Source organism: Chiloscyllium punctatum, chromosome 13, assembly GCF_047496795.1.
Source record: "Chiloscyllium punctatum isolate Juve2018m chromosome 13, sChiPun1.3, whole genome shotgun sequence".
Classification (NCBI taxonomy): domain Eukaryota; kingdom Metazoa; phylum Chordata; class Chondrichthyes; order Orectolobiformes; family Hemiscylliidae; genus Chiloscyllium; species Chiloscyllium punctatum.
The window spans coordinates 110,976,439-111,107,296 of NC_092751.1; positions in this window are offsets into that span (position 1 = coordinate 110,976,439).

Sequence of the window (130,858 nt, forward strand, 5' to 3'; positions counted from 1 at the left end):
CTCTGTTTCAGCCCCTCTGTTTCAGCCCCTCTGTTTCAGCCCCTCTGTTTCTCGCCCTCTGTTTCAGCCCCTCTGTTTCTCGCCCTCTGTTTCCGCCCCTCTGTTTCTCGCCTCTCTGTTTCAGCCGCTCTGTTTCAGCCCCTCTGTTTCGGCCCCTCTGTTTCTCGCCTTCTGATTCAGCCCCTCTGATTCAGCCCCTCTGTTTCAGCCCCTCTGATTCAGCCCCTCTGTTTCAGCCCCTCTGTTTCAGCCCCTCTGTTTCATCCCCTCTGTTTCTCGCCCTCTGTTTATCACCCTCTGTTTCTAGCCCTCTGTTTCAGCCCCTCTGTTTTTCGCCCTCTGTTTCAGCCCCTCTGTTTCAGCCCCTCTGTTTCTCGCCCTCTGTTTCTGCCCCTCTGTTTCTCGCCCTCTGTTTCAGCCCCTCTGATTCAGCCCCTCTGTTTCAGCCCCTCTGTTTCAGCCCCTCTGTTTCTCGCCCTCTGTTTTAGCCCCTCTGTTTCTTGCCCACTGTTTCAGGCTCTCTGTTTCAGCCCGTCTGTTTCAGCCACTCTGTTTCAGCCCCTCTGTTTCTCGCCCACTGTTTCTCGCCCGCTGTTTGAGCCCGTTTGTTTCTCGCCCTCTGTTTCAGCCCCTCTGTTTCAGCCCCTCTGATTCAGCCCCTCTGATTCAGCCCCTCTGTTTCTCATCCTCTGTTTCAGGCCCTCTGTTTCAGCCCCTCTGTTTCTCGCCCTCTGTATCAGCCCCTCTGTTTCAGCACTTCTGTTTCAGCCCCTCTGTTTCTCGCCCTACGTTACTCGCCCTCTGTTTCAGCCCCTCTGTTTCTCGCCCTCTGTTTCAGCCCCTCTGTTTCAGCCCCTCTAATTCAGCCCCTCTGATTCAGCCCCTCTGATTCTCGCCCTCTGTTTCAGCCCCTCTGGATCAGCCCTTCTGTTTCAGCCCCTCTGTTTCAGCCCCTCTGTTTCTCGCCCTCTGTTTCAGCCCCTCTGTCTCTCGCCCTCTGTTTCAGCCCCTCTGTTTCAGCTCCTCTGTTTCAGCCCCTCTGTTTCTCGACCTCTGTTTCAGCCCCTCTGTTTCTCGCCCTCTGTTTCTGTCCCTCTGAGTTAGCCCCTCTGTTTCAGCCCCTCTGTTTCAGCCCCTCTGTTTCTCGCCCTCTGTTTCAGCCCCTCTGTTTCGCGCTCTCTGTTTCAGCCCCTCTGTTTCAGCCACGCTGTTTCTCGCCCTCTGTTTCTGCCCCTCTGTTTCTCGCCCTCTGTTTCAGCCCCTCTGTTTCTCGCCCTCTGTTTCCGCCCCTCTGTTTCTCGCCTCTCTGTTTCAGCCGCTCTGTTTCAGCCCCTCTGTTTCGGCCCCTCTGTTTCTCGCCCTCTGTTTCAGCCCCTCTGTTTCAGCCCCTCTGTTTCTCGCCCTCTGTTTCAGCCCCTCTGTTTCTCGCCTTCTGATTCAGCCCCTCTGATTCAGCCCCTCTGTTTCAGCCCCTCTGATTCAGCCCCTCTGTTTCAGCCCCTCTGTTTCAGCCCCTCTGTTTCATCCCCTCTGTTTCTCGCCCTCTGTTTATCACCCTCTGTTTCTAGCCCTCTGTTTCAGCCCCTCTGTTTTTCGCCCTCTGTTTCAGCCCCTCTGTTTCAGCCCCTCTGTTTCTCGCCCTCTGTTTCTGCCCCTCTGTTTCTCGCCCTCTGTTTCAGCCCCTCTGATTCAGCCCATCTGTTTCAGCCCCTCTGTTTCTCCCCCTCTGTTCCAGCCCCTCTGTTTCAGCCCCTCTGTTTCTCGCCCTCTGTTTCTGCCCCTCTGTTTCTCGCCCTCTGTTTCAGCCCCTCTGATTCAGCCCCTCTGTTTCAGCCCCTCTGTTTCAGCCCCTCTGTTTCTCGCCCTCTGTTTCAGCCCCTCTGTTTCTTGCCCACTGTTTCAGGCTCTCTGTTTCAGCCCTTCTGTTTCAGCCACTCTGTTTCAGCCCCTCTGTTTCTCGCCCACTGTTTCTCGCCCGCTGTTTGAGCCCGTTTGTTTCTCGCCCTCTGTTTCAGCCCCTCTGTTTCAGCCCCTCTGATTCAGCCCCTCTGATTCAGCCCCTCTGTTTCTCGTCCTCTGTTTCAGCCCCTCTGTTTCAGCCCCTCTGTTTCTCGCCCTCTGTATCAGCCCCTCTGTTTCAGCACTTCTGTTTCAGCCCCTCTGTTTCTCGCCCTCCGTTACTCGCCCTCTGTTTCAGCCCCTCTGTTTCTCGCCCTCTGTTTCAGCCCCTCTGTTTCAGCCCCTCTAATTCAGCCCCTCTGATTCAGCCCCTCTGTTTCTCGCCCTCTGTTTCAGCCCCTCTGGATCAGCCCTTCTGTTTCAGCCCCTCTGTTTCAGCCCCTCTGTTTCTCGCCCTCTGTTTCAGCCCCTCTGTTTCTCGCCCTCTGTTTCAGCCCCTCTGTTTCAGCTCCTCTGTTTCAGCCCCTCCTTTTCTCGCCCTCTGTTTCAGCCCCTCTGTTTCTCGCCCTCTGTTTCTGTCCCTCTGAGTTAGCCCCTCTGTTTCAGCCCCTCTGTTTCAGCCCCTCTGTTTCTCGCCCTCTGTTTCAGCCCCTCTGTTTCGCGCTCTCTGTTTCAGCCCCTCTGTTTCAGCCACGCTGTTTCTCGCCCTCTGTTTCTGCCCCTCTGTTTCTCGCCCTCTGTTTCAGCCCCTCTGTTTCTCGCCCTCTGTTTCAGCCCCTCTGATTCAGCCCCGCTGTTTCAGCCCCTCTGAATCAGCCCCTCTGATTCAGCTGCTCTGTTTCAGCCCCTCTGTTTCAGCCCCTCTGTTTCAGCCCCTTTGTTTCTCGCCCTCTGTTTCAGCCCCTCGGTTTCTCGCCCTCTGTTTCAGCCCCTCTGTTTCAGCCCTTCTGTTTCAGCCCCTCTGTTTCAGCCCCTCTGTTTCTCGCCCTCTGTTTCAGTCCCTCTGTTTCTCGCCCTCTGTTTCAGCCCCTCTGTTTCAGCCCCTCTGTTTCAGCCCCTCTGTTTCTCGCCCTCTGTTTCAGTCCCTCTGTTTCTCGCCCTCTGTTTCAGCCCCTCTGTTTCAGCCCCTCTGTTTCTCGCCCTCTGTTTCAGCCCCTCTGTTTCTCGCCCTCTGTTTCAGCCCCTCTGTTTCTCGCCCTCTGTTTCAGCCCCTCTGTTTCTCGCCCACCGTTTCAGCCTCTCTGTTTCTCGCCCTCTGTTTCAGCCCCTCTGTTTCAGCACCTCTGTTTCAGCCCCTCTGTTTCTCGCCCTCTGTTTCAGCCCCTCTGTTTCTCGCCCTCTGTTTCAGCCCCTCTGATTCAGCCCCTCTGTTTCAGCCCCTCTGTTTCTCCCCCTCTGTTCAAGCCCCTCTGTTTCATCCCCTCTGTTTCAGCCACACTGTTTCAGCCACTCTGATTCAGCCACACTCATTCAGCCCCTCTGATTCAGCCCCTCTGTTTCAGCCCCTCTGTTTCTCGGCCTCTGTTTCAGCCCCTCTTTTTTTCGCCCTCTTTTTCAGCCCCTCTGTTTCAGCCCGTCTGTTTCAGCCACTCTGTTTCTCGCCCACTGTTTCAGCCCCTCTGTTTCTCACCCTCTGTTTCAGTCCCTCTGATTCAGCCCCTCTGTTTCTCGCCCTCTGTATCAGCCCCTCTGTTTCAGCACCTCTGTTTCAGCCCCTCTGTTTCTCGCCCTCTGTTACTCGCCCTCTGTTTCAGCCCCTCTGTTTCTCGCCCTCTGTTTCAGCCCCTCTGTTTCAGCCCCTCTAATTCAGCCCCTCTGATTCAGCCCCTCTGTTTCTCGCCCTCTGTTTCAGCCCCTCTGTTTCAGCCCCTCTGTTTCTCGCCCTCTGTTTCAGCCCCTCTGTTTCTCGCCCTCTGTTTCAGCCCCTCTGTTTCAGCCCCTCTGTTTCACGCCCTCTGTTTCAGCCCCTCTGTTTCTCGCCCTCTGTTTCAGCCCCTCTGTTTCAGCCCCTCTGTTTCTCGCCCTCTGTTTCAGCCCCTCTGATTCACCCCCTCTCTTTCAGACCCTCTGAGATAGCCCCTCTGTTTCAGCCCCTCTGTTTCAGTCCCTCTGTTTCTCGCCCTCTGTTTCAGCCCCTCTGTTTCGCGCTCTCTGTTTCAGCCCCTCTGTTTCAGCCACTCTGTTTCTCGCCCTCTGTTTCTGCCCCTCTGTTTCTCGCCCTCTGTTTCAGCCCCTCTGTTTATCGCCCTCTGTTTCAGCTCCTCTGATTCAGCCCATCTGTTTCAACCCCTCTGAATCAGCCCCTCTGATTCAGCTGCTCTGTTTCAGCCCCTCTGTTTCAGCCCCTCTGTTTCAGCCCCTTTGTTTCTCGCCCTCTGTTTCAGCCCCTCGGTTTCTTGCCCTCTGTTTCAGCCCCTCTGTTTCTCGCCCTCTGTTTCAGGCCCTGTGTTTCAGCCCCTCTGTTTCAGTCCCTCTGTTTCTCGCCCTCTGTTTCAGCCCCTCTGTTTCTCGCCCTCTGTTTCAGCCCCTCTGTTTTAGCCCCTCTGTTTCAGCCCCTCTGTTTCTCGCCCTCTGTTTCAGCCCCTCTGTTTCTCGCCCTCTGTTTCAGCCCCTCTGTTTCTCGCCCACCGTTTCAGCCTCTCTATTTCTCGCCCTCTGTTTCAGCCCCTCTGTTTCAGCCCCTCTGTTTCAGCCCCTCTGTTTCAGCCCCTCTGTTTCTCGCCCTCTGTTTCAGCCCCTCTGTTTCTCGCCCACCGTTTCAGCCTCTGTTTCTCGCCCTCTGTTTCAGCCCCTCTGTTTCAGCCCCTCTGTTTCAGCCCCTCTGTTTCTCGCCCTCTGTTTCAGCCCCTCTGTTTCTCGCCCTCTGTTTCAGCCCCTCTGATTCAGCCCCTCTGTTTCAGCCCCTCTGTTTCTCCCCCTCTGTTCCAGCCCCTCTGTTTCAGCCCCTCTGTTTCAGCCACACTGTTTCAGCCCCTCTGATTCAGCCACACTCATTCAGCCCCTCTGATTCAGCCCCTCTGTTTCAGCCCCTCTGTTTCTCGGCCTCTGTTTCAGCCCCTCTGTTTTTCGCCCTCTTTTTCAGCCCCTCTGTTTCAGCCCGTCTGTTTCAGCCACTCTGTTTCTCGCCCACTGTTTCAGCCCCTCTGTTTCTCACCCTCTGTTTCAGTCCCTCTGATTCAGCCCCTCTGTTTCTCGCCCTCTCTATCAGCCCCTCTGTTTCAGCCCCTCTGTTTCAGCCCCTCTGTTTCTCGCCTTCTGTTACTCGCCCTCTGTTTCAGCCCCTCTGTTTCTCGCCCTCTGTTTCAGCCCCTCTGTTTCAGCCCCTCTAATTCAGCCCCTCTGATTCAGCCCCGCTGTTTCTCGCCCTCTGTTTCAGCCCCTCTGTTTCAGCCCTTCTGTTTCAGCCCCTCTGTTTCAGCCCCTCTGTTTCTCGCCCTCTGTTTCAGTCCCTCTGTTTCTCGCCCTCTGTTTCAGCCCCTCTGTTTCAGCCCCTCTGTTTCAGCCCCTCTGTTTCTCGCCCTCTGTTTCAGCCCCTCTGTTTTTCGCCCTCTGTTTCTGTCCCTCTGAGTTAGCCCCTCTGTTTCAGCCCCTCTGTTTCAGCCCCTCTGTTTCTCGCCCTCTGTTTCAGCCACTCTGTTTCTCGCCCTCTGTTTCTGCCCTCTGTTTCTCGCCCTCTGTTTCAGCCCCTCTGTTTCTCGCCCTCTGTTTCAGCTCCTCTGATTCAGCCCCTCTGTTTCAGCCCCTCTGAATCAGCCCCTCTGATTCAGCTGCTCTGTTTCAGCCCCTCTGTTTCAGCCCCTCTGTTTCAGCCCCTTTGTTTCTCGCCCTCTGTTTCAGCCCCTCTGTTTATTCCCCTCTGTTTCAGCCCCTCTGTTTCTCGCCCTCTGTTTCAGGCCCTGTGTTTCAGCCCCTCTGTTTCAGTCCCTCTGTTTCTCGCCCTCTGTTTCAGCCCCTCTGTTTCTCGCCCTCTGTTTCAGCCCCTCTGTTTCAGCCCCTCTGTTTCAGCCCCTCTGTTTCTCGCCCTCTGTTTCAGCCCCTCTGTTTCTCGCCCTCTGTTTCAGCCCCTCTGTTTCTCGCCCACCGTTTCAGCCTCTCTATTTCTCGCCCTCTGTTTCAGCCCCTCTGTTTCAGCCCCTCTGTTTCAGCCCCTCTGTTTCAGCCCCTCTGTTTCTTGCCCTCTGTTTCAGCCCCTCTGTTTCTCGCCCTCTGTTTCAGCCCCTCTGATTCAGCCCCTCTGTTTCAGCCCCTCTGATTCAGCCCCTCTATTTCAGCCCCTCTGTTTCAGCCCCTCTGTTTCAGCCCCTCTGTTTCTCGCCCTCTGTTTCAGCCCCTCTGTTTCTCGCCCGCTGTTTCAGCCCCTCTGTTTCTCGCCCTCTGTTTCAGCTCCTCTGATTCAGCCCCTCTGTTTCAGCCCCTCTGATTCAGCCCCTCTGTTTCAGCCCCTCTGTTTCAGCCCCTCTGTTTCAGCCCCTCTGTGTCATCCCCTCTGATTCTCGCGCTCTGTTTCTCACCATCTGTTTCTCGCCATCTGTTTCAGCCCCTCTGTTTTTCGCCCTCTGTTTCAGCCCCTCTGTTTCTCGCCCTCTCTTTCTCGCCCGCTGTTTCAGTCCATTTGTTTCTCGCCCTCTGTTTCAGCCCCTTTGTTTCAGCCCCTCTGATTCAGCCCCTCTGATTCAGCCCCTCTGTTTCTCGCCCTCTGTTTCAGCCCCTCTGTTTTAGACCCTCTGTTTCAGCGCCTCTGTTTCAGCCCCTCTGTTTCTCGCCCTCTGTTTCAGCCCCTCTGTTTCAGTCCTTCTGTTTCAGCCCCTCTGTTTCAGCCCCTCGGTTTCTCGCCCTCTGTTTCAGCCCCTCTGTTTCAGCCCATCTGTTTCAGCCCCTCTGTTTCAACCCCTCTCTTTCTCGACTTCTGTTTCAGCCCCTCTGTTTCTCGCCCTCTGTTTCTGCCCCTCTGATTTAGCCCCTCTGTTTCAGCCACTCTGTTTCAGCCCCTCTGTTTCTCGCCCTTTGTTTCAGCCCCTCTATTTCGTGCTTCTGTTTCAGGCCCTCTGTTTCAGCCACCCTGTTTCTCAACCTCTGTTTCAGCCCCTCTGTTTCTCGCCCTCTGTTTCAGCCCCTCTGATTCAGCCCCTCTGTTTCAGCCCCTCTGAATCAGCCCCTCTGATTCAGCCCGTCTGTTTCAGCCCCTCTGTTTCAGCCCCTCTGTTTCTTGCCCTCTGTTTCCGCCCATCTGTTTCTCGACTTTGTTTCAGCCCCTCTGTTTCTCGCCCGCTGTTTCAGCCCCTCTGATTCAGCCCCTCTGTTTCTCGCCCTCTGTTTCAGCCCCTCTGTTTCACGCCCTCTGTTTCAGCCCCTCTGTTTCAGCCCCTCTGTTTCTCGCCCTCTGTTTCAGCCCCTCTGTTTCAGCCGCTCTGTTTCAGCCCCTCTATTTCTCGCCCTCTGTTTCTGCCCCTCTGTTTCAGCCCCTCTGTTTCAGCCCCTCTGTTTCTCGCCCTCTGTTTCAGCCCCTCTGTTTCTCGCCTTCTGTTTCAGCTTCTCTGTTTCTCGCCCTCTGCTTCAGCCCCTCTGTTTCTCGCCCTCTGTTTCAGCCCCTCTGATTCAGCCCCTCTGATTCAGCCCCTCTGTTTCTCGCCCTCTGTTTCAGCCCCTCTGTTTCACGCCCCCTGTTTCAGCCCCTCTGTTTCAGCCCCTCTGTATCTCGCCCTCTGTTTCAGCCCCTCTGTTTCAGCCCCTCTATTTCTCGCCCTCTGTTTCAGCCCCTCTGTTTCAGCCCCTCTGTTTCAGCCCCTCTGTTTCTCGCCCTCTGTTTCAGCTTCTCTGTTTCTCGCCCTCTGTTTCAGCCCCTGTGCTTCAGCCCCTCTGTTTCAGTCCCTCTGTTTCTCGCCCTCTGTTTCTCGCCCTCTGTGTCAGCCCCTCTGTTTCTCGCCCTCTGTTTCAGCTTCTCTGTTTCTCGCCCTCTGTTTCAGCCCCTGTGCTTCAGCCCCTCTGTTTCAGCCCCTCTGTTTCAGTCCCTCTGTTTCTCGCCCTCTGTTTCTCGCCCTCTGTGTCAGCCCCTCTGTTTCTCGCCCTCTGTTTCAGCCCCTCTGTTTCAGCCCCTCTGTTTCTCGCCCTCTGTTTCAGTCCCTCTGTTTCTCGCCCTCTGTTTCAGCCCCTCTGTTTCTCGCCCTCTGTTTCAGCCCCTCTGTTTCAGCCCCTCTGTTTCAGCCCCTCTGTTTCTCGCCCTGTTTCAGCCCCTCTGTTTCTCGCCCTCTGTTTCAGCCCCTCTGTTTCTCGCCCACCGTTTCAGCCTCTCTATTTCTCGCCCTCTGTTTCAGCCCCTCTGTTTCAGCCCCTCTGTTTCAGCCCCTCTGTTTCAGCCCCTCTGTTTCTCGCCCTCTGTTTCAGCCCCTCTGTTTCTCGCCCTCTGTTTCAGCCCCTCTGATTCAGCCCCTCTGTTTCAGCCCCTCTGATTCAGCCCCTGTATTTCAGCCCCTCTATTTCAGCCCCTCTGTTTCAGCCCCTCTGTTTCAGCCCCTCTGTTTCTCGCCCTCTGTTTCAGCCCCTCTGTTTCTCGCCCGCTGTTTCAGCCCCTCTGTTTATCGCCCTCTGTTTCAGCTCCTCTGATTCAGCCCCTCTGTTTCAGCCCCTCTGATTCAGCCCCTCTGTTTCAGCCCCTCTGTTTCAGCCCCTCTGTTTCAGCCCCTCTGTGTCATCCCCTCTGATTCTCGCGCTCTGTTTCTCACCATCTGTTTCTCGCCATCTGATTCAGCCCCTCTGTTTTTCGCCCTCTGTTTCAGCCCCTCTGTTTCTCGCCCTCTCTTTCTCGCCCGCTGTTTCAGTCCATTTGTTTCTCGCCCTCTGTTTCAGCCCCTTTGTTTCAGCCCCTCTGATTCAGCCCCTCTGATTCAGCCCCTCTGTTTCTCGCCCTCTGTTTCAGCCCCTCTGTTTTAGACCCTCTGTTTCAGCGCCTCTGTTTCAGCCCCTCTGTTTCTCGCCCTCGGTTTCAGCCCCTCTGTTTCAGTCCTTCTGTTTCAGCCCCTCTGTTTCAGCCCCTCGGTTTCTCGCCCTCTGTTTCAGCCCCTCTGTTTCAGCCCATCTGTTTCAGCCCCTCTGTTTCAACCCCTCTGTTTCTCGACTTCTGTTTCAACCCCTCTGTTTCTCGCCCTCTGTTTCTGCCCCTCTGATTTAGACCCTCTGTTTCAGCCACTCTGTTTCAGCCCCTCTGTTTCTCGCCCTTTGTTTCAGCCCCTCTATTTCGTGCTTCTGTTTCAGGCCCTCTGTTTCAGCCACGCTGTTTCTCGCCCTCTGTTTCAGCCCCTCTGTTTCTCGCCCTCTGTTTCATCCCCTCTGTTTCTCGCCCTCTGTTTCAGCCCCTCTGATTCAGCCCCTCTGTTTCAGCCCCTCTGAATCAGCCCCTCTGATTCTGCCCGTCTGTTTCAGCCCCTCTGTTTCAGCCCCTCTGTTTCTTGCCCTCTGTTTCCGCCCATCTGTTTCTCGACTTTGTTTCAGCCCCTCTGTTTCTCGCCCGCTGTTTCAGCCCCTCTGATTCAGCCCCTCTGTTTCTCGCCCTCTGTTTCAGCCCCTCTGTTTCACGCCCTCTGTTTCAGCCCCTCTGTTTCAGCCCCTCTGTTTCTCGCCCTCTGTTTCAGCCCCTCTGTTTCAGCCCCTCTGTTTCAGCCCCTCTATTTCTCGCCCTCTGTTTCTGCCCCTCTGTTTCAGCCCCTCTGTTTCAGCCCCTCTGTTTCTCGCCCTCTGTTTCAGCCCCTCTGTTTCTCGCCTTCTGTTTCAGCTTCTCTGTTTCTCGCCCTCTGCTTCAGCCCCTCTGTTTCTCGCCCTCTGTTTCAGCCCCTCTGATTCAGCCCCTCTGATTCAGCCCCTCTGTTTCTCGCCCTCTGTTTCAGCCCCTCTGTTTCAGCCCCTCTGTTTCTCGCCCTCTGTTTCAGCCCCTCTGTTTCTCGCCTTCTGTTTCAGCTTCTCTGTTTCTCGCCCTCTGCTTCAGCCCCTCTGTTTCTCGCCCTCTGTTTCAGCCCCTCTGATTCAGCCCCTCTGTTTCAGCCCCTCTGTATCTCGCCCTCTGTTTCAGCCCTTCTGTTTAAGCCCCTCTATTTCTCGCCCTCTGTTTCAGCCCCTCTGTTTCAGCCCCTCTGTTTCAGACCCTCTGTTTCTCGCCCTCTGTTTCAGCTTCTATGTTTCTCGCCCTCTGTTTCAGCCCCTGTGCTTCAGCCCCTCTGTTTCAGTCCCTCTGTTTCTCGCCCTCTGTTTCTCGCCCTCTGTGTCAGCCCCTCTGTTTCTCGCCCTCTGTTTCAGGCCCTCTGTTTCAGCTTCTCTGTTTCTCGCCCTCTGTTTCAGCCCCTGTGCTTCAGCCCCTCTGTTTCAGTCCCTCTGTTTCTCGCCCTCTGTTTCTCGCCCTCTGTGTCAGCCCCTCTGTTTCTCGCCCTCTGTTTCAGCCCCTCTGTTTCAGCCCCTCTGTTTCTCGCCCTCTGTTTCAGCCCCTCTGTTTCTCGCCCTCTGTTTCAGCCCCTCTGTTTCTCGCCCTCTGTTTCAGCCTCTCTGTTTCTCGCCCTCTGTTTCAGCCTCTCTGTTTCAGCCCCTCTGTTTCAGCCCCTCTGTTTCAGCCCCTCTGTTTCTCGCCCTCTGTTTCAGCCCCTCTGTTTCTCGCCCTCTGCTTCAGCCCCTCTGTTTCTCGCCCTCTGTTTCAGCCCCACTGATTCAGCCCCTCTGTTTCAGCCCCTCTGATTCAGCCCCTCTGTTTCAGCCCCTCTGTTTCAGCCCCTCTGTTTCTCGCCCTCTGTTTCAGCCCCTCTGTTTCTTGCCCCCTGTTTCAGGCTCTCTGTTTCAGACCGTCTGTTTCAGCCACTCTGTTTCAGCCCCTCTGTTTCTCGCCCTCTGTTTCTCGCCCGCTGTTTGAGCCCGTTTGTTTCTCGCCCTCTGTTTCAGCCCCTCTGTTTCAGCCCCTCTGATTCAGCCCCTCTGATTCAGCCCCTCTGTTTCTCGTCCTCTGTTTCAGCCCCTCTGTTTCAGCCCCTCTGTTTCTAGCCCTCTGATTCAGCCCCACTGTTTCTCGCCCTCTGTTTCAGCCCCTCTGTTTCTCGCCCTCTGTTTCAGCCCCTCTGTTTCAGCCCCTCTGTTTCAGCCCCTCTGTTTCTCGCCCTCTGTTTCAGCCCCTCTGTTTCTCGCCCTCTGTTTCAGCCCCTCTGTTTCTCGCCTCTCTGTTTCAGCCGCTCTGTTTCAGCCCCTCTGTTTCGGCCCCTCTGTTTCTCGCCCTCTGTTTCAGCCCCTCTGTTTCAGCCCCTCTGTTTCTCGCCCTCTGTTTCAGCCCCTCTGTTTCTCGCCTTCTGATTCAGCCCCTCTGATTCAGCCCCTCTGTTTCAGCCCCTCTGATTCAGCCCCTCTGTTTCAGCCCCTCTGTTTCAGCCCCTCTGTTTCATCCCCTCTGTTTCTCGCCCTCTGTTTATCACCCTCTGTTTCAGCCCCTCGGTTTTTCGCCCTCTGTTTCAGCCCCTCTGTTTCAGCCCCTCTGTTTCTCGCCCTCTGTTTCTGCCCCTCTGTTTCTCGCCCTCTGTTTCAGCCCCTCTGATTCAGCCCCTCTGTTTCAGCCCCTCTGTTTCTCCCCCTCTGTTCAAGCCCCTCTGTTTCAGCCCCTCTGTTTCAGCCACTCTGTTTCAGCCCCTCTGATTCAGCCACACTCATTCAGCCCCTCTGATTCAGCCCCTCTGTTTCAGCCCCTCTGTTTCTCGGCCTCTGTTTCAGCTCCTCTGTTTTTCGCCCTCTTTTTCAGCCCCTCTGTTTCAGCCCGTCTGTTTCAGCCACTCTGCGTCTCCCCCACTGTTTCAGCCCCTCTGTTTCTCAGCCTCTGTTTCAGCCCCTCTGTTTCTCGCCCTCTGTATCAGCCCCTCTGTTTCAGCACCTCTGTTTCAGCCCCTCTGTTTCTCGCCCTCTGTTACTCGCCCTCTGTTTCAGCCCCTCTGTTTCTCGCCCTCTGTTTCAGCCCCTCTATTTCAGCCCCTCTAATTCAGCCCCTCTGATTCAGCCCCTCTGTTTCTCGCCCTCTGTTTCCGCCCATCTGTTTCTCGACTTTGTTTCAGCCCCTCTGTTTCTCGCCCGCTGTTTCAGCCCCTCTGATTCAGCCCCTCTGTTTCTCGCCCTCTGTTTCAGCCCCTCTGTTTCACGCCCTCTGTTTCAGCCCCTCTGTTTCAGCCCCTCTGTTTCTCGCCCTCTGTTTCAGCCCCTCTGTTTCTGCCCCTCTGTTTCAGCCCCTCTATTTCTCGCCCTCTGTTTCAGCCCCTCTGTTTCAGTCCCTCTGTTTCAGCCCCTCTGTTTCTCGCCCTCTGTTTCAGCCCCTCTGTTTCTCGCCCTCTGCTTCAGCTTCTCTGTTTCTCGCCCTCTGCTTCAGCCCCTCTGTTTCTCGCCCTCTGTTTCAGCCCCTCTGATTCAGCCCCTCTGATTCAGCCCCTCTGTTTCTCGCCCTCTGTTTCAGCCCCTCTGTTTCACGCCCCCTGTTTCAGCCCCTCTGTTTCAGCCCCTCTGTATCTCGCCCTCTGTTTCAGCCCCTCTGTTTCAGCCCCTCTATTTCTCGCCCTCTGTTTCAGCCCCTCTGTTTCAGCCCCTCTGTTTCAGCCCCTCTGTTTCTCGCCCTCTGTTTCAGCTTCTCTGTTTCTCGCCCTCTGATTCAGCCCCTGTGCTTCAGCCCCTCTGATTCAGCCCCACTGTTTCTCGCCCTCTGTTTCAGCCCCTCTGTTTCTCGCCCACTGTTTCAGCCCCTCTGTTTCAGCCCCTCTGTTTCAGCCCCTCTGTTTCTCGCCCTCTGTTTCAGCCCCTCTGTTTCTCGCCCTCTGTTTCAGCCCCTCTGTTTCTCGCCCTCTGTTTCTGCCCCTCTGTTTCTCGCCTCTCTGTTTCAGCCGCTCTGTTTCAGCCCCTCTGTTTCGGCCCCTCTGTTTCTCGCCCTCTGTTTCAGCCCCTCTGTTTCAGCCCCTCTGTTTCTCGCCCTCTGTTTCAGCCCCTCTGTTTCTCGCCTTCTGATTCAGCCCCTCTGGTTCAGCCCCTCTGTTTCAGCCCCTCTGTTTCATCCCCTCTGTTTCTCGCCCTCTGTTTATCACCCTCTGTTTCTAGCCCTCTGTTTCAGCCCCTCGGTTTTTCGCCCTCTGTTTCAGCCCCTCTGTTTCAGCCCCTCTGTTTCTCGCCCTCTGTTTCTGCCCCTCTGTTTCTCGCCCTCTGTTTCAGCCCCTCTGATTCAGCCCCTCTGTTTCAGCCCCTCTGTTTCTCCCCCTCTGTTCCAGCCCCTCTGTTTCAGCCCCTCTGTTTCAGCCACTCTGTTTCAGCCCCTCTGATTCAGCCACACTCATTCAGCCCCTCTGATTCAGCCCCTCTGTTTCAGCCCCTCTGTTTCTCGGCCTCTGTTTCAGCTCCTCTGTTTTTCGCCCTCTTTTTCAGCCCCTCTGTTTCAGCCCGTCTGTTTCAGCCACTCTGCGTCTCGCCCACTGTTTCAGCCCCTCTGTTTCTCACCCTCTGTTTCAGCCCCTCTGTTTCTCGCCCTCTGTATCAGCCCCTCTGTTTCAGCACCTCTGTTTCAGCCCCTCTGTTTCTCGCCCTCTGTTACTCGCCCTCTGTTTCAGCCCCTCTGTTTCTCGCCCTCTGTTTCAGCCCCTCTATTTCAGCCCCTCTAATTCAGCCCCTCTGATTCAGCCCCTCTGTTTCTCGCCCTCTGTTTCAGCTCCTCTGGTTCAGCCCTTCTGTTTCAGCCCCTCTGTTTCAGCCCCTCTGTTTCTCGCCCTCTGTTTCAGCCCCTCTGTTTCTCGCCCTCTGTTTCAGCCCCTCAGTTTCAGCCCCTCTGTTTCAGCCCCTCTGTTTCTCGCCCGCTGTTTCAGCCCCTCTGTTTCTCGCCCTCTGTTTCTGTCGCTCTGAGTTAGCCCCTCTGTTTCAGCCCCTCTGTTTCAGCCCCTCTGTTTCTCGCCCTCTGTTTCAGCCCCTCTGTTTCGCGCTCTCGGTTTCAGCCCCTCTGTTTCAGCCACGCTGTTTCTCGCCCTCTGTTTCTGCCCCTCTGTTTCTCGCCCTCTGTTTCAGCCCCTCTGTTTCTCGCCCTCTGTTTCAGCCCCTCTGATTCAGCCCCTCTGTTTCAGCTCCTCTGAATCAGCCCCTCTGATTCAGCTGCTCTGTTTCAGCCCCTCTGTTTCAGCCCCTGTGTTTCAGCCCCTTTGTTTCTCGCCCTCTGTTTCAGCCCCTCGGTTTCTCGCCCTCTGTTTCAGCCCCTCTGTTTCTCGCCCTCTGTTTCAGGCCCTGTGTTTTAGCCCCTCTGTTTCTCGCCCTCTGTTTCTCGCCCTCTGTTTCAGCCCCTCTGTTTCTCGCCCTCTGTTTCAGCCCCTCTGTTTCAGCCCCTCTGTTTAAGCCCCTCTGTTTCTCGCCCTCTGTTTCAGCCCCTCTGTTTCTCGCCCTCTGTTTCAGCCCCTCTGTTTCTCGCCCACCGTTTCAGCCTCTCTGTTTCTCGCCCTCTGTTTCAGCCCCTCTGTTTCAGCCCCTCTGTTTCAGCCCCTCTGTTTCTGCCCCTCTGTTTCTCGCCCTCTGCTTCAGCCCCTCTGTTTCTCGCCCTCTGTTTCAGCCCCTCTGATTCAGCCCGTCTGTTTCAGCCCCTCTGATTCAGCCCCTCTGTTTCAGCCCCTCTGTTTCAGCCCCTCTGTTTCTCGCCCTCTGTTTCAGCCCCTCAGTTTCAGCCCCTCTGTTTCAGCCCCTCTGTTTCTCGCCCGCTGTTTCAGCCCCTCTGTTTCTCGCCCTCTGTTTCTGTCGCTCTGAGTTAGCCCCTCTGTTTCAGCCCCTCTGTTTCAGCCCCTCTGTTTCTCGCCCTCTGTTTCAGCCCCTCTGTTTCGCGCTCTCTGTTTCAGCCCCTCTGTTTCAGCCACGCTGTTTCTCGCCCTCTGTTTCTGCCCCTCTGTTTCTCGCCCTCTGTTTCAGCCCCTCTGTTTCTCGCCCTCTGTTTCAGCCCCTCTGATTCAGCCCCTCTGTTTCAGCTCCTCTGAATCAGCCCCTCTGATTCAGCTGCTCTGTTTCAGCCCCTCTGTTTCAGCCCCTGTGTTTCAGCCCCTTTGTTTCTCGCCCTCTGTTTCAGCCCCTCGGTTTCTCGCCCTCTGTTTCAGCCCCTCTGTTTCTCGCCCTCTGTTTCAGGCCCTGTGTTTTAGCCCCTCTGTTTCTCGCCCTCTGTTTCTCGCCCTCTGTTTCAGCCCCTCTGTTTCTCGCCCTCTGTTTCAGCCCCTCTGTTTCAGCCCCTCTGTTTAAGCCCCTCTGTTTCTCGCCCTCTGTTTCAGCCCCTCTGTTTCTCGCCCTCTGTTTCAGCCCCTCTGTTTCTCGCCCACCGTTTCAGCCTCTCTGTTTCTCGCCCTCTGTTTCAGCCCCTCTGTTTCAGCCCCTCTGTTTCAGCCCCTCTGTTTCTGCCCCTCTGTTTCTCGCCCTCTGCTTCAGCCCCTCTGTTTCTCGCCCTCTGTTTCAGCCCCTCTGATTCAGCCCGTCTGTTTCAGCCCCTCTGATTCAGCCCCTCTGTTTCAGCCCCTCTGTTTCAGCCCCTCTGTTTCTCGCCCTCTGTTTCAGCCCCTCTGTTTCTTGCCCCCTGTTTCAGGCTCTCTGTTTCAGACCGTCTGTTTCAGCCACTCTGTTTCAGCCCCTCTGTTTCCCGCCCTCTGTTTCTCGCCCGCTGTTTGAGCCCGTTTGTTTCTCGCCCTCTGTTTCAGCCCCTCTGTTTCAGCCCCTCTGATTCAGCCCCTCTGATTCAGCCCCTCTGTTTCTCGTCCTCTGTTTCAGCCCCTCTGTTTCAGCCCCTCTGTTTCTCGCCCTCTGATTCAGCCCCACTGTTTCTCGCCCTCTGTTTCAGCCCCTCTGTTTCTCGCCCTCTGTTTCAGCCCCTCTGTTTCAGCCCCTCTGTTTCAGCCCCTCTGTTTCTCGCCCTCTGTTTCAGCCCCTCTGTTTCTCGCCCTCTGTTTCAGCCCCTCTGTTTCTCGCCTCTCTGTTTCAGCCGCTCTGTTTCAGCCCCTCTGTTTCGGCCCCTCTGTTTCTCGCCCTCTGTTTCCGCCCCTCTGTTTCAGCCCCTCTGTTTCTCGCCCTCTGTTTCAGCCCCTGTTTCTCGCCTTCTGATTCAGCCCCTCTGATTCAGCCCCTCTGTTTCAGCCCCTCTGATTCAGCCCCTCTGTTTCAGCCCCTCTGTTTCAGCCCCTCTGTTTCATCCCCTCTGTTTCTCGCCCTCTGTTTATCACCCTCTGTTTCTAGCCCTCTGTTTCAGCCCCTCGGTTTTTCGCCCTCTGTTTCAGCCCCTCTGTTTCAGCCCCTCTGTTTCTCGCCCTCTGTTTCTGCCCCTCTGTTTCTCGCCCTCTGTTTCAGCCCCTCTGATTCAGCCCCTCTGTTTCAGCCCCTCTGTTTCTCCCCCTCTGTTCCAGCCCCTCTGTTTCAGCCCCTCTGTTTCAGCCACTCTGTTTCAGCCCCTCTGATTCAGCCACACTCATTCAGCCCCTCTGATTCAGCCCCTCTGTTTCAGCCCCTCTGTTTCTCGGCCTCTGTTTCAGCTCCTCTGTTTTTCGCCCTCTTTTTCAGCCCCTCTGTTTCAGCCCGTCTGTTTCAGCCACTCTGCGTCTCACCCACTGTTTCAGCCCCTCTGTTTCTCAGCCTCTGTTTCAGCCCCTCTGTTTCTCGCCCTCTGTATCAGCCCCTCTGTTTCAGCACCTCTGTTTCAGCCCCTCTGTTTCTCGCCCTCTGTTACTCGCCCTCTGTTTCAGCCCCTCTGTTTCTCGCCCTCTGTTTCAGCCCCTCTGTTTCAGCCCCTCTAATTCAGACCCTCTGATTCAGCCCCTCTGTTTCTCGCCCTCTGTTTCAGCCCCTCTGGTTCAGCCCTTCTGTTTCAGCCCCTCTGTTTCAGGCCGTCTGTTTCTCGCCCTCTGTTTCAGCCCCTCTGTTTCTCGCCCTCTGTTTCAGCCCCTCTGTTTCAGCCCCTCTGTTTCAGCCCCTCTGTTTCTCGCCCTCTGTTTCAGCCCCTCTGTTTCTCGCCCTCTGTTTCTGTCCCTCTGAGTTAGCCCCTCTGTTTCAGCCCCTCTGTTTCAGCCCCTCTGTTTCTCGCCCTCTGTTTCAGCCCCTCTGTTTCGCGCTCTCTGTTTCAGCCCCTCTGTTTCAGCCACGCTGTTTCTCGCCCTCTGTTTCTGCCCCTCTGTTTCTCGCCCTCTGTTTCAGCCCCTCTGTTTCTCACCCTCTGTTTCAGCCCCTCTGATTAAGCCCCTCTGTTTCAGCCCCTCTGAATCAGCCCCTCTGATTCAGCTGCTCTGTTTCAGCCCCTCTGTTTCAGCCCCTCTGTTTCAGCCCCTTTGTTTCTCGCCCTCTGTTTCAGCCCCTCGGTTTCTCACCCTCTGTTTCAGCCCCTCTGTTTCTCGCCCTCTGTTTCAGGCCCTGTGTTTTAGCCCCTCTGTTTCTCGCCCTCTGTTTCTCGCCCTCTGTTTCAACCCATCTGTTTCTCGCCCTCTGTTTCAGCCCCTCTGTTTCAGCCCCTCTGTTTCAGCCCCTCTGTTTCTCGCCCTCTGTTTCAGCCCCTCTGTTTCTCGCCCTCTGTTTCAGCCCCTCTGTTTCTCGCCCACCGTTTCAGACTCTCTGTTTCTCGCCCTCTGTTTCAGCCCCTCTGTTTCAGCCCCTCTGTTTCAGCCCCTCTGTTTCTGCCCCTCTGTTTCTCGCCCTCTGTTTCAGCCCCTCTGTTTCTCGCCCTCTGTTTCAGCCCCTCTGATTCAGCCCCTCTGTTTCAGCCCCTCTGTTTCTCCCCCTCTGTTCCAGCCCCTCTGTTTCAGCCCCTCTGTTTCAGCCCCTCTGTTTCAGCCCCTCTGTTTCAGCCCCTCTGTGTCATCCCCTCTGATTCTCGCGCTCTGTTTCTCACCATCTGTTTCTCGCCATCTGTTTCAGCCCCTCTGTTTTTCGCCCTCTGTTTCAGCCCCTCTGTTTCTCGCCCTCTCTTTCTCGCCCGCTGTTTCAGTCCATTTGTTTCTCGCCCTCTGTTTCAGCCCCTTTGTTTCAGCCCCTCTGTTTCAGCCCCTCTGTTTCAGCTTCTCTGTTTCTCGCCCTCTGTTTCAGCCCCTGTGCTTCAGCCCCTCTGTTTCAGTCCCTCTGTTTCTCGCCCTCTGTTTCTCGCCCTCTGTGTCAGCCCCTCTGTTTCTCGCCCTCTGTTTCAGCCCCTCTGTTTCAGCCCCTCTGTTTCTCGCCCTCTGTTTCAGCCCCTCTGTTTCAGCCCCTCTGTTTCAGCCCCTCTGTTTCTCGCCCTCTGTTTCAGCCCCTCTGTTTCTCGCCCTCTGTTTCAGCCCCTCTGTTTCTCGCCTCTCTGTTTCAGCCGCTCTGTTTCAGCCCCTCTGTTTCGGCCCCTCTGTTTCTCGCCCTCTGTTTCAGCCCCTCTGTTTTAGCCCCTCTGTTTCTCGCCCTCTGTTTCAGCCCCTCTGTTTCTCGCCTTCTGATTCAGCCCCTCTGATTCAGCCCCTCTGTTTCAGCCCCTCTGATTCAGCCCCTCTGTTTCAGCCCCTCTGTTTCAGCCCCTCTGTTTCATCCCCTCTGTTTCTCGCCCTCTGTTTATCACCCTCTGTTTCTAGCCCTCTGTTTCAGCCCCTCGGTTTTTCGCCCTCTGTTTCAGCCCCTCTGTTTCAGCCCCTCTGTTTCTCGCCCTCTGTTTCTGCCCCTCTGTTTCTCGCCCTCTGTTTCAGCCCCTCTGATTCAGCCCCTCTGTTTCAGCCCCTCTGTTTCTCCCCCTCTGTTCCAGCCCCTCTGTTTCAGCCCCTCTGTTTCAGCCAATCTGTTTCAGCCCTTCTGATTCAGCCACACTCATTCAGCCCCTCTGATTCAGCCCCTCTGTTTCAGCCCCTCTGTTTCTCGGCCTCTGTTTCAGCTCCTCTGTTTTTCGCCCTCTTTTTCAGCCCCTCTGTTTCAGCCCGTCTGTTTCAGCCACTCTGCGTCTCGCCCACTGTTTCAGCCCCTCTGTTTCTCACCCTCTGTTTCAGCCCCTCTGTTTCTCGCCCTCTGTATCAGCCCCTCTGTTTCAGCACCTCTGTTTCAGCCCCTCTGTTTCTCGCCCTCTGTTACTCGCCCTCTGTTTCAGCCCCTCTGTTTCTCGCCCTCTGTTTCAGCCCCTCTGTTTCAGCCCCTCTAATTCAGCCCCTCTGATTCAGCCCCTCTGTTTCTCGCCCTCTGTTTCAGCCCCTCTGGTTCAGCCCTTCTGTTTCAGCCCCTCTGTTTCAGCCCCTCTGTTTCTCGCCCTCTGTTTCAGCCCCTCTGTTTCTCGCCCTCTGTTTCAGCCCCTCAGTTTCAGCCCCTCTGTTTCAGCCCCTCTGTTTCTCGCCCGCTGTTTCAGCCCCTCTGTTTCTCGCCCTCTGTTTCTGTCCCTCTGAGTTAGCCCCTCTGTTTCAGCCCCTCTGTTTCAGCCCCTCTGTTTCTCGCCCTCTGTTTCAGCCCCTCTGTTTCGCGCTCTCTGTTTCAGCCCCTCTGTTTCAGCCACGCTGTTTCTCGCCCTCTGTTTCTGCCCCTCTGTTTCTCGCCCTCTGTTTCAGCCCCTCTGTTTCTCGCCCTCTGTTTCAGCCCCTCTGATTCAGCCCCTCTGTTTCAGCCCCTCTGAATCAGCCCCTCTGATTCAGCTGCTCTGTTTCAGCCCCTCTGTTTCAGCCCCTGTGTTTCAGCCCCTTTGTTTCTCGCCCTCTGTTTCAGCCCCTCGGTTTCTCGCCCTCTGTTTCAGCCCCTCTGTTTCTCGCCCTCTGTTTCAGGCCCTGTGTTTTAGCCCCTCTGTTTCTCGCCCTCTGTTTCTCGCCCTCTGTTTCAGCCCCTCTGTTTCTCGCCCTCTGTTTCAGCCCCTCTGTTTCAGCCCCTCTGTTTAAGCCCCTCTGTTTCTCGCCCTCTGTTTCAGCCCCTCTGTTTCTCGCCCTCTGTTTCAGCCCCTCTGTTTCTCGCCCACCGTTTCAGCCTCTCTGTTTCTCGCCCTCTGTTTCAGCCCCTCTGTTTCAGCCCCTCTGTTTCTGCCCCTCTGTTTCTCGCCCTCTGCTTCAGCCCCTCTGTTTCTCGCCCTCTGTTTCAGCCCCTCTGATTCAGCCCCTCTGTTTCAGCCCCTCTGATTCAGCCCCTCTGTTTCAGCCCCTCTGTTTCGGCCCCTCTGTTTCTCGCCCTCTGTTTCAGCCCCTCTGTTTTAGCCCCTCTGTTTCTCGCCCTCTGTTTCAGCCCCTCTGTTTCTCGCCTTCTGATTCAGCCCCTCTGATTCAGCCCCTCTGTTTCAGCCCCTCTGATTCAGCCCCTCTGTTTCAGCCCCTCTGTTTCAGCCCCTCTGTTTCATCCCCTCTGTTTCTCGCCCTCTGTTTATCACCCTCTGTTTCTAGCCCTCTGTTTCAGCCCCTCGGTTTTTCGCCCTCTGTTTCAGCCCCTCTGTTTCAGCCCCTCTGTTTCTCGCCCTCTGTTTCTGCCCCTCTGTTTCTCGCCCTCTGTTTCAGCCCCTCTGATTCAGCCCCTCTGTTTCAGCCCCTCTGTTTCTCCCCCTCTGTTCCAGCCCCTCTGTTTCAGCCCCTCTGTTTCAGCCAATCTGTTTCAGCCCTTCTGATTCAGCCACACTCATTCAGCCCCTCTGATTCAGCCCCTCTGTTTCAGCCCCTCTGTTTCTCGGCCTCTGTTTCAGCTCCTCTGTTTTTCGCCCTCTTTTTCAGCCCCTCTGTTTCAGCCCGTCTGTTTCAGCCACTCTGCGTCTCGCCCACTGTTTCAGCCCCTCTGTTTCTCACCCTCTGTTTCAGCCCCTCTGTTTCTCGCCCTCTGTATCAGCCCCTCTGTTTCAGCACCTCTGTTTCAGCCCCTCTGTTTCTCGCCCTCTGTTACTCGCCCTCTGTTTCAGCCCCTCTGTTTCTCGCCCTCTGTTTCAGCCCCTCTGTTTCAGCCCCTCTAATTCAGCCCCTCTGATTCAGCCCCTCTGTTTCTCGCCCTCTGTTTCAGCCCCTCTGGTTCAGCCCTTCTGTTTCAGCCCCTCTGTTTCAGCCCCTCTGTTTCTCGCCCTCTGTTTCAGCCCCTCTGTTTCTCGCCCTCTGTTTCAGCCCCTCAGTTTCAGCCCCTCTGTTTCAGCCCCTCTGTTTCTCGCCCGCTGTTTCAGCCCCTCTGTTTCTCGCCCTCTGTTTCTGTCCCTCTGAGTTAGCCCCTCTGTTTCAGCCCCTCTGTTTCAGCCCCTCTGTTTCTCGCCCTCTGTTTCAGCCCCTCTGTTTCGCGCTCTCTGTTTCAGCCCCTCTGTTTCAGCCACGCTGTTTCTCGCCCTCTGTTTCTGCCCCTCTGTTTCTCGCCCTCTGTTTCAGCCCCTCTGTTTCTCGCCCTCTGTTTCAGCCCCTCTGATTCAGCCCCTCTGTTTCAGCCCCTCTGAATCAGCCCCTCTGATTCAGCTGCTCTGTTTCAGCCCCTCTGTTTCAGCCCCTGTGTTTCAGCCCCTTTGTTTCTCGCCCTCTGTTTCAGCCCCTCGGTTTCTCGCCCTCTGTTTCAGCCCCTCTGTTTCTCGCCCTCTGTTTCAGGCCCTGTGTTTTAGCCCCTCTGTTTCTCGCCCTCTGTTTCTCGCCCTCTGTTTCAGCCCCTCTGTTTCTCGCCCTCTGTTTCAGCCCCTCTGTTTCAGCCCCTCTGTTTAAGCCCCTCTGTTTCTCGCCCTCTGTTTCAGCCCCTCTGTTTCTCGCCCTCTGTTTCAGCCCCTCTGTTTCTCGCCCACCGTTTCAGCCTCTCTGTTTCTCGCCCTCTGTTTCAGCCCCTCTGTTTCAGCCCCTCTGTTTCTGCCCCTCTGTTTCTCGCCCTCTGCTTCAGCCCCTCTGTTTCTCGCCCTCTGTTTCAGCCCCTCTGATTCAGCCCCTCTGTTTCAGCCCCTCTGATTCAGCCCCTCTGTTTCAGCCCCTCTGTTTCAGCCCCTCTGTTTCTCGCCCTCTGTTTCAGCCCCTCTGTTTCTTGCCCCCTGTTTCAGGCTCTCCGTTTCAGACCGTCTGTTTCAGCCACTCTGTTTCAGCCCCTCTGTTTCCCGCCCTCTGTTTCTCGCCCGCTGTTTGAGCCCGTTTGTTTCTCGCCCTCTGTTTCAGCCCCTCTGTTTCAGCCCCTCTGATTCAGCCCCTCTGATTCAGCCCCTCTGTTTCTCGTCCTCTGTTTCAGCCCCTCTGTTTCAGCCCCTCTGTTTCTCGCCCTCTGATTCAGCCCCACTGTTTCTCGCCCTCTGTTTCAGCCCCTCTGTTTCTCGCCCTCTGTTTCAGCCCCTCTGTTTCAGCCCCTCTGTTTCAGCCCCTCTGTTTCTCGCCCTCTGTTTCAGCCCCTCTGTTTCTCGCCCTCTGTTTCAGCCCCTCTGTTTCTCGCCTCTCTGTTTCAGCCGCTCTGTTTCAGCCCCTCTGTTTCGGCCCCTCTGTTTCTCGCCCTCTGTTTCCGCCCCTCTGTTTCAGCCCCTCTGTTTCTCGCCCTCTGTTTCAGCCCCTCTGTTTCTCGCCTTCTGATTCAGCCCCTCTGATTCAGCCCCTCTGTTTCAGCCCCTCTGATTCAGCCCCTCTGTTTCAGCCCCTCTGTTTCAGCCCCTCTGTTTCATCCCCTCTGTTTCTCGCCCTCTGTTTATCACCCTCTGTTTCTAGCCCTCTGTTTCAGCCCCTCTGTTTTTCGCCCTCTGTTTCAGCCCCTCTGTTTCAGCCCCTCTGTTTCTCGCCCTCTGTTTCTGCCCCTCTGTTTCTCGCCCTCTGTTTCAGCCCCTCTGATTCAGCCCCTCTGTTTCAGCCCCTCTGTTTCTCCCCCTCTGTTCCAGCCCCTCTGTTTCAGCCCCTCCGTTTCAGCCACTCTGTTTCAGCCCCTCTGATTCAGCCACACTCATTCAGCCCCTCTGATTCAGCCCCTCTGTTTCAGCCCCTCTGTTTCTCGGCCTCTGTTTCAGCTCCTCTGTTTTTCGCCCTCTTTTTCAGCCCCTCTGTTTCAGCCCGTCTGTTTCAGCCACTCTGCGTCTCGCCCACTGTTTCAGCCCCTCTGTTTTTCAGCCTCTGTTTCAGCCCCTCTGTTTCTCGCCCTCTGTATCAGCCCCTCTGTTTCAGCACCTCTGTTTCAGCCCCTCTGTTTCTCGCCCTCTGTTACTCGCCCTCTGTTTCAGCCCCTCTGTTTCTCGCCCTCTGTTTCAGCCCCTCTGTTTCAGCCCCTCTAATTCAGACCCTCTGATTCAGCCCCTCTGTTTCTCGCCCTCTGTTTCAGCCCCTCTGGTTCAGCCCTTCTGTTTCAGCCCCTCTGTTTCAGGCCGTCTGTTTCTCGCCCTCTGTTTCAGCCCCTCTGTTTCTCGCCCTCTGTTTCAGCCCCTCTGTTTCAGCCCCTCTGTTTCAGCACCTCTGTTTCTCGCCCTCTGTTTCAGCCCCTCTGTTTCTCGCCCTCTGTTTCTGTCCCTCTGAGTTAGCCCCTCTGTTTCAGCCCCTCTGTTTCAGCCCCTCTGTTTCTCGCCCTCTGTTTCAGCCCCTCTGTTTCGCGCTCTCTGTTTCAGCCCCTCTGTTTCAGCCACGCTGTTTCTCGCCCTCTGTTTCTGCCCCTCTGTTTCTCGCCCTCTGTATCAGCCCCTCTGTTTCTCACCCTCTGTTTCAGCCCCTCTGATTCAGCCCCTCTGTTTCAGCCCCTCTGAATCAGCCCCTCTGATTCAGCTGCTCTGTTTCAGCCCCTCTGTTTCAGCCCCTCTGTTTCAGCCCCTTTGTTTCTCGCCCTCTGTTTCAGCCCCTCGGTTTCTCGCCCTCTGTTTCAGCCCCTCTGTTTCTCGCCCTCTGTTTCAGGCCCTGTGTTTTAGCCCCTCTGTTTCTCGCCCTCTGTTTCTCGCCCTCTGTTTCAGCCCCTCTGTTTCTCGCCCTCTGTTTCAGCCCCTCTGTTTCAGCCCCTCTGTTTCAGCCCCTCTGTTTCTCGCCCTCTGTTTCAGCCCCTCTGTTTCTCGCCCTCTGTTTCAGCCCCTCTGTTTCTCGCCCACCGTTTCAGCCTCTCTGTTTCTCGCCCTCTGTTTCAGCCCCTCTGTTTCAGCCCCTCTGTTTCAGCCCCTCTGTTTCTGCCCCTCTGTTTCTCGCCCTCTGTTTCAGCCCCTCTGTTACTCGCCCTCTGTTTCAGCCCCTCTAATTCAGCCCCTCTGTTTCAGCCCCTCTGTTTCTCCCCCTCTGTTCCAGCCCCTCTGTTTCAGCCCCTCTGTTTCAGCCCCTCTGTTTCAGCCCCTCTGTTTCAGCCCCTCTGTGTCATCCCCTCTGATTCTCGCGCTCTGTTTCTCACCATCTGTTTCTCGCCATCTGTTTCAGCCCCTCTGTTTTTCGCCCTCTGTTTCAGCCCCTCTGTTTCTCGCCCTCTCTTTCTCGCCCGCTGTTTCAGTCCATTTGTTTCTCGCCCTCTGTTTCAGCCCCTTTGTTTCAGCCCCTCTGATTCAGCCCCTCTGATTCAGCCCCTCTGTTTCTCGCCCTCTGTTTCAGCCCCTCTGTTTTAGACCCTCTGTTTCAGCGCCTCTGTTTCAGCCCCTCTGTTTCTCGCCCTCTGTTTCAGCCCCTCTGTTTCAGTCCTTCTGTTTCAGCCCCTCTGTTTCAGCCCCTCGGTTTCTCGCCCTCTGTTTCAGCCCCTCTGTTTCAGCCCATCTGTTTCAGCCCCTCTGTTTCAACCCCTCTGTTTCTCGACTTCTGTTTCAGCCCCTCTGTTTCTCGCCCTCTGTTTCTGCCCCTCTGATTTAGCCCCTCTGTTTCAGCCACTCTGTTTCAGCCCCTCTGTTTCTCGCCCTTTGTTTCAGCCCCTCTATTTCGTGCTTCTGTTTCAGGCCCTCTGTTTCAGCCACCCTGTTTCTCGCCCTCTGTTTCAGCCCCTCTGTTTCTCGCCCTCTGTTTCATCCCCTCTGTTTCTCGCCCTCTGTTTCAGCCCCTCTGATTCAGCCCCTCTGTTTCAGCCCCTCTGAATCAGCCCCTCTGATTCAGCCCGTCTGTTTCAGCCCCTCTGTTTCAGCCCCTCTGTTTCTTGCCCTCTATTTCCGCCCATCTGTTTCTCGACTTTGTTTCAGCCCCTCTGTTTCTCGCCCGCTGTTTCAGCCCCTCTGATTCAGCCCCTCTGTTTCTCCCCCTCTGTTCCAGCCCCTCTGTTTCAGCCCCTCTGTTTCAGCCACTCTGTTTCAGCCCCTCTGATTCAGCCACACTCATTCAGCCCCTCTGATTCAGCCCCTCTGTTTCAGCCCCTCTGTTTCTCGGCCTCTGTTTCAGCTCCTCTGTTTTTCGCCCTCTTTTTCAGCCCCTCTGTTTCAGCCCGTCTGTTTCAGCCACTCTGCGTCTCGCCCACTGTTTCAGCCCCTCTGTTTCTCACCCTCTGTTTCAGCCCCTCTGTTTCTCGCCCTCTGTATCAGCCCCTCTGTTTCAGCACCTCTGTTTCAGCCCCTCTGTTTCTCGCCCTCTGTTTCAGCCCCTCTATTTCAGCCCCTCTAATTCAGCCCCTCTGATTCAGCCCCTCTGTTTCTCGCCCTCTGTTTCAGCTCCTCTGGTTCAGCCCTTCTGTTTCAGCCCCTCTGTTTCAGCCCCTCTGTTTCTCGCCCTCTGTTTCAGCCCCTCTGTTTCTCGCCCTCTGTTTCAGCCCCTCAGTTTCAGCCCCTCTGTTTCAGCCCCTCTGTTTCTCGCCCGCTGTTTCAGCCCCTCTGTTTCTCGCCCTCTGTTTCTGTCGCTCTGAGTTAGCCCCTCTGTTTCAGCCCCTCTGTTTCAGCCCCTCTGTTTCTCGCCCTCTGTTTCAGCCCCTCTGTTTCGCGCTCTCTGTTTCAGCCCCTCTGTTTCAGCCACGCTGTTTCTCGCCCTCTGTTTCTGCCCCTCTGTTTCTCGCCCTCTGTTTCAGCCCCTCTGTTTCTCGCCCTCTGTTTCAGCCCCTCTGATTCAGCCCCTCTGTTTCAGCTCCTCTGAATCAGCCCCTCTGATTCAGCTGCTCTGTTTCAGCCCCTCTGTTTCAGCCCCTGTGTTTCAGCCCCTTTGTTTCTCGCCCTCTGTTTCAGCCCCTCGGTTTCTCGCCCTCTGTTTCAGCCCCTCTGTTTCTCGCCCTCTGTTTCAGGCCCTGTGTTTTAGCCCCTCTGTTTCTCGCCCTCTGTTTCTCGCCCTCTGTTTCAGCCCCTCTGTTTCTCGCCCTCTGTTTCAGCCCCTCTGTTTCAGCCCCTCTGTTTAAGCCCCTCTGTTTCTCGCCCTCTGTTTCAGCCCCTCTGTTTCTCGCCCTCTGTTTCAGCCCCTCTGTTTCTCGCCCACCGTTTCAGCCTCTCTGTTTCTCGCCCTCTGTTTCAGCCCCTCTGTTTCAGCCCCTCTGTTTCAGCCCCTCTGTTTCTGCCCCTCTGTTTCTCGCCCTCTGCTTCAGCCCCTCTGTTTCTCGCCCTCTGTTTCAGCCCCTCTGATTCAGCCCGTCTGTTTCAGCCCCTCTGATTCAGCCCCTCTGTTTCAGCCCCTCTGTTTCAGCCCCTCTGTTTCTCGCCCTCTGTTTCAGCCCCTCAGTTTCAGCCCCTCTGTTTCAGCCCCTCTGTTTCTCGCCCGCTGTTTCAGCCCCTCTGTTTCTCGCCCTCTGTTTCTGTCGCTCTGAGTTAGCCCCTCTGTTTCAGCCCCTCTGTTTCAGCCCCTCTGTTTCTCGCCCTCTGTTTCAGCCCCTCTGTTTCGCGCTCTCTGTTTCAGCCCCTCTGTTTCAGCCACGCTGTTTCTCGCCCTCTGTTTCTGCCCCTCTGTTTCTCGCCCTCTGTTTCAGCCCCTCTGTTTCTCGCCCTCTGTTTCAGCCCCTCTGATTCAGCCCCTCTGTTTCAGCTCCTCTGAATCAGCCCCTCTGATTCAGCTGCTCTGTTTCAGCCCCTCTGTTTCAGCCCCTGTGTTTCAGCCCCTTTGTTTCTCGCCCTCTGTTTCAGCCCCTCGGTTTCTCGCCCTCTGTTTCAGCCCCTCTGTTTCTCGCCCTCTGTTTCAGGCCCTGTGTTTTAGCCCCTCTGTTTCTCGCCCTCTGTTTCTCGCCCTCTGTTTCAGCCCCTCTGTTTCTCGCCCTCTGTTTCAGCCCCTCTGTTTCAGCCCCTCTGTTTAAGCCCCTCTGTTTCTCGCCCTCTGTTTCAGCCCCTCTGTTTCTCGCCCTCTGTTTCAGCCCCTCTGTTTCTCGCCCACCGTTTCAGCCTCTCTGTTTCTCGCCCTCTGTTTCAGCCCCTCTGTTTCAGCCCCTCTGTTTCAGCCCCTCTGTTTCTGCCCCTCTGTTTCTCGCCCTCTGCTTCAGCCCCTCTGTTTCTCGCCCTCTGTTTCAGCCCCTCTGATTCAGCCCGTCTGTTTCAGCCCCTCTGATTCAGCCCCTCTGTTTCAGCCCCTCTGTTTCAGCCCCTCTGTTTCTCGCCCTCTGTTTCAGCCCCTCTGTTTCTTGCCCCCTGTTTCAGGCTCTCTGTTTCAGACCGTCTGTTTCAGCCACTCTGTTTCAGCCCCTCTGTTTCCCGCCCTCTGTTTCTCGCCCGCTGTTTGAGCCCGTTTGTTTCTCGCCCTCTGTTTCAGCCCCTCTGTTTCAGCCCCTCTGATTCAGCCCCTCTGATTCAGCCCCTCTGTTTCTCGTCCTCTGTTTCAGCCCCTCTGTTTCAGCCCCTCTGTTTCTCGCCCTCTGATTCAGCCCCACTGTTTCTCGCCCTCTGTTTCAGCCCCTCTGTTTCTCGCCCTCTGTTTCAGCCCCTCTGTTTCAGCCCCTCTGTTTCAGCCCCTCTGTTTCTCGCCCTCTGTTTCAGCCCCTCTGTTTCTCGCCCTCTGTTTCAGCCCCTCTGTTTCTCGCCTCTCTGTTTCAGCCGCTCTGTTTCAGCCCCTCTGTTTCGGCCCCTCTGTTTCTCGCCCTCTGTTTCCGCCCCTCTGTTTCAGCCCCTCTGTTTCTCGCCCTCTGTTTCAGCCCCTGTTTCTCGCCTTCTGATTCAGCCCCTCTGATTCAGCCCCTCTGTTTCAGCCCCTCTGATTCAGCCCCTCTGTTTCAGCCCCTCTGTTTCAGCCCCTCTGTTTCATCCCCTCTGTTTCTCGCCCTCTGTTTATCACCCTCTGTTTCTAGCCCTCTGTTTCAGCCCCTCGGTTTTTCGCCCTCTGTTTCAGCCCCTCTGTTTCAGCCCCTCTGTTTCTCGCCCTCTGTTTCTGCCCCTCTGTTTCTCGCCCTCTGTTTCAGCCCCTCTGATTCAGCCCCTCTGTTTCAGCCCCTCTGTTTCTCCCCCTCTGTTCCAGCCCCTCTGTTTCAGCCCCTCTGTTTCAGCCACTCTGTTTCAGCCCCTCTGATTCAGCCACACTCATTCAGCCCCTCTGATTCAGCCCCTCTGTTTCAGCCCCTCTGTTTCTCGGCCTCTGTTTCAGCTCCTCTGTTTTTCGCCCTCTTTTTCAGCCCCTCTGTTTCAGCCCGTCTGTTTCAGCCACTCTGCGTCTCACCCACTGTTTCAGCCCCTCTGTTTCTCAGCCTCTGTTTCAGCCCCTCTGTTTCTCGCCCTCTGTATCAGCCCCTCTGTTTCAGCACCTCTGTTTCAGCCCCTCTGTTTCTCGCCCTCTGTTACTCGCCCTCTGTTTCAGCCCCTCTGTTTCTCGCCCTCTGTTTCAGCCCCTCTGTTTCAGCCCCTCTAATTCAGACCCTCTGATTCAGCCCCTCTGTTTCTCGCCCTCTGTTTCAGCCCCTCTGGTTCAGCCCTTCTGTTTCAGCCCCTCTGTTTCAGGCCGTCTGTTTCTCGCCCTCTGTTTCAGCCCCTCTGTTTCTCGCCCTCTGTTTCAGCCCCTCTGTTTCAGCCCCTCTGTTTCAGCCCCTCTGTTTCTCGCCCTCTGTTTCAGCCCCTCTGTTTCTCGCCCTCTGTTTCTGTCCCTCTGAGTTAGCCCCTCTGTTTCAGCCCCTCTGTTTCAGCCCCTCTGTTTCTCGCCCTCTGTTTCAGCCCCTCTGTTTCGCGCTCTCTGTTTCAGCCCCTCTGTTTCAGCCACGCTGTTTCTCGCCCTCTGTTTCTGCCCCTCTGTTTCTCGCCCTCTGTTTCAGCCCCTCTGTTTCTCACCCTCTGTTTCAGCCCCTCTGATTAAGCCCCTCTGTTTCAGCCCCTCTGAATCAGCCCCTCTGATTCAGCTGCTCTGTTTCAGCCCCTCTGTTTCAGCCCCTCTGTTTCAGCCCCTTTGTTTCTCGCCCTCTGTTTCAGCCCCTCGGTTTCTCACCCTCTGTTTCAGCCCCTCTGTTTCTCGCCCTCTGTTTCAGGCCCTGTGTTTTAGCCCCTCTGTTTCTCGCCCTCTGTTTCTCGCCCTCTGTTTCAACCCATCTGTTTCTCGCCCTCTGTTTCAGCCCCTCTGTTTCAGCCCCTCTGTTTCAGCCCCTCTGTTTCTCGCCCTCTGTTTCAGCCCCTCTGTTTCTCGCCCTCTGTTTCAGCCCCTCTGTTTCTCGCCCACCGTTTCAGACTCTCTGTTTCTCGCCCTCTGTTTCAGCCCCTCTGTTTCAGCCCCTCTGTTTCAGCCCCTCTGTTTCTGCCCCTCTGTTTCTCGCCCTCTGTTTCAGCCCCTCTGTTTCTCGCCCTCTGTTTCAGCCCCTCTGATTCAGCCCCTCTGTTTCAGCCCCTCTGTTTCTCCCCCTCTGTTCCAGCCCCTCTGTTTCAGCCCCTCTGTTTCAGCCCCTCTGTTTCAGCCCCTCTGTTTCAGCCCCTCTGTGTCATCCCCTCTGATTCTCGCGCTCTGTTTCTCACCATCTGTTTCTCGCCATCTGTTTCAGCCCCTCTGTTTTTCGCCCTCTGTTTCAGCCCCTCTGTTTCTCGCCCTCTCTTTCTCGCCCGCTGTTTCAGTCCATTTGTTTCTCGCCCTCTGTTTCAGCCCCTTTGTTTCAGCCCCTCTGTTTCAGCCCCTCTGTTTCAGCTTCTCTGTTTCTCGCCCTCTGTTTCAGCCCCTGTGCTTCAGCCCCTCTGTTTCAGTCCCTCTGTTTCTCGCCCTCTGTTTCTCGCCCTCTGTGTCAGCCCCTCTGTTTCTCGCCCTCTGTTTCAGCCCCTCTGTTTCAGCCCCTCTGTTTCTCGCCCTCTGTTTCAGCCCCTCTGTTTCAGCCCCTCTGTTTCAGCCCCTCTGTTTCTCGCCCTCTGTTTCAGCCCCTCTGTTTCTCGCCCTCTGTTTCAGCCCCTCTGTTTCTCGCCTCTCTGTTTCAGCCGCTCTGTTTCAGCCCCTCTGTTTCGGCCCCTCTGTTTCTCGCCCTCTGTTTCAGCCCCTCTGTTTTAGCCCCTCTGTTTCTCGCCCTCTGTTTCAGCCCCTCTGTTTCTCGCCTTCTGATTCAGCCCCTCTGATTCAGCCCCTCTGTTTCAGCCCCTCTGATTCAGCCCCTCTGTTTCAGCCCCTCTGTTTCAGCCCCTCTGTTTCATCCCCTCTGTTTCTCGCCCTCTGTTTATCACCCTCTGTTTCTAGCCCTCTGTTTCAGCCCCTCGGTTTTTCGCCCTCTGTTTCAGCCCCTCTGTTTCAGCCCCTCTGTTTCTCGCCCTCTGTTTCTGCCCCTCTGTTTCTCGCCCTCTGTTTCAGCCCCTCTGATTCAGCCCCTCTGTTTCAGCCCCTCTGTTTCTCCCCCTCTGTTCCAGCCCCTCTGTTTCAGCCCCTCTGTTTCAGCCAATCTGTTTCAGCCCTTCTGATTCAGCCACACTCATTCAGCCCCTCTGATTCAGCCCCTCTGTTTCAGCCCCTCTGTTTCTCGGCCTCTGTTTCAGCTCCTCTGTTTTTCGCCCTCTTTTTCAGCCCCTCTGTTTCAGCCCGTCTGTTTCAGCCACTCTGCGTCTCGCCCACTGTTTCAGCCCCTCTGTTTCTCACCCTCTGTTTCAGCCCCTCTGTTTCTCGCCCTCTGTATCAGCCCCTCTGTTTCAGCACCTCTGTTTCAGCCCCTCTGTTTCTCGCCCTCTGTTACTCGCCCTCTGTTTCAGCCCCTCTGTTTCTCGCCCTCTGTTTCAGCCCCTCTGTTTCAGCCCCTCTAATTCAGCCCCTCTGATTCAGCCCCTCTGTTTCTCGCCCTCTGTTTCAGCCCCTCTGGTTCAGCCCTTCTGTTTCAGCCCCTCTGTTTCAGCCCCTCTGTTTCTCGCCCTCTGTTTCAGCCCCTCTGTTTCTCGCCCTCTGTTTCAGCCCCTCAGTTTCAGCCCCTCTGTTTCAGCCCCTCTGTTTCTCGCCCGCTGTTTCAGCCCCTCTGTTTCTCGCCCTCTGTTTCTGTCCCTCTGAGTTAGCCCCTCTGTTTCAGCCCCTCTGTTTCAGCCCCTCTGTTTCTCGCCCTCTGTTTCAGCCCCTCTGTTTCGCGCTCTCTGTTTCAGCCCCTCTGTTTCAGCCACGCTGTTTCTCGCCCTCTGTTTCTGCCCCTCTGTTTCTCGCCCTCTGTTTCAGCCCCTCTGTTTCTCGCCCTCTGTTTCAGCCCCTCTGATTCAGCCCCTCTGTTTCAGCCCCTCTGAATCAGCCCCTCTGATTCAGCTGCTCTGTTTCAGCCCCTCTGTTTCAGCCCCTGTGTTTCAGCCCCTTTGTTTCTCGCCCTCTGTTTCAGCCCCTCGGTTTCTCGCCCTCTGTTTCAGCCCCTCTGTTTCTCGCCCTCTGTTTCAGGCCCTGTGTTTTAGCCCCTCTGTTTCTCGCCCTCTGTTTCTCGCCCTCTGTTTCAGCCCCTCTGTTTCTCGCCCTCTGTTTCAGCCCCTCTGTTTCAGCCCCTCTGTTTAAGCCCCTCTGTTTCTCGCCCTCTGTTTCAGCCCCTCTGTTTCTCGCCCTCTGTTTCAGCCCCTCTGTTTCTCGCCCACCGTTTCAGCCTCTCTGTTTCTCGCCCTCTGTTTCAGCCCCTCTGTTTCAGCCCCTCTGTTTCTGCCCCTCTGTTTCTCGCCCTCTGCTTCAGCCCCTCTGTTTCTCGCCCTCTGTTTCAGCCCCTCTGATTCAGCCCCTCTGTTTCAGCCCCTCTGATTCAGCCCCTCTGTTTCAGCCCCTCTGTTTCAGCCCCTCTGTTTCTCGCCCTCTGTTTCAGCCCCTCTGTTTCTTGCCCCCTGTTTCAGGCTCTCCGTTTCAGACCGTCTGTTTCAGCCACTCTGTTTCAGCCCCTCTGTTTCCCGCCCTCTGTTTCTCGCCCGCTGTTTGAGCCCGTTTGTTTCTCGCCCTCTGTTTCAGCCCCTCTGTTTCAGCCCCTCTGATTCAGCCCCTCTGATTCAGCCCCTCTGTTTCTCGTCCTCTGTTTCAGCCCCTCTGTTTCAGCCCCTCTGTTTCTCGCCCTCTGATTCAGCCCCACTGTTTCTCGCCCTCTGTTTCAGCCCCTCTGTTTCTCGCCCTCTGTTTCAGCCCCTCTGTTTCAGCCCCTCTGTTTCAGCCCCTCTGTTTCTCGCCCTCTGTTTCAGCCCCTCTGTTTCTCGCCCTCTGTTTCAGCCCCTCTGTTTCTCGCCTCTCTGTTTCAGCCGCTCTGTTTCAGCCCCTCTGTTTCGGCCCCTCTGTTTCTCGCCCTCTGTTTCCGCCCCTCTGTTTCAGCCCCTCTGTTTCTCGCCCTCTGTTTCAGCCCCTCTGTTTCTCGCCTTCTGATTCAGCCCCTCTGATTCAGCCCCTCTGTTTCAGCCCCTCTGATTCAGCCCCTCTGTTTCAGCCCCTCTGTTTCAGCCCCTCTGTTTCATCCCCTCTGTTTCTCGCCCTCTGTTTATCACCCTCTGTTTCTAGCCCTCTGTTTCAGCCCCTCTGTTTTTCGCCCTCTGTTTCAGCCCCTCTGTTTCAGCCCCTCTGTTTCTCGCCCTCTGTTTCTGCCCCTCTGTTTCTCGCCCTCTGTTTCAGCCCCTCTGATTCAGCCCCTCTGTTTCAGCCCCTCTGTTTCTCCCCCTCTGTTCCAGCCCCTCTGTTTCAGCCCCTCCGTTTCAGCCACTCTGTTTCAGCCCCTCTGATTCAGCCACACTCATTCAGCCCCTCTGATTCAGCCCCTCTGTTTCAGCCCCTCTGTTTCTCGGCCTCTGTTTCAGCTCCTCTGTTTTTCGCCCTCTTTTTCAGCCCCTCTGTTTCAGCCCGTCTGTTTCAGCCACTCTGCGTCTCGCCCACTGTTTCAGCCCCTCTGTTTCTCAGCCTCTGTTTCAGCCCCTCTGTTTCTCGCCCTCTGTATCAGCCCCTCTGTTTCAGCACCTCTGTTTCAGCCCCTCTGTTTCTCGCCCTCTGTTACTCGCCCTCTGTTTCAGCCCCTCTGTTTCTCGCCCTCTGTTTCAGCCCCTCTGTTTCAGCCCCTCTAATTCAGACCCTCTGATTCAGCCCCTCTGTTTCTCGCCCTCTGTTTCAGCCCCTCTGGTTCAGCCCTTCTGTTTCAGCCCCTCTGTTTCAGGCCGTCTGTTTCTCGCCCTCTGTTTCAGCCCCTCTGTTTCTCGCCCTCTGTTTCAGCCCCTCTGTTTCAGCCCCTCTGTTTCAGCACCTCTGTTTCTCGCCCTCTGTTTCAGCCCCTCTGTTTCTCGCCCTCTGTTTCTGTCCCTCTGAGTTAGCCCCTCTGTTTCAGCCCCTCTGTTTCAGCCCCTCTGTTTCTCGCCCTCTGTTTCAGCCCCTCTGTTTCGCGCTCTCTGTTTCAGCCCCTCTGTTTCAGCCACGCTGTTTCTCGCCCTCTGTTTCTGCCCCTCTGTTTCTCGCCCTCTGTATCAGCCCCTCTGTTTCTCACCCTCTGTTTCAGCCCCTCTGATTCAGCCCCTCTGTTTCAGCCTCTCTGAATCAGCCCCTCTGATTCAGCTGCTCTGTTTCAGCCCCTCTGTTTCAGCCCCTCTGTTTCAGCCCCTTTGTTTCTCGCCCTCTGTTTCAGCCCCTCGGTTTCTCGCCCTCTGTTTCAGCCCCTCTGTTTCTCGCCCTCTGTTTCAGGCCCTGTGTTTTAGCCCCTCTGTTTCTCGCCCTCTGTTTCTCGCCCTCTGTTTCAGCCCCTCTGTTTCTCGCCCTCTGTTTCAGCCCCTCTGTTTCAGCCCCTCTGTTTCAGCCCCTCTGTTTCTCGCCCTCTGTTTCAGCCCCTCTGTTTCTCGCCCTCTGTTTCAGCCCCTCTGTTTCTCGCCCACCGTTTCAGCCTCTCTGTTTCTCGCCCTCTGTTTCAGCCCCTCTGTTTCAGCCCCTCTGTTTCAGCCCCTCTGTTTCTGCCCCTCTGTTTCTCGCCCTCTGTTTCAGCCCCTCTGTTACTCGCCCTCTGTTTCAGCCCCTCTAATTCAGCCCCTCTGTTTCAGCCCCTCTGTTTCTCCCCCTCTGTTCCAGCCCCTCTGTTTCAGCCCCTCTGTTTCAGCCCCTCTGTTTCAGCCCCTCTGTTTCAGCCCCTCTGTGTCATCCCCTCTGATTCTCGCGCTCTGTTTCTCACCATCTGTTTCTCGCCATCTGTTTCAGCCCCTCTGTTTTTCGCCCTCTGTTTCAGCCCCTCTGTTTCTCGCCCTCTCTTTCTCGCCCGCTGTTTCAGTCCATTTGTTTCTCGCCCTCTGTTTCAGCCCCTTTGTTTCAGCCCCTCTGATTCAGCCCCTCTGATTCAGCCCCTCTGTTTCTCGCCCTCTGTTTCAGCCCCTCTGTTTTAGACCCTCTGTTTCAGCGCCTCTGTTTCAGCCCCTCTGTTTCTCGCCCTCTGTTTCAGCCCCTCTGTTTCAGTCCTTCTGTTTCAGCCCCTCTGTTTCAGCCCCTCGGTTTCTCGCCCTCTGTTTCAGCCCCTCTGTTTCAGCCCATCTGTTTCAGCCCCTCTGTTTCAACCCCTCTGTTTCTCGACTTCTGTTTCAGCCCCTCTGTTTCTCGCCCTCTGTTTCTGCCCCTCTGATTTAGCCCCTCTGTTTCAGCCACTCTGTTTCAGCCCCTCTGTTTCTCGCCCTTTGTTTCAGCCCCTCTATTTCGTGCTTCTGTTTCAGGCCCTCTGTTTCAGCCACCCTGTTTCTCGCCCTCTGTTTCAGCCCCTCTGTTTCTCGCCCTCTGTTTCATCCCCTCTGTTTCTCGCCCTCTGTTTCAGCCCCTCTGATTCAGCCCCTCTGTTTCAGCCCCTCTGAATCAGCCCCTCTGATTCAGCCCGTCTGTTTCAGCCCCTCTGTTTCAGCCCCTCTGTTTCTTGCCCTCTATTTCCGCCCATCTGTTTCTCGACTTTGTTTCAGCCCCTCTGTTTCTCGCCCGCTGTTTCAGCCCCTCTGATTCAGCCCCTCTGTTTCTCGCCCTCTGTTTCAGCCCCTCTGTTTCACGCCCTCTGCTTCAGCCCCTCTGTTTCAGCCCCTCTGTTTCTCGCCCTCTGTTTCAGCCCCTCTGTTTCAGCCGCTCTGTTTCAGCCCCTCTATTTCTCGCCCTCTGTTTCAGCCCCTCTGTTTCAGCCCCTCTGTTTCAGCCCCTCTGTTTCTCGCCCTCTGTTTCAGCCCCTCTGTTTCTCGCCCACCGTTTCAGCCTCTCTGTTTCTCGCCCTCTGTTTCAGCCCTTCTGTTTCAGCCCCTCTGTTTCAGCCCCTCTGTTTCTGCCCCTCTGTTTCTCGCCCTCTGCTTCAGCCCCTCTGTTTCTCGCCCTCTGTTTCAGCCCCTCTGATTCAGCCCCTCTGTTTCAGCCCCTCTGATTCAGCCCCTCTGTTTCAGCCCCTCTGTTTCAGCCCCTCTGTTTCTCGCCCTCTGTTTCAGCCCCTCTGTTTCTTGCCCCCTGTTTCAGGCTCTCCGTTTCAGACCGTCTGTTTCAGCCACTCTGTTTCAGCCCCTCTGTTTCCCGCCCTCTGTTTCTCGCCCGCTGTTTGAGCCCGTTTGTTTCTCGCACTCTGTTTCAGCCCCTCTGTTTCAGCCCCTCTGAATCAGCCCCTCTGATTCAGCCCCTCTGTTTCTCGTCCTCTGTTTCAGCCCCTCTGTTTCAGCCCCTCTGTTTCTCGCCCTCTGATTCAGCCCCACTGTTTCTCGCCCTCTGTTTCAGCCCCTCTGTTTCTCGCCCTCTGTTTCAGCCCCTCTGTTTCAGCCCCTCTGTTTCAGCCCCTCTGTTTCTCGCCCTCTGTTTCAGCCCCTCTGTTTCTCGCCCTCTGTTTCAGCCCCTCTGTTTCTCGCCTCTCTGTTTCAGCCGCTCTGTTTCAGCCCCTCTGTTTCGGCCCCTCTGTTTCTCGCCCTCTGTTTCAGCCCCTCTGTTTCAGCCCCTCTGTTTCTCGCCCTCTGTTTCAGCCCCTCTGTTTCTCGCCTTCTGATTCAGCCCCTCTGATTCAGCCCCTCTGTTTCAGCCCCTCTGATTCAGCCCCTCTGTTTCAGCCCCTCTGTTTCAGCCCCTCTGTTTCATCCCCTCTGTTTCTCGCCCTCTGTTTATCACCCTCTGTTTCTAGCCCTCTGTTTCAGCCCCTCGGTTTTTCGCCCTCTGTTTCAGCCCCTCTGTTTCAGCCCCTCTGTTTCTCGCCCTCTGTTTCTGCCCCTCTGTTTCTCGCCCTCTGTTTCAGCCCCTCTGATTCAGCCCCTCTGTTTCAGCCCCTCTGTTTCTCCCCCTCTGTTCCAGCCCCTCTGTTTCAGCCCCTCTGTTTCAGCCACTCTGTTTCAGCCCCTCTGATTCAGCCACACTCATTCAGCCCCTCTGATTCAGCCCCTCTGTTTCAGCCCCTCTGTTTCTCGGCCTCTGTTTCAGCTCCTCTGTTTTTCGCCCTCTTTTTCAGCCCCTCTGTTTCAGCCCGTCTGTTTCAGCCACTCTGCGTCTCGCCCACTGTTTCAGCCCCTCTGTTTCTCAGCCTCTGTTTCAGCCCCTCTGTTTCTCGCCCTCTGTATCAGCCCCTCTGTTTCAGCACCTCTGTTTCAGCCCCTCTGTTTCTCGCCCTCTGTTACTCGCCCTCTGTTTCAGCCCCTCTGTTTCTCGCCCTCTGTTTCAGCACCTCTGTTTCAGCCCCTCTAATTCAGACCCTCTGATTCAGCCCCTCTGTTTCAGCCCCTCTGTTTCTCCCCCTCTGTTCCAGCCCCTCTGTTTCAGCCCCTCTGTTTCAGCCACTCTGTTTCAGCCCCTCTGATTCAGCCACACTCATTCAGCCCCTCTGATTCAGCCCCTCTGTTTCAGCCCCTCTGTTTCTCGGCCTCTGTTTCAGCTCCTCTGTTTTTCGCCCTCTTTTTCAGCCCCTCTGTTTCAGCCCGTCTGTTTCAGCCACTCTGCGTCTCGCCCACTGTTTCAGCCCCTCTGTTTCTCAGCCTCTGTTTCAGCCCCTCTGTTTCTCGCCCTCTGTATCAGCCCCTCTGTTTCAGCACCTCTGTTTCAGCCCCTCTGTTTCTCGCCCTCTGTTACTCGCCCTCTGTTTCAGCCCCTCTGTTTCTCGCCCTCTGTTTTAGCCCCTCTGTTTCAGCCCCTCTAATTCAGACCCTCTGATTCAGCCCCTCTGTTTCTCGCCCTCTGTTTCAGCCCCTCTGGTTCAGCCCTTCTGTTTCAGCCCCTCTGTTTCAGGCCGTCTGTTTCTCGTCCTCTGTTTCAGACCCTCTGTTTCTCGCCCTCTGTTTCAGCCCCTCTGTTTCAGCCCCTCTGTTTCAGCCCCTCTGTTTCTCGCCCTCTGTTTCAGCCCCTCTGTTTCTCGCCCTCTGTTTCTGTCCCTCTGAGTTAGCCCCTCTGTTTCAGCCCCTCTGTTTCAGCCCCTCTGTTTCTCGCCCTCTGTTTCAGCCCCTCTGTTTCGCGCTCTCTGTTTCAGCCCCTCTGTTTCAGCCACGCTGTTTCTCGCCCTCTGTTTCTGCCCCTCTGTTTCTCGCCCTCTGTTTCAGCCCCTCTGTTTCTCACCCTCTGTTTCAGCCCCTCTGATTCAGCCCCTCTGTTTCAGCCCCTCTGAATCAGCCCCTCTGATTCAGCTGCTCTGTTTCAGCCCCTCTGTTTCAGCCCCTCTGTTTCAGCCCCTTTGTTTCTCGCCCTCTGTTTCAGCCCTCGGTTTCTCGCCCTCTGTTTCAGCCCCTCTGTTTCTCGCCCTCTGTTTCAGGCCCTGTGTTTTAGCCCCTCTGTTTCTCGCCCTCTGTTTCTCGCCCTCTGTTTCAGCCCCTCTGTTTCTCGCCCTCTGTTTCAGCCCCTCTGTTTCAGCCCCTCTGTTTCAGCCCCTCTGTTTCTCGCCCTCTGTTTCAGCCCCTCTGTTTCTCGCCCTCTGTTTCAGCCCCTCTGTTTCTCGCCCACCGTTTCAGACTCTCTGTTTCTCGCCCTCTGTTTCAGCCCCTCTGTTTCAGCCCCTCTGTTTCAGCCCCTCTGTTTCTGCCCCTCTGTTTCTCGCCCTCTGTTTCAGACCCTCTGTTTCTCGCCCTCTGTTTCAGCCCCTCTGATTCAGCCCCTCTGTTTCAGCCCCTCTGTTTCTCCCCCTCTGTTCCAGCCCCTCTGTTTCAGCCCCTCTGTTTCAGCCCCTCTGTTTCAGCCCCTCTGTTTCAGCCCCTCTGTGTCATCCCCTCTGATTCTCGCGCTCTGTTTCTCACCATCTGTTTCTCGCCATCTGTTTCAGCCCCTCTGTTTTTCGCCCTCTGTTTCAGCCCCTCTGTTTCTCGCCCTCTCTTTCTCGCCCGCTGTTTCAGTCCATTTGTTTCTCGCCCTCTGTTTCAGCCCCTTTGTTTCAGCCCCTCTGATTCAGCCCCTCTGATTCAGCCCCTCTGTTTCTCGCCCTCTGTTTCAGCCCCTCTGTTTTAGACCCTCTGTTTCAGCGCCTCTGTTTCAGCCCCTCTGTTTCTCGCCCTCTGTTTCAGCCCCTCTGTTTCAGTCCTTCTGTTTCAGCCCCTCTGTTTCAGCCCCTCGGTTTCTCGCCCTCTGTTTCAGCCCCTCTGTTTCAGCCCATCTGTTTCAGCCCCTCTGTTTCAACCCCTCTGTTCCTCGACTTCTGTTTCAGCCCCTCTGTTTCTCGCCCTCTGTTTCTGCCCCTCTGATTTAGCCCCTCTGTTTCAGCCACTCTGTTTCAGCCCCTCTGTTTCTCGCCCTTTGTTTCAGCCCCTCTATTTCGTGCTTCTGTTTCAGGCCCTCTGTTTCAGCCACCCTGTTTCTCGCCCTCTGTTTCAGCCCCTCTGTTTCTCGCCCTCTGTTTCATCCCCTCTGTTTCTCGCCCTCTGTTTCAGCCCCTCTGATTCAGCCCCTCTGTTTCAGCCCCTCTGAATCAGCCCCTCTGATTCAGCCCGTCTGTTTCAGCCCCTCTGTTTCAGCCCCTCTGTTTCTTGCCCTCTGTTTCCGCCCATCTGTTTCTCGACTTTGTTTCAGCCCCTCTGTTTCTCGCCCGCTGTTTCAGCCCCTCTGATTCAGCCCCTCTGTTTCTCGCCCTCTGTTTCAGCCCCTCTGTTTCACGCCCTCTGTTTCAGCCCCTCTGTTTCAGCCCCTCTGTTTCTCGCCCTCTGTTTCAGCCCCTCTGTTTCAGCCCCTCTGTTTCAGCCCCTCTATTTCTCGCCCTCTGTTTCAGCCCCTCTGTTTCAGCCCCTCTGTTTCAGCCCCTCTGTTTCTCGCCCTCTGTTTCAGCCCCTCTGTTTCTTGCCTTCTGTTTCAGCTTCTCTGTTTCTCGCCCTCTGCTTCAGCCCCTCTGTTTCTCGCCCTCTGTTTCAGCCCCTCTGATTCAGCCCCTCTGATTCAGCCCCTCTGTTTCTCGCCCTCTGTTTCAGCCCCTCTGTTTCACGCCCCCTGTTTCAGCCCCTCTGTTTCAGCCCCTCTGTATCTCGCCCTCTGTTTCAGCCCCTCTGTTTCAGCCCCTCTGTTTCAGCCCCTCTGTTTCTCGCCCTCTGTTTCAGCTTCTCTGTTTCTCGCCCTCTGTTTCAGCCCCTGTGCTTCAGCCCCTCTGTTTCAGTCCCTCTGTTTCTCGCCCTCTGTTTTTCGACCTCTGTGTCAGCCCCTCTGTTTCTCGCCCTCTGTTTCAGCCCCTCTGTTTCAGCTTCTCTGTTTCTCGCCCTCTGTTTCAGCCCCTGTGCTTCAGCCCCTCTGTATCAGTCCCTCTGTTTCTCGCCCTCTGTTTCTCGCCCTCTGTGTCAGCCCCTCTGTTTCTCGCCCTCTGTTTCAGCCCCTCTGTTTCAGCCCCTCTGTATCTCGCCCTCTGTTTCAGCCCCTCTGTTTCTCGCCCTCTGTTTCAGCCTCTCTGTTTCTCGGCCTCTGTTTCAGCCTCTCTGTTTCAGCCCCTCTGTTTCAGCCCCTCTGTTTCAGCTTCTCTGTTTCTCGCCCTCTGTTTCAGCCCCTCTGTTTCTCGCCCTCTGCTTCAGCCCCTCTGTTTCTCGCCCTCTGTTTCTGCCCCTCTGATTCAGCCCCTCTGTTTCAGCCCCTCTGATTCAGCCCCTCTGTTTCAGCCCCTCTGTTTCAGCCCCTCTGTTTCTCGCCCTCTGTTTCAGCCCCTCTGTTTCTTGCCCCCTGTTTCAGGCTCTCTGTTTCAGACCGTCTGTTTCAGCCACTCTGTTTCAGCCCCTCTGTTTCTCGCCCTCTGTTTCTCGCCCGCTGTTTGAGCCCGTTTGTTTCTCGCCCTCTGTTTCAGCCCCTCTGTTTCAGCCCCTCTGATTCAGCCCCTCTGATTCAGCCCCTCTGTTTCTCGTCCTCTGTTTCAGCCCCTCTGTTTCAGCCCCTCTGTTTCTCGCCCTCTGATTCAGCCCCACTGTTTCTCGCCCTCTGTTTCAGCCCCTCTGTTTCTCGCCCTCTGTTTCAGCCCCTCTGTTTCAACCCCTCTGTTTCAGCCCCTCTGTTTCTCGCCCTCTGTTTCAGCCCCTCTGTTTCTCGCCCTCTGTTTCAGCCCCTCTGTTTCTCGCCTCTCTGTTTCAGCCGCTCTGTTTCAGCCCCTCTGTTTCGGCCCCTCTGTTTCTCGCCCTCTGTTTCAGCCCCTCTGTTTCAGCCCCTCTGTTTCTCGCCCTCTGTTTCAGCCCCTCTGTTTCTCGCCTTCTGATTCAGCCCCTCTGATTCAGCCCCTCTGTTTCAGCCCCTCTGATTCAGCCCCTCTGTTTCAGCCCCTCTGTTTCAGCCCCTCTGTTTCATCCCCTCTGTTTCTCGCCCTCTGTTTATCACCCTCTGTTTCTAGCCCTCTGTTTCAGCCCCTCTGTTTTTCGCCCTCTGTTTCAGCCCCTCTGTTTCAGCCGCTCTGTTTCTCGCCCTCTGTTTCTGCCCCTCTGTTTCTCGCCCTCTGTTTCAGCCCCTCTGATTCAGCCCCTCTGTTTTAGCCCCTCTGTTTCTCCCCCTCTGTTCCAGCCCCTCTGTTTCAGCCCCTCTGTTTCAGCTACTCTGTTTCAGCCCCTCTGATTCAGCCACACTCATTCAGCCCCTCTGATTCAGCCCCTCTGTTTCAGCCCCTCTGTTTCTCGGCCTCTGTTTCAGCTCCTCTGTTTTTCGCCCTCTTTTTCAGCCCCTCTGTTTCAGCCCGTCTGTTTCAGCCACTCTGCGTCTCGCCCACTGTTTCAGCCCCTCTGTTTCTCACCCTCTGTTTCAGCCCCTCTGTTTCTCGCCCTCTGTATCAGCCCCTCTGTTTCAGCACCTCTGTTTCAGCCCCTCTGTTTCTTGCCCTCTGTTACTCGCCCTCTGTTTCAGCCCCTCTGTTTCTCGCCCTCTGTTTCAGCCCCTCTGTTTCAGCCCCTCTAATTCAGCCCCTCTGATTCAGCCCCTCTGTTTCTCGCCCTCTGTTTCAGCCCCTCTGGTTCAGCCCTTCTGTTTCAGCCCCTCTGTTTCAGCCCCTCTGTTTCTCGCCCTCTGTTTCAGCCCCTCTGTTTCTTGCCCCCTGTTTCAGGCTCTCTGTTTCAGCCCGTCTGTTTCAGCCACTCTGTTTCAGCCCCTCTGTTTCTCGCCCTCTGTTTCTCGCCCGCTGTTTGAGCCCGTTTGTTTCTCGCCCTCTGTTTCAGCCCCTCTGTTTCAGCCCCTCTGATTCAGCCCCTCTGATTCAGCCCCTCTGTTTCTCGTCCTCTGTTTCAGCCCCTCTGTTTCAGCCCCTCTGTTTCTCGCCCTCTGATTCAGCCCCACTGTTTCTCGCCCTCTGTTTCAGCCCCTCTGTTTCTCGCCCTCTGTTTCAGCCCCTCTGTTTCAGCACCTCTGTTTCAGCCCCTCTGTTTCTCGCCCTCTGTTTCAGCCCCTCTGTTTCTCGCCCTCTGTTTCAGCCCCTCTGTTTCTCGCCTCTCTGTTTCAGCCGCTCTGTTTCAGCCCCTCTGTTTCGGCCCCTCTGTTTCTCGCCCTCTGTTTCAGCCCCTCTGTTTCAGCCCCTCTGTTTCTCGCCCTCTGTTTCAGCCCCTCTGTTTCTCGCCTTCTGATTCAGCCCCTCTGATTCAGCCCCTCTGTTTCAGCCCCTCTGATTCAGCCCCTCTGTTTCAGCCCCTCTGTTTCAGCCCCTCTGTTTCATCCCCTCTGTTTCTCGCCCTCTGTTTATCACCCTCTGTTTCTAGCCCTCTGTTTCAGCCCCTCGGTTTTTCGCCCTCTGTTTCAGCCCCTCTGTTTCAGCCCCTCTGTTTCTCGCCCTCTGTTTCTGCCCCTCTGTTTCTCGCCCTCTGTTTCAGCCCCTCTGATTCAGCCCCACTGTTTCAGCCCCTCTGTTTCTCCCCCTCTGTTCCAGCCCCTCTGTTTCAGCCCCTCTGTTTCAGCCACTCTGTTTCAGCCCCTCTGATTCAGCCACACTCATTCAGCCCCTCTGATTCAGCCCCTCTGTTTCAGCCCCTCTGTTTCTCGGCCTCTGTTTCAGCTCCTCTGTTTTTCGCCCTCTTTTTCAGCCCCTCTGTTTCAGCCCGTCTGTTTCAGCCACTCTGCGTCTCGCCCACTGTTTCAGCCCCTCTGTTTCTCAGCCTCTGTTTCAGCCCCTCTGTTTCTCGCCCTCTGTATCAGCCCCTCTGTTTCAGCACCTCTGTTTCAGCCCCTCTGTTTCTCGCCCTCTGTTACTCGCCCTCTGTTTCAGCCCCTCTGTTTCTCGCCCTCTGTTTCAGCCCCTCTGTTTCAGCCCCTCTAATTCAGACCCTCTGATTCAGCCCCTCTGTTTCTCGCCCTCTGTTTCAGCCCCTCTGGTTCAGCCCTTCTGTTTCAGCCCCTCTGTTTCAGACCGTCTGTTTCTCGCCCTCTGTTTCAGCCCCTCTGTTTCTCGCCCTCTGTTTCAGCCCCTCTGTTTCAGCCCCTCTGTTTCTCGCCCTCTGTTTCTGTCCCTCTGTTTCTCGCCCTCTGTTTCAGCCCCTCTGTTTCTCGCCCTCTGTTTCTGTCCCTCTGAGTTAGCCCCTCTGTTTCAGCCCCTCTGTTTCAGCCCCTCTGTTTCTCGCCCTCTGTTTCAGCCCCTCTGTTTCGCGCTCTCTGTTTCTCGCCCTCTGTTTCAGCCCCTCTGTTTCTCGCCTTCTGATTCAGCCCCTCTGATTCAGCCCCTCTGTTTCAGCCCCTCTGATTCAGCCCCTCTGTTTCAGCCCCTCTGTTTCAGCCCCTCTGTTTCATCCCCTCTGTTTCTCGCCCTCTGTTTATCACCCTCTGTTTCTAGCCCTCTGTTTCAGCCCCTCGGTTTTTCGCCCTCTGTTTCAGCCCCTCTGTTTCAGCCCCTCTGTTTCTCGCCCTCTGTTTCTGCCCCTCTGTTTCTCGCCCTCTGTTTCAGCCCCTCTGATTCAGCCCCTCTGTTTCAGCCCCTCTGTTTCTCCCCCTCTGTTCCAGCCCCTCTGTTTCAGCCCCTCTGTTTCAGCCACTCTGTTTCAGCCCCTCTGATTCAGCCACACTCATTCAGCCCCTCTGATTCAGCCCCTCTGTTTTAGCCCCTCTGTTTCTCGGCCTCTGTTTCAGCTCCTCTGTTTTTCGCCCTCTTTTTCAGCCCCTCTGTTTCAGCCCGTCTGTTTCAGCCACTCTGCGTCTCGCCCACTGTTTCAGCCCCTCTGTTTCTCAGCCTCTGTTTCAGCCCCTCTGTTTCTCGCCCTCTGTATCAGCCCCTCTGTTTCAGCACCTCTGTTTCAGCCCCTCTGTTTCTTGCCCTCTGTTACTCGCCCTCTGTTTCAGCCCCTCTGTTTCTCGCCCTCTGTTTCAGCCCCTCTGTTTCAGCCCCTCTAATTCAGCCCCTCTGATTCAGCCCCTCTGTTTCTCGCCCTCTGTTTCAGCCCCTCTGGTTCAGCCCTTCTGTTTCAGCCCCTCTGTTTCAGCCCCTCTGTTTCTCGCCCTCTGTTTCAGCCCCTCTGTTTCTTGCCCCCTGTTTCAGGCTCTCTGTTTCAGCCCGTCTGTTTCAGCCACTCTGTTTCAGCCCCTCTGTTTCTCGCCCTCTGTTTCTCGCCCGCTGTTTGAGCCCGTTTGTTTCTCGCCCTCTGTTTCAGCCCCTCTGTTTCAGCCCCTCTGATTCAGCCCCTCTGATTCAGCCCCTCTGTTTCTCGTCCTCTGTTTCAGCCCCTCTGTTTCAGCCCCTCTGTTTCTCGCCCTCTGATTCAGCCCCACTGTTTCTCGCCCTCTGTTTCAGCCCCTCTGTTTCTCGCCCTCTGTTTCAGCCCCTCTGTTTCAGCACCTCTGTTTCAGCCCCTCTGTTTCTCGCCCTCTGTTTCAGCCCCTCTGTTTCTCGCCCTCTGTTTCAGCCCCTCTGTTTCTCGCCTCTCTGTTTCAGCCGCTCTGTTTCAGCCCCTCTGTTTCGGCCCCTCTGTTTCTCGCCCTCTGTTTCAGCCCCTCTGTTTCAGCCCCTCTGTTTCTCGCCCTCTGTTTCAGCCCCTCTGTTTCTCGCCTTCTGATTCAGCCCCTCTGATTCAGCCCCTCTGTTTCAGCCCCTCTGATTCAGCCCCTCTGTTTCAGCCCCTCTGTTTCAGCCCCTCTGTTTCATCCCCTCTGTTTCTCGCCCTCTGTTTATCACCCTCTGTTTCTAGCCCTCTGTTTCAGCCCCTCGGTTTTTCGCCCTCTGTTTCAGCCCCTCTGTTTCAGCCCCTCTGTTTCTCGCCCTCTGTTTCTGCCCCTCTGTTTCTCGCCCTCTGTTTCAGCCCCTCTGATTCAGCCCCACTGTTTCAGCCCCTCTGTTTCTCCCCCTCTGTTCCAGCCCCTCTGTTTCAGCCCCTCTGTTTCAGCCACTCTGTTTCAGCCCCTCTGATTCAGCCACACTCATTCAGCCCCTCTGATTCAGCCCCTCTGTTTCAGCCCCTCTGTTTCTCGGCCTCTGTTTCAGCTCCTCTGTTTTTCGCCCTCTTTTTCAGCCCCTCTGTTTCAGCCCGTCTGTTTCAGCCACTCTGCGTCTCGCCCACTGTTTCAGCCCCTCTGTTTCTCAGCCTCTGTTTCAGCCCCTCTGTTTCTCGCCCTCTGTATCAGCCCCTCTGTTTCAGCACCTCTGTTTCAGCCCCTCTGTTTCTCGCCCTCTGTTACTCGCCCTCTGTTTCAGCCCCTCTGTTTCTCGCCCTCTGTTTCAGCCCCTCTGTTTCAGCCCCTCTAATTCAGACCCTCTGATTCAGCCCCTCTGTTTCTCGCCCTCTGTTTCAGCCCCTCTGGTTCAGCCCTTCTGTTTCAGCCCCTCTGTTTCAGACCGTCTGTTTCTCGCCCTCTGTTTCAGCCCCTCTGTTTCTCGCCCTCTGTTTCAGCCCCTCTGTTTCAGCCCCTCTGTTTCTCGCCCTCTGTTTCTGTCCCTCTGTTTCTCGCCCTCTGTTTCAGCCCCTCTGTTTCTCGCCCTCTGTTTCTGTCCCTCTGAGTTAGCCCCTCTGTTTCAGCCCCTCTGTTTCAGCCCCTCTGTTTCTCGCCCTCTGTTTCAGCCCCTCTGTTTCGCGCTCTCTGTTTCTCGCCCTCTGTTTCAGCCCCTCTGTTTCTCGCCTTCTGATTCAGCCCCTCTGATTCAGCCCCTCTGTTTCAGCCCCTCTGATTCAGCCCCTCTGTTTCAGCCCCTCTGTTTCAGCCCCTCTGTTTCATCCCCTCTGTTTCTCGCCCTCTGTTTATCACCCTCTGTTTCTAGCCCTCTGTTTCAGCCCCTCGGTTTTTCGCCCTCTGTTTCAGCCCCTCTGTTTCAGCCCCTCTGTTTCTCGCCCTCTGTTTCTGCCCCTCTGTTTCTCGCCCTCTGTTTCAGCCCCTCTGATTCAGCCCCTCTGTTTCAGCCCCTCTGTTTCTCCCCCTCTGTTCCAGCCCCTCTGTTTCAGCCCCTCTGTTTCAGCCACTCTGTTTCAGCCCCTCTGATTCAGCCACACTCATTCAGCCCCTCTGATTCAGCCCCTCTGTTTTAGCCCCTCTGTTTCTCGGCCTCTGTTTCAGCTCCTCTGTTTTTCGCCCTCTTTTTCAGCCCCTCTGTTTCAGCCCGTCTGTTTCAGCCACTCTGCGTCTCGCCCACTGTTTCAGCCCCTCTGTTTCTCAGCCTCTGTTTCAGCCCCTCTGTTTCTCGCCCTCTGTATCAGCCCCTCTGTTTCAGCACCTCTGTTTCAGCCCCTCTGTTTCTCGCCCTCTGTTACTCGCCCTCTGTTTCAGCCCCTCTGTTTCTCGCCCTCTGTTTCAGCCCCTCTGTTTCAGCCCCTCTAATTCAGACCCTCTGATTCAGCCCCTCTGTTTCTCGCCCTCTGTTTCAGCCCCTCTGGTTCAGCCCTTCTGTTTCAGCCCCTCTGTTTCAGACCGTCTGTTTCTCGCCCTCTGTTTCAGCCCCTCTGTTTCTCGCCCTCTGTTTCAGCCCCTCTGTTTCAGCCCCTCTGTTTCTCGCCCTCTGTTTCAGCCCCTCTGATTCAGCCCCTCTGTTTTAGCCCCTCTGTTTCTCCCCCTCTGTTCCAGCCCCTCTGTTTCAGCCCCTCTGTTTCAGCCACTCTGTTTCAGCCCCTCTGATTCAGCCCTTCTGTTTCAGCCCCTCTGTTTCAGCCCCTCTGTTTCTCGCCCTCTGTTTCAGCCCCTCTGTTTCTCGCCCTCTGTTTCAGCCCCTCTGTTTCAGCCCCTCTGTTTCAGCCCCTCTGTTTCTCGCCCTCTGTTTCAGCCCCTCTGTTTCTCGCCCTCTGTTTCTGTCCCTCTGAGTTAGCCCCTCTGTTTCAGCCCCTCTGTTTCAGCCCCTCTGTTTCTCGCCCTCTGTTTCAGCCCCTCTGTTTCGCGCTCTCTGTTTCAGCCCCTCTGTTTCAGCCACGCTGTTTCTCGCCCTCTGTTTCTGCCCCTCTGTTTCTCGCCCTCTGTTTCAGCCCCTCTGTTTCTCGCCCTCTGTTTCAGCCCCTCTGATTCAGCCCCTATGTTTCAGCCCCTCTGAATCAGCCCCTCTGATTCAGCTGCTCTATTTCAGCCCCTCTGTTTCAGCCCCTCTGTTTCAGCCCCTTTGTTTCTCGCCCTCTGTTTCAGCCCCTCGGTTTCTCGCCCTCTGTTTCAGCCCCTCTGTTTCTCGCCCTCTGTTTCAGGCCCTGTGTTTTAGCCCCTCTGTTTCTCGCCCTCTGTTTCTCGCCCTCTGTTTCAGCCCCTCTGTTTCTCGCCCTCTGTTTCAGCCCCTCTGTTTCAGCCCCTCTGTTTAAGCCCCTCTGTTTCTCGCCCTCTGTTTCAGCTCCTCTGTTTCTCGCCCTCTGTTTCAGCCCCTCTGTTTCTCGCCCACCGTTTCAGCCTCTCTGTTTCTCGCCCTCTGTTTCAGCCCCTCTGTTTCAGCCCCTCTGTTTCAGCCCCTCTGTTTCTGCCCCTCTGTTTCTCGCCCTCTGCTTCAGCCCCTCTGTTTCTCGCCCTCTGTTTCAGCCCCTCTGATTCAGCCCCTCTGTTTCAGCCCCTCTGATTCAGCCCCTCTGTTTCAGCCCCTCTGTTTCAGCCCCTCTGTTTCTCGCCCTCTGTTTCAGCCCCTCTGTTTCTTGCCCCCTGTTTCAGCCACTCTGTTTCAGCCCCTCTGTTTCCCGCCCTCTGTTTCTCGCCCGCTGTTTGAGCCCGTTTGTTTCTCGCCCTCTGTTTCAGCCCCTCTGTTTCAGCCCCTCTGATTCAGCCCCTCTGATTCAGCCCCTCTGTTTCTCGTCCTCTGTTTCAGCCCCTCTGTTTCAGCCCCTCTGTTTCTCGCCCTCTGATTCAGCCCCACTGTTTCTCGCCCTCTGTTTCAGCCCCTCTGTTTCTCGCCCTCTGTTTCAGCCCCTCTGTTTCAGCACCTCTGTTTCAGCCCCTCTGTTTCTCGCCCTCTGTTTCAGCCCCTCTGTTTCTCGCCCTCTGTTTCAGCCCCTCTGTTTCTCGCCTCTCTGTTTCAGCCGCTCTGTTTCAGCCCCTCTGTTTCGGCCCCTCTGTTTCTCGCCCTCTGTTTCAGCCCCTCTGTTTCAGCCCCTCTGTTTCTCGCCCTCTGTTTCAGCCCCTCTGTTTCTCGCCTTCTGATTCAGCCCCTCTGATTCAGCCCCTCTGTTTCAGCCCCTCTGATTCAGCCCCTCTGTTTCAGCCCCTCTGTTTCAGCCCCTCTGTTTCATCCCCTCTGTTTCTCGCCCTCTGTTTATCACCCTCTGTTTCTAGCCCTCTGTTTCAGCCCCTCGGTTTTTCGCCCTCTGTTTCAGCCCCTCTGTTTCAGCCCCTCTGTTTCTCGCCCTCTGTTTCTGCCCCTCTGTTTCTCGCCCTCTGTTTCAGCCCCTCTGATTCAGCCCCTCTGTTTCAGCCCCTCTGTTTCAGCCACGCTGTTTCTCGCCCTCTGTTTCTGCCCCTCTGTTTCTCGCCCTCTGTTTCAGCCCCTCTGTTTCTCGCCCTCTGTTTCAGCCCCTCTGATTCAGCCCCTCTGTTTCAGCCCCTCTGAATCAGCCCCTCTGATTCAGCTGCTCTGTTTCAGCCCCTCTGTTTCAGCCCCTCTGTTTCAGCCCCTTTGTTTCTCGCCCTCTGTTTCAGCCCCTCGGTTTCTCGCCCTCTGTTTCAGCCCCTCTGTTTCTCGCCCTCTTTTTCAGGCCCTGTGTTTTAGCCCCTCTGTTTCTCGCCCTCTGTTTCTCGCCCTCTGTTTCAGCCCCTCTGTTTCTCGCCCTCTGTTTCAGCCCCTCTGTTTCAGCCCCTCTGTTTCAGCCCCTCTGTTTCTCGCCCTCTGTTTCAGCCCCTCTGTTTCTCGCCCTCTGTTTCAGCCCCTCTGTTTCTCGCCCACCGTTTCAGCCTCTCTGTTTCTCGCCCTCTGTTTCAGCCCCTCTGTTTCAGCCCCTCTGTTTCAGCCCCTCTGTTTCTGCCCCTCTGTTTCTCGCCCTCTGTTTCAGCCCCTCTGTTTCTCGCCCTCTGTTTCAGCCCCTCTGATTCAGCCCCTCTGTTTCAGCCCCTCTGTTTCTCCCCCTCTGTTCCAGCCCCTCTGTTTCAGCCCCTCTGTTTCAGCCACACTGTTTCAGCCCCTCTGATTCAGCCACACTCATTCAGCCCCTCTGATTCAGCCCCTCTGTTTCAGCCCCTCTGTTTCTCGGCCTCTGTTTCAGCCCCTCTGTTTTTCGCCCTCTTTTTCAGCCCCTCTGTTTCAGCCCGTCTGTTTCAGCCACTCTGTTTCTCGCCCACTGTTTCAGCCCCTCTGTTTCTCACCCTCTGTTTCAGTCCCTCTGATTCAGCCCCTCTGTATCAGCCCCTCTGTTTCAGCCCCTCTGTTTCAGCCCCTCTGTTTCTCGCCCTCTGTTACTCGCCCTCTGTTTCAGCCCCTCTGTTTCAGCCCCTCTGTTTCAGCCACTCTGTTTCAGCCCCTCTGATTCAGCCACACTCATTCAGCCCCTCTGATTCAGCCCCTCTGTTTCAGCCCCTCTGTTTCTCGGCCTCTGTTTCAGCTCCTCTGTTTTTCGCCCTCTTTTTCAGCCCCTCTGTTTCAGCCCGTCTGTTTCAGCCACTCTGCGTCTCGCCCACTGTTTCAGCCCCTCTGTTTCACAGCCTCTGTTTCAGCCCCTCTGTTTCTCGCCCTCTGTATCAGCCCCTCTGTTTCAGCACCTCTGTTTCAGCCCCTCTGTTTCTCGCCCTCTGTTACTCGCCCTCTGTTTCAGCCCCTCTGTTTCTCGCCCTCTGTTTCAGCCCCTCTGTTTCAGCCCCTCTAATTCAGCCCCTCTGTTTCAGCCCCTCTGTTTCTCGCCCTCTGTTTCAGCCCCTCTGTTTCAGCCCCTCTGTTTCAGCCCCTCTGTTTCTCGCCCTCTGTTTCAGCCCCTCTGTTTCTCGCCCTCTGTTTCTGTCCCTCTGAGTTAGCCCCTCTGTTTCAGCCCCTCTGTTTCAGCCCCTCTGTTTCTCGCCCTCTGTTTCAGCCCCTCTGTTTCGCGCTCTCTGTTTCAGCACCTCTGTTTCAGCCACGCTGTTTCTCGCCCTCTGTTTCTGCCCCTCTGTTTCTCGCCCTCTGTTTCAGCCCCTCTGTTTCTCGCCCTCTGTTTCAGCCCCTCTGATTCAGCCCCTCTGTTTCAGCCCCTCTGAATCAGCCCCTCTGATTCAGCTGCTCTGTTTCAGCCCCTCTGTTTCAGCCCCTCTGTTTCAGCCCCTTTGTTTCTCGCCCTCTGTTTCAGCCCCTCGGTTTCTCGCCCTCTGTTTCAGCCCCTCTGTTTCTCGCCCTCTGTTTCAGGCCCTGTGTTTTAGCCCCTCTGTTTCTCGCCCTCTGTTTCTCGCCCTCTGTTTCTCGCCATCTGTTTCAGCTCCTCTGATTCAGCCCCTCTGTTTCAGCCCCTCTGAATCAGCCCCTCTGATTCAGCTGCTCTGTTTCAGCCCCTCTGTTTCAGCACCTCTGTTTCAGCCCCTTTGTTTCTCGCCCTCTGTTTCTGCCCCTCGGTTTCTCGCCCTCTGTTTCAGCCCCTCTGTTTCTCGCCCTCTGTTTCAGGCCCTGTGTTTCAGCCCCTCTGTTTCAGTCCCTCTGTTTCTCGCCCTCTGTTTCAGCCCCTCTGTTTCTCGCCCTCTGTTTCAGCCCCTCTGTTTCAGCCCCTCTGTTTCAGCCCCTCTGTTTCTCGCCCTCTGTTTCAGCCCCTCTGTTTCTCGCCCTCTGTTTCAGCCCCTCTGTTTCTCGCCCACCGTTTCAGCCTCTCTGTTTCTCGCCCTCTGTTTCAGCCCCTCTGTTTCAGCCCCTCTGTTTCAGCCCCTCTGTTTCAGCCCCTCTGTTTCTCGCCCTCTGTTTCAGCCCCTCTGTTTCTCGCCCTCTGTTTCAGCCCCTCTGATTCAGCCCCTCTGTTTCAGCCCCTCTGATTCAGCCCCTCTATTTCAGCCCCTCTATTTCAGCACCTCTGTTTCAGCCCCTCTGTTTCTCGCCCTCTGTTTCAGCTCCTCTGATTCAGCCACTCTGTTTCAGCCCCTTTGATTCAGCCCCTCTGTTTCAGCCCCTCTGTTTCAGCCCCTCTGTTTCAGCCCCTCTGTTTCATCCCCTCTGATTCTCGCGCTCTGTTTCTCACCATCTGTTTCTCGCCATCTGTTTCAGCCCCTCTGTTTTTCGCCCTCTGTTTCAGCCCCTCTGTTTCTCGCCCTCTGTTTCAGGCTCTCTGTTTCAGCCCGTCTGTTTCAGCCCCTCTGTTTCAGCCCCTCTGTTTCTCGCCCTCTCTTTCTCGCCCGCTGTTTCAGTCCATTTGTTTCTCGCCGTCTGTTTCAGCCCCTCTGTTTCAGCCCCTCTGTTTCAGCCCCTCTGATTCAGCCCCTCTGTTTCTCGCCCTCTGTTTCAGCCCCTCTGTTTTAGACCCTCTGTTTCAGCGCCTCTGTTTCAGCCCCTCTGTTTCAGCCCCTCTGTTACTCGCCCTCTGTTTCAGCCCCTCTGTTTCAGCGCCTGTTTCAGCCCCACTGTTTCTCGCCCTCTGTTTCAGCCCCTCTGTTTCAGTCCTTCTGTTTCAGCCCCTCTGTTTCAGCCCCTCTGTTTCTCGCCCTCTGTTTCAGCCCCTCTGTTTCAGCCCCTCTGTTTCAGCCCCTCTGTTTCAGCCCCTCTGTTTCTCGACCTCTGTTTCAGCCCCTCTGTTTCAGTCCTTCTGTTTCAGCCCCTTTGTTTCAGCCCCTCAGTTTCTCGCCCTCTGTTTCAGCCCCTCTGTTTCAGCCCCTCTGTTTCAGCCCCTCTGTTTCAGCCCCTTTGTTTCAGCCCCTCTGATTCAGCCCCTCTGATTCAGCCCCTCTGTTTCTCGCCCTCTGTTTCAGCCCCTCTGTTTTAGACCCTCTGTTTCAGCCCCTCTGTTTCAGCCCCTCTGTTTCAGCCCCTCTGTTTCAGCCCCTCTGATTCAGCCCCTCTGATTCAGCCCCTCTGTTTCTCGCCCTCTGTTTCAGCCCCTCTGTTTCAGCCCCTCTGTTTCTCGCCCTCTGTTTCAGCCCCTCTGTTTCAGCGCCTGTTTCAGCCCCACTGTTTCTCGCCCTCTGTTTCAGCCCCTCTGTTTCAGTCCTTCTGTTTCAGCCCCTCTGTTTCAGCCCCTCGGTTTCTCGCCCTCTGTTTCAGCCCCTCTGTTTCAGCCCCTCTGTTTCAGCCCCTCTGTTTCAGCCCCTCTGTTTCTCGCCCTCTGTTTCAGCCCCTCTGTTTCTCGCCCTCTGTTTCAGCCCCTCTGTTTCAGGCCTTCTGTTTCAGCCCCTCTGTTTCAGCCCCTCAGTTTCTCGCCCTCTGTTTCAGCCCCTCTGTTTCAGCCCCTCTGTTTCAGCCCCTCTGTTTCAACCCCTCTGTTTCTCGACCTCTGTTTCAGCCCCTCTGTTTCTCGCCCTCTGTTTCTGCCCCTCTGATTTAGCCCCTCTGTTTCAGCCCCTCTGTTTCAGCCCCTCTGTTTCTCGCCCTCTGTTTCAGCCCCTCTATTTCGTGCTTCTGTTTCAGCCCCTCTGTTTCAGCCACCCTGTTTCTCGCCCTCTGTTTCAGCCCCTCTGTTTCAGCCCCTCTGTTTCAGCCCCTCTGTTTCTCGCCCTCTGTTTCAGCCCCTCTGATTCAGCCCCTCTGTTTCAGCCCCTCTGAATCAGCCCCTCTGATTCAGCCCCTCTGTTTCAGCCCCTCTGTTTCAGCCCCTCTGTTTCTCGCCCTCTGTTTCCGCCCATCTGTTTCTCGCCCTCTGTTTCAGCCCCTCTGATTCTCGCCCGCTGTTTCAGCCCCTCTGATTCAGCCCCTCTGTTTCTCGCCCTCTGTTTCAGCCCCTCTGTTTCACGCCCCCTGTTTCAGCCCCTCTGTTTCAGCCCCTCTGTATCTCGCCCTCTGTTTCAGCCCCTCTGTTTCAGCCCCTCTATTTCTCGCCCTCTGTTTCAGCCCCTCTGTTTCAGCCCCTCTGTTTCAGCCCCTCTGTTTCTCGCCCACTGTTTCAGCTTCTCTGTTTCTCGCCCTCTGTTTCAGCCCCTGTGCTTCAGCCCCTCTGTTTCAGTCCCTCTGTTTCTCGCCCTCTGTTTCTCGCCCTCTGTGTCAGGCCCTCTGTTTCTCGCCCTCTGTTTCAGCCCCTCTGTTTCAGCTTCTCTGTTTCTCGCCCTCTGTTTCAGCCCCTGTGCTTCAGCCCCTCTGTTTCAGTCCCTCTGTTTCTCGCCCTCTGTTTCTCGCCCTCGGTGTCAGCCCCTCTGTTTCTCGCCCTCTGTTTCAGCCCCTCTGTTTCAGCCCCTCTGTTTCTCGCCCTCTGTTTCAGCCCCTCTGTTTCTCGCCCTCTGTTTCAGCCTCTCTGTTTCTCGCCCTCTGTTTCAGCCTCTCTGTTTCAGCCCCTCTGTTTCTCGCCCTCTGTTTCAGCCCCTCTGATTCAGCCCCTCTGTTTCAGCCCCTCTGAATCAGCCCCTCTGATTCAGCTGCTCTGTTTCAGCCCCTCTGTTTCAGCCCCTCTGTTTCAGCCCCTTTGTTTCTCGCCCTCTGTTTCAGCCCCTCGGTTTCTCGCCCTCTGTTTCAGCCCCTCTGTTTCTCGCCCTCTGTTTCAGGCCCTGTGTTTTAGCCCCTCTGTTTCTCGCCCTCTGTTTCTCGCCCTCTGTTTCTCGCCATCTGTTTCAGCTCCTCTGATTCAGCCCCTCTGTTTCAGCCCCTCTGAATCAGCCCCTCTGATTCAGCTGCTCTGTTTCAGCCCCTCTGTTTCAGCACCTCTGTTTCAGCCCCTTTGTTTCTCGCCCTCTGTTTCTGCCCCTCGGTTTCTCGCCCTCTGTTTCAGCCCCTCTGTTTCTCGCCCTCTGTTTCAGGCCCTGTGTTTCAGCCCCTCTGTTTCAGTCCCTCTGTTTCTCGCCCTCTGTTTCAGCCCCTCTGTTTCTCGCCCTCTGTTTCAGCCCCTCTGTTTCAGCCCCTCTGTTTCAGCCCCTCTGTTTCTCGCCCTCTGTTTCAGCCCCTCTGTTTCTCGCCCTCTGTTTCAGCCCCTCTGTTTCTCGCCCACCGTTTCAGCCTCTCTGTTTCTCGCCCTCTGTTTCAGCCCCTCTGTTTCAGCCCCTCTGTTTCAGCCCCTCTGTTTCAGCCCCTCTGTTTCTCGCCCTCTGTTTCAGCCCCTCTGTTTCTCGCCCTCTGTTTCAGCCCCTCTGATTCAGCCCCTCTGTTTCAGCCCCTCTGATTCAGCCCCTCTATTTCAGCCCCTCTATTTCAGCACCTCTGTTTCAGCCCCTCTGTTTCTCGCCCTCTGTTTCAGCTCCTCTGATTCAGCCACTCTGTTTCAGCCCCTTTGATTCAGCCCCTCTGTTTCAGCCCCTCTGTTTCAGCCCCTCTGTTTCAGCCCCTCTGTTTCATCCCCTCTGATTCTCGCGCTCTGTTTCTCACCATCTGTTTCTCGCCATCTGTTTCAGCCCCTCTGTTTTTCGCCCTCTGTTTCAGCCCCTCTGTTTCTCGCCCTCTGTTTCAGGCTCTCTGTTTCAGCCCGTCTGTTTCAGCCCCTCTGTTTCAGCCCCTCTGTTTCTCGCCCTCTCTTTCTCGCCCGCTGTTTCAGTCCATTTGTTTCTCGCCGTCTGTTTCAGCCCCTCTGTTTCAGCCCCTCTGTTTCAGCCCCTCTGATTCAGCCCCTCTGTTTCTCGCCCTCTGTTTCAGCCCCTCTGTTTTAGACCCTCTGTTTCAGCGCCTCTGTTTCAGCCCCTCTGTTTCAGCCCCTCTGTTACTCGCCCTCTGTTTCAGCCCCTCTGTTTCAGCGCCTGTTTCAGCCCCACTGTTTCTCGCCCTCTGTTTCAGCCCCTCTGTTTCAGTCCTTCTGTTTCAGCCCCTCTGTTTCAGCCCCTCTGTTTCTCGCCCTCTGTTTCAGCCCCTCTGTTTCAGCCCCTCTGTTTCAGCCCCTCTGTTTCAGCCCCTCTGTTTCTCGACCTCTGTTTCAGCCCCTCTGTTTCAGTCCTTCTGTTTCAGCCCCTTTGTTTCAGCCCCTCAGTTTCTCGCCCTCTGTTTCAGCCCCTCTGTTTCAGCCCCTCTGTTTCAGCCCCTCTGTTTCAGCCCCTTTGTTTCAGCCCCTCTGATTCAGCCCCTCTGATTCAGCCCCTCTGTTTCTCGCCCTCTGTTTCAGCCCCTCTGTTTTAGACCCTCTGTTTCAGCCCCTCTGTTTCAGCCCCTCTGTTTCAGCCCCTCTGTTTCAGCCCCTCTGATTCAGCCCCTCTGATTCAGCCCCTCTGTTTCTCGCCCTCTGTTTCAGCCCCTCTGTTTCAGCCCCTCTGTTTCTCGCCCTCTGTTTCAGCCCCTCTGTTTCAGCGCCTGTTTCAGCCCCACTGTTTCTCGCCCTCTGTTTCAGCCCCTCTGTTTCAGTCCTTCTGTTTCAGCCCCTCTGTTTCAGCCCCTCGGTTTCTCGCCCTCTGTTTCAGCCCCTCTGTTTCAGCCCCTCTGTTTCAGCCCCTCTGTTTCAGCCCCTCTGTTTCTCGCCCTCTGTTTCAGCCCCTCTGTTTCTCGCCCTCTGTTTCAGCCCCTCTGTTTCAGGCCTTCTGTTTCAGCCCCTCTGTTTCAGCCCCTCAGTTTCTCGCCCTCTGTTTCAGCCCCTCTGTTTCAGCCCCTCTGTTTCAGCCCCTCTGTTTCAACCCCTCTGTTTCTCGACCTCTGTTTCAGCCCCTCTGTTTCTCGCCCTCTGTTTCTGCCCCTCTGATTTAGCCCCTCTGTTTCAGCCCCTCTGTTTCAGCCCCTCTGTTTCTCGCCCTCTGTTTCAGCCCCTCTATTTCGTGCTTCTGTTTCAGCCCCTCTGTTTCAGCCACCCTGTTTCTCGCCCTCTGTTTCAGCCCCTCTGTTTCAGCCCCTCTGTTTCAGCCCCTCTGTTTCTCGCCCTCTGTTTCAGCCCCTCTGATTCAGCCCCTCTGTTTCAGCCCCTCTGAATCAGCCCCTCTGATTCAGCCCCTCTGTTTCAGCCCCTCTGTTTCAGCCCCTCTGTTTCTCGCCCTCTGTTTCCGCCCATCTGTTTCTCGCCCTCTGTTTCAGCCCCTCTGATTCTCGCCCGCTGTTTCAGCCCCTCTGATTCAGCCCCTCTGTTTCTCGCCCTCTGTTTCAGCCCCTCTGTTTCACGCCCCCTGTTTCAGCCCCTCTGTTTCAGCCCCTCTGTATCTCGCCCTCTGTTTCAGCCCCTCTGTTTCAGCCCCTCTATTTCTCGCCCTCTGTTTCAGCCCCTCTGTTTCAGCCCCTCTGTTTCAGCCCCTCTGTTTCTCGCCCACTGTTTCAGCTTCTCTGTTTCTCGCCCTCTGTTTCAGCCCCTGTGCTTCAGCCCCTCTGTTTCAGTCCCTCTGTTTCTCGCCCTCTGTTTCTCGCCCTCTGTGTCAGGCCCTCTGTTTCTCGCCCTCTGTTTCAGCCCCTCTGTTTCAGCTTCTCTGTTTCTCGCCCTCTGTTTCAGCCCCTGTGCTTCAGCCCCTCTGTTTCAGTCCCTCTGTTTCTCGCCCTCTGTTTCTCGCCCTCTGTGTCAGCCCCTCTGTTTCTCGCCCTCTGTTTCAGCCCCTCTGTTTCAGCCCCTCTGTTTCTCGCCCTCTGTTTCAGCCCCTCTGTTTCTCGCCCTCTGTTTCAGCCTCTCTGTTTCTCGCCCTCTGTTTCAGCCTCTCTGTTTCAGCCCCTCTGTTTCAGCCCCTCTGTTTCAGCCCCTCTGTTTCTCGCCCTCTGTTTCAGCCCCTCTGTTTCTCGCCCTCTGCTTCAGCCCCTCTGTTTCTCGCCCTCTGTTTCAGCCCCTCTGATTCAGCCCCTCTGTTTCAGCCCCTCTGATTCAGCCCCTCAGTTTCAGCCCCTCTGTTTCAGCCCCTCTGTTTCTCGCCCTCTGTTTCAGCCCCTCTGTTTCTTGCCCCCTGTTTCAGGCTCTCTGTTTCAGCCCGTCTGTTTCAGCCACTCTGTTTCAGCCCCTCTGTCTCTCGCCCTCTGTTTCTCGCCCGCTGTTTGAGCCCGTTTGTTTCTCGCCCTCTGTTTCAGCCCCTCTGTTTCAGCCCCTCTGATTCAGCCCCTCTGATTCAGCCCCTCTGTTTCTCGTCCTCTGTTTCTCGCCCTCTGATTCAGCCCCACTGTTTCTCGCCCTCTGTTTCAGCCCCTCTGTTTCTCGCCCTCTGTTTCAGCCCCTCTGTTTCAGCCCCTCTGTTTCAGCCCCTCTGTTTCTCGCCCTCTGTTTCAGCCCCTCTGTTTCTCGCCCTCTGTTTCAGCCCCTCTGTTTCTCGCCTCTCTGTTTCAGCCGCTCTGTTTCAGCCCCTCTGTTTCGGCCCCTCTGTTTCTCGCCCTCTGTTTCAGCCCCTCTGTTTCAGCCCCTCTGTTTCTCGCCCTCTGTTTCAGCCCCTCTGTTTCTCGCCTTCTGATTCAGCCCCTCTGATTCAGCCCCTCTGTTTCAGCCCCTCTGATTCAGCCCCTCTGTTTCAGCCCCTCTGTTTCAGCCCCTCTGTTTCATCCCCTCTGTTTCTCGCCCTCTGTTTATCACCCTCTGTTTCTAGCCCTCTGTTTCAGCCCCTCTGTTTTTCGCCCTCTGTTTCAGCCCCTCTGTTTCAGCCCCTCTGTTTCTCGCCCTCTGTTTCAGCCCCTCTGTTTCTCGCCCTCTGTTTCAGGCCCTGTGTTTTAGCCCCTCTGTTTCTCGCCCTCTGTTTCTCGCCCTCTGTTTCAGCCCCTCTGTTTCTCGCCATCTGTTTCAGCTCCTCTGATTCAGCCCCTCTGTTTCAGCCCCTCTGAATCAGCCCCTCTGATTCAGCTGCTCTGTTTCAGCCCCTCTGTTTCAGCACCTCTGTTTCAGCCCCTTTGTTTCTCGCCCTCTGTTTCTGCCCCTCGGTTTCTCGCCCTCTGTTTCAGCCCCTCTGTTTCTCGCCCTCTGTTTCAGGCCCTGTGTTTCAGCCCCTCTGTTTCAGTCCCTCTGTTTCTCGCCCTCTGTTTCAGCCCCTCTGTTTCTCGCCCTCTGTTTCAGCCCCTCTGTTTCAGCCCCTCTGTTTCAGCCCCTCTGTTTCTCGCCCTCTGTTTCAGCCCCTCTGTTTCTCGCCCTCTGTTTCAGCCCCTCTGTTTCTCGCCCACCGTTTCAGCCTCTCTGTTTCTCGCCCTCTGTTTCAGCCCCTCTGTTTCAGCCCCTCTGTTTCAGCCCCTCTGTTTCAGCCCCTCTGTTTCTCGCCCTCTGTTTCAGCCCCTCTGTTTCTCGCCCTCTGTTTCAGCCCCTCTGATTCAGCCCCTCTGTTTCAGCCCCTCTGATTCAGCCCCTCTATTTCAGCCCCTCTATTTCAGCACCTCTGTTTCAGCCCCTCTGTTTCTCGCCCTCTGTTTCAGCTCCTCTGATTCAGCCACTCTGTTTCAGCCCCTCTGATTCAGCCCCTCTGTTTCAGCCCCTCTGTTTCAGCCCCTCTGTTTCAGCCCCTCTGTTTCATCCCCTCTGATTCTCGCGCTCTGTTTCTCACCATCTGTTTCTCGCCATCTGTTTCAGCCCCTCTGTTTTTCGCCCTCTGTTTCAGCCCCTCTGTTTCTCGCCCTCTGTTTCAGGCTCTCTGTTTCAGCCCGTCTGTTTCAGCCCCTCTGTTTCAGCCCCTCTGTTTCTCGCCCTCTCTTTCTCGCCCGCTGTTTCAGTCCATTTGTTTCTCGCCGTCTGTTTCAGCCCCTCTGTTTCAGCCCCTCTGTTTCAGCCCCTCTGATTCAGCCCCTCTGTTTCTCGCCCTCTGTTTCAGCCCCTCTGTTTTAGACCCTCTGTTTCAGCGCCTCTGTTTCAGCCCCTCTGTTTCAGCCCCTCTGTTACTCGCCCTCTGTTTCAGCCCCTCTGTTTCAGCGCCTGTTTCAGCCCCACTGTTTCTCGCCCTCTGTTTCAGCCCCTCTGTTTCAGTCCTTCTGTTTCAGCCCCTCTGTTTCTCGCCCTCTGTTTCAGCCCCTCTGTTTCAGCCCCTCTGTTTCAGCCCCTCTGTTTCAGCCCCTCTGTTTCTCGACCTCTGTTTCAGCCCCTCTGTTTCAGTCCTTCTGTTTCAGCCCCTTTGTTTCAGCCCCTCAGTTTCTCGCCCTCTGTTTCAGCCCCTCTGTTTCAGCCCCTCTGTTTCAGCCCCTCTGTTTCAGCCCCTCTGTTTCAGCCCCTCTGATTCAGCCCCTCTGATTCAGCCCCTCTGTTTCTCGCCCTCTGTTTCAACCCCTCTGTTTTAGACCCTCTGTTTCAGCCCCTCTGTTTCAGCCCCTCTGTTTCAGCACCTCTGTTTCAGCCCCTCTGATTCAGCCCCTCTGATTCAGCCCCTCTGTTTCTCGCCCTCTGTTTCAGCCCCTCTGTTTCAGCCCCTCTGTTTCTCGCCCTCTGTTTCAGCCCCTCTGTTTCAGCGCCTGTTTCAGCCCCACTGTTTCTCGCCCTCTGTTTCAGCCCCTCTGTTTCAGTCCTTCTGTTTCAGCCCCTCTGTTTCAGCCCCTCGGTTTCTCGCCCTCTGTTTCAGCCCCTCTGTTTCAGCCCCTCTGTTTCAGCCCCTCTGTTTCAGCCCCTCTGTTTCTCGCCCTCTGTTTCAGCCCCTCTGTTTCTCGCCCTCTGTTTCAGCCCCTCTGTTTCAGGCCTTCTGTTTCAGCCCCTCTGTTTCAGCCCCTCAGTTTCTCGCCCTCTGTTTCAGCCCCTCTGTTTCAGCCCCTCTGTTTCAGCCCCTCTGTTTCAACCCCTCTGTTTCTCGACCTCTGTTTCAGCCCCTCTGTTTCTCGCCCTCTGTTTCTGCCCCTCTGATTTAGCCCCTCTGTTTCAGCCCCTCTGTTTCAGCCCCTCTGTTTCTCGCCCTCTGTTTCAGCCCCTCTATTTCGTGCTTCTGTTTCAGCCCCTCTGTTTCAGCCACCCTGTTTCTCGCCCTCTGTTTCAGCCCCTCTGTTTCAGCCCCTCTGTTTCAGCCCCTCTGTTTCTCGCCCTCTGTTTCAGCCCCTCTGATTCAGCCCCTCTGTTTCAGCCCCTCTGAATCAGCCCCTCTGATTCAGCCCCTCTGTTTCAGCCCCTCTGTTTCAGCCCCTCTGTTTCTCGCCCTCTGTTTCCGCCCATCTGTTTCTCGCCATCTGTTTCAGCCCCTCTGATTCTCGCCCGCTGTTTCAGCCCCTCTGATTCAGCCCCTCTGTTTCTCGCCCTCTGTTTCAGCCCCTCTGTTTCACGCCCCCTGTTTCAGCCCCTCTGTTTCAGCCCCTCTGTATCTCGCCCTCTGTTTCAGCCCCTCTGTTTCAGCCCCTCTATTTCTCGCCCTCTGTTTCAGCCCCTCTGTTTCAGCCCCTCTGTTTCAGCCCCTCTGTTTCTCGCCCTCTGTTTCAGCTTCTCTGTTTCTCGCCCTCTGTTTCAGCCCCTGTGCTTCAGCTTCTCTGTTTCTCGCCCTCTGTTTCAGCCCCTGTGCTTCAGCCCCTCTGTTTCAGTCCCTCTGTTTCTCGCCCTCTGTTTCTCGCCCTCTGTGTCAGGCCCTCTGTTTCTCGCCCTCTGTTTCAGCCCCTCTGTTTCAGCTTCTCGGTTTCTCGCCCTCTGTTTCAGCCCCTGTGCTTCAGCCCCTCTGTTTCAGTCCCTCTGTTTCTCGCCCTCTGTTTCTCGCCCTCTGTGTCAGCCCCTCTGTTTCTCGCCCTCTGTTTCAGCCCCTCTGTTTCAGCCCCTCTGTTTCTCGCCCTCTGTTTCAGCCCCTCTGTTTCTCGCCCTCTGTTTCAGCCTCTCTGTTTCTCGCCCTCTGTTTCAGCCTCTCTGTTTCAGCCCCTCTGTTTCAGCCCCTCTGTTTCTCGCCCTCTGTTTCAGCCCCTCTGTTTCTCGCCCTCTGCTTCAGCCCCTCTGTTTCTCGCCCTCTGTTTCAGCCCCTCTGATTCAGCCCCTCTGTTTCAGCCCCTCTGATTCAGCCCCTCAGTTTCAGCCCCTCTGTTTCAGCCCCTCTGTTTCTCGCCCTCTGTTTCAGCCCCTCTGTTTCTTGCCCCCTGTTTCAGGCTCTCTGTTTCAGCCCGTCTGTTTCAGCCACTCTGTTTCAGCCCCTCTGTCTCTCGCCCTCTGTTTCTCGCCCGCTGTTTGAGCCCGTTTGTTTCTCGCCCTCTGTTTCAGCCCCTCTGTTTCAGCCCCTCTGATTCAGCCCCTCTGATTCAGCCCCTCTGTTTCTCGTCCTCTGTTTCAGCCCCTCTGTTTCTCAGCCTCTGTTTCAGCCCCTCTGTTTCTCGCCCTCTGTATCAGCCCCTCTGTTTCAGCACCTCTGTTTCAGCCCCTCTGTATCTCGCCCTCTGTTACTCGCCCTCTGTTTCAGCCCCTCTGTTTCTCGCCCTCTGTTTCAGCCCCTCTGTTTCAGCCCCTCTAATTCAGACCCTCTGATTCAGCCCCTCTGTTTCTCGCCCTCTGTTTCAGCCCCTCTGGTTCAGCCCTTCTGTTTCAGCCCCTCTGTTTCAGACCGTCTGTTTCTCGCCCTCTGTTTCAGCCCCTCTGTTTCTCGCCCTCTGTTTCAGCCCCTCTGTTTCAGCCCCTCTGTTTCTCGCCCTCTGTTTCTGTCCCTCTGTTTCTCGCCCTCTGTTTCAGCCCCTCTGTTTCTCGCCCTCTGTTTCTGTCCCTCTGAGTTAGCCCCTCTGTTTCAGCCCCTCTGTTTCAGCCCCTCTGTTTCTCGCCCTCTGTTTCAGCCCCTCTGTTTCGCGCTCTCTGTTTCTCGCCCTCTGTTTCAGCCCCTCTGTTTCTCGCCTTCTGATTCAGCCCCTCTGATTCAGCCCCTCTGTTTCAGCCCCTCTGATTCAGCCCCTCTGTTTCAGCCCCTCTGTTTCAGCCCCTCTGTTTCATCCCCTCTGTTTCTCGCCCTCTGTTTATCACCCTCTGTTTCTAGCCCTCTGTTTCAGCCCCTCGGTTTTTCGCCCTCTGTTTCAGCCCCTCTGTTTCAGCCCCTCTGTTTCTCGCCCTCTGTTTCTGCCCCTCTGTTTCTCGCCCTCTGTTTCAGCCCCTCTGATTCAGCCCCTCTGTTTCAGCCCCTCTGTTTCTCCCCCTCTGTTCCAGCCCCTCTGTTTCAGCCCCTCTGTTTCAGCCACTCTGTTTCAGCCCCTCTGATTCAGCCACACTCATTCAGCCCCTCTGATTCAGCCCCTCTGTTTTAGCCCCTCTGTTTCTCGGCCTCTGTTTCAGCTCCTCTGTTTTTCGCCCTCTTTTTCAGCCCCTCTGTTTCAGCCCGTCTGTTTCAGCCACTCTGCGTCTCGCCCACTGTTTCAGCCCCTCTGTTTCTCAGCCTCTGTTTCAGCCCCTCTGTTTCTCGCCCTCTGTATCAGCCCCTCTGTTTCAGCACCTCTGTTTCAGCCCCTCTGTTTCTCGCCCTCTGTTACTCGCCCTCTGTTTCAGCCCCTCTGTTTCTCGCCCTCTGTTTCAGCCCCTCTGTTTCAGCCCCTCTAATTCAGACCCTCTGATTCAGCCCCTCTGTTTCTCGCCCTCTGTTTCAGCCCCTCTGGTTCAGCCCTTCTGTTTCAGCCCCTCTGTTTCAGACCGTCTGTTTCTCGCCCTCTGTTTCAGCCCCTCTGTTTCTCGCCCTCTGTTTCAGCCCCTCTGTTTCAGCCCCTCTGTTTCTCGCCCTCTGTTTCAGCCCCTCTGATTCAGCCCCTCTGTTTTAGCCCCTCTGTTTCTCCCCCTCTGTTCCAGCCCCTCTGTTTCAGCCCCTCTGTTTCAGCCACTCTGTTTCAGCCCCTCTGATTCAGCCCTTCTGTTTCAGCCCCTCTGTTTCAGCCCCTCTGTTTCTCGCCCTCTGTTTCAGCCCCTCTGTTTCTCGCCCTCTGTTTCAGCCCCTCTGTTTCAGCCCCTCTGTTTCAGCCCCTCTGTTTCTCGCCCTCTGTTTCAGCCCCTCTGTTTCTCGCCCTCTGTTTCTGTCCCTCTGAGTTAGCCCCTCTGTTTCAGCCCCTCTGTTTCATCCCCTCTGATTCTCGCGCTCTGTTTCTCACCATCTGTTTCTCGCCATCTGTTTCAGCCCCTCTGTTTTTCGCCCTCTGTTTCAGCCCCTCTGTTTCTCGCCCTCTGTTTCAGGCTCTCTGTTTCAGCCCGTCTGTTTCAGCCCCTCTGTTTCAGCCCCTCTGTTTCTCGCCCTCTCTTTCTCGCCCGCTGTTTCAGTCCATTTGTTTCTCGCCGTCTGTTTCAGCCCCTCTGTTTCAGCCCCTCTGTTTCAGCCCCTCTGATTCAGCCCCTCTGTTTCTCGCCCTCTGTTTCAGCCCCTCTGTTTTAGACCCTCTGTTTCAGCGCCTCTGTTTCAGCCCCTCTGTTTCAGCCCCTCTGTTACTCGCCCTCTGTTTCAGCCCCTCTGTTTCAGCGCCTGTTTCAGCCCCACTGTTTCTCGCCCTCTGTTTCAGCCCCTCTGTTTCAGTCCTTCTGTTTCAGCCCCTCTGTTTCTCGCCCTCTGTTTCAGCCCCTATGTTTCAGCCCCTCTGTTTCAGCCCCTCTGTTTCAGCCCCTCTGTTTCTCGACCTCTGTTTCAGCCCCTCTGTTTCAGTCCTTCTGTTTCAGCCCCTTTGTTTCAGCCCCTCAGTTTCTCGCCCTCTGTTTCAGCCCCTCTGTTTCAGCCCCTCTGTTTCAGCCCCTCTGTTTCAGCCCCTCTGTTTCAGCCCCTCTGATTCAGCCCCTCTGATTCAGCCCCTCTGTTTCTCGCCCTCTGTTTCAACCCCTCTGTTTTAGACCCTCTGTTTCAGCCCCTCTGTTTCAGCCCCTCTGTTTCAGCACCTCTGTTTCAGCCCCTCTGATTCAGCCCCTCTGATTCAGCCCCTCTGTTTCTCGCCCTCTGTTTCAGCCCCTCTGTTTCAGCCCCTCTGTTTCTCGCCCTCTGTTTCAGCCCCTCTGTTTCAGCGCCTGTTTCAGCCCCACTGTTTCTCGCCCTCTGTTTCAGCCCCTCTGTTTCAGTCCTTCTGTTTCAGCCCCTCTGTTTCAGCCCCTCGGTTTCTCGCCCTCTGTTTCAGCCCCTCTGTTTCAGCCCCTCTGTTTCAGCCCCTCTGTTTCAGCCCCTCTGTTTCTCGCCCTCTGTTTCAGCCCCTCTGTTTCTCGCCCTCTGTTTCAGCCCCTCTGTTTCAGGCCTTCTGTTTCAGCCCCTCTGTTTCAGCCCCTCAGTTTCTCGCCCTCTGTTTCAGCCCCTCTGTTTCAGCCCCTCTGTTTCAGCCCCTCTGTTTCAACCCCTCTGTTTCTCGACCTCTGTTTCAGCCCCTCTGTTTCTCGCCCTCTGTTTCTGCCCCTCTGATTTAGCCCCTCTGTTTCAGCCCCTCTGTTTCAGCCCCTCTGTTTCTCGCCCTCTGTTTCAGCCCCTCTATTTCGTGCTTCTGTTTCAGCCCCTCTGTTTCAGCCACCCTGTTTCTCGCCCTCTGTTTCAGCCCCTCTGTTTCAGCCCCTCTGTTTCAGCCCCTCTGTTTCTCGCCCTCTGTTTCAGCCCCTCTGATTCAGCCCCTCTGTTTCAGCCCCTCTGAATCAGCCCCTCTGATTCAGCCCCTCTGTTTCAGCCCCTCTGTTTCAGCCCCTCTGTTTCTCGCCCTCTGTTTCCGCCCATCTGTTTCTCGCCATCTGTTTCAGCCCCTCTGATTCTCGCCCGCTGTTTCAGCCCCTCTGATTCAGCCCCTCTGTTTCTCGCCCTCTGTTTCAGCCCCTCTGTTTCACGCCCCCTGTTTCAGCCCCTCTGTTTCAGCCCCTCTGTATCTCGCCCTCTGTTTCAGCCCCTCTGTTTCAGCCCCTCTATTTCTCGCCCTCTGTTTCAGCCCCTCTGTTTCAGCCCCTCTGTTTCAGCCCCTCTGTTTCTCGCCCTCTGTTTCAGCTTCTCTGTTTCTCGCCCTCTGTTTCAGCCCCTGTGCTTCAGCTTCTCTGTTTCTCGCCCTCTGTTTCAGCCCCTGTGCTTCAGCCCCTCTGTTTCAGTCCCTCTGTTTCTCGCCCTCTGTTTCTCGCCCTCTGTGTCAGGCCCTCTGTTTCTCGCCCTCTGTTTCAGCCCCTCTGTTTCAGCTTCTCTGTTTCTCGCCCTCTGTTTCAGCCCCTGTGCTTCAGCCCCTCTGTTTCAGTCCCTCTGTTTCTCGCCCTCTGTTTCTCGCCCTCTGTGTCAGCCCCTCTGTTTCTCGCCCTCTGTTTCAGCCCCTCTGTTTCAGCCCCTCTGTTTCTCGCCCTCTGTTTCAGCCCCTCTGTTTCTCGCCCTCTGTTTCAGCCTCTCTGTTTCTCGCCCTCTGTTTCAGCCTCTCTGTTTCAGCCCCTCTGTTTCAGCCCCTCTGTTTCTCGCCCTCTGTTTCAGCCCCTCTGTTTCTCGCCCTCTGCTTCAGCCCCTCTGTTTCTCGCCCTCTGTTTCAGCCCCTCTGATTCAGCCCCTCTGTTTCAGCCCCTCTGATTCAGCCCCTCAGTTTCAGCCCCTCTGTTTCAGCCCCTCTGTTTCTCGCCCTCTGTTTCAGCCCCTCTGTTTCTTGCCCCCTGTTTCAGGCTCTCTGTTTCAGCCCGTCTGTTTCAGCCACTCTGTTTCAGCCCCTCTGTCTCTCGCCCTCTGTTTCTCGCCCGCTGTTTGAGCCCGTTTGTTTCTCGCCCTCTGTTTCAGCCCCTCTGTTTCAGCCCCTCTGATTCAGCCCCTCTGATTCAGCCCCTCTGTTTCTCGTCCTCTGTTTCAGCCCCTCTGTTTCTCAGCCTCTGTTTCAGCCCCTCTGTTTCTCGCCCTCTGTATCAGCCCCTCTGTTTCAGCACCTCTGTTTCAGCCCCTCTGTATCTCGCCCTCTGTTACTCGCCCTCTGTTTCAGCCCCTCTGTTTCTCGCCCTCTGTTTCAGCCCCTCTGTTTCAGCCCCTCTAATTCAGACCCTCTGATTCAGCCCCTCTGTTTCTCGCCCTCTGTTTCAGCCCCTCTGGTTCAGCCCTTCTGTTTCAGCCCCTCTGTTTCAGACCGTCTGTTTCTCGCCCTCTGTTTCAGCCCCTCTGTTTCTCGCCCTCTGTTTCAGCCCCTCTGTTTCAGCCCCTCTGTTTCTCGCCCTCTGTTTCTGTCCCTCTGTTTCTCGCCCTCTGTTTCAGCCCCTCTGTTTCTCGCCCTCTGTTTCTGTCCCTCTGAGTTAGCCCCTCTGTTTCAGCCCCTCTGTTTCAGCCCCTCTGTTTCTCGCCCTCTGTTTCAGCCCCTCTGTTTCGCGCTCTCTGTTTCTCGCCCTCTGTTTCAGCCCCTCTGTTTCTCGCCTTCTGATTCAGCCCCTCTGATTCAGCCCCTCTGTTTCAGCCCCTCTGATTCAGCCCCTCTGTTTCAGCCCCTCTGTTTCAGCCCCTCTGTTTCATCCCCTCTGTTTCTCGCCCTCTGTTTATCACCCTCTGTTTCTAGCCCTCTGTTTCAGCCCCTCGGTTTTTCGCCCTCTGTTTCAGCCCCTCTGTTTCAGCCCCTCTGTTTCTCGCCCTCTGTTTCTGCCCCTCTGTTTCTCGCCCTCTGTTTCAGCCCCTCTGATTCAGCCCCTCTGTTTCAGCCCCTCTGTTTCTCCCCCTCTGTTCCAGCCCCTCTGTTTCAGCCCCTCTGTTTCAGCCACTCTGTTTCAGCCCCTCTGATTCAGCCACACTCATTCAGCCCCTCTGATTCAGCCCCTCTGTTTTAGCCCCTCTGTTTCTCGGCCTCTGTTTCAGCTCCTCTGTTTTTCGCCCTCTTTTTCAGCCCCTCTGTTTCAGCCCGTCTGTTTCAGCCACTCTGCGTCTCGCCCACTGTTTCAGCCCCTCTGTTTCTCAGCCTCTGTTTCAGCCCCTCTGTTTCTCGCCCTCTGTATCAGCCCCTCTGTTTCAGCACCTCTGTTTCAGCCCCTCTGTTTCTCGCCCTCTGTTACTCGCCCTCTGTTTCAGCCCCTCTGTTTCTCGCCCTCTGTTTCAGCCCCTCTGTTTCAGCCCCTCTAATTCAGACCCTCTGATTCAGCCCCTCTGTTTCTCGCCCTCTGTTTCAGCCCCTCTGGTTCAGCCCTTCTGTTTCAGCCCCTCTGTTTCAGACCGTCTGTTTCTCGCCCTCTGTTTCAGCCCCTCTGTTTCTCGCCCTCTGTTTCAGCCCCTCTGTTTCAGCCCCTCTGTTTCTCGCCCTCTGTTTCAGCCCCTCTGATTCAGCCCCTCTGTTTTAGCCCCTCTGTTTCTCCCCCTCTGTTCCAGCCCCTCTGTTTCAGCCCCTCTGTTTCAGCCACTCTGTTTCAGCCCCTCTGATTCAGCCCTTCTGTTTCAGCCCCTCTGTTTCAGCCCCTCTGTTTCTCGCCCTCTGTTTCAGCCCCTCTGTTTCTCGCCCTCTGTTTCAGCCCCTCTGTTTCAGCCCCTCTGTTTCAGCCCCTCTGTTTCTCGCCCTCTGTTTCAGCCCCTCTGTTTCTCGCCCTCTGTTTCTGTCCCTCTGAGTTAGCCCCTCTGTTTCAGCCCCTCTGTTTCAGCCCCTCTGTTTCTCGCCCTCTGTTTCAGCCCCTCTGTTTCGCGCTCTCTGTTTCAGCCCCTCTGTTTCAGCCACGCTGTTTCTCGCCCTCTGTTTCTGCCCCTCTGTTTCTCGCCCTCTGTTTCAGCCCCTCTGTTTCTCGCCCTCTGTTTCAGCCCCTCTGATTCAGCCCCTATGTTTCAGCCCCTCTGAATCAGCCCCTCTGATTCAGCTGCTCTATTTCAGCCCCTCTGTTTCAGCCCCTCTGTTTCAGCCCCTTTGTTTCTCGCCCTCTGTTTCAGCCCCTCGGTTTCTCGCCCTCTGTTTCAGCCCCTCTGTTTCTCGCCCTCTGTTTCAGGCCCTGTGTTTTAGCCCCTCTGTTTCTCGCCCTCTGTTTCTCGCCCTCTGTTTCAGCCCCTCTGTTTCTCGCCCTCTGTTTCAGCCCCTCTGTTTCAGCCCCTCTGTTTAAGCCCCTCTGTTTCTCGCCCTCTGTTTCAGCTCCTCTGTTTCTCGCCCTCTGTTTCAGCCCCTCTGTTTCTCGCCCACCGTTTCAGCCTCTCTGTTTCTCGCCCTCTGTTTCAGCCCCTCTGTTTCAGCCCCTCTGTTTCAGCCCCTCTGTTTCTGCCCCTCTGTTTCTCGCCCTCTGCTTCAGCCCCTCTGTTTCTCGCCCTCTGTTTCAGCCCCTCTGATTCAGCCCCTCTGTTTCAGCCCCTCTGATTCAGCCCCTCTGTTTCAGCCCCTCTGTTTCAGCCCCTCTGTTTCTCGCCCTCTGTTTCAGCCCCTCTGTTTCTTGCCCCCTGTTTCAGCCACTCTGTTTCAGCCCCTCTGTTTCCCGCCCTCTGTTTCTCGCCCGCTGTTTGAGCCCGTTTGTTTCTCGCCCTCTGTTTCAGCCCCTCTGTTTCAGCCCCTCTGATTCAGCCCCTCTGATTCAGCCCCTCTGTTTCTCGTCCTCTGTTTCAGCCCCTCTGTTTCAGCCCCTCTGTTTCTCGCCCTCTGATTCAGCCCCACTGTTTCTCGCCCTCTGTTTCAGCCCCTCTGTTTCTCGCCCTCTGTTTCAGCCCCTCTGTTTCAGCACCTCTGTTTCAGCCCCTCTGTTTCTCGCCCTCTGTTTCAGCCCCTCTGTTTCTCGCCCTCTGTTTCAGCCCCTCTGTTTCTCGCCTCTCTGTTTCAGCCGCTCTGTTTCAGCCCCTCTGTTTCGGCCCCTCTGTTTCTCGCCCTCTGTTTCAGCCCCTCTGTTTCAGCCCCTCTGTTTCTCGCCCTCTGTTTCAGCCCCTCTGTTTCTCGCCTTCTGATTCAGCCCCTCTGATTCAGCCCCTCTGTTTCAGCCCCTCTGATTCAGCCCCTCTGTTTCAGCCCCTCTGTTTCAGCCCCTCTGTTTCATCCCCTCTGTTTCTCGCCCTCTGTTTATCACCCTCTGTTTCTAGCCCTCTGTTTCAGCCCCTCGGTTTTTCGCCCTCTGTTTCAGCCCCTCTGTTTCAGCCCCTCTGTTTCTCGCCCTCTGTTTCTGCCCCTCTGTTTCTCGCCCTCTGTTTCAGCCCCTCTGATTCAGCCCCTCTGTTTCAGCCCCTCTGTTTCTCCCCCTCTGTTCCAGCCCCTCTGTTTCAGCCCCTCTGTTTCAGCCACTCTGTTTCAGCCCCTCTGATTCAGCCACACTCATTCAGCCCCTCTGATTCAGCCCCTCTGTTTCAGCCCCTCTGTTTCTCGGCCTCTGTTTCAGCCCCTCTGATTCAGCCCCTCTGTTTTAGCCCCTCTGTTTCTCCCCCTCTGTTCCAGCCCCTCTGTTTCAGCCCCTCTGTTTCAGCCACTCTGTTTCAGCCCCTCTGATTCAGCCCTTCTGTTTCAGCCCCTCTGTTTCAGCCCCTCTGTTTCTCGCCCTCTGTTTCAGCCCCTCTGTTTCTCGCCCTCTGTTTCAGCCCCTCTGTTTCAGCCCCTCTGTTTCAGCCCCTCTGTTTCTCGCCCTCTGTTTCAGCCCCTCTGTTTCTCGCCCTCTGTTTCTGTCCCTCTGAGTTAGCCCCTCTGTTTCAGCCCCTCTGTTTCAGCCCCTCTGTTTCAGCGCCTGTTTCAGCCCCACTGTTTCTCGCCCTCTGTTTCAGCCCCTCTGTTTCAGTCCTTCTGTTTCAGCCCCTCTGTTTCAGCCCCTCGGTTTCTCGCCCTCTGTTTCAGCCCCTCTGTTTCAGCCCCTCTGTTTCAGCCCCTCTGTTTCAGCCCCTCTGTTTCTCGCCCTCTGTTTCAGCCCCTCTGTTTCAGGCCTTCTGTTTCAGCCCCTCTGTTTCAGCCCCTCAGTTTCTCGCCCTCTGTTTCAGCCCCTCTGTTTCAGCCCCTCTGTTTCAGCCCCTCTGTTTCAACCCCTCTGTTTCTCGACCTCTGTTTCAGCCCCTCTGTTTCTCGCCCTCTGTTTCTGCCCCTCTGATTTAGCCCCTCTGTTTCAGCCCCTCTGTTTCAGCCCCTCTGTTTCTCGCCCTCTGTTTCAGCCCCTCTATTTCGTGCTTCTGTTTCAGCCCCTCTGTTTCAGCCACCCTGTTCCTCGCCCTCTGTTTCAGCCCCTCTGTTTCAGCCCCTCTGTTTCAGCCCCTCTGTTTCTCGCCCTCTGTTTCAGCCCCTCTGATTCAGCCCCTCTGTTTCAGCCCCTCTGAATCAGCCCCTCTGATTCAGCCCCTCTGTTTCAGCCCCTCTGTTTCAGCCCCTCTGTTTCTCGCCCTCTGTTTCCGCCCATCTGTTTCTCGCCATCTGTTTCAGCCCCTCTGATTCTCGCCCGCTGTTTCAGCCCCTCTGATTCAGCCCCTCTGTTTCTCGCCCTCTGTTTCAGCCCCTCTGTTTCACGCCCCCTGTTTCAGCCCCTCTGTTTCAGCCCCTCTGTATCTCGCCCTCTGTTTCAGCCCCTCTGTTTCAGCCCCTCTATTTCTCGCCCTCTGTTTCAGCCCCTCTGTTTCAGCCCCTCTGTTTCAGCCCCTCTGTTTCTCGCCCTCTGTTTCAGCTTCTCTGTTTCTCGCCCTCTGTTTCAGCCCCTGTGCTTCAGCCCCTCTGTTTCAGTCCCTCTGTTTCTCGCCCTCTGTTTCTCGCCGTCTGTGTCAGGCCCTCTGTTTCTCGCCCTCTGTTTCAGCCCCTCTGTTTCAGCTTCTCTGTTTCTCGCCCTCTGTTTCAGCCCCTGTGCTTCAGCCCCTCTGTTTCAGTCCCTCTGTTTCTCGCCCTCTGTTTCTCGCCCTCTGTGTCAGCCCCTCTGTTTCTCGCCCTCTGTTTCAGCCCCTCTGTTTCAGCCCCTCTGTTTCTCGCCCTCTGTTTCAGCCCCTCTGTTTCTCGCCCTCTGTTTCAGCCTCTCTGTTTCTCGCCCTCTGTTTCAGCCTCTCTGTTTCAGCCCCTCTGTTTCAGCCCCTCTGTTTCAGCCCCTCTGTTTCTCGCCCTCTGTTTCAGCCCCTCTGTTTCTCGCCCTCTGCTTCAGCCCCTCTGTTTCTCGCCCTCTGTTTCAGCCCCTCTGATTCAGCCCCTCTGTTTCAGCCCCTCTGATTCAGCCCCTCAGTTTCAGCCCCTCTGTTTCAGCCCCTCTGTTTCTCGCCCTCTGTTTCAGCCCCTCTGTTTCTTGCCCCCTGTTTCAGGCTCTCTGTTTCAGCCCGTCTGTTTCAGCCACTCTGTTTCAGCCCCTCTGTCTCTCGCCCTCTGTTTCTCGCCCGCTGTTTGAGCCCGTTTGTTTCTCGCCCTCTGTTTCAGCCCCTCTGTTTCAGCCCCTCTGATTCAGCCCCTCTGATTCAGCCCCTCTGTTTCTCGTCCTCTGTTTCAGCCCCTCTGTTTCTCAGCCTCTGTTTCAGCCCCTCTGTTTCTCGCCCTCTGTATCAGCCCCTCTGTTTCAGCACCTCTGTTTCAGCCCCTCTGTATCTCGCCCTCTGTTACTCGCCCTCTGTTTCAGCCCCTCTGTTTCTCGCCCTCTGTTTCAGCCCCTCTGTTTCAGCCCCTCTAATTCAGACCCTCTGATTCAGCCCCTCTGTTTCTCGCCCTCTGTTTCAGCCCCTCTGGTTCAGCCCTTCTGTTTCAGCCCCTCTGTTTCAGACCGTCTGTTTCTCGCCCTCTGTTTCAGCCCCTCTGTTTCTCGCCCTCTGTTTCAGCCCCTCTGTTTCAGCCCCTCTGTTTCTCGCCCTCTGTTTCTGTCCCTCTGTTTCTCGCCCTCTGTTTCAGCCCCTCTGTTTCTCGCCCTCTGTTTCTGTCCCTCTGAGTTAGCCCCTCTGTTTCAGCCCCTCTGTTTCAGCCCCTCTGTTTCTCGCCCTCTGTTTCAGCCCCTCTGTTTCGCGCTCTCTGTTTCTCGCCCTCTGTTTCAGCCCCTCTGTTTCTCGCCTTCTGATTCAGCCCCTCTGATTCAGCCCCTCTGTTTCAGCCCCTCTGATTCAGCCCCTCTGTTTCAGCCCCTCTGTTTCAGCCCCTCTGTTTCATCCCCTCTGTTTCTCGCCCTCTGTTTATCACCCTCTGTTTCTAGCCCTCTGTTTCAGCCCCTCGGTTTTTCGCCCTCTGTTTCAGCCCCTCTGTTTCAGCCCCTCTGTTTCTCGCCCTCTGTTTCTGCCCCTCTGTTTCTCGCCCTCTGTTTCAGCCCCTCTGATTCAGCCCCTCTGTTTCAGCCCCTCTGTTTCTCCCCCTCTGTTCCAGCCCCTCTGTTTCAGCCCCTCTGTTTCAGCCACTCTGTTTCAGCCCCTCTGATTCAGCCACACTCATTCAGCCCCTCTGATTCAGCCCCTCTGTTTTAGCCCCTCTGTTTCTCGGCCTCTGTTTCAGCTCCTCTGTTTTTCGCCCTCTTTTTCAGCCCCTCTGTTTCAGCCCGTCTGTTTCAGCCACTCTGCGTCTCGCCCACTGTTTCAGCCCCTCTGTTTCTCAGCCTCTGTTTCAGCCCCTCTGTTTCTCGCCCTCTGTATCAGCCCCTCTGTTTCAGCACCTCTGTTTCAGCCCCTCTGTTTCTCGCCCTCTGTTACTCGCCCTCTGTTTCAGCCCCTCTGTTTCTCGCCCTCTGTTTCAGCCCCTCTGTTTCAGCCCCTCTAATTCAGACCCTCTGATTCAGCCCCTCTGTTTCTCGCCCTCTGTTTCAGCCCCTCTGGTTCAGCCCTTCTGTTTCAGCCCCTCTGTTTCAGACCGTCTGTTTCTCGCCCTCTGTTTCAGCCCCTCTGTTTCTCGCCCTCTGTTTCAGCCCCTCTGTTTCAGCCCCTCTGTTTCTCGCCCTCTGTTTCAGCCCCTCTGATTCAGCCCCTCTGTTTTAGCCCCTCTGTTTCTCCCCCTCTGTTCCAGCCCCTCTGTTTCAGCCCCTCTGTTTCAGCCACTCTGTTTCAGCCCCTCTGATTCAGCCCTTCTGTTTCAGCCCCTCTGTTTCAGCCCCTCTGTTTCTCGCCCTCTGTTTCAGCCCCTCTGTTTCTCGCCCTCTGTTTCAGCCCCTCTGTTTCAGCCCCTCTGTTTCAGCCCCTCTGTTTCTCGCCCTCTGTTTCAGCCCCTCTGTTTCTCGCCCTCTGTTTCTGTCCCTCTGAGTTAGCCCCTCTGTTTCAGCCCCTCTGTTTCAGCCCCTCTGTTTCTCGCCCTCTGTTTCAGCCCCTCTGTTTCGCGCTCTCTGTTTCAGCCCCTCTGTTTCAGCCACGCTGTTTCTCGCCCTCTGTTTCTGCCCCTCTGTTTCTCGCCCTCTGTTTCAGCCCCTCTGTTTCTCGCCCTCTGTTTCAGCCCCTCTGATTCAGCCCCTATGTTTCAGCCCCTCTGAATCAGCCCCTCTGATTCAGCTGCTCTATTTCAGCCCCTCTGTTTCAGCCCCTCTGTTTCAGCCCCTTTGTTTCTCGCCCTCTGTTTCAGCCCCTCGGTTTCTCGCCCTCTGTTTCAGCCCCTCTGTTTCTCGCCCTCTGTTTCAGGCCCTGTGTTTTAGCCCCTCTGTTTCTCGCCCTCTGTTTCTCGCCCTCTGTTTCAGCCCCTCTGTTTCTCGCCCTCTGTTTCAGCCCCTCTGTTTCAGCCCCTCTGTTTAAGCCCCTCTGTTTCTCGCCCTCTGTTTCAGCTCCTCTGTTTCTCGCCCTCTGTTTCAGCCCCTCTGTTTCTCGCCCACCGTTTCAGCCTCTCTGTTTCTCGCCCTCTGTTTCAGCCCCTCTGTTTCAGCCCCTCTGTTTCAGCCCCTCTGTTTCTGCCCCTCTGTTTCTCGCCCTCTGCTTCAGCCCCTCTGTTTCTCGCCCTCTGTTTCAGCCCCTCTGATTCAGCCCCTCTGTTTCAGCCCCTCTGATTCAGCCCCTCTGTTTCAGCCCCTCTGTTTCAGCCCCTCTGTTTCTCGCCCTCTGTTTCAGCCCCTCTGTTTCTTGCCCCCTGTTTCAGCCACTCTGTTTCAGCCCCTCTGTTTCCCGCCCTCTGTTTCTCGCCCGCTGTTTGAGCCCGTTTGTTTCTCGCCCTCTGTTTCAGCCCCTCTGTTTCAGCCCCTCTGATTCAGCCCCTCTGATTCAGCCCCTCTGTTTCTCGTCCTCTGTTTCAGCCCCTCTGTTTCAGCCCCTCTGTTTCTCGCCCTCTGATTCAGCCCCACTGTTTCTCGCCCTCTGTTTCAGCCCCTCTGTTTCTCGCCCTCTGTTTCAGCCCCTCTGTTTCAGCACCTCTGTTTCAGCCCCTCTGTTTCTCGCCCTCTGTTTCAGCCCCTCTGTTTCTCGCCCTCTGTTTCAGCCCCTCTGTTTCTCGCCTCTCTGTTTCAGCCGCTCTGTTTCAGCCCCTCTGTTTCGGCCCCTCTGTTTCTCGCCCTCTGTTTCAGCCCCTCTGTTTCAGCCCCTCTGTTTCTCGCCCTCTGTTTCAGCCCCTCTGTTTCTCGCCTTCTGATTCAGCCCCTCTGATTCAGCCCCTCTGTTTCAGCCCCTCTGATTCAGCCCCTCTGTTTCAGCCCCTCTGTTTCAGCCCCTCTGTTTCATCCCCTCTGTTTCTCGCCCTCTGTTTATCACCCTCTGTTTCTAGCCCTCTGTTTCAGCCCCTCTGTTTTTCGCCCTCTGTTTCAGCCCCTCTGTTTCAGCCCCTCTGTTTCTCGCCCTCTGTTTCTGCCCCTCTGTTTCTCGCCCTCTGTTTCAGCCCCTCTGATTCAGCCCCTCTGTTTCAGCCCCTCTGTTTCTCCCCCTCTGTTCCAGCCCCTCTGTTTCAGCCCCTCTGTTTCAGCCACTCTGTTTCAGCCCCTCTGATTCAGCCACACTCATTCAGCCCCTCTGATTCAGCCCCTCTGTTTCAGCCCCTCTGTTTCTCGGCCTCTGTTTCAGCTCCTCTGTTTTTCGCCCTCTTTTTCAGCCCCTCTGTTTCAGCCCGTCTGTTTCAGCCACTCTGCGTCTCGCCCACTGTTTCAGCCCCTCTGTTTCTCAGCCTCTGTTTCAGCCCCTCTGTTTCTCGCCCTCTGTATCAGCCCCTCTGTTTCAGCACCTCTGTTTCAGCCCCTCTGTTTCTCGCCCTCTGTTACTCGCCCTCTGTTTCAGCCCCTCTGTTTCTCGCCCTCTGTTTCAGCCCCTCTGTTTCAGCCCCTCTAATTCAGACCCTCTGATTCAGCCCCTCTGTTTCTCGCCCTCTGTTTCAGCCCCTCTGGTTCAGCCCTTCTGTTTCAGCCCCTCTGTTTCAGACCGTCTGTTTCTCGCCCTCTGTTTCAGCCCCTCTGTTTCTCGCCCTCTGTTTCAGCCCCTCTGTTTCAGCCCCTCTGTTTCTCGCCCTCTGTTTCTGTCCCTCTGTTTCTCGCCCTCTGTTTCAGCCCCTCTGTTTCTCGCCCTCTGTTTCTGTCCCTCTGAGTTAGCCCCTCTGTTTCAGCCCCTCTGTTTCAGCCCCTCTGTTTCTCGCCCTCTGTTTCAGTCCCTCTGTTTCGCGCTCTCTGTTTCAGCCCCTCTGTTTCAGCCACGCTGTTTCTCGCCCTCTGTTTCTGCCCCTCTGTTTCTCGCCCTCTGTTTCAGCCCCTCTGTTTCTCGCCCTCTGTTTCAGCCCCTCTGATTCAGCCCCTCTGTTTCAGCCCCTCTGAATCAGCCCCTCTGATTCAGCTGCTCTGTTTCAGCCCCTCTGTTTCAGCCCCTCTGTTTCAGCCCCTTTGTTTCTCGCCCTCTGTTTCAGCCCCTCGGTTTCTCGCCCTCTGTTTCAGCCCCTCTGTTTCTCGCCCTCTTTTTCAGGCCCTGTGTTTTAGCCCCTCTGTTTCTCGCCCTCTGTTTCTCGCCCTCTGTTTCAGCCCCTCTGTTTCTCGCCCTCTGTTTCAGCCCCTCTGTTTCAGCCCCTCTGTTTCAGCCCCTCTGTTTCTCGCCCTCTGTTTCAGCCCCTCTGTTTCTCGCCCTCTGTTTCAGCCCCTCTGTTTCTCGCCCACCGTTTCAGCCTCTCTGTTTCTCGCCCTCTGTTTCAGCCCCTCTGTTTCAGCCCCTCTGTTTCAGCCCCTCTGTTTCTGCCCCTCTGTTTCTCGCCCTCTGTTTCAGCCCCTCTGTTTCTCGCCCTCTGTTTCAGCCCCTCTGATTCAGCCCCTCTGTTTCAGCCCCTCTGTTTCTCCCCCTCTGTTCCAGCCCCTCTGTTTCAGCCCCTCTGTTTCAGCCACACTGTTTCAGCCCCTCTGATTCAGCCACACTCATTCAGCCCCTCTGATTCAGCCCCTCTGTTTCAGCCCCTCTGTTTCTCGGCCTCTGTTTCAGCCCCTCTGTTTTTCGCCCTCTTTTTCAGCCCCTCTGTTTCAGCCCGTCTGTTTCAGCCACTCTGTTTCTCGCCCACTGTTTCAGCCCCTCTGTTTCTCACCCTCTGTTTCAGTCCCTCTGATTCAGCCCCTCTGTTTCAGTCCCTCTGTATCAGCCCCTCTGTTTCAGCCCCTCTGTTTCAGCCCCTCTGTTTCTCGCCCTCTGTTACTCGCCCTCTGTTTCAGCCCCTCTGTTTCAGCCCCTCTGTTTCAGCCACTCTGTTTCAGCCCCTCTGATTCAGCCACACTCATTCAGCCCCTCTGATTCAGCCCCTCTGTTTCAGCCCCTCTGTTTCTCGGCCTCTGTTTCAGCTCCTCTGTTTTTCGCCCTCTTTTTCAGCCCCTCTGTTTCAGCCCGTCTGTTTCAGCCACTCTGCGTCTCGCCCACTGTTTCAGCCCCTCTGTTTCACAGCCTCTGTTTCAGCCCCTCTGTTTCTCGCCCTCTGTATCAGCCCCTCTGTTTCAGCACCTCTGTTTCAGCCCCTCTGTTTCTCGCCCTCTGTTACTCGCCCTCTGTTTCAGCCCCTCTGTTTCTCGCCCTCTGTTTCAGCCCCTCTGTTTCAGCCCCTCTAATTCAGCCCCTCTGTTTCAGCCCCTCTGTTTCTCGCCCTCTGTTTCAGCCCCTCTGTTTCAGCCCCTCTGTTTCAGCCCCTCTGTTTCTCGCCCTCTGTTTCAGCCCCTCTGTTTCTCGCCCTCTGTTTCTGTCCCTCTGAGTTAGCCCCTCTGTTTCAGCCCCTCTGTTTCAGCCCCTCTGTTTCTCGCCCTCTGTTTCAGCCCCTCTGTTTCGCGCTCTCTGTTTCAGCACCTCTGTTTCAGCCACGCTGTTTCTCGCCCTCTGTTTCTGCCCCTCTGTTTCTCGCCCTCTGTTTCAGCCCCTCTGTTTCTCGCCCTCTGTTTCAGCCCCTCTGATTCAGCCCCTCTGTTTCAGCCCCTCTGAATCAGCCCCTCTGATTCAGCTGCTCTGTTTCAGCCCCTCTGTTTCAGCCCCTCTGTTTCAGCCCCTTTGTTTCTCGCCCTCTGTTTCAGCCCCTCGGTTTCTCGCCCTCTGTTTCAGCCCCTCTGTTTCTCGCCCTCTGTTTCAGGCCCTGTGTTTTAGCCCCTCTGTTTCTCGCCCTCTGTTTCTCGCCCTCTGTTTCTCGCCATCTGTTTCAGCTCCTCTGATTCAGCCCCTCTGTTTCAGCCCCTCTGAATCAGCCCCTCTGATTCAGCTGCTCTGTTTCAGCCCCTCTGTTTCAGCACCTCTGTTTCAGCCCCTTTGTTTCTCGCCCTCTGTTTCTGCCCCTCGGTTTCTCGCCCTCTGTTTCAGCCCCTCTGTTTCTCGCCCTCTGTTTCAGGCCCTGTGTTTCAGCCCCTCTGTTTCAGTCCCTCTGTTTCTCGCCCTCTGTTTCAGCCCCTCTGTTTCTCGCCCTCTGTTTCAGCCCCTCTGTTTCAGCCCCTCTGTTTCAGCCCCTCTGTTTCTCGCCCTCTGTTTCAGCCCCTCTGTTTCTCGCCCTCTGTTTCAGCCCCTCTGTTTCTCGCCCACCGTTTCAGCCTCTCTGTTTCTCGCCCTCTGTTTCAGCCCCTCTGTTTCAGCCCCTCTGTTTCAGCCCCTCTGTTTCAGCCCCTCTGTTTCTCGCCCTCTGTTTCAGCCCCTCTGTTTCTCGCCCTCTGTTTCAGCCCCTCTGATTCAGCCCCTCTGTTTCAGCCCCTCTGATTCAGCCCCTCTATTTCAGCCCCTCTATTTCAGCACCTCTGTTTCAGCCCCTCTGTTTCTCGCCCTCTGTTTCAGCTCCTCTGATTCAGCCACTCTGTTTCAGCCCCTTTGATTCAGCCCCTCTGTTTCAGCCCCTCTGTTTCAGCCCCTCTGTTTCAGCCCCTCTGTTTCATCCCCTCTGATTCTCGCGCTCTGTTTCTCACCATCTGTTTCTCGCCATCTGTTTCAGCCCCTCTGTTTTTCGCCCTCTGTTTCAGCCCCTCTGTTTCTCGCCCTCTGTTTCAGGCTCTCTGTTTCAGCCCGTCTGTTTCAGCCCCTCTGTTTCAGCCCCTCTGTTTCTCGCCCTCTCTTTCTCGCCCGCTGTTTCAGTCCATTTGTTTCTCGCCGTCTGTTTCAGCCCCTCTGTTTCAGCCCCTCTGTTTCAGCCCCTCTGATTCAGCCCCTCTGTTTCTCGCCCTCTGTTTCAGCCCCTCTGTTTTAGACCCTCTGTTTCAGCGCCTCTGTTTCAGCCCCTCTGTTTCAGCCCCTCTGTTACTCGCCCTCTGTTTCAGCCCCTCTGTTTCAGCGCCTGTTTCAGCCCCACTGTTTCTCGCCCTCTGTTTCAGCCCCTCTGTTTCAGTCCTTCTGTTTCAGCCCCTCTGTTTCAGCCCCTCTGTTTCTCGCCCTCTGTTTCAGCCCCTCTGTTTCAGCCCCTCTGTTTCAGCCCCTCTGTTTCAGCCCCTCTGTTTCAGTCCTTCTGTTTCAGCCCCTTTGTTTCAGCCCCTCAGTTTCTCGCCCTCTGTTTCAGCCCCTCTGTTTCAGCCCCTCTGTTTCAGCCCCTCTGTTTCAGCCCCTCTGTTTCAGCCCCTCTGATTCAGCCCCTCTGATTCAGCCCCTCTGTTTCTCGCCCTCTGTTTCAGCCCCTCTGTTTTAGACCCTCTGTTTCAGCCCCTCTGTTTCAGCCCCTCTGTTTCAGCCCCTCTGTTTCAGCCCCTCTGATTCAGCCCCTCTGATTCAGCCCCTCTGATTCAGCCCCTCTGATTCAGCCCCTCTGTTTCTCGCCCTCTGTTTCAGCCCCTCTGTTTCAGCCCCTCTGTTTCAGCCCCTCTGTTTCAGCCCCTCTGTTTCAGCCCCTCTGATTCAGCCCCTCTGATTCAGCCCCTCTGTTTCTCGCCCTCTGTTTCAGCCCCTCTGTTTCAGCCCCTCTGTTTCTCGCCCTCTGTTTCAGCCCCTCTGTTTCAGCGCCTGTTTCAGCCCCACTGTTTCTCGCCCTCTGTTTCAGCCCCTCTGTTTCAGTCCTTCTGTTTCAGCCCCTCTGTTTCAGCCCCTCGGTTTCTCGCCCTCTGTTTCAGCCCCTCTGTTTCAGCCCCTCTGTTTCAGCCCCTCTGTTTCAGCCCCTCTGTTTCTCGCCCTCTGTTTCAGCCCCTCTGTTTCTCGCCCTCTGTTTCAGCCCCTCTGTTTCAGGCCTTCTGTTTCAGCCCCTCTGTTTCAGCCCCTCAGTTTCTCGCCCTCTGTTTCAGCCCCTCTGTTTCAGCCCCTCTGTTTCAGCCCCTCTGTTTCAACCCCTCTGTTTCTCGACCTCTGTTTCAGCCCCTCTGTTTCTCGCCCTCTGTTTCTGCCCCTCTGATTTAGCCCCTCTGATTCAGCCCCTCTGTTTCAGCCCCTCTGATTCAGCCCCTCTATTTCAGCCCCTCTATTTCAGCACCTCTGTTTCAGCCCCTCTGTTTCTCGCCCTCTGTTTCAGCTCCTCTGATTCAGCCACTCTGTTTCAGCCCCTCTGATTCAGCCCCTCTGTTTCAGCCCCTCTGTTTCAGCCCCTCTGTTTCAGCCCCTCTGTTTCATCCCCTCTGATTCTCGCGCTCTGTTTCTCACCATCTGTTTCTCGCCATCTGTTTCAGCCCCTCTGTTTTTCGCCCTCTGTTTCAGCCCCTCTGTTTCTCGCCCTCTGTTTCAGGCTCTCTGTTTCAGCCCGTCTGTTTCAGCCCCTCTGTTTCAGCCCCTCTGTTTCTCGCCCTCTCTTTCTCGCCCGCTGTTTCAGTCCATTTGTTTCTCGCCGTCTGTTTCAGCCCCTCTGTTTCAGCCCCTCTGATTCAGCCCCTCTGATTCAGCCCCTCTGTTTCTCGCCCTCTGTTTCAGCCCCTCTGTTTTAGACCCTCTGTTTCAGCGCCTCTGTTTCAGCCCCTCTGTTTCAGCCCCTCTGTTACTCGCCCTCTGTTTCAGCCCCTCTGTTTCAGCGCCTGTTTCAGCCCCACTGTTTCTCGCCCTCTGTTTCAGCCCCTCTGTTTCAGTCCTTCTGTTTCAGCCCCTCTGTTTCTCGCCCTCTGTTTCAGCCACTCTGTTTCAGCCCCTCTGTTTCAGCCCCTCTGTTTCAGCCCCTCTGTTTCTCGACCTCTGTTTCAGCCCCTCTGTTTCAGTCCTTCTGTTTCAGCCCCTTTGTTTCAGCCCCTCAGTTTCTCGCCCTCTGTTTCAGCCCCTCTGTTTCAGCCCCTCTGTTTCAGCCCCTCTGTTTCAGCCCCTCTGATTCAGCCCCTCTGATTCAGCCCCTCTGTTTCTCGCCCTCTGTTTCAACCCCTCTGTTTTAGACCCTCTGTTTCAGCCCCTCTGTTTCAGCCCCTCTGTTTCAGCACCTCTGTTTCAGCCCCTCTGATTCAGCCCCTCTGATTCAGCCCCTCTGTTTCTCGCCCTCTGTTTCAGCCCCTCTGTTTCAGCCCCTCTGTTTCTCGCCCTCTGTTTCAGCCCCTCTGTTTCAGCGCCTGTTTCAGCCCCACTGTTTCTCGCCCTCTGTTTCAGCCCCTCTGTTTCAGTCCTTCTGTTTCAGCCCCTCTGTTTCAGCCCCTCGGTTTCTCGCCCTCTGTTTCAGCCCCTCTGTTTCAGCCCCTCTGTTTCAGCCCCTCTGTTTCAGCCCCTCTGTTTCTCGCCCTCTGTTTCAGCCCCTCTGTTTCTCGCCCTCTGTTTCAGCCCCTCTGTTTCAGGCCTTCTGTTTCAGCCCCTCTGTTTCAGCCCCTCAGTTTCTCGCCCTCTGTTTCAGCCCCTCTGTTTCAGCCCCTCTGTTTCAGCCCCTCTGTTTCAACCCCTCTGTTTCTCGACCTCTGTTTCAGCCCCTCTGTTTCTCGCCCTCTGTTTCTGCCCCTCTGATTTAGCCCCTCTGTTTCAGCCCCTCTGTTTCAGCCCCTCTGTTTCTCGCCCTCTGTTTCAGCCCCTCTATTTCGTGCTTCTGTTTCAGCCCCTCTGTTTCAGCCACCCTGTTTCTCGCCCTCTGTTTCAGCCCCTCTGTTTCAGCCCCTCTGTTTCAGCCCCTCTGTTTCTCGCCCTCTGTTTCAGCCCCTCTGATTCAGCCCCTCTGTTTCAGCCCCTCTGAATCAGCCCCTCTGATTCAGCCCCTCTGTTTCAGCCCCTCTGTTTCAGCCCCTCTGTTTCTCGCCCTCTGTTTCCGCCCATCTGTTTCTCGCCATCTGTTTCAGCCCCTCTGATTCTCGCCCGCTGTTTCAGCCCCTCTGATTCAGCCCCTCTGTTTCTCGCCCTCTGTTTCAGCCCCTCTGTTTCACGCCCCCTGTTTCAGCCCCTCTGTTTCAGCCCCTCTGTATCTCGCCCTCTGTTTCAGCCCCTCTGTTTCAGCCCCTCTATTTCTCGCCCTCTGTTTCAGCCCCTCTGTTTCAGCCCCTCTGTTTCAGCCCCTCTGTTTCTCGCCCTCTGTTTCAGCTTCTCTGTTTCTCGCCCTCTGTTTCAGCCCCTGTGCTTCAGCCCCTCTGTTTCAGTCCCTCTGTTTCTCGCCCTCTGTTTCTCGCCCTCTGTGTCAGGCCCTCTGTTTCAGCTTCTCTGTTTCTCGCCCTCTGTTTCAGCCCCTGTGCTTCAGCCCCTCTGTTTCAGTCCCTCTGTTTCTCGCCCTCTGTTTCTCGCCTTCTGTGTCAGCCCCTCTGTTTCTCGCCCTCTGTTTCAGCCCCTCTGTTTCAGCCCCTCTGTTTCAGCCCCTCTGTTTCTCGCCCTCTGTTTCAGCTTCTCTGTTTCTCGCCCTCTGTTTCAGCCCCTGTGCTTCAGCCCCTCTGTTTCAGTCCCTCTGTTTCTCGCCCTCTGTTTCTCGCCCTCTGTTTCAGCCCCTCTGTTTCAGCTTCTCTGTTTCTCGCCCTCTGTTTCAGCCCCTGTGCTTCAGCCCCTCTGTTTCAGTCCCTCTGTTTCTCGCCCTCTGTTTCTCGCCCTCTGTGTCAGCCCCTCTGTTTCTCGCCCTCTGTTTCAGCCCCTCTGTTTCAGCCCCTCTGTTTCTCGCCCTCTGTTTCAGCCCCTCTGTTTCTCGCCCTCTGTTTCAGCCTCTCTGTTTCTCGCCCTCTGTTTCAGCCTCTCTGTTTCAGCCCCTCTGTTTCAGCCCCTCTGTTTCAGCCCCTCTGTTTCTCGCCCTCTGTTTCAGCCCCTCTGTTTCTCGCCCTCTGCTTCAGCCCCTCTGTTTCTCGCCCTCTGTTTCAGCCCCTCTGATTCAGCCCCTCTGTTTCAGCCCCTCTGATTCAGCCCCTCAGTTTCAGCCCCTCTGTTTCAGCCCCTCTGTTTCTCGCCCTCTGTTTCAGCCCCTCTGTTTCTTGCCCCCTGTTTCAGGCTCTCTGTTTCAGCCCGTCTGTTTCAGCCACTCTGTTTCAGCCCCTCTGTCTCTCGCCCTCTGTTTCTCGCCCGCTGTTTGAGCCCGTTTGTTTCTCGCCCTCTGTTTCAGCCCCTCTGTTTCAGCCCCTCTGATTCAGCCCCTCTGATTCAGCCCCTCTGTTTCTCGTCCTCTGTTTCAGCCCCTCTGTTTCTCAGCCTCTGTTTCAGCCCCTCTGTTTCTCGCCCTCTGTATCAGCCCCTCTGTTTCAGCACCTCTGTTTCAGCCCCTCTGTTTCTCGCCCTCTGTTACTCGCCCTCTGTTTCAGCCCCTCTGTTTCTCGCCCTCTGTTTCAGCCCCTCTGTTTCAGCCCCTCTAATTCAGACCCTCTGATTCAGCCCCTCTGTTTCTCGCCCTCTGTTTCAGCCCCTCTGGTTCAGCCCTTCTGTTTCAGCCCCTCTGTTTCAGACCGTCTGTTTCTCGCCCTCTGTTTCAGCCCCTCTGTTTCTCGCCCTCTGTTTCAGCCCCTCTGTTTCAGCCCCTCTGTTTCTCGCCCTCTGTTTCTGTCCCTCTGTTTCTCGCCCTCTGTTTCAGCCCCTCTGTTTCTCGCCCTCTGTTTCTGTCCCTCTGAGTTAGCCCCTCTGTTTCAGCCCCTCTGTTTCAGCCCCTCTGTTTCTCGCCCTCTGTTTCAGCCCCTCTGTTTCGCGCTCTCTGTTTCTCGCCCTCTGTTTCAGCCCCTCTGTTTCTCGCCTTCTGATTCAGCCCCTCTGATTCAGCCCCTCTGTTTCAGCCCCTCTGATTCAGCCCCTCTGTTTCAGCCCCTCTGTTTCAGCCCCTCTGTTTCATCCCCTCTGTTTCTCGCCCTCTGTTTATCACCCTCTGTTTCTAGCCCTCTGTTTCAGCCCCTCGGTTTTTCGCCCTCTGTTTCAGCCCCTCTGTTTCAGCCCCTCTGTTTCTCGCCCTCTGTTTCTGCCCCTCTGTTTCTCGCCCTCTGTTTCAGCCCCTCTGATTCAGCCCCTCTGTTTCAGCCCCTCTGTTTCTCCCCCTCTGTTCCAGCCCCTCTGTTTCAGCCCCTCTGTTTCAGCCACTCTGTTTCAGCCCCTCTGATTCAGCCACACTCATTCAGCCCCTCTGATTCAGCCCCTCTGTTTTAGCCCCTCTGTTTCTCGGCCTCTGTTTCAGCTCCTCTGTTTTTCGCCCTCTTTTTCAGCCCCTCTGTTTCAGCCCGTCTGTTTCAGCCACTCTGCGTCTCGCCCACTGTTTCAGCCCCTCTGTTTCTCAGCCTCTGTTTCAGCCCCTCTGTTTCTCGCCCTCTGTATCAGCCCCTCTGTTTCAGCACCTCTGTTTCAGCCCCTCTGTTTCTCGCCCTCTGTTACTCGCCCTCTGTTTCAGCCCCTCTGTTTCTCGCCCTCTGTTTCAGCCCCTCTGTTTCAGCCCCTCTAATTCAGACCCTCTGATTCAGCCCCTCTGTTTCTCGCCCTCTGTTTCAGCCCCTCTGGTTCAGCCCTTCTGTTTCAGCCCCTCTGTTTCAGACCGTCTGTTTCTCGCCCTCTGTTTCAGCCCCTCTGTTTCTCGCCCTCTGTTTCAGCCCCTCTGTTTCAGCCCCTCTGTTTCTCGCCCTCTGTTTCAGCCCCTCTGATTCAGCCCCTCTGTTTTAGCCCCTCTGTTTCTCCCCCTCTGTTCCAGCCCCTCTGTTTCAGCCCCTCTGTTTCAGCCACTCTGTTTCAGCCCCTCTGATTCAGCCCTTCTGTTTCAGCCCCTCTGTTTCAGCCCCTCTGTTTCTCGCCCTCTGTTTCAGCCCCTCTGTTTCTCGCCCTCTGTTTCAGCCCCTCTGTTTCAGCCCCTCTGTTTCAGCCCCTCTGTTTCTCGCCCTCTGTTTCAGCCCCTCTGTTTCTCGCCCTCTGTTTCTGTCCCTCTGAGTTAGCCCCTCTGTTTCAGCCCCTCTGTTTCAGCCCCTCTGTTTCTCGCCCTCTGTTTCAGCCCCTCTGTTTCGCGCTCTCTGTTTCAGCCCCTCTGTTTCAGCCACGCTGTTTCTCGCCCTCTGTTTCTGCCCCTCTGTTTCTCGCCCTCTGTTTCAGCCCCTCTGTTTCTCGCCCTCTGTTTCAGCCCCTCTGATTCAGCCCCTATGTTTCAGCCCCTCTGAATCAGCCCCTCTGATTCAGCTGCTCTATTTCAGCCCCTCTGTTTCAGCCCCTCTGTTTCAGCCCCTTTGTTTCTCGCCCTCTGTTTCAGCCCCTCGGTTTCTCGCCCTCTGTTTCAGCCCCTCTGTTTCTCGCCCTCTGTTTCAGGCCCTGTGTTTTAGCCCCTCTGTTTCTCGCCCTCTGTTTCTCGCCCTCTGTTTCAGCCCCTCTGTTTCTCGCCCTCTGTTTCAGCCCCTCTGTTTCAGCCCCTCTGTTTAAGCCCCTCTGTTTCTCGCCCTCTGTTTCAGCTCCTCTGTTTCTCGCCCTCTGTTTCAGCCCCTCTGTTTCTCGCCCACCGTTTCAGCCTCTCTGTTTCTCGCCCTCTGTTTCAGCCCCTCTGTTTCAGCCCCTCTGTTTCAGCCCCTCTGTTTCTGCCCCTCTGTTTCTCGCCCTCTGCTTCAGCCCCTCTGTTTCTCGCCCTCTGTTTCAGCCCCTCTGATTCAGCCCCTCTGTTTCAGCCCCTCTGATTCAGCCCCTCTGTTTCAGCCCCTCTGTTTCAGCCCCTCTGTTTCTCGCCCTCTGTTTCAGCCCCTCTGTTTCTTGCCCCCTGTTTCAGCCACTCTGTTTCAGCCCCTCTGTTTCCCGCCCTCTGTTTCTCGCCCGCTGTTTGAGCCCGTTTGTTTCTCGCCCTCTGTTTCAGCCCCTCTGTTTCAGCCCCTCTGATTCAGCCCCTCTGATTCAGCCCCTCTGTTTCTCGTCCTCTGTTTCAGCCCCTCTGTTTCAGCCCCTCTGTTTCTCGCCCTCTGATTCAGCCCCACTGTTTCTCGCCCTCTGTTTCAGCCCCTCTGTTTCTCGCCCTCTGTTTCAGCCCCTCTGTTTCAGCACCTCTGTTTCAGCCCCTCTGTTTCTCGCCCTCTGTTTCAGCCCCTCTGTTTCTCGCCCTCTGTTTCAGCCCCTCTGTTTCTCGCCTCTCTGTTTCAGCCGCTCTGTTTCAGCCCCTCTGTTTCGGCCCCTCTGTTTCTCGCCCTCTGTTTCAGCCCCTCTGTTTCAGCCCCTCTGTTTCTCGCCCTCTGTTTCAGCCCCTCTGTTTCTCGCCTTCTGATTCAGCCCCTCTGATTCAGCCCCTCTGTTTCAGCCCCTCTGATTCAGCCCCTCTGTTTCAGCCCCTCTGTTTCAGCCCCTCTGTTTCATCCCCTCTGTTTCTCGCCCTCTGTTTATCACCCTCTGTTTCTAGCCCTCTGTTTCAGCCCCTCGGTTTTTCGCCCTCTGTTTCAGCCCCTCTGTTTCAGCCCCTCTGTTTCTCGCCCTCTGTTTCTGCCCCTCTGTTTCTCGCCCTCTGTTTCAGCCCCTCTGATTCAGCCCCTCTGTTTCAGCCCCTCTGTTTCTCCCCCTCTGTTCCAGCCCCTCTGTTTCAGCCCCTCTGTTTCAGCCACTCTGTTTCAGCCCCTCTGATTCAGCCACACTCATTCAGCCCCTCTGATTCAGCCCCTCTGTTTCAGCCCCTCTGTTTCTCGGCCTCTGTTTCAGCTCCTCTGTTTTTCGCCCTCTTTTTCAGCCCCTCTGTTTCAGCCCGTCTGTTTCAGCCACTCTGCGTCTCGCCCACTGTTTCAGCCCCTCTGTTTCTCAGCCTCTGTTTCAGCCCCTCTGTTTCTCGCCCTCTGTATCAGCCCCTCTGTTTCAGCACCTCTGTTTCAGCCCCTCTGTTTCTCGCCCTCTGTTACTCGCCCTCTGTTTCAGCCCCTCTGTTTCTCGCCCTCTGTTTCAGCCCCTCTGTTTCAGCCCCTCTAATTCAGACCCTCTGATTCAGCCCCTCTGTTTCTCGCCCTCTGTTTCAGCCCCTCTGGTTCAGCCCTTCTGTTTCAGCCCCTCTGTTTCAGACCGTCTGTTTCTCGCCCTCTGTTTCAGCCCCTCTGTTTCTCGCCCTCTGTTTCAGCCCCTCTGTTTCAGCCCCTCTGTTTCTCGCCCTCTGTTTCTGTCCCTCTGTTTCTCGCCCTCTGTTTCAGCCCCTCTGTTTCTCGCCCTCTGTTTCTGTCCCTCTGAGTTAGCCCCTCTGTTTCAGCCCCTCTGTTTCAGCCCCTCTGTTTCTCGCCCTCTGTTTCAGTCCCTCTGTTTCGCGCTCTCTGTTTCAGCCCCTCTGTTTCAGCCACGCTGTTTCTCGCCCTCTGTTTCTGCCCCTCTGTTTCTCGCCCTCTGTTTCAGCCCCTCTGTTTCTCGCCCTCTGTTTCAGCCCCTCTGATTCAGCCCCTCTGTTTCAGCCCCTCTGAATCAGCCCCTCTGATTCAGCTGCTCTGTTTCAGCCCCTCTGTTTCAGCCCCTCTGTTTCAGCCCCTTTGTTTCTCGCCCTCTGTTTCAGCCCCTCGGTTTCTCGCCCTCTGTTTCAGCCCCTCTGTTTCTCGCCCTCTTTTTCAGGCCCTGTGTTTTAGCCCCTCTGTTTCTCGCCCTCTGTTTCTCGCCCTCTGTTTCAGCCCCTCTGTTTCTCGCCCTCTGTTTCAGCCCCTCTGTTTCAGCCCCTCTGTTTCAGCCCCTCTGTTTCTCGCCCTCTGTTTCAGCCCCTCTGTTTCTCGCCCTCTGTTTCAGCCCCTCTGTTTCTCGCCCACCGTTTCAGCCTCTCTGTTTCTCGCCCTCTGTTTCAGCCCCTCTGTTTCAGCCCCTCTGTTTCAGCCCCTCTGTTTCTGCCCCTCTGTTTCTCGCCCTCTGTTTCAGCCCCTCTGTTTCTCGCCCTCTGTTTCAGCCCCTCTGATTCAGCCCCTCTGTTTCAGCCCCTCTGTTTCTCCCCCTCTGTTCCAGCCCCTCTGTTTCAGCCCCTCTGTTTCAGCCACACTGTTTCAGCCCCTCTGATTCAGCCACACTCATTCAGCCCCTCTGATTCAGCCCCTCTGTTTCAGCCCCTCTGTTTCTCGGCCTCTGTTTCAGCCCCTCTGTTTTTCGCCCTCTTTTTCAGCCCCTCTGTTTCAGCCCGTCTGTTTCAGCCACTCTGTTTCTCGCCCACTGTTTCAGCCCCTCTGTTTCTCACCCTCTGTTTCAGTCCCTCTGATTCAGCCCCTCTGTTTCAGTCCCTCTGTATCAGCCCCTCTGTTTCAGCCCCTCTGTTTCAGCCCCTCTGTTTCTCGCCCTCTGTTACTCGCCCTCTGTTTCAGCCCCTCTGTTTCAGCCCCTCTGTTTCAGCCACTCTGTTTCAGCCCCTCTGATTCAGCCACACTCATTCAGCCCCTCTGATTCAGCCCCTCTGTTTCAGCCCCTCTGTTTCTCGGCCTCTGTTTCAGCTCCTCTGTTTTTCGCCCTCTTTTTCAGCCCCTCTGTTTCAGCCCGTCTGTTTCAGCCACTCTGCGTCTCGCCCACTGTTTCAGCCCCTCTGTTTCACAGCCTCTGTTTCAGCCCCTCTGTTTCTCGCCCTCTGTATCAGCCCCTCTGTTTCAGCACCTCTGTTTCAGCCCCTCTGTTTCTCGCCCTCTGTTACTCGCCCTCTGTTTCAGCCCCTCTGTTTCTCGCCCTCTGTTTCAGCCCCTCTGTTTCAGCCCCTCTAATTCAGCCCCTCTGTTTCAGCCCCTCTGTTTCTCGCCCTCTGTTTCAGCCCCTCTGTTTCAGCCCCTCTGTTTCAGCCCCTCTGTTTCTCGCCCTCTGTTTCAGCCCCTCTGTTTCTCGCCCTCTGTTTCTGTCCCTCTGAGTTAGCCCCTCTGTTTCAGCCCCTCTGTTTCAGCCCCTCTGTTTCTCGCCCTCTGTTTCAGCCCCTCTGTTTCGCGCTCTCTGTTTCAGCACCTCTGTTTCAGCCACGCTGTTTCTCGCCCTCTGTTTCTGCCCCTCTGTTTCTCGCCCTCTGTTTCAGCCCCTCTGTTTCTCGCCCTCTGTTTCAGCCCCTCTGATTCAGCCCCTCTGTTTCAGCCCCTCTGAATCAGCCCCTCTGATTCAGCTGCTCTGTTTCAGCCCCTCTGTTTCAGCCCCTCTGTTTCAGCCCCTTTGTTTCTCGCCCTCTGTTTCAGCCCCTCGGTTTCTCGCCCTCTGTTTCAGCCCCTCTGTTTCTCGCCCTCTGTTTCAGGCCCTGTGTTTTAGCCCCTCTGTTTCTCGCCCTCTGTTTCTCGCCCTCTGTTTCTCGCCATCTGTTTCAGCTCCTCTGATTCAGCCCCTCTGTTTCAGCCCCTCTGAATCAGCCCCTCTGATTCAGCTGCTCTGTTTCAGCCCCTCTGTTTCAGCACCTCTGTTTCAGCCCCTTTGTTTCTCGCCCTCTGTTTCTGCCCCTCGGTTTCTCGCCCTCTGTTTCAGCCCCTCTGTTTCTCGCCCTCTGTTTCAGGCCCTGTGTTTCAGCCCCTCTGTTTCAGTCCCTCTGTTTCTCGCCCTCTGTTTCAGCCCCTCTGTTTCTCGCCCTCTGTTTCAGCCCCTCTGTTTCAGCCCCTCTGTTTCAGCCCCTCTGTTTCTCGCCCTCTGTTTCAGCCCCTCTGTTTCTCGCCCTCTGTTTCAGCCCCTCTGTTTCTCGCCCACCGTTTCAGCCTCTCTGTTTCTCGCCCTCTGTTTCAGCCCCTCTGTTTCAGCCCCTCTGTTTCAGCCCCTCTGTTTCAGCCCCTCTGTTTCTCGCCCTCTGTTTCAGCCCCTCTGTTTCTCGCCCTCTGTTTCAGCCCCTCTGATTCAGCCCCTCTGTTTCAGCCCCTCTGATTCAGCCCCTCTATTTCAGCCCCTCTATTTCAGCACCTCTGTTTCAGCCCCTCTGTTTCTCGCCCTCTGTTTCAGCTCCTCTGATTCAGCCACTCTGTTTCAGCCCCTTTGATTCAGCCCCTCTGTTTCAGCCCCTCTGTTTCAGCCCCTCTGTTTCAGCCCCTCTGTTTCATCCCCTCTGATTCTCGCGCTCTGTTTCTCACCATCTGTTTCTCGCCATCTGTTTCAGCCCCTCTGTTTTTCGCCCTCTGTTTCAGCCCCTCTGTTTCTCGCCCTCTGTTTCAGGCTCTCTGTTTCAGCCCGTCTGTTTCAGCCCCTCTGTTTCAGCCCCTCTGTTTCTCGCCCTCTCTTTCTCGCCCGCTGTTTCAGTCCATTTGTTTCTCGCCGTCTGTTTCAGCCCCTCTGTTTCAGCCCCTCTGTTTCAGCCCCTCTGATTCAGCCCCTCTGTTTCTCGCCCTCTGTTTCAGCCCCTCTGTTTTAGACCCTCTGTTTCAGCGCCTCTGTTTCAGCCCCTCTGTTTCAGCCCCTCTGTTACTCGCCCTCTGTTTCAGCCCCTCTGTTTCAGCGCCTGTTTCAGCCCCACTGTTTCTCGCCCTCTGTTTCAGCCCCTCTGTTTCAGTCCTTCTGTTTCAGCCCCTCTGTTTCAGCCCCTCTGTTTCTCGCCCTCTGTTTCAGCCCCTCTGTTTCAGCCCCTCTGTTTCAGCCCCTCTGTTTCAGCCCCTCTGTTTCTCGACCTCTGTTTCAGCCCCTCTGTTTCAGTCCTTCTGTTTCAGCCCCTTTGTTTCAGCCCCTCAGTTTCTCGCCCTCTGTTTCAGCCCCTCTGTTTCAGCCCCTCTGTTTCAGCCCCTCTGTTTCAGCCCCTCTGTTTCAGCCCCTCTGATTCAGCCCCTCTGATTCAGCCCCTCTGTTTCTCGCCCTCTGTTTCAGCCCCTCTGTTTTAGACCCTCTGTTTCAGCCCCTCTGTTTCAGCCCCTCTGTTTCAGCCCCTCTGTTTCAGCCCCTCTGATTCAGCCCCTCTGATTCAGCCCCTCTGTTTCTCGCCCTCTGTTTCAGCCCCTCTGTTTCAGCCCCTCTGTTTCTCGCCCTCTGTTTCAGCCCCTCTGTTTCAGCGCCTGTTTCAGCCCCACTGTTTCTCGCCCTCTGTTTCAGCCCCTCTGTTTCAGTCCTTCTGTTTCAGCCCCTCTGTTTCAGCCCCTCGGTTTCTCGCCCTCTGTTTCAGCCCCTCTGTTTCAGCCCCTCTGTTTCAGCCCCTCTGTTTCAGCCCCTCTGTTTCTCGCCCTCTGTTTCAGCCCCTCTGTTTCTCGCCCTCTGTTTCAGCCCCTCTGTTTCAGGCCTTCTGTTTCAGCCCCTCTGTTTCAGCCCCTCAGTTTCTCGCCCTCTGTTTCAGCCCCTCTGTTTCAGCCCCTCTGTTTCAGCCCCTCTGTTTCAACCCCTCTGTTTCTCGACCTCTGTTTCAGCCCCTCTGTTTCTCGCCCTCTGTTTCTGCCCCTCTGATTTAGCCCCTCTGTTTCAGCCCCTCTGTTTCAGCCCCTCTGTTTCTCGCCCTCTGTTTCAGCCCCTCTATTTCGTGCTTCTGTTTCAGCCCCTCTGTTTCAGCCACCCTGTTTCTCGCCCTCTGTTTCAGCCCCTCTGTTTCAGCCCCTCTGTTTCAGCCCCTCTGTTTCTCGCCCTCTGTTTCAGCCCCTCTGATTCAGCCCCTCTGTTTCAGCCCCTCTGAATCAGCCCCTCTGATTCAGCCCCTCTGTTTCAGCCCCTCTGTTTCAGCCCCTCTGTTTCTCGCCCTCTGTTACCGCCCATCTGTTTCTCGCCCTCTGTTTCAGCCCCTCTGATTCTCGCCCGCTGTTTCAGCCCCTCTGATTCAGCCCCTCTGTTTCTCGCCCTCTGTTTCAGCCCCTCTGTTTCACGCCCCCTGTTTCAGCCCCTCTGTTTCAGCCCCTCTGTATCTCGCCCTCTGTTTCAGCCCCTCTGTTTCAGCCCCTCTATTTCTCGCCCTCTGTTTCAGCCCCTCTGTTTCAGCCCCTCTGTTTCAGCCCCTCTGTTTCTCGCCCACTGTTTCAGCTTCTCTGTTTCTCGCCCTCTGTTTCAGCCCCTGTGCTTCAGCCCCTCTGTTTCAGTCCCTCTGTTTCTCGCCCTCTGTTTCTCGCCCTCTGTGTCAGGCCCTCTGTTTCTCGCCCTCTGTTTCAGCCCCTCTGTTTCAGCTTCTCTGTTTCTCGCCCTCTGTTTCAGCCCCTGTGCTTCAGCCCCTCTGTTTCAGTCCCTCTGTTTCTCGCCCTCTGTTTCTCGCCCTCTGTGTCAGCCCCTCTGTTTCTCGCCCTCTGTTTCAGCCCCTCTGTTTCAGCCCCTCTGTTTCTCGCCCTCTGTTTCAGCCCCTCTGTTTCTCGCCCTCTGTTTCAGCCTCTCTGTTTCTCGCCCTCTGTTTCAGCCTCTCTGTTTCAGCCCCTCTGTTTCAGCCCCTCTGTTTCAGCCCCTCTGTTTCTCGCCCTCTGTTTCAGCCCCTCTGTTTCTCGCCCTCTGCTTCAGCCCCTCTGTTTCTCGCCCTCTGTTTCAGCCCCTCTGATTCAGCCCCTCTGTTTCAGCCCCTCTGATTCAGCCCCTCAGTTTCAGCCCCTCTGTTTCAGCCCCTCTGTTTCTCGCCCTCTGTTTCAGCCCCTCTGTTTCTTGCCCCCTGTTTCAGGCTCTCTGTTTCAGCCCGTCTGTTTCAGCCACTCTGTTTCAGCCCCTCTGTCTCTCGCCCTCTGTTTCTCGCCCGCTGTTTGAGCCCGTTTGTTTCTCGCCCTCTGTTTCAGCCCCTCTGTTTCAGCCCCTCTGATTCAGCCCCTCTGATTCAGCCCCTCTGTTTCTCGTCCTCTGTTTCAGCCCCTCTGTTTCAGCCCCTCTGTTTCTCGCCCTCTGATTCAGCCCCACTGTTTCTCGCCCTCTGTTTCAGCCCCTCTGTTTCTCGCCCTCTGTTTCAGCCCCTCTGTTTCAGCCCCTCTGTTTCAGCCCCTCTGTTTCTCGCCCTCTGTTTCAGCCCCTCTGTTTCTCGCCCTCTGTTTCAGCCCCTCTGTTTCTCGCCTCTCTGTTTCAGCCGCTCTGTTTCAGCCCCTCTGTTTCGGCCCCTCTGTTTCTCGCCCTCTGTTTCAGCCCCTCTGTTTCAGCCCCTCTGTTTCTCGCCCTCTGTTTCAGCCCCTCTGTTTCTCGCCTTCTGATTCAGCCCCTCTGATTCAGCCCCTCTGTTTCAGCCCCTCTGATTCAGCCCCTCTGTTTCAGCCCCTCTGTTTCAGCCCCTCTGTTTCATCCCCTCTGTTTCTCGCCCTCTGTTTATCACCCTCTGTTTCTAGCCCTCTGTTTCAGCCCCTCTGTTTTTCGCCCTCTGTTTCAGCCCCTCTGTTTCAGCCCCTCTGTTTCTCGCCCTCTGTTTCAGCCCCTCTGTTTCTCGCCCTCTGTTTCAGGCCCTGTGTTTTAGCCCCTCTGTTTCTCGCCCTCTGTTTCTCGCCCTCTGTTTCAGCCCCTCTGTTTCTCGCCATCTGTTTCAGCTCCTCTGATTCAGCCCCTCTGTTTCAGCCCCTCTGAATCAGCCCCTCTGATTCAGCTGCTCTGTTTCAGCCCCTCTGTTTCAGCACCTCTGTTTCAGCCCCTTTGTTTCTCGCCCTCTGTTTCTGCCCCTCGGTTTCTCGCCCTCTGTTTCAGCCCCTCTGTTTCTCGCCCTCTGTTTCAGGCCCTGTGTTTCAGCCCCTCTGTTTCAGTCCCTCTGTTTCTCGCCCTCTGTTTCAGCCCCTCTGTTTCTCGCCCTCTGTTTCAGCCCCTCTGTTTCAGCCCCTCTGTTTCAGCCCCTCTGTTTCTCGCCCTCTGTTTCAGCCCCTCTGTTTCTCGCCCTCTGTTTCAGCCCCTCTGTTTCTCGCCCACCGTTTCAGCCTCTCTGTTTCTCGCCCTCTGTTTCAGCCCCTCTGTTTCAGCCCCTCTGTTTCAGCCCCTCTGTTTCAGCCCCTCTGTTTCTCGCCCTCTGTTTCAGCCCCTCTGTTTCTCGCCCTCTGTTTCAGCCCCTCTGATTCAGCCCCTCTGTTTCAGCCCCTCTGATTCAGCCCCTCTATTTCAGCCCCTCTATTTCAGCACCTCTGTTTCAGCCCCTCTGTTTCTCGCCCTCTGTTTCAGCTCCTCTGATTCAGCCACTCTGTTTCAGCCCCTCTGATTCAGCCCCTCTGTTTCAGCCCCTCTGTTTCAGCCCCTCTGTTTCAGCCCCTCTGTTTCATCCCCTCTGATTCTCGCGCTCTGTTTCTCACCATCTGTTTCTCGCCATCTGTTTCAGCCCCTCTGTTTTTCGCCCTCTGTTTCAGCCCCTCTGTTTCTCGCCCTCTGTTTCAGGCTCTCTGTTTCAGCCCGTCTGTTTCAGCCCCTCTGTTTCAGCCCCTCTGTTTCTCGCCCTCTCTTTCTCGCCCGCTGTTTCAGTCCATTTGTTTCTCGCCGTCTGTTTCAGCCCCTCTGTTTCAGCCCCTCTGATTCAGCCCCTCTGATTCAGCCCCTCTGTTTCTCGCCCTCTGTTTCAGCCCCTCTGTTTTAGACCCTCTGTTTCAGCGCCTCTGTTTCAGCCCCTCTGTTTCAGCCCCTCTGTTACTCGCCCTCTGTTTCAGCCCCTCTGTTTCAGCGCCTGTTTCAGCCCCACTGTTTCTCGCCCTCTGTTTCAGCCCCTCTGTTTCAGTCCTTCTGTTTCAGCCCCTCTGTTTCTCGCCCTCTGTTTCAGCCCCTCTGTTTCAGCCCCTCTGTTTCAGCCCCTCTGTTTCAGCCCCTCTGTTTCTCGACCTCTGTTTCAGCCCCTCTGTTTCAGTCCTTCTGTTTCAGCCCCTTTGTTTCAGCCCCTCAGTTTCTCGCCCTCTGTTTCAGCCCCTCTGTTTCAGCCCCTCTGATTCAGCCCCTCTGTTTCAGCCCCTCTGTTTCAGCCCCTCTGTTTCTCGCCTTCTGATTCAGCCCCTCTGATTCAGCCCCTCTGTTTCAGCCCCTCTGATTCAGCCCCTCTGTTTCAGCCCCTCTGTTTCAGCCCCTCTGTTTCATCCCCTCTGTTTCTCGCCCTCTGTTTATCACCCTCTGTTTCTAGCCCTCTGTTTCAGCCCCTCGGTTTTTCGCCCTCTGTTTCAGCCCCTCTGTTTCAGCCCCTCTGTTTCTCGCCCTCTGTTTCTGCCCCTCTGTTTCTCGCCCTCTGTTTCAGCCCCTCTGATTCAGCCCCTCTGTTTCAGCCCCTCTGTTTCTCCCCCTCTGTTCCAGCCCCTCTGTTTCAGCCCCTCTGTTTCAGCCACTCTGTTTCAGCCCCTCTGATTCAGCCACACTCATTCAGCCCCTCTGATTCAGCCCCTCTGTTTCAGCCCCTCTGTTTCTCGGCCTCTGTTTCAGCTCCTCTGTTTTTCGCCCTCTTTTTCAGCCCCTCTGTTTCAGCCCGTCTGTTTCAGCCACTCTGTTTCTCGCCCACTGTTTCAGCCCCTCTGTTTCTCAGCCTCTGTTTCAGCCCCTCTGTTTCTCGCCCTCTGTATCAGCCCCTCTGTTTCAGCACCTCTGTTTCAGCCCCTCTGTTTCTCGCCCTCTGTTACTCGCCCTCTGTTTCAGCCCCTCTGTTTCTCGCCCTCTGTTTCAGCCCCTCTGTTTCAGCCCCTCTAATTCAGACCCTCTGATTCAGCCCCTCTGTTTCTCGCCCTCTGTTTCAGCCCCTCTGGTTCAGCCCTTCTGTTTCAGCCCCTCTGTTTCAGACCGTCTGTTTCTCGCCCTCTGTTTCAGCCCCTCTGTTTCTCGCCCTCTGTTTCAGCCCCTCTGTTTCAGCCCCTCTGTTTCTCGCCCTCTGTTTCTGTCCCTCTGTTTCTCGCCCTCTGTTTCAGCCCCTCTGTTTCTCGCCCTCTGTTTCTGTCCCTCTGAGTTAGCCCCTCTGTTTCAGCCCCTCTGTTTCAGCCCCTCTGTTTCTCGCCCTCTGTTTCAGTCCCTCTGTTTCGCGCTCTCTGTTTCAGCCCCTCTGTTTCAGCCACGCTGTTTCTCGCCCTCTGTTTCTGCCCCTCTGTTTCTCGCCCTCTGTTTCAGCCCCTCTGTTTCTCGCCCTCTGTTTCAGCCCCTCTGATTCAGCCCCTCTGTTTCAGACCCTCTGAATCAGCCCCTCTGATTCAGCTGCTCTGTTTCAGCCCCTCTGTTTCAGCCCCTCTGTTTCAGCCCCTTTGTTTCTCGCCCTCTGTTTCAGCCCCTCGGTTTCTCGCCCTCTGTTTCAGCCCCTCTGTTTCTCGCCCTCTTTTTCAGGCCCTGTGTTTTAGCCCCTCTGTTTCTCGCCCTCTGTTTCTCGCCCTCTGTTTCAGCCCCTCTGTTTCTCGCCCTCTGTTTCAGCCCCTCTGTTTCAGCCCCTCTGTTTCAGCCCCTCTGTTTCTCGCCCTCTGTTTCAGCCCCTCTGTTTCTCGCCCTCTGTTTCAGCCCCTCTGTTTCTCGCCCACCGTTTCAGCCTCTCTGTTTCTCGCCCTCTGTTTCAGCCCCTCTGTTTCAGCCCCTCTGTTTCAGCCCCTCTGTTTCTGCCCCTCTGTTTCTCGCCCTCTGTTTCAGCCCCTCTGTTTCTCGCCCTCTGTTTCAGCCCCTCTGATTCAGCCCCTCTGTTTCAGCCCCTCTGTTTCTCCCCCTCTGTTCCAGCCCCTCTGTTTCAGCCCCTCTGTTTCAGCCACACTGTTTCAGCCCCTCTGATTCAGCCACACTCATTCAGCCCCTCTGATTCAGCCCCTCTGTTTCAGCCCCTCTGTTTCTCGGCCTCTGTTTCAGCCCCTCTGTTTTTCGCCCTCTTTTTCAGCCCCTCTGTTTCAGCCCGTCTGTTTCAGCCACTCTGTTTCTCGCCCACTGTTTCAGCCCCTCTGTTTCTCACCCTCTGTTTCAGTCCCTCTGATTCAGCCCCTCTGTTTCAGTCCCTCTGTATCAGCCCCTCTGTTTCAGCCCCTCTGTTTCAGCCCCTCTGTTTCTCGCCCTCTGTTACTTGCCCTCTGTTTCAGCCCCTCTGTTTCAGCCCCTCTGTTTCAGCCACTCTGTTTCAGCCCCTCTGATTCAGCCACACTCATTCAGCCCCTCTGATTCAGCCCCTCTGTTTCAGCCCCTCTGTTTCTCGGCCTCTGTTTCAGCTCCTCTGTTTTTCGCCCTCTTTTTCAGCCCCTCTGTTTCAGCCCGTCTGTTTCAGCCACTCTGCGTCTCGCCCACTGTTTCAGCCCCTCTGTTTCACAGCCTCTGTTTCAGCCCCTCTGTTTCTCGCCCTCTGTATCAGCCCCTCTGTTTCAGCACCTCTGTTTCAGCCCCTCTGTTTCTCGCCCTCTGTTACTCGCCCTCTGTTTCAGCCCCTCTGTTTCTCGCCCTCTGTTTCAGCCCCTCTGTTTCAGCCCCTCTAATTCAGCCCCTCTGTTTCAGCCCCTCTGTTTCTCGCCCTCTGTTTCAGCCCCTCTGTTTCAGCCCCTCTGTTTCAGCCCCTCTGTTTCTCGCCCTCTGTTTCAGCCCCTCTGTTTCTCGCCCTCTGTTTCTGTCCCTCTGAGTTAGCCCCTCTGTTTCAGCCCCTCTGTTTCAGCCCCTCTGTTTCTCGCCCTCTGTTTCAGCCCCTCTGTTTCGCGCTCTCTGTTTCAGCACCTCTGTTTCAGCCACGCTGTTTCTCGCCCTCTGTTTCTGCCCCTCTGTTTCTCGCCCTCTGTTTCAGCCCCTCTGTTTCTCGCCCTCTGTTTCAGCCCCTCTGATTCAGCCCCTCTGTTTCAGCCCCTCTGAATCAGCCCCTCTGATTCAGCTGCTCTGTTTCAGCCCCTCTGTTTCAGCCCCTCTGTTTCAGCCCCTTTGTTTCTCGCCCTCTGTTTCAGCCCCTCGGTTTCTCGCCCTCTGTTTCAGCCCCTCTGTTTCTCGCCCTCTGTTTCAGGCCCTGTGTTTTAGCCCCTCTGTTTCTCGCCCTCTGTTTCTCGCCCTCTGTTTCTCGCCATCTGTTTCAGCTCCTCTGATTCAGCCCCTCTGTTTCAGCCCCTCTGAATCAGCCCCTCTGATTCAGCTGCTCTGTTTCAGCCCCTCTGTTTCAGCACCTCTGTTTCAGCCCCTTTGTTTCTCGCCCTCTGTTTCTGCCCCTCGGTTTCTCGCCCTCTGTTTCAGCCCCTCTGTTTCTCGCCCTCTGTTTCAGGCCCTGTGTTTCAGCCCCTCTGTTTCAGTCCCTCTGTTTCTCGCCCTCTGTTTCAGCCCCTCTGTTTCTCGCCCTCTGTTTCAGCCCCTCTGTTTCAGCCCCTCTGTTTCAGCCCCTCTGTTTCTCGCCCTCTGTTTCAGCCCCTCTGTTTCTCGCCCTCTGTTTCAGCCCCTCTGTTTCTCGCCCACCGTTTCAGCCTCTCTGTTTCTCGCCCTCTGTTTCAGCCCCTCTGTTTCAGCCCCTCTGTTTCAGCCCCTCTGTTTCAGCCCCTCTGTTTCTCGCCCTCTGTTTCAGCCCCTCTGTTTCTCGCCCTCTGTTTCAGCCCCTCTGATTCAGCCCCTCTGTTTCAGCCCCTCTGATTCAGCCCCTCTATTTCAGCCCCTCTATTTCAGCACCTCTGTTTCAGCCCCTCTGTTTCTCGCCCTCTGTTTCAGCTCCTCTGATTCAGCCACTCTGTTTCAGCCCCTTTGATTCAGCCCCTCTGTTTCAGCCCCTCTGTTTCAGCCCCTCTGTTTCAGCCCCTCTGTTTCATCCCCTCTGATTCTCGCGCTCTGTTTCTCACCATCTGTTTCTCGCCATCTGTTTCAGCCCCTCTGTTTTTCGCCCTCTGTTTCAGCCCCTCTGTTTCTCGCCCTCTGTTTCAGGCTCTCTGTTTCAGCCCGTCTGTTTCAGCCCCTCTGTTTCAGCCCCTCTGTTTCTCGCCCTCTCTTTCTCGCCCGCTGTTTCAGTCCATTTGTTTCTCGCCGTCTGTTTCAGCCCCTCTGTTTCAGCCCCTCTGTTTCAGCCCCTCTGATTCAGCCCCTCTGTTTCTCGCCCTCTGTTTCAGCCCCTCTGTTTTAGACCCTCTGTTTCAGCGCCTCTGTTTCAGCCCCTCTGTTTCAGCCCCTCTGTTACTCGCCCTCTGTTTCAGCCCCTCTGTTTCAGCGCCTGTTTCAGCCCCACTGTTTCTCGCCCTCTGTTTCAGCCCCTCTGTTTCAGTCCTTCTGTTTCAGCCCCTCTGTTTCAGCCCCTCTGTTTCTCGCCCTCTGTTTCAGCCCCTCTGTTTCAGCCCCTCTGTTTCAGCCCCTCTGTTTCAGCCCCTCTGTTTCTCGACCTCTGTTTCAGCCCCTCTGTTTCAGTCCTTCTGTTTCAGCCCCTTTGTTTCAGCCCCTCAGTTTCTCGCCCTCTGTTTCAGCCCCTCTGTTTCAGCCCCTCTGTTTCAGCCCCTCTGTTTCAGCCCCTCTGTTTCAGCCCCTCTGATTCAGCCCCTCTGATTCAGCCCCTCTGTTTCTCGCCCTCTGTTTCAGCCCCTCTGTTTTAGACCCTCTGTTTCAGCCCCTCTGTTTCAGCCCCTCTGTTTCAGCCCCTCTGTTTCAGCCCCTCTGATTCAGCCCCTCTGATTCAGCCCCTCTGTTTCTCGCCCTCTGTTTCAGCCCCTCTGTTTCAGCCCCTCTGTTTCTCGCCCTCTGTTTCAGCCCCTCTGTTTCAGCGCCTGTTTCAGCCCCACTGTTTCTCGCCCTCTGTTTCAGCCCCTCTGTTTCAGTCCTTCTGTTTCAGCCCCTCTGTTTCAGCCCCTCGGTTTCTCGCCCTCTGTTTCAGCCCCTCTGTTTCAGCCCCTCTGTTTCAGCCCCTCTGTTTCAGCCCCTCTGTTTCTCGCCCTCTGTTTCAGCCCCTCTGTTTCTCGCCCTCTGTTTCAGCCCCTCTGTTTCAGGCCTTCTGTTTCAGCCCCTCTGTTTCAGCCCCTCAGTTTCTCGCCCTCTGTTTCAGCCCCTCTGTTTCAGCCCCTCTGTTTCAGCCCCTCTGTTTCAACCCCTCTGTTTCTCGACCTCTGTTTCAGCCCCTCTGTTTCTCGCCCTCTGTTTCTGCCCCTCTGATTTAGCCCCTCTGTTTCAGCCCCTCTGTTTCAGCCCCTCTGTTTCTCGCCCTCTGTTTCAGCCCCTCTATTTCGTGCTTCTGTTTCAGCCCCTCTGTTTCAGCCACCCTGTTTCTCGCCCTCTGTTTCAGCCCCTCTGTTTCAGCCCCTCTGTTTCAGCCCCTCTGTTTCTCGCCCTCTGTTTCAGCCCCTCTGATTCAGCCCCTCTGTTTCAGCCCCTCTGAATCAGCCCCTCTGATTCAGCCCCTCTGTTTCAGCCCCTCTGTTTCAGCCCCTCTGTTTCTCGCCCTCTGTTACCGCCCATCTGTTTCTCGCCCTCTGTTTCAGCCCCTCTGATTCTCGCCCGCTGTTTCAGCCCCTCTGATTCAGCCCCTCTGTTTCTCGCCCTCTGTTTCAGCCCCTCTGTTTCACGCCCCCTGTTTCAGCCCCTCTGTTTCAGCCCCTCTGTATCTCGCCCTCTGTTTCAGCCCCTCTGTTTCAGCCCCTCTATTTCTCGCCCTCTGTTTCAGCCCCTCTGTTTCAGCCCCTCTGTTTCAGCCCCTCTGTTTCTCGCCCACTGTTTCAGCTTCTCTGTTTCTCGCCCTCTGTTTCAGCCCCTGTGCTTCAGCCCCTCTGTTTCAGTCCCTCTGTTTCTCGCCCTCTGTTTCTCGCCCTCTGTGTCAGGCCCTCTGTTTCTCGCCCTCTGTTTCAGCCCCTCTGTTTCAGCTTCTCTGTTTCTCGCCCTCTGTTTCAGCCCCTGTGCTTCAGCCCCTCTGTTTCAGTCCCTCTGTTTCTCGCCCTCTGTTTCTCGCCCTCTGTGTCAGCCCCTCTGTTTCTCGCCCTCTGTTTCAGCCCCTCTGTTTCAGCCCCTCTGTTTCTCGCCCTCTGTTTCAGCCCCTCTGTTTCTCGCCCTCTGTTTCAGCCTCTCTGTTTCTCGCCCTCTGTTTCAGCCTCTCTGTTTCAGCCCCTCTGTTTCAGCCCCTCTGTTTCAGCCCCTCTGTTTCTCGCCCTCTGTTTCAGCCCCTCTGTTTCTCGCCCTCTGCTTCAGCCCCTCTGTTTCTCGCCCTCTGTTTCAGCCCCTCTGATTCAGCCCCTCTGTTTCAGCCCCTCTGATTCAGCCCCTCAGTTTCAGCCCCTCTGTTTCAGCCCCTCTGTTTCTCGCCCTCTGTTTCAGCCCCTCTGTTTCTTGCCCCCTGTTTCAGGCTCTCTGTTTCAGCCCGTCTGTTTCAGCCACTCTGTTTCAGCCCCTCTGTCTCTCGCCCTCTGTTTCTCGCCCGCTGTTTGAGCCCGTTTGTTTCTCGCCCTCTGTTTCAGCCCCTCTGTTTCAGCCCCTCTGATTCAGCCCCTCTGATTCAGCCCCTCTGTTTCTCGTCCTCTGTTTCAGCCCCTCTGTTTCAGCCCCTCTGTTTCTCGCCCTCTGATTCAGCCCCACTGTTTCTCGCCCTCTGTTTCAGCCCCTCTGTTTCTCGCCCTCTGTTTCAGCCCCTCTGTTTCAGCCCCTCTGTTTCAGCCCCTCTGTTTCTCGCCCTCTGTTTCAGCCCCTCTGTTTCTCGCCCTCTGTTTCAGCCCCTCTGTTTCTCGCCTCTCTGTTTCAGCCGCTCTGTTTCAGCCCCTCTGTTTCGGCCCCTCTGTTTCTCGCCCTCTGTTTCAGCCCCTCTGTTTCAGCCCCTCTGTTTCTCGCCCTCTGTTTCAGCCCCTCTGTTTCTCGCCTTCTGATTCAGCCCCTCTGATTCAGCCCCTCTGTTTCAGCCCCTCTGATTCAGCCCCTCTGTTTCAGCCCCTCTGTTTCAGCCCCTCTGTTTCATCCCCTCTGTTTCTCGCCCTCTGTTTATCACCCTCTGTTTCTAGCCCTCTGTTTCAGCCCCTCTGTTTTTCGCCCTCTGTTTCAGCCCCTCTGTTTCAGCCCCTCTGTTTCTCGCCCTCTGTTTCAGCCCCTCTGTTTCTCGCCCTCTGTTTCAGGCCCTGTGTTTTAGCCCCTCTGTTTCTCGCCCTCTGTTTCTCGCCCTCTGTTTCAGCCCCTCTGTTTCTCGCCATCTGTTTCAGCTCCTCTGATTCAGCCCCTCTGTTTCAGCCCCTCTGAATCAGCCCCTCTGATTCAGCTGCTCTGTTTCAGCCCCTCTGTTTCAGCACCTCTGTTTCAGCCCCTTTGTTTCTCGCCCTCTGTTTCTGCCCCTCGGTTTCTCGCCCTCTGTTTCAGCCCCTCTGTTTCTCGCCCTCTGTTTCAGGCCCTGTGTTTCAGCCCCTCTGTTTCAGTCCCTCTGTTTCTCGCCCTCTGTTTCAGCCCCTCTGTTTCTCGCCCTCTGTTTCAGCCCCTCTGTTTCAGCCCCTCTGTTTCAGCCCCTCTGTTTCTCGCCCTCTGTTTCAGCCCCTCTGTTTCTCGCCCTCTGTTTCAGCCCCTCTGTTTCTCGCCCACCGTTTCAGCCTCTCTGTTTCTCGCCCTCTGTTTCAGCCCCTCTGTTTCAGCCCCTCTGTTTCAGCCCCTCTGTTTCAGCCCCTCTGTTTCTCGCCCTCTGTTTCAGCCCCTCTGTTTCTCGCCCTCTGTTTCAGCCCCTCTGATTCAGCCCCTCTGTTTCAGCCCCTCTGATTCAGCCCCTCTATTTCAGCCCCTCTATTTCAGCACCTCTGTTTCAGCCCCTCTGTTTCTCGCCCTCTGTTTCAGCTCCTCTGATTCAGCCACTCTGTTTCAGCCCCTCTGATTCAGCCCCTCTGTTTCAGCCCCTCTGTTTCAGCCCCTCTGTTTCAGCCCCTCTGTTTCATCCCCTCTGATTCTCGCGCTCTGTTTCTCACCATCTGTTTCTCGCCATCTGTTTCAGCCCCTCTGTTTTTCGCCCTCTGTTTCAGTCCCTCTGTTTCTCGCCCTCTGTTTCAGGCTCTCTGTTTCAGCCCGTCTGTTTCAGCCCCTCTGTTTCAGCCCCTCTGTTTCTCGCCCTCTCTTTCTCGCCCGCTGTTTCAGTCCATTTGTTTCTCGCCGTCTGTTTCAGCCCCTCTGTTTCAGCCCCTCTGATTCAGCCCCTCTGATTCAGCCCCTCTGTTTCTCGCCCTCTGTTTCAGCCCCTCTGTTTTAGACCCTCTGTTTCAGCGCCTCTGTTTCAGCCCCTCTGTTTCAGCCCCTCTGTTACTCGCCCTCTGTTTCAGCCCCTCTGTTTCAGCGCCTGTTTCAGCCCCACTGTTTCTCGCCCTCTGTTTCAGCCCCTCTGTTTCAGTCCTTCTGTTTCAGCCCCTCTGTTTCTCGCCCTCTGTTTCAGCCCCTCTGTTTCAGCCCCTCTGTTTCAGCCCCTCTGTTTCAGCCCCTCTGTTTCTCGACCTCTGTTTCAGCCCCTCTGTTTCAGTCCTTCTGTTTCAGCCCCTTTGTTTCAGCCCCTCAGTTTCTCGCCCTCTGTTTCAGCCCCTCTGTTTCAGCCCCTCTGATTCAGCCCCTCTGTTTCAGCCCCTCTGTTTCAGCCCCTCTGATTCAGCCCCTCTGATTCAGCCCCTCTGTTTCTCGCCCTCTGTTTCAACCCCTCTGTTTTAGACCCTCTGTTTCAGCCCCTCTGTTTCAGCCCCTCTGTTTCAGCCCCTCTGTTTCAGCCCCTCTGATTCAGCCCCTCTGATTCAGCCCCTCTGTTTCTCGCCCTCTGTTTCAGCCCCTCTGTTTCAGCCCCTCTGTTTCTCGCCCTCTGTTTCAGCCCCTCTGTTTCAGCGCCTGTTTCAGCCCCACTGTTTCTCGCCCTCTGTTTCAGCCCCTCTGTTTCAGTCCTTCTGTTTCAGCCCCTCTGTTTCAGCCCCTCGGTTTCTCGCCCTCTGTTTCAGCCCCTCTGTTTCAGCCCCTCTGTTTCAGCCCCTCTGTTTCAGCCCCTCTGTTTCTCGCCCTCTGTTTCAGCCCCTCTGTTTCAGGCCTTCTGTTTCAGCCCCTCTGTTTCAGCCCCTCAGTTTCTCGCCCTCTGTTTCAGCCCCTCTGTTTCAGCCCCTCTGTTTCAGCCCCTCTGTTTCAACCCCTCTGTTTCTCGACCTCTGTTTCAGCCCCTCTGTTTCTCGCCCTCTGTTTCTGCCCCTCTGATTTAGCCCCTCTGTTTCAGCCCCTCTGTTTCAGCCCCTCTGTTTCTCGCCCTCTGTTTCAGCCCCTCTATTTCGTGCTTCTGTTTCAGCCCCTCTGTTTCAGCCACCCTGTTTCTCGCCCTCTGTTTCAGCCCCTCTGTTTCAGCCCCTCTGTTTCAGCCCCTCTGTTTCTCGCCCTCTGTTTCAGCCCCTCTGATTCAGCCCCTCTGTTTCAGCCCCTCTGAATCAGCCCCTCTGATTCAGCCCCTCTGTTTCAGCCCCTCTGTTTCAGCCCCTCTGTTTCTCGCCCTCTGTTTCCGCCCATCTGTTTCTCGCCCTCTGTTTCAGCCCCTCTGATTCTCGCCCGCTGTTTCAGCCCCTCTGATTCAGCCCCTCTGTTTCTCGCCCTCTGTTTCAGCCCCTCTGTTTCACGCCCCCTGTTTCAGCCCCTCTGTTTCAGCCCCTCTGTATCTCGCCCTCTGTTTCAGCCCCTCTGTTTCAGCCCCTCTATTTCTCGCCCTCTGTTTCAGCCCCTCTGTTTCAGCCCCTCTGTTTCAGCCCCTCTGTTTCTCGCCCTCTGTTTCAGCTTCTCTGTTTCTCGCCCTCTGTTTCAGCCCCTGTGCTTCAGCCCCTCTGTTTCAGTCCCTCTGTTTCTCGCCCTCTGTTTCTCGCCCTCTGTGTCAGGCCCTCTGTTTCTCGCCCTCTGTTTAAGCCCCTCTGTTTCAGCTTCTCTGTTTCTCGCCCTCTGTTTCAGCCCCTGTGCTTCAGCCCCTCTGTTTCAGTCCCTCTGTTTCTCGCCCTCTGTTTCTCGCCCTCTGTGTCAGCCCCTCTGTTTCTCGCCCTCTGTTTCAGCCCCTCTGTTTCAGCCCCTCTGTTTCTCGCCCTCTGTTTCAGCCCCTCTGTTTCTCGCCCTCTGTTTCAGCCTCTCTGTTTCTCGCCCTCTGTTTCAGCCTCTCTGTTTCAGCCCCTCTGTTTCAGCCCCTCTGTTTCAGCCCCTCTGTTTCTCGCCCTCTGTTTCAGCCCCTCTGTTTCTCGCCCTCTGCTTCAGCCCCTCTGTTTCTCGCCCTCTGTTTCAGCCCCTCTGATTCAGCCCCTCTGTTTCAGCCCCTCTGATTCAGCCCCTCAGTTTCAGCCCCTCTGTTTCAGCCCCTCTGTTTCTCGCCCTCTGTTTCAGCCCCTCTGTTTCTTGCCCCCTGTTTCAGGCTCTCTGTTTCAGCCCGTCTGTTTCAGCCACTCTGTTTCAGCCCCTCTGTCTCTCGCCCTCTGTTTCTCGCCCGCTGTTTGAGCCCGTTTGTTTCTCGCCCTCTGTTTCAGCCCCTCTGTTTCAGCCCCTCTGATTCAGCCCCTCTGATTCAGCCCCTCTGTTTCTCGTCCTCTGTTTCAGCCCCTCTGTTTCAGCCCCTCTGTTTCTCGCCCTCTGATTCAGCCCCACTGTTTCTCGCCCTCTGTTTCAGCCCCTCTGTTTCTCACCCTCTGTTTCAGCCCCTCTGTTTCAGCCCCTCTGTTTCAGCCCCTCTGTTTCTCGCCCTCTGTTTCAGCCCCTCTGTTTCTCGCCCTCTGTTTCAGCCCCTCTGTTTCTCGCCTCTCTGTTTCAGCCGCTCTGTTTCAGCCCCTCTGTTTTGGCCCCTCTGTTTCGCGCCCTCTGTTTCAGCCCCTCTGTTTCAGCCCCTCTGTTTCTCGCCCTCTGTTTCAGCCCCTCTGTTTCTCGCCTTTAGATTCAGCCCCTCTGATTCAGCCCCTCTGTTTCAGCCCCTCTGATTCAGCCCCTCTGTTTCAGCCCCTCTGTTTCAGCCCCTCTGTTTCATCCCCTCTGTTTCTCGCCCTCTGTTTATCACCCTCTGTTTCTAGCCCTCTGTTTCAGCCCCTCTGTTTTTCGCCCTCTGTTTCAGCCCCTCTGTTTCAGCCCCTCTGTTTCTCGCCCTCTGTTTCTGCCCCTCTGTTTCTCGCCCTCTGTTTCAGCCCCTCTGATTCAGCCCCTCTGTTTCAGCCCCTCTGTTTCTCCCCCTCTGTTCCAGCCCCTCTGTTTCAGCCCCTCTGTTTCAGCCACTCTGTTTCAGCCACTCTGATTCAGCCACACTCATTCAGCCCCTCTGATTCAGCCCCTCTGTTTCAGCCCCTCTGTTTCTCGGCCTCTGTTTCAGCTCCTCTGTTTTTCGCCCTCTTTTTCAGCCCCTCTGTTTCAGCCCCTCTGTTTCTCACCCTCTGTTTCAGCCCCTCTGTTTCTCACCCTCTGTTTCAGCCCCTATGTTTCAGCCCCTCTGTTTCTCGCCCTCTGTTTCAGCCCCTCTGTTTCTCGCCCTCTGATTCAGCCCCTCTGTTTCTCACCCTCTGTTTCAGCCCCTATGTTTCAGCCCCTCTGTTTCTCGCCCTCTGTTTCAGCCCCTCTGTTTCTCGCCCTCTGATTCAGCCCCTCTGATTCAGCCCCTCTGTTTCTCGCCCTCTGTTTCAGCCCCTCTGTTTCTCGCCCTCTGTTTCAGCCCCTCTGTTTCGCGCCCTCTGTTTCAGCCCCTCTGTTTCAGCCCCTCTGTTTCAGCCCCTCTGTTTCTCGCCCTCTGTTTCAGCCCTGCTGTTTCTCGCCCACTGTTTCAGATCCTCTGTTTCTCGCCCTCTGTTTCAGCCCCTCTATTTCTCGCCCTCTGTTTCAGCCCCTCTGTTTCAGCCCCTCTGTTTCAGCCCCTCTGTTTCAGCCCCTCTGTTTCAGCCCCTCTGTTTCTCGCCCTCTGTTTCAGCCCTGCTGTTTCTCGCCCACTGTTTCAGATCCTCTGTTTCTCGCCCCCTGTTTCAGCCCCTCTGTTTCTCGCCCTCTGTTTCAGCCCCTCTGTTTCTCGCCCTCTGTTTCAGCTCCTCTGTTTCAGCCCCTCTGTTTCAGTCCCACTGTTTCTCGCCCTCTGTCTCTCGCCCTCTGTTTCAGCCCCTCTCTTTCTCGCCCTCTGTTTCAGCCCCGCTGATTCAGCCCCTCTGTTTCAGCCCCTCTGAATCAGCCCCTCTGATTCCGCCCCTTTGTTTCAGCCCCTCTGTTTCAGCCCCTCTGTTTCAGCCCCTCTGTTTCTCGCCCTCTTTTTCAGCCCCAATGTTTCTCTCCCTATGTTTCAGCCCCTCTTTTTCTCGCCCTCTGTTTCTGACCCTCTGATTAAGCCCCTCTGTTTCAGCCCCTCTGATTCAGCCCCTCTGATTTAACCACTCTGATTCAGCCCCTCTGATTCTCCCCCTCTGTTTCAGTCCCTCTGTTTCTCACCCTCTGCTTCAGCCCCTCTGATGCACGAAGCATTAGACACAAGGTGGATGAGCTTGAGGCTCTTTTGGAAACTGGCAGATACGATATTGTGGGGATAACTGAGACGTGGCTTCATGGGGACAGGGCCTGGGAAATGAATATTCAAGGCTACATGTGTTATCGTAAGGATAGACTGACGGGCAGAGGGGGTGGGGTGGCCTTGTTGGTAAGGGAGGATATTCAGTCCCTTGCGCGGGCGGACCTAGAGTCAGGGGATGTAGAGTCAGTGTGGATAGAGCTTCGAAACACTAAGGGTAAAAAGACCCTCATGGGAGTCATCTACAGGCCCCCAAACAGTAGTCTGGATGTTGGAGGTAAGTTGAATCAGGAGCTGAAATTGGCTTGTCGCAAAGATGTTACTACAGTTGTTATGGGGGATTTTAACATGCAGGTAGACTGGGAGAATCAGGATGGTATCGGGCCTCAAGAAAGAGACTTTGTGGAGTGCCTCAGAGATGGATTTTTAGTGCAGCTGGTGCTGGAGCCGACCAGGGATAAGGCGATTCTGGATCTGGTATTGTGTAACGAACCAGAATTGGTCAGTGACCTCGAAGTGAAGGAGCCGTTGGGAAGTAGTGACCATAATACAATAAGCTTCAATCTGCAATTTGAGAGGGAGTGGGTACAATCTGAAGTGACAATATTTCAGTTGAATAAAGGGAAATATGGAGCTATGAGGGAGCAACTGGCCAAAGTTCAATGGTATAATACCTTAACAGGGAAGACCGTGGAGGAACAATGGCAGATATTTCTGTGTATAATGCAGAAGATGCAGGATCAGTTCATTCCTAAAAGGAAGAAAGATCCCAGGAGGAGACATGGGCGGCCGTGGCTGACAAGGGAAGTAAAGAAGCATATAAGGTTAAAAGAGAAAAAGTATAACTTAGCGAAGATAAGCGGGAAAACGGAGGACTGGGAAGCTTTTAAAGAACAACAGAGGATTAGTAAGAAGGAAATACGCAGAGAAAAAATGAGGTACGAAGGTAAACTGGCCAAGAATATAAAGGAGGATAGTAAAAGCTTTTTTAGGTATGTCCAAGGCAAAAAAATGGTTAGGACAAAAATTGGGCCCTTGAAGACAGAAGCAGGGGAATATATTACTGGGAACGAAGAAATGGCAGAGGAATTAAATGAGTACTTCAGATCTGTGTTCACTGGGGAAGACACAAGCAATCTCCCTGAGGTAACAGTGGCTGAAGGACCTGAACTTAAGGGAATTTCTATTTGCCAGGATTTGGTGTTGGAGAGACTGTTAGGTCTGAAGGTTGATAAGTCTCCGGGACCTGATGGCCTGCATCCCAGGGTACTGAAGGAGGTGGCTCGGGAAATCGTGGATGCGCTGGTGATTATTTTCCAGAGTTCAATAGAATCGGGGTTGATTCCTGAGGATTGGAGGGCGGCTAATGTTGTGCCACTTTTTAAGAAGGGTGGGCGGGAGAAAGCAGGAAATTATAGACCAGTTAGTCTGACCTCAGTGGTGGGAAAGATGCTGGAGTCTATTATAAAGGATGAAATTACGGCACATCTGGATAATAGTAACAGGATAGGACAGAGTCAGCATGGATTTATGAAGGGGAAATCATGCTTGACTAATCTTCTTGAATTTTTTGAGGATGTAACTCGGAAGATGGACGAGGGAGATCCAGTGGATGTAGTGTACCTGGACTTTCAGAAAGCTTTTGATAAAGTCCCACACAAGAGGTTAGTGAGTAAAATTAGGGCGCACGGGATTGGGGGCAAAGTACTAGATTGGATAGAGAATTGGTTGGCTAATAGGAAACAAAGGGTAGTGATTAACGGCTCCATTTCTAAATGGCAGGCAGTGACCAGTGGGGTACCGCAGGGATCCGTGCTGGGACCGCAGCTTTTTACAATATATGTAAATGATATAGAAGATGGTATCAGCAATAACATTAGCAAATTTGCTGATGACACAAAGCTAGGTGATAGGGTAAAATGTGATGAGGATGTTAGGGGATTACAGGGTGACCTGGACAAGTTAGGTGAGTGGGCAGATGCATGGCAGATGCAGTTTAATGTGGATAAATGTCTGGTTATCCACTTTGGTGGCAAGAACAGGAAGGCAGATTACTACCTCAATGGTATCAAATTAGGTAAAGGGGCTGTTCAGAGAGATCTGGGTGTTCTTGTCCACCAGTCAATGAAGGCAAGCATGCAGGTACAGTAGGTCGTGAAGAAGGCTAATAGCATGCTGGCCTTCATAACAAGAGGGATTGAGTATAGAAGCAAAGAGGTGCTTCTGCAGCTGTACAGGGCCCTGGTGAGACCACACCTGGAGTACTGTGTACAGTTCTGGTCTCCAAATTTGAGGAAAGACATTCTGGCTATTGAGGGAGTGCAGCGTAGGTTCACGAGGTCAATTCCTGGAATGGCAGGATTGCCTTACACGGAAAGACTGAAGCGACTGGGCTTGTATACCCTTGAGTTTAGAAGACTGAGAGGGGATCTGATTGAAACGTATAGGCTTATGAAAGGATTGGACACTCTGGCAGGAGGGAACATATTTCCGTTGATGGGGGAGTGCCGAACCAGAGGACACAACTTAAAAATACGGGGTAGACCATTTAGGACAGAGATGAGGAGAAACTACTTCACCCAGAGAGTGGTGGCTGTGTGGAATGCTCTGCCCCAGAGGGCAGTGGAGGCCCAGTCTCTGGATTCTTTTAAGAAAGAATTGGATAGAGCTCTTAAAGATAGTGGAGTCAAGGGGTACGGAGATAAGGCTGGAACAGGATACTAATTAGGAATGATCAGCCATGATCATATTGAATGGCGGTGCAGGCTCGAAGGGCAGAATGGCCTACTCCTGCATCTATTGTCTATTGTCTATTGTCTATTGTCTATTGTCTATTGATTCAGCCCCTCTGATTCAGCCCCACTCATTCAGCCCCTCTGTTTCAGCCCCTCTGTTTCTCGTCCTCTGTTTCAGCTCCTCTGTTTCAGCCCCTCTGTTTCAGTCCCTCTGTTTCTCGCCCTCTGTTTCAGCCACTCTGTTTCAGCCCATCTGTTTCTCGCCCTCTGTTTCAGCCCCGCTGATTTAGCCCCTCTGTTTCAGCCCCTCTGAATCAGCCCCTCTGATTCAGCCCCTCTGTTTCAGCCCCTCCTTTTCAGCCCCTCTGTTTCAGCCCCTCTGTTTCTCGCCCTCTGTTTCAGCCCCTCTGTTTCTCGCTCTATGTTTCAGCCCCTCTGTTTCTCGCCCTCTGTTTCAGCTCCTCTGTTTCAGCCCCTCTGTTTCAGTCCCTCTGTTTCTCGCCCTCTGTTTCAGCCACTCTGTTTCAGCCCCTCTGTTTCTCGCCCTCTGTTTCAGCCCCGCTGATTTAGCCCCTCCGTTTCAGCCCCTCTGAATCAGCCCCTCTGATTCAGCCCCTCTGTTTCAGCCCCTCCTTTTCAGCCCCTCTGTTTCAGCCCCTCTGTTTCTCGCCCTCTGTTTCAGCCCCTCTGTTTCTCGCTCTATGTTTCAGCCCCTCTGTTTCTCGCCCTCTGATTCTGACCCTCTGATTAAGCCCCTCTGTTTCAGCCCCTCTGATTCAGCCGCTATGATTTAACCCCTCTCATTCAGCCCCTCTGTTTCTCGCCCTCTGTTTCAGCCCCTCTGTTTCTCACCCTCTGTTTCAGCCTCTCTGATTCAGCCCCTCTGATTCAGCCCCACTCATTCAGCACCTCTGTTTCAGCCCCTCTGTTTCTCGCCCTCTGTTTCAGCCCCTCTGTTTTTCGCCCTCTGTTTCTGTCCCTCTGTTTCAGCCCCTCTGTTTCAGTCCCTCTGTTTCTCGCCCTCTGTTTCAGCCCCTCTGTTTCTCAACCTCTGTTTCAGCCCCTCTGATTCAGCCCCTCTGATTCAGCCCCACTCATTCAGCCCATCTGTTTCAGCCCCTCTGTTTCTTGCCCTCTTTTTCAGCCCCTCTGTTTCAGCCCCTCTGTTTCTCGCCCTTTGTTTCAGCCCCTCTGTTTCTCGCCCTCTGTTTCTCGCCCTCTGTTTCAGCCCCTCTGTTTCTCGCCCTCTGTTTCAGCCTCTCTGTTTCTCACCCTCTGTTTCAGCCCCCCTGTTTCAGCCTCTCTGTTTCAGCCCCCCTGTTTCAGCCCCTCTGTTTCTCGCCCTCTGTTTCAGCCCCTCTGTTTCTCGGCCTCTGTTTCAGCCCCTCTGTTTCTCGCCCTCTGTATCAGCCCCTCTGTGTCAGTCCCTCTGTTTCAGCTCCTCTGTTTCAGCCCTTCTGTATCTCGCCCTCTGTTTCTCGCCCTCTGTTTTAGCCCCTCTGTTTCTCGCCCTCTGTTTCAGCCCCTCTGTTTCAGCCCCTCTGATTCAGCCCCTCTGATTCAACCCCTCTGTTTCTCGCCCTCTGTTTCAGCCCCTCTGTTTCTGCCCTTCCGTTTCAGCCCCTCTGTTTCAGCCCCTCTGTTTCTCGCCCTCTGTTTCAGCCCCTCTGTTTCTCGCCGTGTATTTCAGCCCCTCTGTTTCTCGCCCTCTGTTTCAGCCCCTCTGTTTCAGCCCCTCTGTTTCAGCCCCTCTGTTTCAGCCCCTCTGTTTCTCGCCCTCTGTTTCAGCCCCTCTGTTTCTCACCCTCTGTTTCTGCCCCTCTGATTTAGCCCCTCTGTTTCAGCCCCTCTGTTTCAGACCCTCTGTTTCTCGCCCTCTGTTTCAGCCCCTCTGTTTCGCGCTCTCTGTTTCAGCCGCTCTGTTTCAGCCCCTCTGTTTCTCGCCCCTCTGTTTCAGCCCCTCTGTTTCTCGCTCTCTGTTTCAGCCCCTCTGTTTCTCGCCCTCTGTTTCAGCCCCTCTGTTTCAGCCCCTCTGTTTCAGCCCCTCTGTTTCTCTCCCTCTGTTTCAGCCCCTCTGTTTCTCGCCCTCTGTTTCAGCCCCTCTGATTCAGCCCCTCTGTTTCAGCCCCTCTGTTTCTCCCCCTCTGTTCCAGCCCCTCTGTTTCAGCCCCTCTGTTTCAGCCACTCTGTTTCAGCCCCTCTGTTTTTCGCCGTCTTTTTCAGCCCCTCTGTTTCTCGCCCTCTGTTTCTGTCCCTTGTTTCAGCCCCTCTGTTTCAGTCCCTCTGTTTCTCCCCCTCTGTTTCTCGCACTCTGTTTCAGCCCCTCTGTTTCTGGCCCCCTGTTTCAGCCCCTCTGTTTCAGCCCCTCTGTTTCTCGCCCTCTGTTTCTCGCCCTCTGTTTCAGCCCCTCTGTTTCTCGCCCTCTGTTTCTCGCCCACTGTTTCAGCCCCTCTGTTTCTCGCCCTCTGTTTCAGCCTCTCTGTTTCTCACCCTCTGTTTCAGGCCCCCTGTTTCAGCCTCTCTGTTTCAGCCCCTCTGTTTCAGCCCCTCTGTTTCTCGCCCTCTGTTTCAGCCCCTCTGTTTCTCGGCCTCTGTTTCAGCCCCTCTGTTTCTCGCCCTCTGTATCAGCCCCTCTGTGTCAGTACCTCTGTTTGAGCCCCTCTGTTTCAGCCCTTCTGTTTCTCGCCCTCTGTTTCTCGCCCTCTGTTTCAGCCCCTCTGTTTCTCGCTCTCTGTTTCAGCCCCTCTGTTTCAGCCCCTCTGATTCAGCCCCTCTGATTCAACCCCTCTGTTTCTCGCCCTCTGTTTCAGCCCCTCTGTTTCAGCCCTTCCGTTTCAGCCCATCTGTTTCAGCCCCTCTGTTTCTCACCCTCTGTTTCAGCCCCTCTGTTTCTCGCCGTGTGTTTCAGCCCCTCTGTTTCTCGCCCTCTGTTTCAGCCCCTCTGTTTCAGCCCCTCTGTTTCAGCCCCTCTGTTTCTCGCCCTCTGTTTCAGCCCCTCTGTTTCTCGCCCCTCTGTTTCAGCCCCTCTGTTTCTCGCTCTCTGTTTCAGCCCCTCTGTTTCTCGCCCTCTGTTTCAGCCCCTCTGTTTCAGCCCCTCTGTTTCAGCCCCTCTGTTTCTCTCCCTCTGTTCCAGCCCCTCTGTTTCAGCCTCTCTGTTTCAGACCCTCTGTTTCAGCCCCTCTGTTTCTCGCCCTCTGTTTCAGCCCCTCTGTTTTTCGCCGTCTTTTTCAGCCCCTCTGTTTCAGCCCGTCTGTTTCAGCCTCTCTGTTTCTCGCCCTCTGTTTCAGCCCCTCTGTTTCTCACCCTCTGTTTCAGCCCCTCTGATTCAGCCCCTCTGTTTCTCGCCCTCTGTTTCAGCCCCTCTGTTTCTCGCCCTCTGTTTCAGCCCTTCTGTTTCTCGCCCTCTGTTTCAGCCCCACTGTTTCAGCGCCTCTGTTTCTCCCCCTCTGTTCCAGCCCCTCTGTTTCTCACCCTCTGTTTCAGCCACTCTGATTCAGCACCTCTGTTTCAGCCCCTCTGAATCAGCCCCTCTGTTTCAGCCCCTCTGTTTCAGCCCCTCTGTTTCAGCCCCTCTGTTTCTCGCCCTCTGTTTCAGCCCCTCTGTTTCTCCCCCTCTGTTCCAGCCCCTCTGTTTCAGCCCCTCTGTTTCAGCCGCTATGATTTAACCCCTCTCATTCAGCCCCTCTGTTTCTCGCCCTCTGTTTCAGCCCCTCTGTTTCTCACCCTCTGTTTCAGCCTCTCTGATTCAGCCCCTCTGATTCAGCCCCACTCATTCAGCCCCTCTGTTTCAGCCCCTCTGTTTCTCGCCCTCTGTTTCAGCCCCTCTGTTTTTCGCCCTCTGTTTCTGTCCCTCTGTTTCAGCCCCTCTGTTTCAGTCCCTCTGTTTCTCGCCCTCTGTTTCAGCCCCTCTGTTTCTCACCCTCTGTTTCAGCCCCTCTGATTCAGCCCCTCTGATTCAGCCCCACTCATTCAGCCCCTCTGTTTCAGCCCCTCTGTTTCTTGCCCTCTTTTTCAGCCCCTCTGTTTCAGCCCCTCTGTTTCTCGCCCTTTGTTTCAGCCCCTCTGTTTCTCGCCCTCTGTTTCTCGCCCTCTGTTTCAGCCCCTCTGTTTCTCGCCCTCTGTTTCAGCCTCTCTGTTTCTCACCCTCTGTTTCAGCCCCCCTGTTTCAGCCTCTCTGTTTCAGCCCCCCTGTTTCAGCCCCTCTGTCTCTCGCCCTCTGTTTCAGCCCCTCTGTTTCTCGGCCTCTGTTTCAGCCCCTCTGTTTCTCGCCCTCTGTATCAGCCCCTCTGTGTCAGTCCCTCTGTTTCAGCCCCTCTGTTTCAGCCCTTCTGTATCTCGCCCTCTGTTTCTCGACCTCTGTTTCAGCCCCTCTGTTTCTCGCCCTCTGTTTCAGCCCCTCTGTTACAGCCCCTCTGATTCAGCCCCTCTGATTCAACCCCTCGGTTTCTCGCCCTCTGTTTCAGCCCCTCTGTTTCTGCCCTTCCGTTTCAGCCCCTCTGTTTCAGCCCCTCTGTTTCTCGCCCTCTGTTTCAGCCCCTCTGTTTCTCGCCCTCTGTATCAACCCCTCTGTTTCTCGCCCTCTGTTTCAGCCCCTCTGTTTCAGCCCCTCTGTTTCAGCCCCTCTGTTTCAGCCCCTCTGTTTCTCGCCCTCTGTTTCAGCCCCTCTGTTTCTCACCCTCTGTTTCTGCCCCTCTGATTTAGCCCCTCTGTTTCAGCCCCTCTGTTTCAGCCCCTCTGTTTCTCGCCCTCTGTTTCAGCCCCTCTGTTTCGCGCTCTCTGTTTCAGCCGCTCTGTTTCAGCCCCTCTGTTTCTCGCCCCTCTGTTTCAGCCCCTCTGTTTCTCGCTCTCTGTTTCAGCCCCTCTGTTTCTCGCCCTCTGTTTCAGCCCCTCTGTTTCAGCCCCTCTGTTTCAGCCCCTCTGTTTCTCTCCCTCTGTTTCAGCCCCTCTGTTTCTCGCCCTCTGTTTCAGCCCCTCTGATTCAGCCCCTCTGTTTCAGCCCCTCTGTTTCTCCCCCTCTGTTCCAGCCCCTCTGTTTCAGCCCCTCTGTTTCAGCCACTCTGTTTCAGCCCCTCTGTTTCAGCCCCTCTGTTTCAGCCCCTCTGTTTCTCGCTCTATGTTTCAGCCCCTCTGTTTCTCGCCCTCTGTTTCAGCTCCTCTGTTTCAGCCCCTCTGTTTCAGTCCCTCTGTTTCTCGCCCTCTGTTTCAGCCACTCTGTTTCAGCCCCTCTGTTTCTCGCCCTCTGTTTCAGCCCCGCTGATTTAGCCCCTCCGTTTCAGCCCCTCTGAATCAGCCCCTCTGATTCAGCCCCTCTGTTTCAGCCCCTCCTTTTCAGCCCCTCTGTTTCAGCCCCTCTGTTTCTCGCCCTCTGTTTCAGCCCCTCTGTTTCTCGCTCTATGTTTCAGCCCCTCTGTTTCTCGCCCTCTGATTCTGACCCTCTGATTAAGCCCCTCTGTTTCAGCCCCTCTGATTCAGCCGCTATGATTTAACCCCTCTCATTCAGCCCCTCTGTTTCTCGCCCTCTGTTTCAGCCCCTCTGTTTCTCACCCTCTGTTTCAGCCTCTCTGATTCAGCCCCTCTGATTCAGCCCCACTCATTCAGCACCTCTGTTTCAGCCCCTCTGTTTCTCGCCCTCTGTTTCAGCCCCTCTGTTTTTCGCCCTCTGTTTCTGTCCCTCTGTTTCAGCCCCTCTGTTTCAGTCCCTCTGTTTCTCGCCCTCTGTTTCAGCCCCTCTGTTTCTCAACCTCTGTTTCAGCCCCTCTGATTCAGCCCCTCTGATTCAGCCCCACTCATTCAGCCCATCTGTTTCAGCCCCTCTGTTTCTTGCCCTCTTTTTCAGCCCCTCTGTTTCAGCCCCTCTGTTTCTCGCCCTTTGTTTCAGCCCCTCTGTTTCTCGCCCTCTGTTTCTCGCCCTCTGTTTCAGCCCCTCTGTTTCTCGCCCTCTGTTTCAGCCTCTCTGTTTCTCACCCTCTGTTTCAGCCCCCCTGTTTCAGCCTCTCTGTTTCAGCCCCCCTGTTTCAGCCCCTCTGTTTCTCGCCCTCTGTTTCAGCCCCTCTGTTTCTCGGCCTCTGTTTCAGCCCCTCTGTTTCTCGCCCTCTGTATCAGCCCCTCTGTGTCAGTCCCTCTGTTTCAGCTCCTCTGTTTCAGCCCTTCTGTATCTCGCCCTCTGTTTCTCGCCCTCTGTTTTAGCCCCTCTGTTTCTCGCCCTCTGTTTCAGCCCCTCTGTTTCAGCCCCTCTGATTCAGCCCCTCTGATTCAACCCCTCTGTTTCTCGCCCTCTGTTTCAGCCCCTCTGTTTCTGCCCTTCCGTTTCAGCCCCTCTGTTTCAGCCCCTCTGTTTCTCGCCCTCTGTTTCAGCCCCTCTGTTTCTCGCCGTGTATTTCAGCCCCTCTGTTTCTCGCCCTCTGTTTCAGCCCCTCTGTTTCAGCCCCTCTGTTTCAGCCCCTCTGTTTCAGCCCCTCTGTTTCTCGCCCTCTGTTTCAGCCCCTCTGTTTCTCACCCTCTGTTTCTGCCCCTCTGATTTAGCCCCTCTGTTTCAGCCCCTCTGTTTCAGACCCTCTGTTTCTCGCCCTCTGTTTCAGCCCCTCTGTTTCGCGCTCTCTGTTTCAGCCGCTCTGTTTCAGCCCCTCTGTTTCTCGCCCCTCTGTTTCAGCCCCTCTGTTTCTCGCTCTCTGTTTCAGCCCCTCTGTTTCTCGCCCTCTGTTTCAGCCCCTCTGTTTCAGCCCCTCTGTTTCAGCCCCTCTGTTTCTCTCCCTCTGTTTCAGCCCCTCTGTTTCTCGCCCTCTGTTTCAGCCCCTCTGATTCAGCCCCTCTGTTTCAGCCCCTCTGTTTCTCCCCCTCTGTTCCAGCCCCTCTGTTTCAGCCCCTCTGTTTCAGCCACTCTGTTTCAGCCCCTCTGTTTTTCGCCGTCTTTTTCAGCCCCTCTGTTTCTCGCCCTCTGTTTCTGTCCCTTGTTTCAGCCCCTCTGTTTCAGTCCCTCTGTTTCTCCCCCTCTGTTTCTCGCACTCTGTTTCAGCCCCTCTGTTTCTGGCCCCCTGTTTCAGCCCCTCTGTTTCAGCCCCTCTGTTTCTCGCCCTCTGTTTCTCGCCCTCTGTTTCAGCCCCTCTGTTTCTCGCCCTCTGTTTCTCGCCCACTGTTTCAGCCCCTCTGTTTCTCGCCCTCTGTTTCAGCCTCTCTGTTTCTCACCCTCTGTTTCAGGCCCCCTGTTTCAGCCTCTCTGTTTCAGCCCCTCTGTTTCAGCCCCTCTGTTTCTCGCCCTCTGTTTCAGCCCCTCTGTTTCTCGGCCTCTGTTTCAGCCCCTCTGTTTCTCGCCCTCTGTATCAGCCCCTCTGTGTCAGTACCTCTGTTTGAGCCCCTCTGTTTCAGCCCTTCTGTTTCTCGCCCTCTGTTTCTCGCCCTCTGTTTCAGCCCCTCTGTTTCTCGCTCTCTGTTTCAGCCCCTCTGTTTCAGCCCCTCTGATTCAGCCCCTCTGATTCAACCCCTCTGTTTCTCGCCCTCTGTTTCAGCCCCTCTGTTTCAGCCCTTCCGTTTCAGCCCATCTGTTTCAGCCCCTCTGTTTCTCACCCTCTGTTTCAGCCCCTCTGTTTCTCGCCGTGTGTTTCAGCCCCTCTGTTTCTCGCCCTCTGTTTCAGCCCCTCTGTTTCAGCCCCTCTGTTTCAGCCCCTCTGTTTCTCGCCCTCTGTTTCAGCCCCTCTGTTTCTCGCCCCTCTGTTTCAGCCCCTCTGTTTCTCGCTCTCTGTTTCAGCCCCTCTGTTTCTCGCCCTCTGTTTCAGCCCCTCTGTTTCAGCCCCTCTGTTTCAGCCCCTCTGTTTCTCTCCCTCTGTTCCAGCCCCTCTGTTTCAGCCTCTCTGTTTCAGACCCTCTGTTTCAGCCCCTCTGTTTCTCGCCCTCTGTTTCAGCCCCTCTGTTTTTCGCCGTCTTTTTCAGCCCCTCTGTTTCAGCCCGTCTGTTTCAGCCTCTCTGTTTCTCGCCCTCTGTTTCAGCCCCTCTGTTTCTCACCCTCTGTTTCAGCCCCTCTGATTCAGCCCCTCTGTTTCTCGCCCTCTGTTTCAGCCCCTCTGTTTCTCGCCCTCTGTTTCAGCCCTTCTGTTTCTCGCCCTCTGTTTCAGCCCCACTGTTTCAGCGCCTCTGTTTCTCCCCCTCTGTTCCAGCCCCTCTGTTTCTCACCCTCTGTTTCAGCCACTCTGATTCAGCACCTCTGTTTCAGCCCCTCTGAATCAGCCCCTCTGTTTCAGCCCCTCTGTTTCAGCCCCTCTGTTTCAGCCCCTCTGTTTCTCGCCCTCTGTTTCAGCCCCTCTGTTTCTCCCCCTCTGTTCCAGCCCCTCTGTTTCAGCCCCTCTGTTTCAGCCGCTATGATTTAACCCCTCTCATTCAGCCCCTCTGTTTCTCGCCCTCTGTTTCAGCCCCTCTGTTTCTCACCCTCTGTTTCAGCCTCTCTGATTCAGCCCCTCTGATTCAGCCCCACTCATTCAGCCCCTCTGTTTCAGCCCCTCTGTTTCTCGCCCTCTGTTTCAGCCCCTCTGTTTTTCGCCCTCTGTTTCTGTCCCTCTGTTTCAGCCCCTCTGTTTCAGTCCCTCTGTTTCTCGCCCTCTGTTTCAGCCCCTCTGTTTCTCACCCTCTGTTTCAGCCCCTCTGATTCAGCCCCTCTGATTCAGCCCCACTCATTCAGCCCCTCTGTTTCAGCCCCTCTGTTTCTTGCCCTCTTTTTCAGCCCCTCTGTTTCAGCCCCTCTGTTTCTCGCCCTTTGTTTCAGCCCCTCTGTTTCTCGCCCTCTGTTTCTCGCCCTCTGTTTCAGCCCCTCTGTTTCTCGCCCTCTGTTTCAGCCTCTCTGTTTCTCACCCTCTGTTTCAGCCCCCCTGTTTCAGCCTCTCTGTTTCAGCCCCCCTGTTTCAGCCCCTCTGTCTCTCGCCCTCTGTTTCAGCCCCTCTGTTTCTCGGCCTCTGTTTCAGCCCCTCTGTTTCTCGCCCTCTGTATCAGCCCCTCTGTGTCAGTCCCTCTGTTTCAGCCCCTCTGTTTCAGCCCTTCTGTATCTCGCCCTCTGTTTCTCGACCTCTGTTTCAGCCCCTCTGTTTCTCGCCCTCTGTTTCAGCCCCTCTGTTACAGCCCCTCTGATTCAGCCCCTCTGATTCAACCCCTCGGTTTCTCGCCCTCTGTTTCAGCCCCTCTGTTTCTGCCCTTCCGTTTCAGCCCCTCTGTTTCAGCCCCTCTGTTTCTCGCCCTCTGTTTCAGCCCCTCTGTTTCTCGCCCTCTGTATCAACCCCTCTGTTTCTCGCCCTCTGTTTCAGCCCCTCTGTTTCAGCCCCTCTGTTTCAGCCCCTCTGTTTCAGCCCCTCTGTTTCTCGCCCTCTGTTTCAGCCCCTCTGTTTCTCACCCTCTGTTTCTGCCCCTCTGATTTAGCCCCTCTGTTTCAGCCCCTCTGTTTCAGCCCCTCTGTTTCTCGCCCTCTGTTTCAGCCCCTCTGTTTCGCGCTCTCTGTTTCAGCCGCTCTGTTTCAGCCCCTCTGTTTCTCGCCCCTCTGTTTCAGCCCCTCTGTTTCTCGCTCTCTGTTTCAGCCCCTCTGTTTCTCGCCCTCTGTTTCAGCCCCTCTGTTTCAGCCCCTCTGTTTCAGCCCCTCTGTTTCTCTCCCTCTGTTTCAGCCCCTCTGTTTCTCGCCCTCTGTTTCAGCCCCTCTGATTCAGCCCCTCTGTTTCAGCCCCTCTGTTTCTCCCCCTCTGTTCCAGCCCCTCTGTTTCAGCCCCTCTGTTTCAGCCACTCTGTTTCAGCCCCTCTGTTTCAGCCCCTCTGTTTCAGCCCCTCTGTTCCTCGCCCTCTGTTTCAGCCCCTCTGTTTTTCGCCGTCTTTTTCAGCCCCTCTGTTTCTCGCCCTCTGTTTCTGTCCCTTGTTTCAGCCCCTCTGTTTCAGTCCCTCTGTTTCTCGCCCTCTGTTTCTCGCACTCTGTTTCAGCCCCTCTGTTTCTGGCCCCCTGTTTCAGCCCCTCTGTTTCAGCCCCTCTGTTTCTCGCCCTCTGTTTCTCGCCCTCTGTTTCAGCCCCTCTGTTTCTCGCCCTCTGTTTCAGCCTCTCTGTTTCTCACCCTCTGTTTCAGCCCCCCTGTTTCAGCCTCTCTGTTTCAGCCCCTCTGTTTCAGCCCCTCTGTTTCTCGCCCTCTGTTTCAGCCCCTCTGTTTCTCGGCCTCTGTTTCAGCCCCTCTGTTTCTCGCCCTCTGTATCAGCCCCTCTGTGTCAGTACCTCTGTTTCAGCCCCTCTGTTTCAGCCCTTCTGTTTCTCGCCCTCTGTTTCTCGCCCTCTGTTTCAGCCCCTCTGTTTCTCGCCCTCTGTTTCAGCCCCTCTGTTTCAGCCCCTCTGATTCAGCCCCTCTGATTCAACCCCTCTGTTTCTCGCCCTCTGTTTCAGCCCCTCTGTTTCAGCCCTTCCGTTTCAGCCCATCTGTTTCAGCCCCTCTGTTTCTCACCCTCTGTTTCAGCCCCTCTGTTTCTCGCCGTGTGTTTCAGCCCCTCTGTTTCTCGCCCTCTGTTTCAGCCCCTCTGTTTCAGCCCCTCTGTTTCAGCCCCTCTGTTTCTCGCCCTCTGTTTCAGCCCCTCTGTTTCTCGCCCCTCTGTTTCAGCCCCTCTGTTTCTCGCTCTCTGTTTCAGCCCCTCTGTTTCTCGCCCTCTGTTTCAGCCCCTCTGTTTCCGCCCCTCTGTTTCAGCCCCTCTGTTTCTCTCCCTCTGTTTCAGCCCCTCTGTTTCTCGCCCTCTCTTTCAGCCCCTCTGATTCACCCCCTCTGTTTCAGCCCCTCTGTTTCTCTCCCTCTGTTCCAGCCCCTCTGTTTCAGCCTCTCTGTTTCAGCCCCTCTGTTTCAGCCCCTCTGTTTCTCGCCCTCTGTTTCAGCCCCTCTGTTTTTCGCCGTCTTTTTCAGCCCCTCTGTTTCAGCCCGTCTGTTTCAGCCTCTCTGTTTCTCGCCCTCTGTTTCAGCCCCTCTGTTTCTCACCCTCTGTTTCAGCCGCTCTGATTCAGCCCCTCTGTTTCTCGCCCTCTGTTTCAGCCCCTCTGTTTCTCGCCCTCTGTTTCAGCCCTTCTGTTTCTCGCCCTCTGTTTCAGCCCCACTGTTTCAGCGCCTCTGTTTCTCCCCCTCTGTTCCAGCCCCTCTGTTTCTCACCCTCTGTTTCAGCCACTCTGATTCAGCACCTCTGTTTCAGCCCCTCTAAATCAGCCCCTCTGTTTCAGCCCCTCTGTTTCAGCCCCTCTGTTTCAGCCCCTCTGTTTCAGCCCCTCTGTTTCTCGCCCTCTGTTTCAGCCCCTCTGTTTCTCCCCCTCTGTTCCAGCCCCTCTGTTTCAGCCCCTCTGTTTCAGCCATTCTGTTTCAGCCCCTCTGTTCCTCGCCCTCTGTTTCAGCCCCTCTGTTTTTCGCCGTCTTTTTCAGCCCCTCTGTTTCTCGCCCTCTGTTTCTGTCCCTTGTTTCAGCCCCTCTGTTTCAGTCCCTCTGTTTCTCGCCCTCTGTTTCTCGCACTCTGTTTCAGCCCCTCTGTTTCTGGCCCCCTGTTTCAGCCCCTCTGTTTCAGCCCCTCTGTTTCTCGCCCTCTGTTTCTCGCCCTCTGTTTCAGCCCCTCTGTTTCTCGCCCTCTGTTTCAGCCTCTCTGTTTCTCGCCCTCTGTTTCAGCCCCCCTGTTTCAGCCTCTCTGTTTCAGCCCCTCTGTTTCAGCCCCTCTGTTTCTCGCCCTCTCTTTCAGCCCCTCTGATTCACCCCCTCTGTTTCAGCCCCTCTGTTTCTCTCCCTCTGTTCCAGCCCCTCTGTTTCAGCCTCTCTGTTTCAGCCCCTCTGTTTCAGCCCCTCTGTTTCTCGCCCTCTGTTTCAGCCCCTCTGTTTTTCGCCGTCTTTTTCAGCCCCTCTGTTTCAGCCCGTCTGTTTCAGCCTCTCTGTTTCTCACCCTCTGTTTCAGCGCCTCTGATTCAGCCCCTGTTTCTCGCCCTCTGTTTCAGCCCCTCTGTTTCTCGCCCTCTGTTTCAGCCCTTCTGTTTCTCGCCCTCTGTTTCAGCCCCACTGTTTCAGCGCCTCTGTTTCTCCCCCTCTGTTCCAGCCCCTCTGTTTCTCACCCTCTGTTTCAGCCACTCTGATTCAGCACCTCTGTTTCAGCCCCTCTGAATCAGCCCCTCTGATTCAGCCCCTCTGTTTCAGCCCCTCAGTTTCAGCCCCTCTATTTCTCGCCCTCTGTTTCAGCCCCTCTGTTTCTCACCCTCTGTTTCAGCCCCTATGTTTCAGCCCCTCTGTTTCTCGCCCTCTGTTTCAGCCCCTCTGTTTCTCGCCCTCTGATTCAGCCCCTCTGATTCAGCACCTCTGTTTCAGCCCCTCTGTTTCTCTCCCTCTGTTCCAGCCCCTCTGTTTCAGCCACTCTGATTCAGCACCTCTGTTTCAGCCCCTCTGAATCAGCCCCTCTGATTCAGCCCCTCTGTTTCAGCCCCTCAGTTTCAGCCCCTCTGTTTCTCGCCCTCTGTTTCAGCCTCTCTGTTTCTCGCCCTCTGTTTCAGCCCCCCTGTTTCAGCCTCTCTGTTTCAGCCCCTCTGTTTCAGCCCCTCTGTTTCTCGCCCTCTCTTTCAGCCCCTCTGATTCACCCCCTCTGTTTCAGCCCCTCTGTTTCTCTCCCTCTGTTCCAGCCCCTCTGTTTCAGCCTCTCTGTTTCAGCCCCACTGTTTCAGCCCCTCTGTTTCTCGCCCTCTGTTTCAGCCCCTCTGTTTTTCGCCGTCTTTTTCAGCCCCTCTGTTTCAGCCCGTCTGTTTCAGCCTCTCTGTTTCTCACCCTCTGTTTCAGCCACTCTGATTCAGCCCCTCTGTTTCTCGCCCTCTGTTTCAGCCCCTCTGTTTCTCGCCCTCTGTTTCAGCCCTTCTGTTTCTCGCCCTCTGTTTCAGCCCCACTGTTTCAGCGCCTCTGTTTCTCCCCCTCTGTTCCAGCCCCTCTGTTTCTCACCCTCTGTTTCAGCCACTCTGATTCAGCACCTTTGTTTCAGCCCCTCTGAATCAGCCCCTCTGATTCAGCCCCTCTGTTTCAGCCCCTCAGTTTCAGCCCCTCTGTTTCTCGCCCTCTGTTTCAGCCCCTCTGTTTCTCACCCTCTGTTTCAGCCCCTATGTTTCAGCCCCTCTGTTTCAGCCCCTCTGTTTCAGCCCCTCTGTTTCTCGCCCTCTGATTCAGCCCCTCTGATTCAGCACCTCTGTTTCTCGCCCTCTGTTTCAGCCCCTCTGTTTCTCGCCCTCTGTTTCAGCCCCTCTGTTTCGCGCCCTCTGTTTCAGCCCCTCTGTTTCAGCCCCTCTGTTTCAGCCCCTCTGTTTCTCGGCCTCTGTTTCAGCCCTGCTGTTTCTCGCCCACTGTTTCAGATCCTCTGTTTCTCGCCCTCTGTTTCAGCCCCTCTATTTCTCGCCCTCTGTTTCAGCCCCTCTGTTTCAGCCCCTCTGTTTCAGCCCCTCTGTTTCTCGCCCTCTGTTTCAGCCCCTCTGTTTCTCGCCCTCTGTTTCAGCTCCTCTGTTTCAGCCCCTCTGTTTCAGTCCCACTGTTTCTCGCCCTCTGTCTCTCGCCCTCTGTTTCAGCCCCTCTCTTTCTCGCCCTCTGTTTCAGCCCCGCTGATTCAGCCCCTCTGTTTCAGCCCCTCTGAATCAGCCCCTCTGATTCTGCCCCTTTGTTTCAGCACCTCTGTTTCAGCCCCTCTGTTTCAGCCCCTCTGTTTCTCGCCCTCTTTTTCAGCCCCAATGTTTCTCTCCCTATGTTTCAGCCCCTCTTTTTCTCACCCTCTGTTTCTGACCCTCTGATTAAGCCCCTCTGTTTCAGCCCCTCTGATTCAGCCCCTCTGATTTAACCACTCTGATTCAGCCCCTCTGTTTCTCCCCCTCTGTTTCAGTCCCTCTGTTTCTCACCCTCTGCTTCAGCCCCTCTGTTTCAGCCCCTCTGTTTCAGCTCCTCTGTTTCAGCCCCTCTGTTTCAGTCCCTCTGTTTCTCGCCCTCTGTTTCAGCCACTCTGTTTCAGCCCCTCTGTTTCTCGCCCTCTGTTTCAGCCCCGCTGATTTAGCCCCTCCGTTTCAGCCCCTCTGAATCAGCCCCTCTGATTCAGCCCCTCTGTTTCAGCCCCTCCTTTTCAGCCCCTCTGTTTCAGCCCCTCTGTTTCTCGCCCTCTGTTTCAGCCCCTCTGTTTCTCGCTCTATGTTTCAGCCCCTCTGTTTCTCGCCCTCTGATTCTGACCCTCTGATTAAGCCCCTCTGTTTCTCCCCCTCTGTTCCAGCCCCTCTGTTTCTCACCCTCTGTTTCAGCCACTCTGATTCAGCACCTCTGTTTCAGCCCCTCTGAATCAGCCCCTCTGTTTCAGCCCCTCTGTTTCAGCCCCTCTGTTTCAGCCCCTCTGTTTCTCGCCCTCTGTTTCAGCCCCTCTGTTTCTCCCCCTCTGTTCCAGCCCCTCTGTTTCAGCCCCTCTGTTTCAGCCGCTATGATTTAACCCCTCTCATTCAGCCCCTCTGTTTCTCGCCCTCTGTTTCAGCCCCTCTGTTTCTCACCCTCTGTTTCAGCCTCTCTGATTCAGCCCCTCTGATTCAGCCCCACTCATTCAGCCCCTCTGTTTCAGCCCCTCTGTTTCTCGCCCTCTGTTTCAGCCCCTCTGTTTTTCGCCCTCTGTTTCTGTCCCTCTGTTTCAGCCCCTCTGTTTCAGTCCCTCTGTTTCTCGCCCTCTGTTTCAGCCCCTCTGTTTCTCACCCTCTGTTTCAGCCCCTCTGATTCAGCCCCTCTGATTCAGCCCCACTCATTCAGCCCCTCTGTTTCAGCCCCTCTGTTTCTTGCCCTCTTTTTCAGCCCCTCTGTTTCAGCCCCTCTGTTTCTCGCCCTTTGTTTCAGCCCCTCTGTTTCTCGCCCTCTGTTTCTCGCCCTCTGTTTCAGCCCCTCTGTTTCTCGCCCTCTGTTTCAGCCTCTCTGTTTCTCACCCTCTGTTTCAGCCCCCCTGTTTCAGCCTCTCTGTTTCAGCCCCTCTGTTTCAGCCCCTCTGTTTCTCGCCCTCTGTTTCAGCCCCTCTGTTTCTCGGCCTCTGTTTCAGCCCCTCTGTTTCTCGCCCTCTGTATCAGCCCCTCTGTGTCAGTCCCTCTGTTTCAGCCCCTCTGTTTCAGCCCTTCTGTATCTCGCCCTCTGTTTCTCGCCCTCTGTTTCAGCCCCTCTGTTTCTCGCCCTCTGTTTCAGCCCCTCTGTTTCAGCCCCTCTGATTCAGCCCCTCTGATTCAACCCCTCGGTTTCTCGCCCTCTGTTTCAGCCCCTCTGTTTCTGCCCTTCCGTTTCAGCCCCTCTGTTTCAGCCCCTCTGTTTCTCGCCCTCTGTTTCAGCCCCTCTGTTTCTCGCCCTCTGTATCAACCCCTCTGTTTCTCGCCCTCTGTTTCAGCCCCTCTGTTTCAGCCCCTCTGTTTCAGCCCCTCTGTTTCAGCCCCTCTGTTTCTCGCCCTCTGTTTCAGCCCCTCTGTTTCTCACCCTCTGTTTCTGCCCCTCTGATTTAGCCCCTCTGTTTCAGCCCCTCTGTTTCAGCCCCTCTGTTTCTCGCCCTCTGTTTCAGCCCCTCTGTTTCGCGCTCTCTGTTTCAGCCGCTCTGTTTCAGCCCCTCTGTTTCTCGCCCCTCTGTTTCAGCCCCTCTGTTTCTCGCTCTCTGTTTCAGCCCCTCTGTTTCTCGCCCTCTGTTTCAGCCCCTCTGTTTCAGCCCCTCTGTTTCAGCCCCTCTGTTTCTCTCCCTCTGTTTCAGCCCCTCTGTTTCTCGCCCTCTGTTTCAGCCCCTCTGATTCAGCCCCTCTGTTTCAGCCCCTCTGTTTCTCCCCCTCTGTTCCAGCCCCTCTGTTTCAGCCCCTCTGTTTCAGCCACTCTGTTTCAGCCCCTCTGTTTCAGCCCCTCTGTTTCAGCCCCTCTGTTCCTCGCCCTCTGTTTCAGCCCCTCTGTTTTTCGCCGTCTTTTTCAGCCCCTCTGTTTCTCGGCCTCTGTTTCTATCCCTTGTTTCAGCCCCTCTGTTTCAGCCCCTCTGTTTCTCGGCCTCTGTTTCAGCCCTGCTGTTTCTCGCCCACTGTTTCAGATCCTCTGTTTCTCGCCCTCTGTTTCAGCCCCTCTATTTCTCGCCCTCTGTTTCAGCCCCTCTGTTTCAGCCCCTCTGTTTCAGCCCCTCTGTTTCTCTCCCTCTGTTTCAGCCCCTCTGTTTCTCGCCCTCTGTTTCAGCTCCTCTGTTTCAGCCCCTCTGTTTCAGTCCCACTGTTTCTCGCCCTCTGTCTCTCGCCCTCTGTTTCAGCCCCTCTCTTTCTCGCCCTCTGTTTCAGCCCCGCTGATTCAGCCCCTCTGTTTCAGCCCCTCTGAATCAGCCCCTCTGATTCTGCCCCTTTGTTTCAGCACCTCTGTTTCAGCCCCTCTGTTTCAGCCCCTCTGTTTCTCGCCCTCTTTTTCAGCCCCAATGTTTCTCTCCCTATGTTTCAGCCCCTCTTTTTCTCACCCTCTGTTTCTGACCCTCTGATTAAGCCCCTCTGTTTCAGCCCCTCTGATTCAGCCCCTCTGATTTAACCACTCTGATTCAGCCCCTCTGTTTCTCCCCCTCTGTTTCAGTCCCTCTGTTTCTCACCCTCTGCTTCAGCCCCTCTGTTTCAGCCCCTCTGTTTCAGCTCCTCTGTTTCAGCCCCTCTGTTTCAGTCCCTCTGTTTCTCGCCCTCTGTTTCAGCCACTCTGTTTCAGCCCCTCTGTTTCTCGCCCTCTGTTTCAGCCCCGCTGATTTAGCCCCTCCGTTTCAGCCCCTCTGAATCAGCCCCTCTGATTCAGCCCCTCTGTTTCAGCCCCTCCTTTTCAGCCCCTCTGTTTCAGCCCCTCTGTTTCTCGCCCTCTGTTTCAGCCCCTCTGTTTCTCGCTCTATGTTTCAGCCCCTCTGTTTCTCGCCCTCTGATTCTGACCCTCTGATTAAGCCCCTCTGTTTCTCCCCCTCTGTTCCAGCCCCTCTGTTTCTCACCCTCTGTTTCAGCCACTCTGATTCAGCACCTCTGTTTCAGCCCCTCTGAATCAGCCCCTCTGTTTCAGCCCCTCTGTTTCAGCCCCTCTGTTTCAGCCCCTCTGTTTCTCGCCCTCTGTTTCAGCCCCTCTGTTTCTCCCCCTCTGTTCCAGCCCCTCTGTTTCAGCCCCTCTGTTTCAGCCGCTATGATTTAACCCCTCTCATTCAGCCCCTCTGTTTCTCGCCCTCTGTTTCAGCCCCTCTGTTTCTCACCCTCTGTTTCAGCCTCTCTGATTCAGCCCCTCTGATTCAGCCCCACTCATTCAGCCCCTCTGTTTCAGCCCCTCTGTTTCTCGCCCTCTGTTTCAGCCCCTCTGTTTTTCGCCCTCTGTTTCTGTCCCTCTGTTTCAGCCCCTCTGTTTCAGTCCCTCTGTTTCTCGCCCTCTGTTTCAGCCCCTCTGTTTCTCACCCTCTGTTTCAGCCCCTCTGATTCAGCCCCTCTGATTCAGCCCCACTCATTCAGCCCCTCTGTTTCAGCCCCTCTGTTTCTTGCCCTCTTTTTCAGCCCCTCTGTTTCAGCCCCTCTGTTTCTCGCCCTTTGTTTCAGCCCCTCTGTTTCTCGCCCTCTGTTTCTCGCCCTCTGTTTCAGCCCCTCTGTTTCTCGCCCTCTGTTTCAGCCTCTCTGTTTCTCACCCTCTGTTTCAGCCCCCCTGTTTCAGCCTCTCTGTTTCAGCCCCTCTGTTTCAGCCCCTCTGTTTCTCGCCCTCTGTTTCAGCCCCTCTGTTTCTCGGCCTCTGTTTCAGCCCCTCTGTTTCTCGCCCTCTGTATCAGCCCCTCTGTGTCAGTCCCTCTGTTTCAGCCCCTCTGTTTCAGCCCTTCTGTATCTCGCCCTCTGTTTCTCGCCCTCTGTTTCAGCCCCTCTGTTTCTCGCCCTCTGTTTCAGCCCCTCTGTTTCAGCCCCTCTGATTCAGCCCCTCTGATTCAACCCCTCGGTTTCTCGCCCTCTGTTTCAGCCCCTCTGTTTCTGCCCTTCCGTTTCAGCCCCTCTGTTTCAGCCCCTCTGTTTCTCGCCCTCTGTTTCAGCCCCTCTGTTTCTCGCCCTCTGTATCAACCCCTCTGTTTCTCGCCCTCTGTTTCAGCCCCTCTGTTTCAGCCCCTCTGTTTCAGCCCCTCTGTTTCAGCCCCTCTGTTTCTCGCCCTCTGTTTCAGCCCCTCTGTTTCTCACCCTCTGTTTCTGCCCCTCTGATTTAGCCCCTCTGTTTCAGCCCCTCTGTTTCAGCCCCTCTGTTTCTCGCCCTCTGTTTCAGCCCCTCTGTTTCGCGCTCTCTGTTTCAGCCGCTCTGTTTCAGCCCCTCTGTTTCTCGCCCCTCTGTTTCAGCCCCTCTGTTTCTCGCTCTCTGTTTCAGCCCCTCTGTTTCTCGCCCTCTGTTTCAGCCCCTCTGTTTCAGCCCCTCTGTTTCAGCCCCTCTGTTTCTCTCCCTCTGTTTCAGCCCCTCTGTTTCTCGCCCTCTGTTTCAGCCCCTCTGATTCAGCCCCTCTGTTTCAGCCCCTCTGTTTCTCCCCCTCTGTTCCAGCCCCTCTGTTTCAGCCCCTCTGTTTCAGCCACTCTGTTTCAGCCCCTCTGTTTCAGCCCCTCTGTTTCAGCCCCTCTGTTCCTCGCCCTCTGTTTCAGCCCCTCTGTTTTTCGCCGTCTTTTTCAGCCCCTCTGTTTCTCGGCCTCTGTTTCTATCCCTTGTTTCAGCCCCTCTGTTTCAGTCCCTCTGTTTCTCGCCCTCTGTTTCTCGCACTCTGTTTCAGCCCCTCTGTTTCTGGCCCCCTGTTTCAGCCCCTCTGTTTCAGCCCCTCTGTTTCTCGCCCTCTGTTTCTCGCCCTCTGTTTCAGCCCCTCTGTTTCTCGCCCTCTGTTTCAGCCTCTCTGTTTCTCACCCTCTGTTTCAGCCCCCCTGTTTCAGCCTCTCTGTTTCAGCCCCTCTGTTTCAGCCCCTCTGTTTCTCGCCCTCTGTTTCAGCCCCTCTGTTTCTCGGCCTCTGTTTCAGCCCCTCTGTTTCTCGCCCTCTGTATCAGCCCCTCTGTGTCAGTACCTCTGTTTCAGCCCCTCTGTTTCAGCCCTTCTGTTTCTCGCCCTCTGTTTCTCGCCCTCTGTTTCAGCCCCTCTGTTTCTCGCCCTCTGTTTCAGCCCCTCTGTTTCAGCCCCTCTGATTCAGCCCCTCTGATTCAACCCCTCTGTTTCTCGCCCTCTGTTTCAGCCCCTCTGTTTCAGCCCTTCCGTTTCAGCCCATCTGTTTCAGCCCCTCTGTTTCTCACCCTCTGTTTCAGCCCCTCTGTTTCTCGCCGTGTGTTTCAGCCCCTCTGTTTCTCGCCCTCTGTTTCAGCCCCTCTGTTTCAGCCCCTCTGTTTCAGCCCCTCTGTTTCTCGCCCTCTGTTTCAGCCCCTCTGTTTCTCGCCCCTCTGTTTCAGCCCCTCTGTTTCTCGCTCTCTGTTTCAGCCCCTCTGTTTCTCGCCCTCTGTTTCAGCCCCTCTGTTTCAGCCCCTCTGTTTCAGCCCCTCTGTTTCTCTCCCTCTGTTTCAGCCCCTCTGTTTCTCGCCCTCTCTTTCAGCCCCTCTGATTCACCCCCTCTGTTTCAGCCCCTCTGTTTCTCTCCCTCTGTTCCAGCCCCTCTGTTTCAGCCTCTCTGTTTCAGCCCCTCTGTTTCAGCCCCTCTGTTTCTCGCCCTCTGTTTCAGCCCCTCTGTTTTTCGCCGTCTTTTTCAGCCCCTCTGTTTCAGCCCGTCTGTTTCAGCCTCTCTGTTTCTCGCCCTCTGTTTCAGCCCTTCTGTTTCTCGCCCTCTGTTTCAGCCCCACTGTTTCAGCGCCTCTGTTTCTCCCCCTCTGTTCCAGCCCCTCTGTTTCTCACCCTCTGTTCAGCCCCTATGTTTCAGCCCCTCTGTTTCTCGCCCTCTGTTTCAGCCCCTCTGTTTCTCGCCCTCTGATTCAGCCCCTCTGATTCAGCCCCTCTGTTTCTCGCCCTCTGTTTCAGCCCCTCTGTTTCTCGCCCTCTGTTTCAGCCCCTCTGTTTCGCGCCCTCTGTTTCAGCCCCTCTGTTTCAGCCCCTCTGTTTCAGCCCCTCTGTTTCTCGCCCTCTGTTTCAGCCCTGTTGTTTCTCGCCCACTGTTTCAGATCCTCTGTTTCTCGCCCTCTGTTTCAGCCCCTCTATTTCTCGCCCTCTGTTTCAGCCCCTCTGTTTCAGCCCCTCTGTTTCAGCCCCTCTGTTTCTCGCCCTCTGTTTCAGCCCCTCTGTTTCTCGCCCTCTGTTTCAGCTCCTCTGTTTCAGCCCCTCTGTTTCAGTCCCACTGTTTCTCGCCCTCTGTCTCTCGCCCTCTGTTTCAGCCCCTCTCTTTCTCGCCCTCTGTTTCAGCCCCGCTGATTCAGCCCCTCTGTTTCAGCCCCTCTGAATCAGCCCCTCTGATTCCGCCCCTTTGTTTCAGCCCCTCTGTTTCAGCCCCTCTGTTTCAGCCCCTCTGTTTCTCGCCCTCTTTTTCAGCCCCAATGTTTCTCTCCCTATGTTCAGCCCCTCTTTTTCTCGCCCTCTGTTTCTGACCCTCTGATTAAGCCCCTCTGTTTCAGCCCCTCTGATTCAGCCCTTCTGATTTAACCACTCTGATTCAGCCCCTCTGATTCTCCCCCTCTGTTTCAGTCCCTCTGTTTCTCACCCTCTGCTTCAGCCTCTCTGATTCAGCCCCTCTGATTCAGCCCCACTCATTCAGCCCCTCTGTTTCAGCCCCTCTGTTTCTCGTCCTCTGTTTCAGCTCCTCTGTTCCAGCCCCTCTGTTTCAGTCCCTCTGTTTCTCGCCCTCTGTTTCAGCCACTCTGTTTCAGCCCATCTGTTTCTCGCCCTCTGTTTCAGCCCCGCTGATTTAGCCCCTCTGTTTCAGCCCCTCTGAATCAGCCCCTCTGATTCAGCCCCTCTGTTTCAGCCCCTCCTTTTCAGCCCCTCTGTTTCAGCCCCTCTGTTTCTCGCCCTCTGTTTCAGCCCCTCTGTTTCTCGCTCTATGTTTCAGCCCCTCTGTTTCTCGCCCTCTGATTCTGACCCTCTGATTAAGCCCCTCTGTTTCAGCCCCTCTGATTCAGCCACTATGATTTAACCCCTCTCATTCAGCCCCTCTGTTTCTCGCCCTCTGTTTCAGCCCCTCTGTTTCTCACCCTCTGTTTCAGCCTCTCTGATTCAGCCCCTCTGATTCAGCCCCACTCATTCAGCCCCTCTGTTTCAGCCCTTCTGTTTCTCGCCCTCTGTTTCAGCCCCTCTGTTTTTCGCCCTCTGTTTCTATCCCTCTGTTTCAGCCCCTCTGTTTCAGTCCCTCTGTTTCTCGCCCTCTGTTTCAGCCCCTCTGTTTCTCACCCTCTGTTTCAGCCCCTCTGATTCAGCCCCTCTGATTCAGCCCCACTCATTCAGCCCCTCTGTTTCAGCCCCTCTGTTTCTTGCCCTCTTTTTCAGCCCCTCTGTTTCAGCCCCTCTGTTTCTCGCCCTTTGTTTCAGCCCCTCTGTTTCTCGCCCTCTGTTTCTCGCCCTCTGTTTCAGCCCCTCTGTTTCTCGCCCTCTGTTTCAGCCTCTCTGTTTCTCACCCTCTGTTTCAGCCCCCCTGTTTCAGCCTCTCTGTTTCAGCCCCTCTGTTTCAGCCCCTCTGTTTCTCGCCCTCTGTTTCAGCCCCTCTGTTTCTCGGCCTCTGTTTCAGCCCCTCTGTTTCTCGCCCTCTGTATCAGCCCCTCTGTGTCAGCCCCTCTGTTTCTCACCCTCTGTTTCAGCCCCTATGTTTCAGCCCCTCTGTTTCTCGCCCTCTGTTTCAGCCCCTCTGTTTCTCGCCCTCTGATTCAGCCCCTCTGATTCAGCCCCTCTGTTTCTCGCCCTCTGTTTCAGCTCCTCTGTTTCTCGCCCTCTGTTTCAGCCCCTCTGTTTCTCACCCTCTGTTTCAGCCCCTCTGTTTCAGCCCCTCTGTTTCAGCCCCTCTGTTTCTCGCCCTCTGTTTCAGCCCTGCTGTTTCTCGACCACTGTTTCAGATCCTCTGTTTCTCGCCCTCTGTTTCAGCCCGTCTATTTCTCGCCCACTGTTTCATCCCCTCTGTTTCAGCCCCTCTGTTTCAGCCCCTCTGTTTCTCGCCCTCTGTTTCAGCCCCTCTGTTTCAGCCCCTCTGATTCAGTCCCTCTGATTCAACCCCTGTGTTTCTCGCCCTCTGTTTCAGCCCCTCTGTTTCTGCCCTTCCGTTTCAGCCCCTCTGTTTCAGCCCCTCTGTTTCTCGCCCTCTGTTTCAGCCCCTCTGTTTCTCGCCGTGTGTTTCAGCCCCTGTTTCTCGCCCTCTGTTTCAGCCCCTCTGTTTCAGCCCCTCTGTTTCAGCC